This window comes from Camelus bactrianus, chromosome 21 (assembly GCF_048773025.1).
Source record: "Camelus bactrianus isolate YW-2024 breed Bactrian camel chromosome 21, ASM4877302v1, whole genome shotgun sequence".
Classification (NCBI taxonomy): Eukaryota; Metazoa; Chordata; class Mammalia; order Artiodactyla; family Camelidae; genus Camelus; species Camelus bactrianus.
Window position 1 is genome coordinate 19383811 of NC_133559.1, and position 133678 is coordinate 19517488.

A 133678-nucleotide genomic window follows, 5' to 3' on the forward strand; every position below is an offset into this window, starting at 1 on the left:
ACTTGTTAACATGTTTATCATTATTAACACTTTGAAGTACATTTTTTGAGTCTTTTGTTCTATGAATATACATATGTGTGTGTTTTCATAGTGTAATGATGGCTTAAACATTTCCCTGGTTATTAAATATTATTGTGACTTTAATGGCTTCAAAATAGTCCATAATATGAATGGATCATAGTGTATTTATCTGTATCTTTATCAACGGACAGGTTTGGGTATGAATATTGTGTAGGTGCATTTCTGGAAAATATCAGGATATTGTCAAATACCAAGGTTAAAGATTAGGTACGGCTTACTTTTGATACACACTGCCAAACCGCGGGTTAAACCAATTCACACACCTATCCAGCACATCCAAGAGTGCTCACTTCCCTGAGGCTTATCAACCTGTAATCGAGGTCTCTTTAAGAGCTCCTGGACAGGTCTCAGGAGAACTCTACCCTGCAGCGGGAGCTCTGATTGCAGGGACTCCCTCCGTCCAGCAGAAGGCGCCGTCGCCTTCCTCCCTGGTTGGGCCGCCACGGAGACCTCACGTGATCCGGCCGTCTCTGCGCCGGGGGGCGGTCTTGCGGGGATTTGCCTGACGTACGCCGCCGCATGACGTCGTACGTAGGGGCTGGCTAGCCGCCATCTTGCTTCTTTTTCTCGCTCGCTATCTCCCTCTCGGGAAGCAGCGAAAGTGCTTTGGCGGTTTGTCCATCCGCAGCTTCGGCTTTCCGGGTTCGGTGGTCCTTCCAGCCGCCCCCTACCCTTCGCCTCCCCTCCCCCTTCCCCCGATCAGAGCTCGGCGGGGCCCCTCGAAGTGCGCCAGCACACTCAGCTTGACACTCACCCTGGCCGGTAAGGAAAGCTCGGGCGTAGGAGCTGCGACCAAAGCGGGCCCCATCCGGAGGGCTGGCGCGGGGCGGCCCGGGGCGTGGGAGCGCACCCCGGTCCTGGCCCCCGGACACGGGGAGCCGCGTGGACAGGGCCCTGGGTGGGTCCGGGCATCCCCGTTTCCCCTTTGGCTGCCATCATCTCTGTCCGGGGGAGCCTCGGCCTCCTGCTCGGGGAGCGGGAAACCGGAGTCACACCCGCCCCATGTGGTCTGCAGCGGGAGTTCCGGACCCGTCGGTCTCCTCCTACCCAGGCCCTGCTTGGGCCCTGCGGGGGATTACTCGCGTTGCCGGGTAAGGGAAGGGAGTTTCCTTCCCGTAGGACAGGCGGGTGCGCGGTCTCTTTTCTAGTGTGGGGATGCGTCCCCTAAACAAGTCAAGGGCTCTCCTAGGGCCTTCAGTGCTCACCTCTTCTCCGTGGGTGGTGACGGTGAAATTTGCAGTGAGCAGTGTGCGGGAGAGACCCGGTTAAAGACCGGGCTCGGTGAGAGGCTCTTCGGGGAATCAGGACCAACCCTACTTCCGCTAGGGCTGTGCTGCCCCAACTCCAGGGGCGGGTTCGGAGAGTCTGTTCGCACCCTGGGCCTCTGCATCCCCGAACCTGCATGCTGAACCCCACTCTGCAGCTTATTCTCTGAGATGGCATTAGTATTGATGTTACGGCAAAGCCCCCGCTTTAGGACTTGAAGAAAAGGGCACGGAGGCCAGTAAGAACGCTGATAGATTCTTCCTTTGCTTGAGAAGAATGCGTCTAATTCCTTTAAAGGGTTGCATATTTGTTTTAACTTGATCTGAGATTTTTTTTGAGCTTTCTGACATGCCTGATGTTTGCTGTCTTCTAAAGCTACCCGGATTTCCGCATTGGCCGATCTTCAGCCTAGGTCTGTAGATTCATACCTCACCAGGGTGCTTGGAATTGTACAGTAGGCGGCTGTGCTGTAAGATTTTCATTTGGAATGCACCAGAAGAATCCGGGATCCTTGATTAGGTGCTTGATAGCTTACTCCTGCAGATTAAAATGATAGGATGATGCTTAAGGGTCCACCAAGCTTAACTCTAGCATTTGTTAAAAGTAGATTTAACCTCCTTTGTTGGTAATTAAGATGCTGCTCTGACTGGAGCCATTTTTAGGTGTGTGTCACAGATGCACTGCAGCATCTTTTCTGGCCCACCTCAGATGCATTGTTCCCCTAAAAAAAAAAAAAAGAGGAATAGATTAAATTTGAGTTCTATCTCTAGCGTATATTCAAATAGTTATTTTCTCCTTGCCTATAATGGAATTTTCAAAATACAGACTTTTTACTTTTATTTTTGGTCTAGTGGGCTTATATATGTGGCTGTTCTCCCTCCTCCATAGTTGACCGTTTACTATGTACTGAGCACAGAAATAAGACCTTTACACACATCCTCTTTGTTAAAACTACAGCAAGCCTTTGAGGGATGTGCTGTTGTCATCCCCATTTCACAGATGAGTAAATGAAATCTGAGAAATTAGTTGGACCATGGTCACACAGCAGTTATTGATGGTGCTGTATAGACTCAAACCCAGATGTCTAAACCCAAAAGGGTTGCTCTAAGCCGTCAGACTGCCTCTCTGTTCCTCGTAGTTTTATGAGTTCTAGTAACTAAGATGCAGCATTATTAACCTAGTTTTTGTTTTGCTTTATCCGGTATAGAAACATTGTTGCATGTGAAGGTTAAAGTGTTGCGATATGTAAAAAAATTGTTTATAGCTGCTTTGGGGATGGGTTAGAAGCTGATTATTGTGCCCTTTTCCTATATAAAGGTCAGTTGAGCAAGACCCTAACTCTGTAGTAAGACACAATTTTTAAATTTTGATTTCTGCGCTGTCTTTCCTCATCTGTAAAATGGAGATAACAGTACCAGCAATCCAACAGGCTTGCTGTAGGATTACAAAGACAGCGTATGTAAAAGGCTTATTACTGTGCTCAGTACATGGTAAAAGGTCAGCTAGTCGTGCAAGGAGAATGACAACACTGCTAGAAGAAAATACTCTCCTCCAAGCAGAAGGTAATCTGAATATTTTTAGAATGGAGTATACATTCTTTGGGAACTTAAGAAGTGGTTCTTCTTTTCTTTTCTTTTTTTAGGATTTTTAGACCTAAATATCTTTTAAAAAAGGAAAAAAAGTATATACTTGATTTTGTTTCTTAAAGAGTTCGTTATGCTCTAGTCAGTACCCCTGGGATCAGTGTATTATGCATAGTGAAAATACAGAAGTTACGGCTCATTCCAACCTCGTGTCCCCTCAGTCTACTCCATCCCACAGTACTTACTGGTAAAATGTCTTTGAGGATTATATTATGTCCCCCTTTCCCTCCTAGTGATTGCCTCCCGTCCCCAACCCCCCACTCCCAAACATCACTTTAGTTTTGTAAGTCAGTTGAGTAATTTGTGTTTCAGAGGCTATTTATGCCATATTTGTGTAAGTCAAGGATGGATCATTGATAAAATGTTGACACAGATTGGTTCAGAACCCTATTCTTAATGAGAAGGAGATGTAAAAGTTATGTCTGGTTGAGTTATGACTAATACTTTAAGTAAAGTGAGACTTGTCACCTTTGAATAGGGTAACACAGTGAAAGCTTATCTCAGTCTGTGTTAACTGTTGCTTAGAAGTCTTGAGAATTAGTAAGTTTGTTTTGAGTCATACATTTAAACATTCTCCATAATGTCATTGATGAATCAGTCAGGATATCTTTTTGGGTAAAGTGTTCTCCAGAGGGCTAAATAAAAACAGACCTTTTGGGCAGTTATATTTCTAGTCATTATCTTGCTCTAGGTTGACAGAATGCATGTCAAGTTTTGGGGGGCCTGTGTGTGTACATATTTGCTGGAAAATCAGATCAAACAAGGGCTGTTACTGAGTTTCAGCATTTGTCTAGTTAGCAAACAAAAACTTTTATGTGGTTAGCATATACCTAGAGTTGAACACAGGCTAGCAGTGGAGTTACTATGTCGGTGTACTGTAATGTACTCACCCTCGTGTGGTGCTAGTAGGTGCTCTACGTTTAAGAGGGATAGGCCATAATCAGCATTTGTGGGCACATCTAGTATTAAAAAAACACTGTTGTGTATCATTTACACAATGTACTATCCAGTAGTTTTCTATTTTCTTATCTGTGTTCTAATATTAGTCTGTTTGCTTTTACTAGACTGTTTCCATGTCCTTATCACTTCGTACAGTGGTTAGCTATACCTCGAGTTTATTATATATGTATGAATGAAATTAGGAACCACAAAGAATACACCCACAATTAAGAGTCAACTGACAAATATCTTAGTGGAGCAAAAGAATAGGTATCATTTTTCCTCTTTCTTTATCTAATAAAATAGTATCAGATGCTTTCAAATAGTTTGTGTAGCATGCATTGTGAGATTCATTTGCATCAGATTATGCTTCTTAATTTTTAGGTTTATTCAACAAACATTAAAGATTCTTTTAATTTTGTAAGGCCTAGTGCATCAGGAAAGTGGCTTTTGGTTCCTACTGCCAAGATGTTCGCAGTCTTAAGGATTAATATTAAAAGTCATAGTGTAATCTTTAGATTCATACCAAAAGTTAAAGGTAGCAAGCAGGTAATGTAAGTTTGCAGCAGAAAATCCAAATATGGAAAATTGTTTATAGTATAGATCAGGAGCCCAGTTGATTACAAATAAAGGCATGTGGCCAGAAGAGACTAAGAGTAATTTTTCCCCCATTTGTGTGTGTGTGTGTGTGTGTGTGTGTGTGTCTTTTATTGAAGTATAGTTAGTTTACATGTTGTGTCAATTTCTGGTGTACAGCACAATGCTTCAGTCATACATGAACATACATATATTCGTTTTCATATTCTTTTTCACCGTAAGTTACTACAAGATTATCGAATATAGTTTCCTGCACTATATATAGCATGAACTTGTTGTTTACGAGTAATTGTAATTATTAGTATTTTGTAAGCACTTACCATGCCAGGCACTGAGCTGATAACATTTTGTGGATTATCTCTCGTTCCATATAGTAAGCCTAGGATATGGATTATTTTATTCCCATTATACAACTAGAAAATTGGAATGTAAAGAGATTTAGTAATTTGTTCCAAGTTACTAGCTAGGGAGATTTGAATCATTGACCCAGAGCTTGAGTGTTTGACTCCTATATAATACATGGATTACCCAGTGGCCAGTGTTTCCCAGGCTTAAGTCAGTCGCAATTTTTGCTTTATTTTCAAACCGTCTATCAATTTTTTTTAATTCAGTGTATTGTCTTTTATTTAATTAAGTTAATTTAAAAGGAAAATTTACATGATTACTGGTATTACAGTCCCCCCCTTCCATATGTCTCAAAATAAACATGTAATTTTCAATATTCCTCCATGGGCCACTTAAAATCATTTAATATACCATCAGTAGTCATTTTTATCCCTTTTGGGACATAACTGCTGTGAGAAATGAATACTGGTTTGGATCAGGCAACAGTTGGAATTAATGAAGACCAGAAGTGTTGAAAGCCTAGAAATGGGATAAATTCATCAAACAGGAAATAGCAGCATTACAGGAGTAGAGATATAAATTAGAACCTTAACTGCATATTAGGGACAACCGTTTCCATGATGAACTGCAACATGGAGTGGGTTTATTTGGACAGAAATGTAACAGGATGTCTGAGACACTGTATGACAGGAGAAGGAGAACAAGAATGAATAACTGAAGAAAAGTCATTACAGAAATAAGGGTGGAAGAGAATAATAAAAAAATAGGATTATTAGAGCCAAAAGTAGCAGAGTTCAGAAAAATATGTGCGAAATGGCTCTGTGGATTTGGCTTGAGCAAACCTTGGTGACCCTAAGAAACTTTAGGTCAAGTAATGAGGGTGAAAGTTTCATTCAGCAGGGAGGAATAAGTAGTGAGACCTCTTGATTTTTTAGGTGTGTTGAGTACTCAAAATTAGCTATGGACTAGGAGTTTAAAAACTTAGGTTTAGTCCCTTTGTCATTTTGTGCCTGCTGTTAAACTTTGGGAGTAAGTGACTTTTCTTCACATTTTGGGTACACTGCATTCATCTGTGCAGTAAGGGTAATACCCGTTTTCCCTATCTTAGAGGAGTGTTATGATGATCACATTGTGTTTCCTGTTTCTCTAATTTAATATTTGATGTCACATGGGTCTTAACCACATTTAAAACAGAAAAGAGAACAATGAGAAGTAGAAAGTTAAAGGTAAAGGGAGGACAAGTTCCTGATGAGATTGTAAGATCCCCTCATGGATGCACTTGTAGTTTAGAGAATGGGTGCCTAGGGAAGCTAATAACTGATCTTCCTCCTTCCTCCTTTCCTAATGAATAATCTGAAAGTGCAGGGCTGCTGTATATGGTTGTACCATCTGTGTGCTGCACAAAGATGCCAGGCTGAAGGAGGCAACAAGGACTGAAATCCAGCCCATGTTCTGCTTGCGGAGTCCTGTGCCCTGCCTGGTTAAGGCTTCCTGGGGGAGGTTGCACCTGCACATCCCCTCTCCCTCCCAAGGCATCAGCCCTCTCCCCAAGGAGTACCTGTGTCTTCCCAGAGGGTATGTTTTTCTATTTGCGTAAAGACCCTGTGGAGGCCTGTGGATGCTCCAGAAGGCTCCTTGAGGAGACATATTAAGGACACATGTAGAACAACATCAAAAACAATTGGGAGGCTGGAGAAATGGTCACTAGGAACAAAAAACTTAGAACTTATTGGCAAATGGGTTAAGTTTTAAGTTTGGGCAAGTAGAAAATTCCAGTTTGCCCATTGCGTTTTAAAGATGTGCATTGTAGCTTATTAAATATTTCCAATAATTGGGAAACAGTATGAATATAGCATATGGATTGTCAACTTTCAAAGAGGAAAGAATATACCAATAAAACTATCCTTAACACAATTTAATCTTCAAAAAACCACTTTGTAATTTTTCAGTTCCAATTACAATTTGTGTTTTTTTGCAATGACTATTGTCTCTTGATCTGTATTTTTAAATAACTAATGTTAGGTTTAAGTTTTGCAGATCTTAACTGAAGAACACAATATGAAGAATTACTTCTGAAGGAACAGATAAAGGAATTTTATTTTAAAAACAGGGAAAAGATGCTATTGAAATGAGGCTTTTGACAGAGGTGGAAGGTTGATTATATTGCTGTATGAGTGTTAAAATTTAAATGATGAAAAGTTGTATTTTTTTGGTGTACAGTTCTATAAGTTTTAATATGTGTGGTTTCGTGTAGCCCACACCACAATTAAGATACAGAAAGTGGAAAGATGAAATATCTCCAACTGTAGAGTCAGAGTCCTCTGATATTTTGGAGACAAAGAAACTCCTGCTGAAGAAAGAACTATTTAGTAAGGATTAAAAAGTCAAGAATAGCCTTTATGTGCTGATTGCTTGATTTCCTGGCCAGAAAATAAAATATTTTGATTGTATACTTATATTTATGATAAATTTGAAGACATGGAAAAAATGAAAGTAGGGGAAAGAGATGAGTAGGTTTACATGTCTCAAGACAGGACATTTTAATGATAGAGGAATAGAGCCAGTGCTTGGTAGGGAGGCATGCTAACCAATTCTCAACACTGAAGAATTTTAAACTTAAAATTCCAACCCTTAAAGGCAGCCTTTTAGTTATATGAAAGGTTTAGAATAATTCATGATATTGGATGAGCATCTTAAAGAGAATGCTTCTCTTTTTTCTCCCATAGTATCCAACATACTTTCCTTGCAGAAAAGAAAGTTGACTGAGAAATGTGTGTATGCTTTATTTTTTATTTGCAGTATATAAGTTTTGAAAATATTATTGCCATTTATTAAGCTCATTATTAAGCATCAGACACCATCTATGAGCTTTATGCACACTTAAATCTCACAACAGACTGGGAAGATACTTTAGCCCACAGATGAGGAAATAAAAATTCAGAATTAATTTAATGACTGTGGGAATACTTGTGCCATAATATACATAGACAATTACTCTATAAAAACATCTAGCTACTAAATGTTAGAGCTGGAATTTAAACTGATCCACTTTAAGAGAAGTAATTGTGTAATATGAACAGTTTTTATATATTACATGTTGTCAAAAAGAGTACTCTGGCAGTCACCTCATCAAGTAAATGATAGATACACAGCTTTGCTTTGCTAGAACAGTAATTTATAGTACAGATTTGATAGCTACCTTTCTTTTCTGGTGGTTAAGGCTTTCTTGGCCCCAGAAACTTAATTCGCATGGTTTGATCTAAGAACAGCCTAAGCCCTTCTACCATTTTTATTAAAACTCCAACAGATGTATTTATATCACACTTTGTTTTTTAAAGTGATGATTTTTAATGCTTTTGCTGTAGTGCTATTTGTAGTAGAGGTATTCAACATATGGTGGTATTCTTAGCTTAATATAGTGGCAAATGTGATCTTAAAAATATTGGATGTCACTCTTGACTTCAGAATTACTAAGTGATTATAACTATTGGAGATGAAAGTGACCTTAGAAGTTTGACCAGTTCAACCTCTCACTCAAAGCAAAAATTACCTTTTAAGATACTTCTGATAAAGGCTTATCTTGCTTTTGCTTGTATGTACCTGGTGCCCAGGAGGACACAGTAGTCAACCTTTAACAATCATATTTTAAGATCTTCTAAATTTCCAAATATTTGAATACCACAATAGCATTCAAACTTCACTTTCTCTTGGATTCCATCATTTGCACTAGCTAGGTTTTGGCTTTCTTTGCAGAAGTCTGCGCCCCCTGACGCCCCCCCCCCCCAGGAGACAGTTAATATATCTTCACAAGAGTTATTGTATCTAAGAAACAAAACAAACTCTGGGGATGGAACAGTAGGAGATGTAGGAAGCACCCTTCTATCACATACCACATGGCATTGCATGCAAATTTTTTTGCCTCAGTAAAATTACAAATCATTTCACAGCATTTTGCATTGCTTGGCAAAGGGTGAAAAGTAGAGAATACTATGAGTCTAAGATAACTTGTTTCCACCTATCATAAACTGAACAGTTAGAAAATTTTTCCTTTGTATCCAGTTTAGTTTGTTTTTTAAAAGCCCAGAATTGAGCATAATACTCTGAAGAATGTGATAAACACAAAATTCAGTAGAACTGTTAATAATTCCAGATTTGTGCATTAGATTTCTATTAAAGTAGCGATTTTATAAAGCTGTATTGTCACAGTAGCTGTCCCCTGACAGACTATTTGATATTAACAGGCTGGGTCTGTATTATGTATTTATGAAATTCAGTTCTTTAACTATGACTATTTAACTATTATTAAATCCAGTTTAATTCTGCCCAGCATTCTGAGACCTTTTCAAATCCTAAGAAAGTCATAGAATGCATTGTTACTCCTTCGGATGTATGTATCATATGTGGTGTCTTTCCAGAGAGAGAGAGAGAGAGAGATACAAGTCAACTTATTTACAAACCAGAAATAGACTCACAGACATAGAAAACAAAGTATGGTTACCAAAGCGGGGTGGTGGGCAGGGGCAGGTAATTAGGAGTTTGGGATTAACATATACACACTAGATAAACAACAAGGTCCTACTGGATAGCACAGGGAACTGTATTCAATATCTTGTAATAACCTATTAATGGTAAAGAATATTTGGAAGTATATATGTATAAATCACTTTGCTGTACACCTGAAACTAACACAACATTGTAAATAAACTATACTTCAATTAAAAAAGAAAAAGGGAGGGTCTAATGTATTCATTTTACAGGTCACATTACTTCATATTGACCACATTCTTTGAATATAAAATAATTTTCAACCTCAGATATTCTATGATTGTCGTTTGTCTTGTATTTATTTAAGGAGGAGTGTGTAAAGGCTAGTACTTTAATAAATGTGTTTAAAAAGTAACACTTTTTAGAAAGGTTATATTTTGAATGCTGATTGACCTGAAACTCAGGATTGTGCTGAATGTCTTGACTTTCTAATTTTAAATGGAAAATTTAGTTAAAATTTGAGTGATACAAAGGAAATTTATTTATCACCGTTCTGGAGGCTCGGAAGCCCAAGAACAGGGTGCCAGGGTAGTCGGGGTCTGGTGAGGTCTCCCTTCCTGGCTTGCACATGACTGGCTGCCTTTTAGCTGAGTCCTCACTTGTCAGAGAGAGAGCTCTGGTGTCTCTTCCTCTTACAAGAGTAGTAATCCCATTATGCGGCCACACCCTCATCACCTCGCCTAAACCTGATTATCCCCCCAAAGCCCTCTCTCCAAGTATCTATCACATTGGTAGTTCGGGCTTTAACATGTGAATGGCGGGGAGGGGACACACACAATTCAGTTCGTCACCCCACCCCTGCCTTTGCAGTCTATAGTGCATTGATTCTGATGCTTTTTATATTATTATACTTCAAAATGATGTTTTTACAACAGATGGAATACATTTGTTAATTGAGATATTACTGTTTTGTTGCTTTAATTTTTTATCCTTGATATTTTACTCCATATTGTAACAGTAAGTTTTGATAAAGAAACTTGGAATCTTTTTAAAGTCTCTTGGCCTCAAGTGACATGTTACTATATTTTTTTAAGGTTTGATGCTTATCTGACCTGTAAAGAGCATTTAATTCTGGTTTTCTTATGGTGCGGTTACCTTGGGTACAGGCTTTGGCATCAAGCCTGAGTTTAATCGTGGCCCCATCACTTCCTAGCCTTATCAGTTTCACTCCTCTAAAGCTGTTTCTTCATTAGTAAGTTTTAGTGACTTGGGCTTTGAGATCTTATTCCACAACCTGATATTTTTACACTATACTACATGTTTAGAGCTCAGATTTAAAATAAAAATTTGGCTTCAAGAGACCTTGCTAAATTAGAATGTGTAGAACTTGGATCCCTCTTTATGTTAGAAGTGGGAAAAATGAGTATCAAAGATTACTCAAGGTTTTAAACCAGAGTTTGGGGGAAATGATTATGGTGAGGTTGAGCAGAACATGTTTGGGGAAACAAGCTTTTTTCTTTTTTTAATTTTCTTTTGAGGTGGGTGAGGAAGAACAATCTTAATCTCACAGAAACATTGTAAAACTGGCACAAAGAATTTCCATCTTCATCCATATTCCCTGATTGTTAATAGCTTGCTGTATTTGCTTTACCATTCTCTGTGTGTACATGTACCCGTGCACAGTCACACATACGATGTGTGCCTGATGTTTAATGTCTGCTGTCTAAACCCTGTCATCACCTGTAATCTTAAATTCAAATCACAAGCTCCTATGCCTCCACTTTTCTCACTCAGTACATTTTCTCCCGTTGTTTTTATTAAATGAACAAAACAATCCATAGTAAGCTTGACTCAGCGAACATTCAGTAATCACTATTGTTAGAGCCTTTGTTCAACCGTATTGAAATTTCCAGTTCCTTCCCCTCTCCTCCTATTCACTTCCAACTTCTCTTACTTCATTCCCAGGCTTAGACTTCATGAAGTGTTAACTCTAAGCATTTTCCTGGCAATATTCTCGTCTCCCTTGCTTTTCTTTACGCCGATCTGGACCAACTTTAATTCCTTACTCAATTCAGCTGCTGTGTGCCTGCCACTACTCCCCTCTCCTAGGGGAGGGCATTGTTGGGAGTCTTCAAACTGCACAGACTTGGGAATACTGTGTATTCCTGGGCTACAGCTTCTACTGAGGTGTCAGTGCCTTATTTTCCTGGTTGACTGTCTTTCCCCCCAGTTCTTTGCGTATCTTTTCCAGCCATCTCAAATTTCCAAACAGAGATCTGCACTTGGTTGATGAGGACAGCATGTCTCTCACTTGTTCCTTGTAGTGCCTGACAATATAGGAGGCACTGGAAAAGTATTTGTATGAGTGAATGGGGGAATTAAACATTTCAAGTTTGTAGTTCTGTCAAGAAATTTAAGTGAAGAATTTTTGTTCTATGGGCAGTTGAAAATGTATGTCTGAAGATTGTAGCTTGAAGGAAAGTTTGGGAATTACCCTTACTGAAGCAGCAGAGGATGAGATGGCCAAAGAGGAAAAAGCACGTAGAGGAGAGACTGCAGAAGGAGTTAACATTTGTGTAGAGGGACAGAAAAAAATGAGACGTGTCAGAGTCACAGAAACCAAAGAAAATGGCTTACACATTAACTTTTTGTGTTTGCGTGTCATACTCAACTATTATTAATTAATAGTAGATATTCTTCCTTTATTTGTTATGTAGAACATTTGTTGAATGTGTCCAGCATCCTCCTCAGGAAATAGTTTCAGTTTCTTTTTAATGTTAACTATTTAAATGAGTGGGGCCTTGTGCTGTATTTCCCTGAGGAACTAAGTGATCACCATAAGAATAATGAGAAAGAGGCAAAGAGAGCTTGGCTGCTTAGAAGCACATTGAGGCCAGAAAGATTATGATTCTGTCATTTAACTGAATTTAGCAAATTGGTGATTTGCAAAAGTATAAGTTTTTTTTTCAAATAAACTAGATTTTAAATATCACTTAAATTGTTTTCAGTATCAAATACTTTTGAGTCCTTTTTTAGTGGTTTTTAGTGGTAAATGAGTGACCTTAGAATCTTACAATTTTCCACTGAAGGAATTCCACTGAAGGAATTTTAGAGGTGGTGGCTGATCTCTTGATGTGGAAACCCTTTACAGTTCCCCGCCACACACACACACAAATTTTCAGTCTACAATACCTATCCTTTCATGAAATCCATTTTTTTGTTACCACTGTTCAGTCATTCTTTCATTTCAAAAAGTTGATGTTTATATTACGATAAACCATTGCCTTCCAAATTTCCCTTAGACCTTTTGGAAACAATCTGTTTGCTTTAAAAATACTGACTTTTTTTCTCCATTTCTTCCTTTCTTTCATCTTAACCTTTTTTCTTCCCCAAAGAAGTAATATATATTCATTATTCAAAATCTGGGGAGTACAGGTGCACGTGTTTTGCTACATCCAATTTCAATGGAAAAAAAAATGCTAGTTTCTTACCAGCATTGCAGTCATAGAACCTTGCATTTAGAAATATGGTTACTTTCTCTTACCTTAAACAGAGAAAGGAGGTGTGTTATTCAAAAGGCTTTTGCTTTTGCAGACTGACCCTCAGCCCTTAATGATATAAATGTTTAGGTACATAGTAGGCAGGGCAGTAATATAAAAAATACTCTTATTAATATACAAATAACAAAAAGCTTTTCAAAATTAAAAGTGAGCCAAGTAGAAGATACAGTTCCTTTGGTCTCCTATATCTGTACCATATGTTTTTTTTGAAATCAGAAGCTCGCAGGTTTGAAGGGAAATGCTCCTATTGAGTTTACTATTTCAGGGGTTTTTTGAATTACTAATTTATGTAAATTGTTCCATTTTGTTTCTTAAGATAATGGGTCTGCTGAACGCAGCCATGCATTTACTCAGCAGTTGAGATATTTTTGGATTATTCCCTCCGTTGACTCTTCATGGCATTTAGAATAAACTCAAGGGCAATACTCCTTATCCTAGCCCATGAGGTTCTGCAAAACGAGACTTCCGTGTACTCTTTCTCTCTTGCCTTGTCTCCCTCAGGCATGACCTTTACACTTGAACATTCTTTTCCCAGATCAAAGTTCTTTTGTTTTCTCCATGGTTCCCAATTGTGGCTATATTTCAGAAACACTTGGGGATATTTTCAAAGAATACTATCGCCTGACCCAGCCACAGAAATTATGATTTAACTGGTCTGGCATGGGCCCTGTACATATAGTATCATTTAAACCCCTCCTGGATAAATCTGAGCAGCCTGGGTTGAGAACCACTGATTGATTTCCTTAACTCATGTCCCCTTTTCAGAAAAGAGACCTTCACTGTCGTGTCTGAAGTCTCTTTCCTTTCTTTGCTGTCCTTTTACCCAGTTAAGTTTTGTTCATTTCCATATTTTTATTTATTTGTTTATTGTTTGTTAGAAGTTCCATGAAGGCAGAGGGCATCATCTATCTTATCATGATATATCCTGACATCTAAAACAACATCTGGCAGGTTTTTTTTTTCCAAGTTAAGCATTTATTTTTGAACGACCTGTGGGGAAACATTGAACAAGATGTCACATTTTCAGAGTAAAATTTAAAGTAAAAGAAACAAGCCAACAACAAAATATTTTTTAAGACTGAGATACAATTCCAAACTATTTCCTTATTTAAGAATAATTATTTCTGCAGAGCTGCACATTTTAAATACTATCAGTTTCTTTACCAAAAGTATCACTAGTATCACTTGAATATTTTACTTCTGTACAAAGATAGAGGCTAAAGAATGAACAGTAGTAGTTTAATAGTCTTTCTAAATCCCTGTGATTTAGATTTTCTCTGTGAGAGAAAATCTTTCATAAATTAATCTAATAATTAAAATTTATTAATAATTGTATGTTTTCTTTGTTATCCAGAAATGTTTAGCCTAATAGATGTCAGTTCGTGACTTATACATTATAATCTAGGGTTCAGTATAAAATTATAATAATGAAGAACCTGAATATTATAAAGATATTTAAGATTTAGACAATGGAATAAAAAATTATTCTTACAATTTCAAAAATATTGCTGAGTGCTTGTCATTATTTCAGGAAATAAAGATAATATATCCATATTTTAAGTGGAGTTAGAAGACAATGAGAACAGAACAACTGAGGAATTTAAATTTATTTTCTGTCCTCAGAAGCATTATAGGGAGTGAATATTTTTGGCTTAGAGAAAAAGATACAACCTCCTGGGACCACAAGTTTTCCTTCAAAGAACTGCCTTAAAATCATTTCAGAAAAAAGTTGTTATTCATGGATTAACCCAAAGTCTTTCTTCCTTATTTTGCAAAGTGCCTTTCAAAGATAATAGGGTGAAATAAGGATCATAATATTGAAATATAAAAAGCAAGTGCATACATGCTGGTAAATTTACCTCTTGGAGATGTAATCACCTTCTTATAACCAATGGCAGTTTATTTGTTCTCAACACATTTGTTCCATAAATGTCGAATGAATGTTGTCACTGCAGTAATAAGGGATGTTCTCTCAGAAAGCTTGTTGTTTCAGCGTAACCTATAGAGGATTGCTTTGCTAAATTGTGTTTCAGACAATATGCTAATTGCTCCAGCAAGCTTTAAGAGTTTTCATTAATTGAAGTTTTAGTATCCAAGGGCAAGCACACACACGAGAGAAGATATGTTGTCCCTTGGAAATAGAGTTATAGACTGTGGGTTAGGTTCCCCATTGCCAGTGCTCGTAAGGAAGAGGCATTTTTCATTACCTTGCTTGCGAGCACCTTTGACGTTGTAAGGAGGAATAATGACAATGGTGTTATGCTCAGTGAATGTTCACTTCAAGTAGTTTTGTGTTTGTATTTATAGATTACTTTTCTTATTTTCATTTGTTGCATAAACTACAGGGCAGGTAAGCCAAATGAAACCTCATTCCCCAACTACTTTTTGTTTACCTGTAGTCTTTGATAATATTCTTGCATATTTTAGACATTTGTAATGCCAGTGAGGATAGATTTTTAAATTCTTTTCTTTTTACTTAACCATAAATCATACATTTTTGTATTTTTCTGGTCTTGAAACTTTTTTCATTTCAAGTCATTGCTCCTTAAAACATTATATATTATTTTCTATTACTAAATTGAAGAGCACTTATTATTTAGATTAAGATATTCTAGCATGTATAACAGAGTCCTTTATGATCAGCAGTGTCTACTGCTGATAATTTGTGGTACAATTTTGTAGACTTTTTCATACTTGACATGTGTATTGTATTTTTCTTAGTATATATTGTTTTTAAAAATCATGTACTGTACTTTTTTGGGGGGGAAGGTAATGAGGTTTTTATTTATGTATTTATTTTTTTAATGGAGGTACTGGAGTATTGAACCCAGGACCTTGTACATGCTAAGTACACACTCTGCCACTGAGCTGTATCTCCCCCCTGTGCTGTACTTTTTTACTTTTATCTTGAATATCTTTCTGTACAAATCTCTGTTGTGTCTTTATAAGTATCTCATACTACACCTGGCTAAAACAGAACTCTTGATTTCCCCTCTTTCCCCATCTTCCCTAAATCTGGGCCTCCCTACCTCACTTAATGTCCAGGTTTTCAAGCTCGGGACCCAGAGTGTCCTCGATTCCTCTTTCCTAGCCTCCTATATCTAGCTGAGTCTCGGCCGCATCATCTTGTGCCTAGGGTGTGGCAATCTATGATACCTCCACATTCCACCATTGGCCCCTACAATCCATTCTCCACATTGTAGCCAGAATGATATTTTTAAAACAAAAGACATGCCTCTGATTAGAATTCAGTGGTTTCCCATTGCTTTGAAGATAAAATTTTAAATCCTAATAGGCCCACCTCATCCTCTTTGTCTTTCAGTTCTCCCTTACCAGCTTCTGCCTCTCCAGCTTTTGTATTTTTGAACATGACTAGCGTATTACGCAGGAGGGCCTTTGCATTTGCTTTTCTTCAGGCTTGAAGCTGGCTTCTTCACCTTTGGATCCAAGTTAGAAGCTTTCTCCTCAGAGAGACCTTTAGAGATCAACTAATCTAAGGTAGTTCTACTCTTTCTTACTTTCTCATGTTATTCTGTTTGGTTTTATTTATAGCATCTGTCACCATCTGAAATTATCTTATTTACCTATTATTTGAATAACCAAACTAGAAAGTAAGACCTGTGTATTTATAGGCCACAGAATAGAATGCACAGTAGGTGTTCAACAAATGTTTCAAAATACGGATCACTTAATGACTGACATAAATAAATTTTATCACGTACTATGTTGCAGTGAATATCTTTTTACATGCATGTGTATTTTGCACATATATGTTAGTATTTCTTTAGGATAGATTCTTAATGCTGCTGGATTCTAAACCATTCTTAGCTCACAGGACTTACAAAACACACCACAGGAGTCAGTTTGCCAAGCCCTGCCTGAATTGTCTCTGTTATATGACACCAGAATTCCTCTGTGAAATTACCTGGACCAGATACTTTTTGGGGTTGGGGACTTTTGAACAACTCTTACTTTTTACCTGTTTATTTTGAACCAAATTTGGTAATTTCTGTTTTCCTAGAAAACCCTTGTTTCAAGTCCTCTCTTCATGTCCTGTGTGTATTTTATATCATCTTTCCCATTCTAAAGTTAACTTAAAATTAGAGTGATTCAGCTTATATATATTATTTTTTCCAGAAGAACTAACTTTTGAATTTATCAATTCTGTTTTTTTTTTTTAATTTGATCTTTTTTGCTTTTTTGGGTAACTTTTTAAACTTAATTGTTGTATCTGATAATGAAAATACTTAAGAACTGAATTATATGATTATATATACAAATTTTAATGAGAGGTCTGTTGTTCATTTCCAGTTGATTTTCTTCTACAGTTCTAGTTTTGTCTGTTGGTTAACTTTGTAACCACAAGAATCTTAAACTGTGTTCTTATCAAACCCAGGAAGAAAAACAGTTCATTGTTTCTTGGCTTATTATGACATGTTTTTCTGCTCCTGTTTTGGCTCTATTATTACATTGTTGTTCATTATTCCTTTTCAGGGATACTGATTTGTCCAATTTCATATCTTGCCAGCTTGTTTCTCTCCCTGCCATCTCCCCCTTCCTTTATACAAAAACAAAAACACTCCTATGTCTCCCATACTCTTAATATGCTACCTTACTTCTGGCATTTCTGGTCTCCACGTGTGAAGGGGGGTGCTCCGCACCACCAAGCAATTAGATTCTCCAGCCACTGTCTGAGTGTCCTAAAATTTAACTCAGTTCTGATACTATTTGCTTGGAGATAGTATCACATCCCACAGATCAGTAAGGGCCGAGTCCCACGAGACTGCCCTCCCCAGCACTTCAGATGCCAGTCAGAAGTCCAGATTGTTACCTGTGCTGCTGGCTGACTGGCTGGCTAGCTAGAAACCAGAGGTCTGGTTAATTTGCTAAAACAGTTCACAGAACTCTGGAAAACAGTTTACTTAGTACTAGATCACCAGTTTACTACAAAGATACTAAAGAATACAAATGAACAACCAGATGGAGAGATGCACAGGCAAGGTCCAGAAGAGCCCCAAGCACATGAGCCTCTGTTCCTGTGTAGTTTGTGGGGCTCCGTACTCCAGGAAGTGTCTCTGACCTTAATGGAGGCGTGGGTGATTAAATCATTGGCAATTGATGATGGATTCAAACACTGGCTTCCCTCCCCTCGCTGGAATCACTGCATTAACATACACTCAGGTGTGGTGGAAAGGAACTTGTTATGAATAATAAAAGACACCTTTATCTCATTATCTAGGCAATCCCAAGGGTTTTAGTCCAGTGCTGGGGTTGGGGGGTGAAGACCAAATATAATTTTCTTATAAATCACAATATCATATCTTGCAAACAACACTCCACTTACACTAAATTTGTTTAACTAGCTCTAATAACTTCTGTCTAATCCTTTGATCATCATGTTGTTCTTTTCCTTAATTTGCCCTAATAGATTTGCATGGTAATACTCTTATTTGCTTAGAATCTAAAGATCCTCGTCTTTCTAAAAATACATGTTTTTATTGACATGATAAAGTGCACATACTTAAAAGCATCCTGTTTGATGGTTCGCATCCTGAGATGCTTAACCATAATCAAGATGAGCATATCAACAAAAATTTCCTTCTGTTCCTCCTCATTCCCATCTCTAGGAAATCACTGATCTGTTTCCTGTACAATAGATATATATGCGTTTTGTAGAATTTCATATAAAGTATAGCACATACGTGGGGAGTTCAGCTTCTTTCATTCATGTTGTTACATGTATTAGTAGCTCATTCTTTATTGCTTGGGTAGTCCATTTATATGCATACTGCAATATGGTTTTCCAGTTTTTGCCTACTACAAATAAAACAAACTATGAGCCATAGTAAAAGTCTTCGTGGGGATACATGTTTTCATTTCTCTTGTGTAAATACGAGGAGGGGAATTGGGGGGTTGTATGGTTGGTGGATGTTTTCCTTTTTAAGAAACTGCAAAAGTTTTCCAAAGTGGTTATAACATTTTACATTCTTATGAGCAGGGTATGAGAGTTCTAGTTCTTCCACATCGTTATCTACACTTGGTATAATTACTCTGTTATTTTAGCCAATACAGTAAAAGTATGGAGGTAACTTACTGTGGTTTAAGTTTGCTTTTCCCAGATACTAATGATGCAGAAATGCTGAACATCTTTCATGAATTTATTTGCCATTTGTATGTCTCTGGTGAAGTGTCAATCCTGTGCCTTTTTTAAAAAATTGGGTTGTGTGTTTTATTATTATTGAGTTCTGAGACTTTTGTACATATTCTGGGTAGATGCCCTTTGTTAGATATATAATTTGCAGATTTTTCCCCCAGATAGTAGCTTGTCTTCTCATTCTCAACAGTGTCTTTCAAAAAGCAGAAGTCCAGTTTATCAATTTATCATCAGTTTATCATCTTTTATCGATTTTGCTTTTAATGTTTTATCTAAGAAATCTTTATATTACCCAAGGTCACAAAGATTTTCCCTGTGTTTTCTCTAGAAGTCTTAAAGTTTTAGGTTTTGCATTTTATCAATGGTCCTTTTTAAAAAATTTGAGATACAATTGACATATGACGTTGTGTAAGTTTGAAGTATACAACATGCGATTTGATGCACTTAGACATTGCAGTGTGATTATCACTGTAGCATTAGCTAGTATCTCCACACGTCACACACCTACTTATCTTTGTGTGTGTGTGTGGTGGCAACATTTAAGATTAGCGACTTTGAAGCACATATGCAGTATTGCTGACCATAATCATAATGTTGTGCATTAGACCTCCACAGCTTACCCATCTTCTAACTGCAAATTTGTACCCTTTGTTATGGTCCATTTGGAGTTGAGTTTTGTATATGTTAGGTGTGGATCAGAGTTCATTTGTTTGTAATTTGTATACCTCATTGCTCCAGCACCATTTGTTGAGAAACAATTCTTTATTCACTGTACCATTTTTGCATTTGTCAAAAATCAGATGCGGTATATCTTTCTAAGACTTTTCTATTCCATTGCTCTGTTTTTACAATGTTGTGCTGCTTTATAAGTCTTGAAATCAGGTGACATTGGCCTGCCAACATAATTTTTTATTTTTGAAGTTCTTTTGGTTATTCTAGAGAACTTCCTTCTGAGATTTTGTTTGGGATTGCTTTGAATCTGTAGATCAATTTGGCAAGAATTTACATGTAATATTGGGTCTTTTGACCCACAGACATGGCCTATCTCCATTTATCTAGATCTTTAATGTTTTGTAGTTTTCGGTATACAAATATTGCATAGTTTTTGTCAGATATATCTCTAAGTATTTCCTATTTCTAATTGCTGTTTTAAGTTGTACTTTAATTGCTCTTTGTTCATTGCTACTATGAATTGATGTAATTGATTTATCTATATTGATCTTGTATACAACCTTGCTAAATTCTTAGTTCTAGTAGCTTTTTCCAGACTCTTTCAAATTTTCTATGTATACAGTCGTGTCAACAAATTAACAGTTTTATTTAATCCTTTTCAATCAGATTTCCCCTCTCCCTTTTTTCCCTTATTGCCTTAGCTAGAACTTCTAGACCGTCTGGTGCAGTGTTGAACAAAAGCGGTATGAGTTAATATCCTTTTCTTGTTCTCCTTGTAGGAGTACAGGAGGCAAGCATTCAGTCTTCTTTTACCAGTAAGTATAATGTTGCTATAGGTTTATTTGTTTTAATAGGGGTACTGAGGATTGAACCCAGGACCTTGTGCATGCTAAGCATGCACTCTCCAACTGAGCTATACTCTTCCTTGGCTCCCCTCCCTTTTTTTTTTTTTTTTTTTTTAATGGTGGTACTGGGGATTGCTATAGGATTTTTTAAATTGTTATTAGACTATTTTTTTAAAATAGGTTTTCATAGATGCCCTTTATCAGGCTGAGCCCTAGTTTACTGAGAGTTTATCAGGAATGGATATTTTTTGTCAGACGCTTTTTCTGCATCTACTGAGATAATCATGTGTTTCTTTAGTTTAATATGTGGTGAAATGCACTGATTGATTTTTGAATGTTAAATCACCTTGCATTCCTGGGATTAAGATATTTAAATAATTTTTTTTCACACATTATTCACTTAGTTCCATTTCTGGTGCTGTTCATTTTTTTCCTGTAGATCCAGACTTCAGTCTGATGTCTTCTTTATTTTTTTTTCCTATTTGAAGGACTTTTAACATTTCTTTTAGTGTAACTCTGCTCATGATGAATTATTTCACCTTATGTCTGAGAAACCTTTTTTTGTTGGTCATTTTTGAAAGATACTCTTTATGGCTATAGAATTCTAGGGTTATCAGTTATTTCAATACTTTAAGCGTGTGGCTGCAGCATTTTTTCACTTGCTTGGTTTCCAATGAGAATTCTGCTGTCTTTTTTATGCTAATTCTAGTATCTGAGTCAGCTGAGTTGGGTTCAGTTGATTCTTCTCTTTTATATGGTTCATAATTTCCTGCCTCTTTGCCTGCGTGATAGTTTTTAAATGAATGCTTCAGTATAGATTTTGCCTTCTTTGGGTGCTGGATATTTTTTCATTTTTTAAAATAAATATTCTTTAAATTTATTTGGGACTTAACAGAAACAGTGTGATTTAAAGTCTAGCTGACGATACTAGGCACTATTCCCAGTCCTTCCTGAGCAACAGGCACTGTTGCCTTCTGATTATTTCAGATGGTTCTTTCCTGGCTTTGGGTCTTTTCCTCACACACATGTACATATTTATACTCTGCTGAATACTCAAGGGGGATCAGATCCTTTGCAGATCTGTAGCATTCTCTTTGTATACATCTCTTCTTTCCAGTATTGTATCTTAGCTACCTTGATCACACTGAGTGCTCAGTTTCATTTTTTTCAACTTTAGGGAGTCTCCCAGGAGTTCTCTTCTGAGTTCCCTTCTCAGTGCCATGATCTGGGAGCTCTCCAAGCAGTAAGCCAGGAAACCATAGGGCTCACTTCTTTTGTTTCCTGTAAGAATCATTGTTCTTCCTTACTTGATATTCAGTGCCTTAGCTCTTGCTTTATGTATATATGTAAGATTATACAGACACACACACCGTTACATGCACTGGACAATATGTATTACAAATGTGTATGTAAATACATAATATATATATATATATATATATTATATATACACATGTAATAACACATTACATAGACACACACACATATAAGTCCAGTTTTTGAGTTGAGTTGTTTTAGTAGGGAAGGTAGATCTCATCTCTGTTACTTCATGTTGGCTGAAAGTGTAAACCTGTTGTGCTTGATCATTACTTTCTTAGAAAATTCTTAGCTATGATTCTTTAATTCATTTTAGGCATCCAAACAGGAATTAAGTTTTAAAATATATTTTTAAATAAAGTATACTAAGTGAAGCTAAATTGTCTTGATGGTGCTTATTCTGGATTGACTGGATTCTTTTGATACTTTGTCCTAAAAGTGATCTTAATTTTTAAACAAGTCACTGATTTTTCTCTCAACTATATGTTGAATGAAGTTTTAACTTAATTGAGAGTTTCAGGGGATCTCCCAAGCCTTTTGGAAGCAACGCACAGAAAAGCAAGTAGGCTAAATTAAACTATGACTTTAAACTGAAAGTGCCCACACTTAACTGGCAAACCATTATGGTGCAATTGGCCTTTCTCATTTATCCAGTCTTATTATGGCTGTATATTCTTTGCCTTTAGAAATGCATATTCTTTTATAGAAATAGGTACATTATGATAGTTTGTTCTTATCTTTTGATTGAATTATCTTTGAGGTCATTTAACACTAGCTTCAATCATGTGCATTTATGATTTACTTTTTTTGTTTGTTTTGTTTTGTAGGTACTATGATACCTTAGGTTTTATACATGGAGAGGCTCATAAGCATATGAAAGCCTCGACTTACTCTCTTCGAGTGACCAAGAAGCTGATTCTTTGTGCATCTTTCTCACTTTAGAGTATACTCAGTATGTATTTTGTTTACCTGTTGTTTGGTGAAAGAGCATGTGTTGAAGGGCATACAGTGGTTTACTAATAATAGTGGCAGGAGAAACTTTCTACAGAATTTTGAACCTTACTACTCCGGGAAGGCATAGCCCTAGTGGTAGAGTGTGTGCTTAGCGTGCATGAGGTCCTCGTTTCAATCCCCAGTACCTACACTTACAAATAAATAAATAATTAAACCTAATTACCTTCCCCGTCCAAAAAAAAAAAAAAAAACAAACATGAATTTTACTATATATTTTCAGGAACTTTTCTTGTTCTTTTTTTGCATTTGGGAATTCCCTATAGTTTATAGGAAACTTCTTGGTTTTATTTTACTTTTAAGTAGGAAAATTCAGGTTCATTTTCTTATTTTTTCCAGGCTCTAAGGATTTGTGATGGCTAGAATTGAATTAGATATTCTATCACCCTGTGGTTAAATTGTGTTATGTTGCTTTGTTTTCCTTGCGTAAACGTATGAACAAGTTGAACCGCCCTATCTTGTTATTTTAATTTTTGTTTACTTATAAAATTGAACATTTTAATACATTTGCTTAGTGGTATTTTATCTCTAGTGGATTGTCTGTTCATAGCATCAGTTTGAGTTTCAAGTTTTTTCCTTCGGTTTGTTGAGTTCTTATATAACATTTTGTCAAATGTTGAGATATTTTCCCTGTTGACTCTAAACTTAATATTTCTAACTGTCCTTTTTCTCTCATGCTATATGAATATTTTGTAGGTTTGCTTCTAAAACCCTTAATGGGAGATAAATGCCTGTGTTCTCAGTAAAGTTGAAACCTTCCTCAAAACAAAGAATAAGTGTAAATAGGCAACAGGATATATTCTTCAGGAACACAGAGTTCCGGGCTGGAGTTAAAAATTTGGCGTGATCAGTTGGTAGTTGAATCCATAGAAGTGGATGAGATTCCCTACAGAGAAGAATTTAGAATGAGAAAGAAAGGGAGGACGGGATGGGTAGCACAGAAGGAAGGACTGGCCTTAATGGAATGGGAGAAAAGATACACTTCCTTTATTGCAGTGACTCTAAAGACTACTTGCTTATTAGGATTGCCTGAGGAGCATTTTCAAAATAAAGATTGATGATCAGACCCCCAAAACTGGTGTATTTTAAACTCTCAGGTGATTCTAATGTGCAGCAAGGGTTAAGGATCACTGCTTCGCATATGTCTGCCTTTAGTAAGTCAGTGGGTCTTAAACTTTTGTATGTCTTAGAATGACCTGGAGGACTTGCTAAAGCACAGTGCTGGGCCATATCCTCAAGAGTTTGATTCATTAGGTCTGGGTTGGAGCCTGAGAATTTGCATTTCTAACAAGTTTCTAGATGATGCATACATCAGTTACTTTTCACCTGAAGAAAGAACCCCTTGAATCTTAGTTTTGTCATCTAGTGACTATTCACTGTCTTCTTTTACCAGTTGATGAATATTCTTCCTGTGTGTCTTTGTCCACATTATTGGTGAAAATAAATTAACAGGATAGATTCTCAAAGTATAGCTCTCTTCACACCATCATCATTATTAGCACCCTTGGGAGATAATTAATTATATGCATTCTTCCACATACGATTGTCTAGTTATTAGTTTCGTTCTTTTGGTTGCAAGTCAGTCTTTTCAGTTTATTTTGAGGAAAGATAGCTTCTCCAAGTAGACACTTATAAGAAACTAAGTGGTTACAGTTATATGGGGGAGGTGGCTGCATGGTTTGAATGGACTGACCCAGAGCCTTGGTTTCAAATCCAATCTCACTTAACTTCTGAACATCAGTTTCTTCATCTGTAAAATCAGGATACTAACTAGATCATAAGATTGTTAGACCAAACTGAGATAATAGATGTGGAAATTACTGGTAAATTTTATGAAACTACATAAATACTATGTAACAGTTGGTATGAATATAAAATTACATCTCTGTGTATGATGCTGATTCTGCAGTTCCTTGACTTTGAATGTTTTTTGCATCATATACTGTTGTGTACTGTCTTCAGCTCCCATGCATCAGTTCTCAGTGCTTTTAGCTATGTTTCCTTGATAGAATTCGACACCTCTTGCCCTACTTACACCCTCAACCCCCAACCCAAAAAAAACCTCCTATGGTTGATAATATGTATAAACCTCATTAAATTAAAGGGAAGTAGAATGAGAATTTGTTTTTTCCCTGTTTATTAATAGAGTAATTTTTAATTAGGATACATTAGTTCAGAAGATGAAAATTCTGTGTATGAATATTCATTAAAATACTATTTACTTCTAATAACTTCTCATAGACACAGAAACTTGTTTTGACAAGTGTACATCATTTCTCGAACACTTACTCCATAGCCATGAAATAGAATAGTTTTCCTATACCTGGGTTTGTGAGGAAATGTTCTATCCTTTGTAGAATGAAGAGAAAATAGAATGTTCTTTCTATTCTAAACTGTTAAATTAATAGAACTTTGTTAGACATGTACTGCCCGAAAACACGGTCATGTAATTCATAGGGAAATGGTGTTATCCTCCTGTCATGTTTGGATTCCATGTGTGTAAGTGACAATGCCAGTCATCTCGAGCCTATTAAATTGAATAATATTTGTTTATTAAATAGACAATCTCCATAAATTCTCTATATTTGAACTGTTCATCTCAGTATGGAATAAAACCCCTATTCTCTATAGTATAGTTAAGTGGTTACAAGCCATAATTAATATACTCACCAAGTACATGGCAGTTTGTTTTCACTAATTTTGTCACATGTTGGCTGTTGGAATTTTACAGTATTAAACGGGTCAATGAAATTATTGATATGAGTTATTGAAGATTGATTTCGTTTCTCAAGTGTTCTTATTTTTCAGAATTTCTATGAACATTTGAATTATTAAGAGCTTTTGTAAGCTAATTCTAAAATTTTCCTCATTTTTCTTTCTTATGTGCATCTGAAAGACCGCTTTTAAGGAGTGTGGCAGGAGGTTCTGGACTCGATGAGTTTCCACCGAAATGTCGGAGAAGTCAGGCCAGAGCACAAAAGCAAAGGATGGGAAAAAGTATGCGACACTCAGTTTATTTAATACTTACAAGGGTAAATCATTAGAAACTCAGAAAACCACAGGTGAGTAAAATCAAGTGGCATTTATGTTTTTGATAGTTGTCATGGTTTTGTTTTATTACTGTAAATGGCACACTAGAGCTATTGCTGTCACGAGTTCAGGCAAACGTATGTTAACGCTGCCCTACTTACATTGTTCTTTTTGTGTACATGCATATCTTTTCAGTGGATATGAATTAGTATTTTTAAACTGAAGATCTATAATTATTTTTTAAATGTGTTTATTTTTCCCTGTTTGTCAGCAGAAAATAAGTAGAATTATGTGGTTCCAAAGGGAAGCTTGTTCAATGAGATTAATAGGCATAAAGCTTTACATTAGTGGGTTTATTCTACCACCTTTAGTTGTGGAATAGAGTCCTGTGGTGTGGTGTTTTATTGTGTTTTTTATTCCTTGAGCCCAGTGTTTACAGTGAAGGGTAAAAACTGAACCATGTATGTATGCTAATGTGTGGTGCATTAGCAGTGTTCATTACATATATAAAGGCAGCATTTTCTCTAATATACGAAGTGTTGAGTTTAAAATTGATTCCTTGAAAAAATTACAAAACCAGCATTGTCATGTTTTCCTTTTTGTAGTGTATAGTTTTCTAGTGTTTCATTGGTTGAATTGTTATTTTTAAACACCTGTTCAGTGGCTTGATGGTTAATTTTAATATATTATATTTAATATAATTTCTGCATTGGTATTTTTTAATATATATACATATGTGTGTGTATGTATATATATATATACACACATACTTTTCCCCCTTTTTTAAACTATTGTGTTTTATTTTTAGGGGTTAATTAGGTTTACTTAATTTATTTTTTAGAGGAGGTACTGGGGATTGAACTTAGGACTTTGTGCATGCTAAGCATGCACTCTACCACTTGAGCTATACCCTCCCCCTCTGCATTGGGTTATGTTACAATTATGCAGCTTAGTTTTAAATTTTTTTACCTTAAAATATAAGGAAATAATAATTCAAGATCCTATTAATTCCTGTTGTTTCTCTATTTTGTTTTAAGAAAAAGATAGATAATAAAAATAGATGTTTGAAGAAAGTTGATGTTATTGATCTTTAGTTGCAGCTCGGCATGGGTTACAGAGTCTTGGAAAAGTCGGTATTTCACGGCGTATGCCTCCACCTGCTAATCTCCCAAGTCTCAAAGCAGAAAACAAAGGCAATGATCCTAATGTGAACATTGTACCTAAGGATGGCACAGGATGGGCATCAAAACAAGAGCAGCATGAAGAAGAAAAGTAAGTCAAAATCTACTAAAGAATGGAACCATTCCCCTTTCTTTGTAGGAACTTAAGGCTGAATTCCTTCCATGTGCTAGGTGTTGTGCTATGTGTATTATATATTTCATGCCCTTCAAGGGGTTTTATGTAGTCAGTGTTTGTGTAATTTCTCCTGTGAGTGGGCTTAGTGGCATTATTTCCATGTGTCAAGGTAGAGCAGATGACAAAATTGCTAATCACTGCTTTTCCTGTGTCATACTCTGTCAGGCTCCCTCCTCTCTCATCTTCACCACATCAGACATTCTCTTTCTAAAATGATTAAGTGTTGATTCTGTTAAACAGTTTTCATGAAACTAAATTTCTGTCTGCCTGATTCATCAGAACTATGCCCAATGCACATCATAGGTACTCAAGTATATTATTTGAATGAATAAAGAATTAGCAAGAAAGTGAGCGTGGAATTAGTAATGTGTCTCTTAATCATCATGTGTAAAATAAATATTTAGCATTCTTTGTGGCAGGGATTATTCAGGGCTCCTGGCTTATGGAATGACCAAGCTAAGTACTGGTAATTTTTAAAAATAAGACAAGCACGTGGGTACTTGATGCGTTTTGCCCATGTCTTTTACTAAACTTCTGTATTCTGGTTTGGGGAGGTTTAGACAATAAATTTGACTACTTGGATAAAAACTTACTGTTCTCTACTTCTTAGTTGTCAAGTAATTATTTTGTAGTAGCAAGTCAGTTTCAGGCCTGAGTATACCAGAAATATATTACATTTCTTAAGTCTCTTAACTTTCTTTTTCATTTTTAAGCCTTAACTCATTACAAGGCCTGAATAAAATTGTAGACCCTTTAAAAATACGTTTTACTCATAGGGATGCATCAGGCAGGTTACTTTTCCTCTTGATTAACAGTAATAATAAGTACAGTGGTGACCTGTTGACTGCCAAGTGGAGAACTTTCTTAGCCCCCAGCTAATTCCACCAGTCCAGACTGTATGTATGCCTATAGTATTATTTCTAATTTTAAATATTCACTTCTTCAGAAACATTTTTTGGTAGCTATGTGCAATAATGAGTCTCTCCTTCCTTCCTTTCTCTCTTTTTCTCTCTCCCTTCCTTCCTTCCTCTATCCTTCCTTCCTCCCTTCGTTCCTCCCTTCCTCCTTCCTTTTTCTTTCTTTCTTTCTTTTTATTTCTTTCTTTCTTTCTTTCTTTCTTTTTCTTTCTTTCTTTCTTTCTTTCTTTCTTTCTTTCTTTCTTTCTTTCTTTCTTTCTTTCTTTCTTCCTTCCTTCCTTCCTTCCTTCCTTCCTTCCTTCCTTTCTTTTTTTCTTTTCCTTCTTTTCTTTTTTTTCTTCCTTCCTTCCTTCTTTCTTTCTTTCTCTTTCTTTTTCTCCTTAGGTTATTCAAGTATAGAAATGAAAGGGGACAAAAATAGCTGTATTTTATTTAAAGGAATGCTGCATAGGGAAAACTTGGGGAGAGGCATCTATAAGTAAATATATAACCAAGGCAGTTTGTATGCAAATTCCGCTTAAATGTAATATTTATTTTATTCAAATATACAATATCTGAAATAATGGATTCATATTTTTTTAAGAACACCAGAAGTTCCACCAGCACAACCAAAACCTGGGGTTGCAGCTCCCCCAGAAGTAGCACCTGCTCCCAAATCATGGGCCAGTAACAAGCAAGGTGGGCAAGGAGATGGTAAGTGGACATTAGCTGGGAAAAGTGGTTAGGCTTGATAGTTACTGAACAGCCATGCAGGAGATAAAGGATGGATTATAGTGTTTTGGCAGGGGCAGAGAAAAATGTCAAAAGATGTACTCAGGCCCTGTAAGAGGATCTTTAAAAAAAAACAAAACTCTTGTGGTAGTTAAGTTTGAGGGTCAAGAGTCATGTATGAGCCAATAATAGGGATTAAAGGAGTCTTTAAGATACCTTCTGCCCAACATTATTTTATCTTTACCCTACATGACCAGACAAAACCTTATATTTAAGCTCTGAGATCTAAAACTACCCAGACTTTATGTGGTTTGCTAGCAACCATACTTATCTCCATCTGTGCCCCCAAACCTCTTCTCTTTCAAGCATGCTGCTCATGATTTCCATGGTAGGGAAGAGCTAGAGTGGCCACAAAGCACAGTAGCTGTAACACTTCCCTCCCCACAAGGAAGGTTGGACTCAACAGAATTTAATTCTTCCACTTGCAAAACACGTCTATAGAATGTTGTATGGAGAAACTTGTCTAGGCCCTCAAGCGAATAAAGTCAGCTCTTTTAATTCATGGAAATACAAAAATAAATAGGCAGGCAGGAAGGTAGATAGGTGAATGAGTGAATAGTGAGGTGCAGTGAGCATCTCAGCAGTGAGTTGAATGAAAGCATTTTAGCCTCACCATGATGTGTTGACTCATACACTATTCTAGTCATACCGTTTGGACTGATTCTTAGAGTTATTTATTAGCACAAGAATTTAACTTGTATTGAAAATGAAAGAAGTCATAATAAAAGAGAAACAGAAGTGAAATTTCCTCATTTGCCTCATCTTTAGTAAGTCCTCTGGAACAATGTCTGGCAGATTACTTTCTTAGATTTTTATCTCCTCATGGCTATTCATTAACTTTCTAGGGGATTCTAATGCTAGATAAATCTAAAAGCTTTATGGATATGAACAGTCACCGTTGAAATGTGGAATAAATTATGAAAAAAAGGGCAGAGAACTCTATCCTGGGAGGGTTTTTGCATTATCTTCAGGATAAAAGTTACATGTAATGTTTTTCTAAAAAAAAAAAAATCTATAGGAATCCAGGTGAATAGTCATTTTCAGCAAGAATTTCCCAGCCTGCAGGCAGCTGGGGATCAGGAAAAAAAAGAAAAAGAAGCAAATGATGACAACTATGGACCTGGACCCAGTTTACGCCCACCAAGTAAGAGTACTTTCCATTTAATAAAAATACAGAATGAGATTATATTTGTGTTTTATCTTGTGATGTAACCTCCTGCCTGTTACTGTTGTGTGTATGATGACTTGCCCAGTTTGAGAAGGCAGACAGTAGCTGTAGTTGCTTGCCACCTAAGTTTGGTTTTTACATGAACAGCATCAGTTTGAGATCAAACTAATCATCAACTTAGAACTTGTTGGAAGTGTGTCTTGGGCTTCACACCCAACCTACTAAATCAAAAGTCTGCACTTTAACAAGATGCCTAGGTGACATTTGCACATCAGTATTTGATCATTTTTACAGTAGTAAAATTTTTTGAGCAAACCTCCCCAATATACAAGTAAATTTATTTACAAATTATGTCCATTCATTTGCTCTTCTATTAATATTCGGGAAGCCCTTGCTTTCTGAGGAACCAAATCAATTTTAATAGTAAGAGATACTTGTATTTTACATTATGAAGCAAAGACTAAAAATAGAAATAAAATCTTTGAGAGATTTTTAAATGTCTTACTACTTATATTAGCTTCATAGTGTTGTTACCAAATACCTCCAAGAACCCTGTGTAAATGGGGAGGTTCCTCTTTATAGTAATGGTTACAAATCTCTGTTTCTGATAAACTGATACAGTTTGTATTTCTTTAGTTCATTTCTTACCAAGTCTGGGTAAATTATCTTTTTTGATTTTTATTTTTATTTGCCGTATGTGATTGATGAGTTTGTATTAGGAATAGATGAGTCAGCTCTACTATTTTCGTGTTCATTTGTTTTCACCAGTTATCTGTTGCTGCATAACACATTTGGTCACTTAAAACAACAAACTGAACTGGACTTACCATTTCACGTGATATCTTAGGGTCAGGAATCTGGCAGCCCCTTAGATGGGGGTTCTGGCTCAGGAACTCTTAACAAAATTGCTGTGAAACGGTCATTTGATGTTGACTTCACTGGGGCTGCTGTTTCAAGCCCACTCATGGTGTCTCATTTATGTGTGAGCTGCTTACAACATGGCTTCCTCAGAAAAAATAAGGAAAGACAGACAATTTCCCACCAAGATGGAAACCCCTAGGCTTTCATAGTATATTCTTAGAGGAGATACACCAACACTTCTTCCTTATTCTACAGGTTACACAGACCATCCCTGGTACACTGCTGAGAGGGGACTACACAGAGTGTGAATACCAGGAGATAGAGACCATTTGGACCAAACAGGGTTTCCTTGTAAAATCATTAATCTATTTTATTTGGTTAGATAGTTCAATCAGATAATACAGTTACAAAATCTGCTCCCTTGGGCACTTGAACTAGCAATAGTAGACTGAAAATGAATGAGAACATTACTGTCAGCCCTTCTGGGTTATAGAACTCCTCTCCCCTCCCCTCAGGGCACCTCAGGTATCACAGTGATTTTAATCTCTATACCAAAAATTGGTCAAGCTTATTAGGGAAGTTCTAGTATTTTCTTCCCCAACCCCAGTATTTGTTTTTGGTGGTACCCCTTCTGAGGTACATCCTCTCTGCTTTGGAAGCCACTACTCTTGACTACCTAAACACCTTCAAAGCCTAGATTTCTAGTACAGCCTAGATTAGACTTTCGCTGTTCCTTCACTATGCTTTCTTGCTTAAATATACTTGAAATATGCCAAGTTAGGTTTCACTCTGTTCCATTTTCAGATTTTTTTCTTATTCCTTCTCTCTCTTCATACCAGATGTTGCTTGTTGGAGAGATGGTGGTAAGTCTGCTGGTACACCTGTAACATCTGACCAAGATGAAAAGCCTGGCCAGGATGAAAGCACAGCTGGAACATCAGAGCAAAATGATATCCTCAAGGTGGTGGAAAAGAGGATAGCTTGTGGTCCTCCACAGGCTAAACTGAATGGACAGCAGCCTGCCCTAGCTTCCCAGTACAGAGCTGTGATGCCTCCTTATGTGAGTATTGTTACATCAGCAAGTGGTTAAATAAGAGGTTTTTGATCTGGGTCAAAGGAAAGAATTGGAATGGACAAAGGTTTAGGTCCTCATTTTCATTAACATCTAACTAAAAATTGGCATTTTCTTTGATTTTGAATTTAGGAATCATAAAGTATCACCAGTACTTTTGTTTTTATTCTTAATAAGGAATCATAGGTATTTTCATACCATGCTACATTGTTTTTAGGTATTGCAGATGTTGTTTATGTTCAGTGTTGCTTCAGAATAGTTATTAGTGTTATTTCATGACCTGTCAGCTAATGAGGCACATACATTATTGCTGTATCACAAGTTTGTTTTTTAAGTATTGTGGTAACAGAATTTTAGTATAATTGTTTTCCTTTGTAATGCTGTGTTTTTGATTATTCATTTTAAAGCATTTTTCTATGAGAAGAGTCCGTAGGATTTACCAGACTACCTAAGGGGGTTGTTCATAGCACAAAAAAGGTTAATACCTGCTTTAGTTCTGAAGATTTTATTAATATACTTTTAATTTTTTTAAACTTTACATTATGGAATATTTTTAATATATGCAACAATAGAAATAAAACAATGAACCTCCCATATCTACTGTACATCTTCGAAAGTTATCAATTTGTGATCAGTCTTGTTTCACCTCTTTCCTACCACCTGGGGTTACTAAACAAATCCTAGGTATATCATTTATATGCATCATATATATTTTAGTTTTCACTTTAAAAAATGAAGATTAGGGGGGAAATCGACAGTACCATTATCACCTAAAAAGAAATTCTTTTTAAAATACCAAGTTATTCCAGTTTCCCTGATTATCTCACATTTAGGATCCTGATACATCTATTCCTTGAGATCAGTTGATATTTTTCTTAGGAATCTTGTTGTTTATGGATACCTCTTTCCCTCCATCTCTTATTCTTCAGTGCTTGCCTGTTATAATTCATTTGCTATCCTGTGGAATTTCACATAGTCTGGATTTTGCTGATTCCATCTTTGTAGTTTCATCTAATACATACTTCTGACTCCTATGTCTCCTATAAAATAGTAGTTAGATTTGGTTCCCTCATTCAGTTGTTTGCTCTACTCTGAAATTACATGGCAAGTTACATGTGCTCAAGTAAATTTACATCTTTCAGAAGACCTTTACTTTCAAAGGGAAGAACAATCTAATTCTTGCATTTATTTTTCTTATGACTTAACTTCTAAGTATTCAAGTTCTAACAATCCATATTTTCTATTTTTTCTTTGTATTATTATTAACCATTCTAAGGTAGAGGAGGGAAATGAATGATTAAATACAATTGTTAAATATATTCTTTTAAAAATTGGGGTATATGATAAAAATCAATCTTATATACTAACCTGACCTTGAAAAATAGTTTATACCCAACTACTTATCTCCTAATAATTTTCAAATTGTACTTCCAAAGGTCACTGAATTTCCAGGTGTAGGGGTGGGATAGGCTAAGGGAAAGTAAGTTGGGAGATCAAGTGTGCTTTGTTCCCAGCTTCATCAATAAATCTATTTGAATAGTTTTGCACTAGTTAAAAACAAAAACGTTTCAAAAACCACTATTATATATTGAGGACTTAGATTATTTTTGCAGTTAATTCTGTAGCAGATTTCTAAATTTTAAACATGTAATACCACATGAAATTAATCTCTGCATGAATAATCAGAAGGATCTAATGCAATTTAACCCATGAACAGTTGCCTCCAGTAGTATATATGCTGATTTCAGTGTAGAAGTGTGATGCAACCAGAAATTCTCCGGAGTATCCCCAAACAAAAAGCTTCCCCAGTTGAATTTCAGCTGCTGCTTAATTTTGCTCCAGCCCTACTTAGAAATTTCTTCTTTACATTGCACAATCGTATAAACAACCTTCCTGCAAATATAATTTCCTCATTTAAAAGTTTTTTTTAAAGAAAAATTAATCTATTTCAGGATATAAATTATATATTTAAGATAATACAATTTCTTCTTCCCCTCCCTTCCCTTATTTGACCTGGATATGAGCAGATGGTAACTAACCAAGTGCTCCTTGACATTTCTTCCCTTCCAAATCATAGGATGAATCCCTTAGAATTAGTATTTATCTTAATAATCTATCTTATCGATTGTCCTAAACTCAGCTTCTCAAAGCTAAGTTCCCACGGAGAGCATCATCTTTGGACCACAGTATATTACTGTCTGTGTACTAACTTGACTCAGAATCCACCTATGCTCCATAGAAAATCCCACAGAAAATCTCCCAGATAACTCCCTACCCACCTCCTTCAACTTCCTTGGTTTATGGACTATCCTTTCATCTGACCTGAGTTCCTCTTTACCAACAAATGTACTTTCAGTTAGTTAGTCTACTCTTACATTAGGATGAGGTCTCAAATTATTTCAAGTATTTGAACTTGGTTAAGAAAACTTTGCAGTTTTCTGGAGTGCATGCTTGTAGTCATTTTTTAGTTTTTCTTTTCAGTACACAGTCATTTTTATGTAACTTTGTTGATAGGATAACAGAAGTTCTTCATATGTATGTTCTAGTTATTATCTCATTTGTAATGACTCGGTGGAGGTGGCAGAACTACTTGTTACTTACTTGTTAGCTTGTTATTGAGGGTGAATGATGATCTATACCAGTAGAAGAAATTAGTCACTCACAGTACTGTTTATTTTAATTATTTCTGTAAATTGTAATTTCGGGCTTAGTCAAGGTGATGCATTTTTTAAATAACTGGGTAGCTAAGTTTATTAACTTTGTTTCCTTTCTCTAGATGTTTCAGCAGTATCCAAGGATGGCCTATCCTCCTCTGCATGGTCCCATGAGGTTTCCACCTTCTTTATCTGAAACAAACAAGTAAGACTATTAACTGATTGAAGTCTGCAAGGTATATATGTATGCTAGTTAAGATTTTCTGGAGGTTGAGGAGATTATGGTGATTTATTACTCTGTCCTCAAGATACAGCTGCTGTGAACAACTAATTGGCTAACTTTTGGAAGAAAGAACAGAAATACTTTATTCTTCCAAAACTTTAAATCAATTACATAAAATTTTGAAAAATGAAAGTTGTGGCCCTAAAATTGATGACATTTATCACTTCTTCCTTCCACGATGTTGATAACCCACCATTCTCTTTTTTTTTTTTTTTTTTTTTTTGCTTAATGTAAGACTTGAGCATCCTCCTGAATGATGGTTCTTCAAGTTCTTTATTTTGAGATTAGTATTAGTCTTAGCCATATTATTTAACATATATTTGTTTTATTTGAAATGTTTGAAAACTTTGTCTATTAAATATTTGCATAAGAAATACATTATGTGTTGTAAATTTATGTATTTTATAATCGTTTCATACACGTCAGGTGTCACGTATTTTTAAATCACAGTGTAGAAAGCACTAATATTGAAATGAACTAAATTCAGATCTTTTAATATTTTCCTAATTTAGTATCATTAAAACTTTGTATCCTTTTCCCTCATAACCTGTCATTGGTTAGAGGCCTTCGAGGAAGAGGCCCACCTCCTTCATGGGCCTCTGAGCCTGAACGCCCCTCCATCCTTAGTGCATCAGAGCTTAAGGAGCTCGATAAATTTGATAACCTAGATGCTGAAGCTGATGAAGGTTGGGCAGGTAAGAGGCAAACTTAATTAAGCACTTTTTTTTTTAGATGCTTTGAAACAGTCAATCTGAGTTCTCCTTAATTTAATAGGTGCTCAGATGGAGGTAGATTATACGGAACAGCTGAATTTCAGTGATGACGATGAGCAGGGAAGTAGTAGTCCTAAAGAAAACAGCAGGTAAGTTGTTATGGTGTCTTTCACTAATAATAGGGTGAATTTGTTGATGTAACATGAGCCATGTATGCAGAGAGGCTTCATTAATAGGTATTTGTTCCCCTTTGATAGAATTTCCACGTTCTACTCCGAAGACTTTCATTGAGTGAAAAGGTGATAAATGAGCCAAATTTTTAAAGTACAGATAATCAAAGAATTATGAGTTTGATGTTTCTAAAGAAAATACTTTTTTTTACAAAAGAAGATATTTCGATGCTTGTCATCTAATTGGAGATATTTTGAGAGACAGTATCAGGGACTAGTTAAAACTTGTTACTTGCTAGACATGATCAGTTGGAGAAAAATTACTTGGGTTCCAAGCTGCTTCAAGTCTTTGATTTTCTAAGCTTAAAAAGGAGCATTAAAGTCTTGGAAAATGGTAGCTTTTCCTCTTTCTTTTCTGGAATACAGGGGCATCAGAGTAAGGAATATGTGGGTTATGTAGCATAAAAGTTGGGCACTTAAAGTACACAAGAGCTTGCATGCTTATGTTGGTATAGTTTTTCGGCCACGGTGTTGTAATGTGTTGCTGTTTCATGATCAGTTGTGAGATGCCTGTGATTTGTTGTGACTTAAAAATACTGTAGTATGATTTCTCTTTTTCATTAAATCAGAACAGAGTAGAGTAAATTAGAATACATTTATTAATTAATTTCCTGGAATGTTACTCAGTTTCTTTCAGATGAGAGTTTTGGGTGGGGGTAATAGAAAATGGTGGGATCATATTGTGTGTCAAGTATGAGTATCCATATTTGACAAGTACCATATTGCATCTTCTATCTTGTGGCCAAGCCCGATCCCCATCACATCATTGGCATTTAGCATGTATTTCTTGAATGAGTGAATTAGCATCACTAGGGTACAAAACCATCTCATTCCGTGATACATTTTCCTCCTGAAACCATATGGAAATAATGTCTTTTTTACAACTGAGAAAATGCATTTACTTACGTATGACTGTCCATCCACTGTACTTTTTATTTCACCTGGATTTTGATTCTTCAGTGAGGATCAAGGTTCAAAAGCCTCTGAAAACACTGAAAACCGAAAAGAAGCAGATGAAGTTTGCAACACTAAGTCATCTTCTCAGATACCTGCCCAGCCATCAGTAGCAAAAGGTCCCTATGGGAAAGGACCTCCATTTAATCAGGTTTGTTGGACTCATGGAGATCCTTGTCACTGCAGACAAGTGACAAGGGTGAATTACTCTGATAAAGTTGGAAAAAAAGTTAGGAAAAGGGAACTACATATTTTTTCTTAAAACAGCTCTAGACCTAAGCCACATTTTTATAGCATACTAACAGGAATTATCAATGCAGTAGCTACAATTGTCAAGTAGAAACTGAAGTTACATTCCCCCCCACCCCCCCGTAACAACTTGGTTATGTCAGAGTGGAGAGAGAAATTGTTTTTCCAAACTAACATAGCTGAAGTGCTTTGTGGCTTTACTGAGTGCTTTGTAAATCCTAATATTCATGTGTGAAACTGTGCTGTCTGAGCAGGGAAATCATACTAGAAAGTAGAGAAATCTATGAAGTCTGAGCCATTTTGAAGAGTGTTGTTAAAGAAGGGAGGTTATGTGGGCAACAGATAACACTTGATCCTTACTTCTAAGATGTAGCAAGAACTGCATTGCAGAGTGAGAATTACAAAGGGCTACCTTCCAGAGAGCCTCCTCATGGTATACTGAGCGTACTTGTTGAATTCATACAGAACAGATGGAGGAGTCAGTGCCTGCAGGGAGGTAAAAGTTAAGTAGGTAACAGTCTCAGTGAAAAAAAAAGAGGAAAAAAAGACAGCAAGCATCTTTTACGTTACAGTGTTGTAAGTGCTGTGATAGCATGTGCAAAGAAAATTTCTGTGTCAAAAATTTCACAGAAGACTTCATACTTGAAGCAGGAATTAACCAGTAAACAAAGGAAAGAGATTCCAAGCAGTGGGAACATGTTTAGAGTAGAGAAGTGGAAAAGCACGGCCCATTCAAGCCCCCAGTAATTTGATATGGGAAAGGAATCAGATTGCTATGTGAGAACTAGTACTTCTTAAGTCTTGTATGCTGTACAAGGTATTGGTTAGCCGTTGGAAAATGAATTTGAATTCTGAAGAAGGATATAAACAGTAACTTCTTAAGAAAAATGTGTTTTGTGCGACTTTTAACTTAGCATTATGGGGAATGATAAAAGGAAACAGAAACATCATAGACCATGTCTTGATGTTTTGATTCATGTGTATGTTACTGATACATACATTAGTGAGTGAATATTTCATATATCTGGTTCCAACGTTTTAGCTGTTTCTTTTCTTTATATAGACCTCACAGTTCTAGTTTGCCATTTTAAAAAAATCCATAAAAATAATAAGGCTTACATAAATAAAAATTTGAAATTAGAGGCATACTTCTTCACAGCCAAATTACTTGGGCTAGAGTTAGAATTTGTATGCTAAGATTCTACTCTTAACAAAGATAATTTGAGGTTGTGACTTTATTGAAATGGCTGAGGGATTCTATGGAATGTAAGGTTATCTTGCACTGAGTGATACACTTTTATTAAAAGGGGGATAAGAATAAAGATGGTTTACTTTTTATGATCTTGTGTTCTCACTGAATAATAGTACATTCAGAAATTTTTCAAGTAGATGCCTGTTGTCTTACTTTGTAAAAAATCCTTCTTTATGATAGGATCGTGGGCCGTCCTCACACTTGCCACCACCTCCAAAGTTGCTTGCGCAGCAGGTAAATCTTAACTAAATGCTTGTTCATGGTCTATATGTATTATTTGCTTATTTGTTTTAATGGATAGATTCTATATGTGTTTCTTATTTATAATTTTCATGAAACACTTACTGACTTTACCATGTAGCTCCTGCGTTTCTTCCTCTTTAACGAGTCCCTCTTGATTCTCAGCTGATGAGCATGCTCCTGATTGTTCTAAGGAAATAAGAAGCATTTGTTCTTCCATTTAAATGCCCTTCCTGTTCCGACTTTCTTCCTGTTGTCCTTGCTGCTGAGGACAACCCTTGTTTGTTCCCTGGATCCCATCTTCTGTTGACTTTCTGGTAATATCTCTCATCTTAAAAAAAAAAAAGTTTAAGAAAAACCAACCCTTCTTTAATTCCCACTACCCTCCTCCCTCTGCAGTTTCCTCCCTATATCTCTGTGACCCTTCATGGCAAAATGTTTAGTGAACTATCCACACTTACTCCCTTCACCTTCTCTCTCATTAACCCTCTCCTGTTATGCTTTCATCTTCCACTGTACCTTTGAAACTGTTATTATCAAGGTCAGTTACTATTATCAAGAATAATAACTGTTCTGTCTCGCCAAATACAGTTCTCTTGTCTTCATTTACTTAATCTCAGCAGTAGTTCACATAATCTCTTCATCCTTCCATCCTCCTTAAAACACTTTTTTAAAACCTGCTTTTGAGACATCACACTATTTTGTTCTCTTTCGTCAATTTATATTCCTTCTGGACCTCCTACTGGCCCTTGGGTGTTGGAGGGCACAGGACTGTGTTCTCATTCCTTTTTCTAACTATATCCTTTCCCTAGGGGATCTCATTTGGTGGTACTCAATGTGTATCTCGAGCCCTTAAAACTCTACCCTGAAAAAAGTCATGTATTCAGCAATCAGCTCAACATTTCCACTTGGATCTCTGAAAAATAATCTGTTGTGGTTAGTATGCTTAAACCATAACAAACCCCCCACTCCCACACCTCTTCCACACTTCCTCAGTTCTGCCACTTTTTTCCCCGTCTTCCCTATCTCAGGTAATAACATTGCTCAGATTAAAACCTGAAAGTCACTCTTGTATCTTCCTTCTTTTTTACTTTATGTATCTAGCCTAATCTATCAACAAATTATGTCACCTCTACCTTTAAAATACATTCTTACACTGAGCACTTGCTACCATATGATATATTTCATTTGAACTGTTGCTATAGATTCCTAATAGGTCTTCTGGTTTTCCCCTCTTTGCTGCCTGCCCACTCACCACCTCTATCCCCAATTCTCCTATAGTAGATATAACTTTTTAAATTTATGTATTTATTAGGTCAGTCATTCCTTGCTCAGGCTCTTTTCATGATCTTTAAGGTCCCTGTCTACTTTTCTGATTTCATCTGCTTTTCTTCCTCTTTGTTCTTGCCACACAAGCTTTATTGCTACTGTTTTTATTTTTACCTTCAAGACATTTTGTTTGCTGTTTCCTGTAACTTAGAAGACGCTCCCTGAGATTCTTCCCGTGGCCAAGTTCCTTGCTCAGATATCACCACTTTACAAGCTTCCCTGATCACTCTACTGTGAGAGGTGCACATACCACATCACTGTCATGGAATGCATTTCTATACACATAGAAGCTAAAACTAAAACATTTCGCAGAAAACGTCTTTTTTAATGAAGATCTTTATGAACTTGGGCTGAGAGAAATATCTTGAATAAGACACAAAAGCCATGAATTAGAAATAAAGAAATTGATCGGTTGGACTTTGAAAAACATCTCTAAGGGAAAGATATGTTACAGAAATATATTATTCATATGCCTGACAAAGAACTTATGTTGGGAGATATAATTACAACTCAGTAATAAGACAAATAGCCCTGCAAAATGATTTGAACATTCACTTCACAAAATAAGACATACAAATGGCCAGTAAGCACATGAAAAGATATTCAGTATCTTTAGTCACCAGGAAAATGCAAATTAAAACAACAATGAAATTTTTGTTACACATCCAAACTTTGACAGGCTGATGACACCAAATGTTGGCAAGGGTGTAGAGCAGCTAACATCCTCACACATTGCTGGTGGGGCTGTAAAACCTTGTAATCACTTTGAAACATAGTTTGACATTTTCTCATATAGTAAAACATACGCTTGCTATAGGTATTTATCCGAGAGAAATGAAAATGCACATTTACACAGAGACTTAAGTATAAATGCCCATAGCTGTTTTACTCCTAGTTAAAAAATTAGAGTGGGGGAGGGTATAGCTCAGTGGTAGAGTGCATGCTTAGCATGCCCAAGGTCCTGGGTTCAAGCCCTACCAACTCCTCCAAATATAAATAAATAAACCCAATTACGCGCCCCCCCCCCGTAAAGAAAAAAGATCATTAAAAATACTTATTAAAAAAATAAATAAAAATAAAAAACTAGAAGCAGTCCCCATGCCCATCCACATATGAAATGATATATGCCTATGATAGAATACCATCCAGCAGTAGAATGGAGCAAGCCACTGATAAATGCAGTGACCTCAGAACCATTACCCTGAGCACAAAAAGCCAGATGCAGAAGGGAATGTAATTTGATGTATGCATTTATATGAAATTCTGGGAAAGGCTGGTTGCCTGGGACCAGGGGTTCAGGCACAGGACTGATGAAAATGCTCTATACTGATTGGAGCAGTAGTTTCATAAATGTATCGTTTGTACAAACTCATCAAACTATACAGTTAAAATACATACATCACATTTTATGTAAACTATACTTCAATGAAGTTGCTTTTAAAAAATGCTTATACTATGAGTTTACGGTGTAAATTAGGTACTTTGATTTTGTTGTTTTTGCAGCTTGTCTTCGAGCTGTTGGTGATGTAGCAGAACACCAGAGAGATTAAGCAGTTTGCCTAAAGACAGCACTGTTAGTAAATGGTAGAATCTGGATCCATGGGGGTTTTTTGTTTTGTTTTGTTTTGTTAAGTATTCAGTCCAGTGTTTTCATCATAACATTATTTTCTTTTTACAAGGATTCCGACTGGTTATAGGGCTTTCAAAGTTTCTTCACCCTAGTAGCTGTTAAAACCAATGTCTTCTAAACAGATTTTTTAGTTACTTGATGTTTGAGCCCTTCATGTGCTTTTTTCATTCTGCATGTCTTTGCATAGTTGCTGGCAGTGATTTTAGAATTGTTTTAGAACACATTAATTGAAAATTGAATCATTAAAACCCAGTCTCTCAGGTGATCTTGCCCTAGTCCACTATGGGATCTAGATAGCCCTTTCCAGATACGTTGGAATTGTTAGCTGTCTTGATTGTGGTGGTGGTTTTGTAGGTGTATACATCTATCAAAATATATCAGATTGTATATCTGAAATATGTGTAGTTTAACTGTACAGAAATTACACCACAATAAAGTTGTTTAAAAACAATAAAGTAAAAATAAAGACACCCCTCTCTTTACCTAGGCTGATCTGTAGGAATTTCCTCTTGGGCGTGGCAGCAGCCACAGCGTCTCCACTTCTTCACTTAGCTTTGGCCTTCTGGTCTTTCCTTGTAACTGTACCTCAGTCTTCTCAGGGCTCATGTGGTGCCATGTTACATCTTTTTTTTTTTTCTTCTTTATTTTAGTTTAGGTTTTTGTTTGTTTGTTTTTGAGGAGGGGAAGGAGGCAATTAGGTTTATTTATTTTTAGAGGAGGTACTGGGGACTGAACCTAGGACCTCATGCATGCAAAGCACACACTCTACACTTGAGCTATACCCTCCCCATCATTTTGCATCTTTATGGACTTCTTTTCTCCCTCTCTAGGCATTCCATCTCTGGCAGTTGCTGCTAAAGCACTCATATTCTAAATTTCTTTTGTCTCTAAATTTAGGTTATGAAATTCATGTTCTGACAACTTCTAATTTTATTCAACAAATGCTGAGTGAGCAGTAATGTCTGGCACAGTAAATAGGTACACACTCAGTAAATATTAGATGGCTGGATTAATTATTCTAGAGACTTATGTAGATTTACTGTTTTCTCCACATTGTTACCTGTTTGCATTTTAATCTGTATTTTTCTGACATTTTGTGGAGAGTTTTCCTCCTCCACGTCTGTGATACCCAGTGTTGTCATACTCATCTGATGATTTCACTTAATGTTTCAGCATCCTCCCCCAGACCGACAGGCAGTACCTGGAAGACCAGGCCCTTTCCCCCCCAAGCAGCAAGTCCCAGATGAAGATGAAATATGGAAGCAAAGAAGAAGACAACAGTCAGAACTCTCCGCAGCAGTGGAACGTGCTCGTAAGCGACGTGAAGAGGAGGAGCGAAGGATGGAAGAGCAGAGGAAAGCAGCTTGTGCGGAGAAACTGAAGCGACTGGATGAAAAGCTGGGCATAGTGGACAAACAGCCAACTCCAGAGGAAATTAGAGAAAGAGAGCGAGAGAAAGAGCGGGAGCGGGAGAAAGAACTCGAAAAAGAACAAGAACGGGAGCGAGAGAAGGAGAGGGAAAAAGAAAGGGAAAGACAGCGGGAGAAGGAAAAAGAACTGGAACAAGAGCAGGAAAAACAAAGAGAAATGGAGAAGGAAAGAAAGCAAGAAAAAGAGAAAGAACTAGAACGGCAGCAGGAAAAGGAAAAAGACCTGCAGAAGATGCAGGAACAGGAAAAGGAGTGTGAGCTGGAGAAGAAAGAAAGGGAGACAGTGGAGGAAAAAATTGAACACAAGGAACCTACTTTAGAGCCTGTGGCGGAAAAATCAGATGGTGACAACAGCTGTAGTAAAGGTATGAGTTTTGTTCGTTCTTATGTAAGCTTTACAAAAGGCTTCATATTTAGTGTGGATTTTGGATATTTTTGTGTATTTTTAATATACAGAATCCAAATAAAAGTGTTTGTTGTTTTTTGGATAGAAGTTGAATTTCATTGGATACTTTAATATGCCTTTTTCTGTAATTTTTTATTACGATAAAATATACATAAAATTTAGCATCTTAACCATTTTTAAGTGTACAATTCAGTGGTATTTAAAACATTCACAATGAACCTTTACTCCATCCATTTCCGTCTTCTAAAATTGAAATTCTATACCTGTTAAACAGTAACTCTCCCCAGCCCTTGGCTGGTGATTCTACTTTCTTTCTGCATGATTTTGACCATTCTCAGTACCTCTTGTAAGTAGAATCATAATATTTGTCTTTTTGTGACTGGTTTATTTCTGTTAGCATAGTACCTTCAAGTTTCATCCATATTGTAGCACATTACAGAATTTCCTTCCTTTTTAAGGCTAGTGATCCTTCATATATATGTTTTGCCAGTCTGTTGGTGGACACTTGGGTTGATTCCATGTTTTACCTGTTTGAATAATACTGATGTGACTATGTGGAGGGGAGGGTCTTGCCTCACTGTTCATGGCTGTTGATTGATCAGGGTGGTAGTTGCTGAGGGTTGGAGTGGCTGTGGCAGTATTTTAAAATACGACGACAATGAAGTTTGCTGCATCGATTGACTCTTCCTTTCATGAATGATTGCTCTGTAGCATCAATGCTATTTGATGGCATTTACCCATAGTAGATCTTCTTTCACTGTTGGAGTCAATGCTCTCAAACCCCGCAATGCTTTACCAACTAAGTTTATGTAATGTTCTAAATCCTTGGCTGTCATTTCAACAGTTTTCACAGCATCTTCACGAGGAGTGGATTCCCTCTCAAGGAACCACTTTCTTTGTTCATCCATTGTAAGCAGCTCCTTGTCCATTCAATTTTATCATGAGATTGCAGCAATTCAGACACATCTTCAGGTTTCACTCCTAATTCTGTTTCTCTTGCTGTTTCCACCACGTCTGTAGTTACTTCCTCCACAGCAGTCTTGAACCTCCCAAAGTTATCCAGTGTGAAATTGAATAAAAGTGGCTAAGTCGGGTACCCTTGTCTTACTCCTGATCTTAGAGAAGAGGGTTTCAGTCTGTCAGCATTGAGTGTGGTGTTATCTATGGGTTTCTCATAAGTGGCTATTACTATGTTGAGGTAGTTTCCTTCTATTCCTAATTTGTTGAGTACTTTTATCATAAAAGTTTGTTGAATTTTGCAAGATGCCTTTTCTACAGTAATTGTGATGATTATGTGTTATTTTCCCTTCATTCTGTCAGTGTATGATACATTGATTGATTTTTGTATATTGAACCGTTCTTACATCCCAGGAAATGTGTCCCATTGGTAATGGTATAATATAATCCTTCCAGTATACTGCTCAATTTGTTTTCTAGTATTTTGTTAAGAATTTTTGCATCAGTGTTCATAACAGATATTTGTCTCCAGTTTTCTTGTAGTGTCCTTTTTTGGCATTGGTATCGGGGACGGTGGTATCAGCAGGACATTGGCCTTATTAAATGAGTTAGGAAGGAAGTGTTCCCTCTTTGATGAATTGATGTTATTTCTTTACATGTTTGGTGGAATGCACTGGTGAAGCCATCAGGTCCAGGACTTTTCTTTGTTAGATTTTTTTATTACAAAGTCAGTCTCCTGCTAGTTAAAGTCTATTCACACTTTCTTTTTCTTTGTGATTTAGTCTTGGTAGGTTTTTTGTTTTTAGGAATTTGTCCATTTTGTCTAGGTTATTATTCAATTTGTGCCGTTGTCCGTAATACTCAATCCTTTTTATTTCTGTAGAATTGGTAATGTTCCAATTTTAACTTCAAATTTTAGTCATTTGAGTCTTACTTAGTTTACCTTCCTAGCTAAAGATTTATCAATTTTGTTGATTTTGTCAAAGAACCAACTTTTTTTTCACTGAATTTCTCTATTTTTCTGTTTTCTATTTTATTGATCTCTGCTGTGATTTTTATTTCCTTCTGGTTACCTTGGGTTTAGTTTATTCTTATTCTCATTTAAGAATAAGGTTACTCTAGGTTATTGATTTGAGATCTATCTTATTTTTTAATGTAAGCATCTACAGCTGTACATTTCCTCCCTTACTTTGCTTTTGCTGCATCCCATAAGTTTTGATGTGTTGTATTTTTATTTTTATTCATCTCTTAAGTATTTTCCAATTTCCCTTGCAACTTCTTTTTTGATCTTTTGGTTGCTTAAGAGAGAGTTGTTTAATTTTTGCAGGTTTGTGAATTTTCCAGGTTTACTTCTGGTGATTTTAACTTCATTCCATTGTGGTCAGAAAATAACTTAAATAATATCTATCTTTTTAAATCTTTCAGGAGTTATTTGGCCTAACATATGGTCTGTCATGGAAAATGTCTCATGTGGGTTAAGAAGAATGTATTTGCTATTATTTTTGGGTAGAGTATTCTGTATATATCTGTTGGATCCAGTTGGTTTATTAAGTCCTCTTTTTACTTATCTTCTGTATGGCTATTCTATTCATTATTGAGATTGGGATATTAAAGTCTTAACTATTAATGTAGAACTATTTATCCTTTTAATTCTGTCAGTATTTTGCTTCATTTGTTTTGATGGTCTTTTATTAGCTGTGTAAATATTTATAATTGTTGTATCTTAGCTGTATTGAACCTTTTATTAGTATTTAATGTCCTTCACCTCTTGTAAAACTTTTTGATTTAAAGTCAGTTTCATCTGATATTAGTATAGCCACCCTGCTCTCTTTTGGTTACTAGTTCCATAGAATAGCTTTGTATGTCTTTTCACTTTCAATCTATTTGTATCTTTGGATCTAAAGTGAGTTTCTTATATGTATCATGTAGTTAGATGACTTTCAATCAACTCTTTCGTCTGCAGAATTATATTAGCTTCATAGTCACAGATACTGATTCTTTCTCCTTCCTGATTCCACAACATTTAAATAAAATCTCATTTGTTCATATGTGTTAATACCTCTAAAACCTCTAAAAATTTGAATAGAGCTTAATGGGAACTTTGGATTGTCGTAATTAAATGACTACACTCAGTTCATAATTTCATATTTGTTTTCTTGCCAGTTTCAATATAAAAACTTACATAGTATTGTTGATATGCTTACCAGACTATAATTATGCTTTTAAAAAAGAGAAGAAAAGCCTTTTCTAGCTTTAATCAACTTTTTTTGTTCTTCCCCAATTTGACTTATAAATTCTAGTTAATAAAACTTCGCTCCTGACTTGTTGTAAAGTTCAGTCTTAATGAATAGTTTGAATTAACAGTGATTTAAAATAGAAATGGTTTTATTTCAGTATATTTTCTGTTACGGAAATACTGAAACTTTTGACCTCAAAACCCACGTTATTTCTATAAGACCCTGCTGCTTGAGATTATATTACAAAGCGATTTTAAAGTTTGCTTTAAGTTTTATTTATATTCTGAGTTACCTCAAACTGGGCCTTTAATATAACTATAAAAGAGTAAGAGTGTTTTATTTCAACTTTTTAATAAGACTCGTGGATTATTATTTGTTTAGTTATCAGAGTTCACAAATTTTTATGTTAATCAGTCTAGAGATAATTTGATATTGATAATGGGCTTTTATTATATATCATAAACACATTGCTTAAAACGGAAAAAGTAAAGTAAAATTTCTCACCACAGAAGTGAAAAACATTGGTATACTTTAAAATTGATGAATTCTAAAAGAGCATAACTGTAGGGAATCTCATTCACAGTCAATAAGAAAGGACTATGGATTAGAAATAAGGAAATTCATTTTAGTCTTTTCTTCCAGTGAATACATGTATTAACCCCAATTAATTAATTTAACATTAGTGGTGACTTTATCTATGTAAATTATGGTTTTGTTTTTAATAATCATTTAGTGGCACTTTTTAATGCACCTTTTTTACGTTCTGATGGCAGTTTAACTTTAGCTAGGTTTATCAGTGTGAGTACTCATTTGAATTTTAAACGTTGTACCTACTTGGCTCTTTTCCCTCCAGTATTTTATTACTTACAAAAAAATTCTTAATATTGAGTGTAATACAGACAAAATGTGATTTGTGATTCTTTACAGCATGGTTTTACATTGGCATTGCATTACATTTTCCTTTAAAACTCATTCCTAATTCTCTGAGAAGAGAATTTGTAACATGCATGGCTTTGTAGCTGTGACAGATGACTTCTATAGAATAAATACAGCTCTCGTTTTCTTTGGGATGAGAACTTGGTGGGAGGTATGTGTGTGGCTCTCCTTCCTGTGTATCACATTTGACACCCTTTATGTAGAATGATGATTTCTATTTGAAGATAGCTGGTGATCTCTCTGTTGTCATCAGACTTTGATTCATTAGTTTTCTTTATAGATAATAGTTCCTTTACTAAAAATAATTTAAATAAACCAATGTGTTCTGTTTTAAGTATTTATAAGCCATTTGTGTTTTCACATAAGTCATAGCGAATCATAAGTAAACACTGACAGTAGTGTTAATAATTATTGAATCAGTGAAAAAGAGGTAGTATTTGAAATGATTTATTATCATAAAATTACAAATACAGACTTTGGGTATTTGGGCATGTGCTCTGTCTTAAGAATCCAGCTTTGAGGAAATTAATTAATCTAATGTTACCTTGCTGATGGTTGTTAAAATACAAAACAGTGTTTTAGGATGCTTTATTCCTCTTAATTTTTAAGTATATCAATCTAATAATTCGCTCCAGTATGTACATCATGTATTTGGTAAGTGTCATAGACAAGTATCATTATCTTTCACTTTTTCTTTGGGCAGAGGATGACCCAGTTTTCACTAGACAAGACAGCAATCGCAGTGAAAAAGAGACCACACAAGCAGCACATGAAACAGAACCAGAGTCAGGGTCTCAGCCTCGGCCTGCTGTATTATCTGGCTATTTTAAACAGTTTCAGAAGTCTTTACCACCAAGATTCCAGCGGCAGCAGGTAACAATAGAAACATTTTATCTTGTACATGTGATTGAAAAGATTTATTGTTTAATAGCCTGAGAAATAATTTGACATAAAACCCAAAATACACAAAGCACACAAATTTTCGCTGAAAGATTTCCCCTTTTAATGAAAGTTTGTTGACACAGGCTTTATTGTGAACTGTGTCATTCCTTTTTTACCCCCCTCTGCCTCATTTATGGAGACCATCTTCCTTTCTAGGAAATGGTTTTTGCAGTATAATTAATGAGTAGTTGTGTAAGTCAAGTATAAGGCCAAGTGTCATAACTTACCCTTTGTTCTTTTGTCTTGCTACGTCTCACTGTTAAATGACTTCTGAATTCTTTTCCTTCAGGGATTCAGAAAAGCCTGTTTTCTGATTTGATCGAACATATTAATTTATCAGATGGAACTAAACATGTCAGTGTGTGGGATTCTGCTTTCTTTAGGAACAGATGAAGCAGCAGCAGTGGCAGCAGCAGCAGCAGCAGCAAGGTGTGCTTCCCCAGACAGTTCCTTCCCAACCATCCAGTGGCGCTGTCCCCCCGCCACCGCACAGACCTCTTTACCAGCCCATGCAGCCCCACCCTCAGCATCTGGCGTCCATGGGTTTTGATCCACGGTGGCTCATGATGCAGTCCTACATGGATCCTCGAATGATATCAGGCAGACCTGCAATGGATATCCCACCCATTCATCCTGGTAAGTTGAAATTGTCCTTGTCTCTGGGCTCGCTTGTAGTTGTGCAAGTTCAAAGTTTTTCATTTCCTCACATTTTTAGTCTTAATTCCTTTGAGAGTTATAATCTAGTAAGAACTTAAAATAGGATTTATAATTAGATTTTTAGTCATAAAATTATGTATCTTCTTTCAGCACAGAATAGTTAAATGCCAGATACTATGCCAATAGTGTGGTAAGACCAAAGTACTGTATTTCCTGTTTTGCAAATATTATTTTAAAATTTTGAGGTGGAATTTCATCTGCTGTCTTAGTTACAGTTTCTATTATCCACTACATTCTTTTCAGTTTTTCAAGTGTTTCAGCATTTGAAGTTTGTCCTAATGTTATATATTCTAGCTTTTCAATTTTCTCTATCATTTATCAACCTTAGTTTTCTTATAGGTTCGCTAAAGACAAATGAATTGGGAGTCTTTATCAGAATAAATTGAGCTAATTGATTACTAAATGGTATAAAGGAAGATTTGAAGGTGATAAAATGTGATCAAGAATCATATCTTTGGGGGGAGGGTATAGCTCAATGGTAGAGCACTGTGTTTAACATGGACGAGGTCCTGGGCTCAATTCCCAGTACTTCCATTAAGAAATAAATAAAGAACCTAATTACCTACCCCCCCCCCCAAAATTCTTTTTTAAAAGAGAGAATCGCATCTTGATTTTAAAATATACACTGAAGTTTTAAAATTTAAGAGGCATAATTTATAGCATATTGATCAACTAATTAAACTAGATTAATGTTAAATATGCATAGAGACAGTTCTGATTATCTGATTTTTAAAGGCATTGTATTTTCTCTCCTTTGAAGTTAAATAGGCTGTCCTTATGGTTTTACTTACTTTGCTTCCTCAATTTTTAAATCTGTTGGACTACAACAATAAAAATTTCATTCATAGAAAAACACATTTTCACGGGTCATTTTTGAGTTAATCAATTCCACTTGGCAAACCGTGTTTCTTTAGTCCAAATATGGAGAATTCCAAATAGTAATTAATAGCGTAAATTCTATGCCTATAATGACTTTGTTTCCTTCATTTCTTCCCTCCACTTTTTTTTCTGACCATTTGTATAGGAATGATTCCTCCTAAGCCGTTAATGAGAAGAGACCAGATAGAAGGGTCACCAAACAATTCTGAGTCATTTGAGCATATAGCTCGATCCGCAAGAGATCATGCAATTTCCCTTTCTGAGCCTCGTATGATGTGGGGGTCAGATCCCTACCCTCACACTGAGCCTCAGCAGGCCACCACTCCCAAGGCAACGGAAGAACCTGAGGATGGAAGGTAATTATTAAAATTATTAATAGATCAATAGACTGTTGTGGTGAAATGAAAACTGTAGTCTCCCTGAAGATCACTCTGAGTTTCTCCCATTCAGTATGCCTTATTTCATTTTAGGACATACTTTCTCTTTTCTGGTATTTCTGTATTGATTAGGGCATTTTGTATTATAGTTCTGTAAACTCAACTAAATGCTGAAGTTTAGTGGTAGATGTTAAAATTGGCAAGACTCTGCTGTCGATTAGGTACTTTATATGTAGTCTGGCTAAAGCATTGATGTAGTTCTTCCACTAATGAGAAATGGTAGGCATTCAGTTATCTTATGGAAGTTTTCTAAGGCCAAGTTAAGGACAAATACTAGTTTATAGGATTACTTTGAAGTAGCAAATAATTGATCTGTAATAATTCATATCATGAAGTTAGAACTTCTGCCCTTTTAAGGAGTATATTTTATGATGTTTTAAAAGTCTGATTCCTTGGGAAACATAGACCTACTCTAGTGTACTCTGATTGTTAAGTGGAAATCACTGGTTTTGGTGGATTAAAAATTCACACCAGCATGGTCTGAACTTCTTTTTCTTAAGGAGTGCACTTCATTGGTTTTTGATTATGGGGAAAGAAACACATAACATGGTATCTACCCTTTTATCCAAATTTCAAGTGTGTAGTACAATACTGTTAACTATAAGCATGTCATACAGGAGATCTCTAGAACTTTTTCATCTTGCACAGCCAAAACTTTATACCCATGTAGTCAAAACTTACTTCCCCCTTCCTCCTGGTCCCTGGCAGTCACCGTTCTACCTTCTGTGAGGATGAGTTTGATTTTATAGCGTGTATAAGTGGGATCATGCAGTATTTGTCCTTCTGTGACTGGTGTATCTCACTTACTGTAATATCCTTATCCATGTTGTAGCATATAGCAGGATTCTTTCTTTAATGCTAAACAACATTCCATTGTATGCATATACCACATTTTCTTAGCCTGTTCATCTGTCAGTGGACATTTAGATTGTTTCCATCTCTTGGCTATTACGAAAAATGCTGCACTAGTTTTTTTACGGAGCCATAAAGATGCCCTTTATGATTAGAATCTGTTGTTTTGTTTTTAAATTAAAGGGATTATTTTGCTTTACACATACATGTGAAAAAGATTTTGTGTTGATGGTTGTCTTTGAATTCTCCTTATCATAGGCCTGAAGCCCCATTGGATCAGGAACAGATTACTGCTGCTTATCCTGTAGAACATAGTCAGTTAGAGGCTCACCCAAAAGCAGACTTTGTCAGAGAGTCAAGTGAGACAGAAGTACATAAGTTTTTAAGCAGATCGGTAGAGGACATTAGACCTCACCATACTGACACACATAATCAGCCTGCTTGTTTTGATGTACCTGATCAAAAGTCTGTATCCACTCCTCAAGAAGAGCGAAGTTTAGCTGGAGAGAGTCAGCCTGCCCGGAAAAGAAGTGTTTCCCATGGATCTAACCATACTCAGAAACCAGAGGAGCAGAGAAATGAGCCATCTGCAAGCATCCCTAAAGGAGCCAGCAGATCCATTGATTCAAGAGAACCAGCAGAAAGGCCAGAGGAAAAACCAAAAAAAGAGGGCTTTCTGCGTTCTTCTGAAGGACCAAAACCTGAAAAAGTGTATAAATCAAAATCAGAAACTCGTTGGGGCCCGAGGCCGAGCTCCAACAGAAGAGAAGATGGTAATGATAGGCCTGTGAGGAGGTCAGGTCCTATTAAGAAACCTATACTTAGAGATATGAAAGAAGAACGAGAGCAAAGGAAGGAGAAAGAAGGAGAAAAGGGAGAAAAGATCACTGAAAAAATTGTAAAACCTGAAAAGACAGAAAAGAAAGATCCTCTTCCTCCACCCCCGCCACCTGCAGCACCAGTTCAGCCACAGTTGGTTCCGCCACCACCTCCACCTCCACCAGAGCCAGAGAAACTTCCTTCAGTAGAAACTTCAACTTCAGCTTTGGCGCAAAAGCCACCTCAAGATACCGAGAAGCCTTTGGAACCTACAAGCAGTGTTGAGGTAGAGCCTGCAGCCAAAACTGTAAACCAGCAAACCGTCATGACGCCAGCAGTTAAAGAAGAAAAACAACCTGAGAAAGTCATCAGCAAAGATCTTGTTACAGAGAGGCCTCGACCAGATTCAAGACCAGCAGTTAAAAAAGAATCAACTTTACCCCCTAGGACCTATTGGAAAGATCCCAGAGATAGAGATTGGTTTCCAGATCAAGGATACAGAGGTCGAGGCCGAGGTGAATATTACTCTAGAGGGCGAAGCTATAGAGGCTCTTACGGAGGGCGTGGCCGAGGAGGCAGAGGACACACTCGAGATTATCCTCCTTACAGAGACAATAAGCCACGAACAGAGCACTTGCCCTCAGGACCTCTCAGACAGCGAGAAGAAAGTGAGACACGAAGCGAGAGCTCCGATTTTGAAGTCGTTCCCAAGAGGAGAAGACAGCGAGGTTCAGAGACTGACACAGACAGTGAAATTCATGAAAGTGCAAGTGACAAGGATAGTTTAAGCAAAGGGAAACTTCCCAAAAAAGAGGAGCGGTCTGAAAACAAAAAACCTATAAAGCCTCAATCTTCTTTCAAGCCTGAAAATCATGTCCGAATAGATAATAGACCTCTGGAAAAACCTTACGTAAGGGATGATGATAAGTCTAAACCAGGTTTCCTTCCTAAAGGAGAGCCTACAAGGCGAGGCAGAGGGGGCACCTTCAGACGTGGTGGAAGGGACCCTGGAGGTCGCCCATCCCGCCCTTCCACCTTACGGAGACCTGCTTATCGGGACAATCAGTGGAACCCAAGGCAGGCAGAGGCTCCTAAGCCAGATGATGGAGAGCCACCAAGAAGACATGAGCAGTTTATTCCTTTACCAGCGGATAAACGGCCTCCAAAATTTGAGCGAAAATTTGACCCAGCTAGAGAGAGGCCCCGAAGGCAGCGTCCTACCCGACCACCGAGACAGGATAAGCCTCCTAGATTTAGACGGCTAAGAGAGAGGGAAGCCGCTTCAAAAACCAATGAGGTGGCAGTGCCCACAAATGGCACAGTTAATAATGTCGTTCAAGAACCAGTTAATACTGCTGGGGATGTTTCTGGGAATAAGACACCAGACTTGTCTAATCAGAACTCTTCAGATCAGGCAAATGAAGAATGGGAAACGGCTTCTGAAAGCAGTGATTTCAACGAGAGGCGTGAAAGGGATGAAAAAAAAAATGCTGATTTGAATGCACAAGCAGTTGTAAAGACCGGAGAGAATGTTTTACCTCCAAAAAGGGAGATTGCAAAGAGAAGTTTTTCTAGTCAAAGACCTGGTGTTGATCGCCAGAATCGGCGTGGCAACAGTGGCCCACCCAAATCTGGAAGGAATTTTTCAGGTCCTAGGAATGAAAGGAGAAGTGGCCCACCATCAAAAAGTGGCAAGCGAGGGTGAGTACTTTTAGATGTAAATACTTTTGCACCTTTGAGAAGCTGAAAGTAGACTTACTGGTTGACGTGTGCAAAGGAGCCAGTCTATAGAGGACCAAGACATTGTTCTCCCATAATTTTTTTTCTCTATTCTCAAAGTAAGGGTGTTTGAGAAAGAGGTTAGTGTGTCCTAGAAGTCTTTGCCTGCTACATTACATTTCCCAGAAGAGTCCTCTTAGGAATTTGTAGCTTTGGGAAAATCTACACACCGAGGCTGGGACCTATAAGATGTCTTCCATTTGGTAAATCATCTTGCTGATGATGGGTAGCCTGCCTTTCTTTCTTGGATTCTCTTTGGGAAACTCATGCTCACAGGTGTCCCCTGGGACTTCAATTAATATGTTGTAGCCATACACTTTGTCATTCTGTGCTGGTTTCAAGAGAGCAAATGTTGAAACTTTAGGATAAATTGTATTCCACTCTTGAATTGCAGACCTATAATAAATGATCCAGGTTAGGGAGAGACCTAGAAAGCAAAGTCCTGCCCAACCACTAGGGCACCAGTAACATAAATATCATGTCATTGGTGGGTTTTTTTGTTTTTTTTTTTAAGGAATTTTTACAAACTGTGCTAACTTGGTCTTTTTTTAAATATTAAAATGTCGGTTATAGTAAGTTTGTTTGTTTGTTTTTAGTATTAGGAAACATTATAAAGTAGCATTATTCCTAGTTTTAAATTTAGGCTGTGGTACTTGCTTGTTGTATAAAGTCTTTGCTTCCTCATCAGTAAAACGGGGAGAAAGTAACAGTCCTTACAAAAATATGTGACATTTTAGTGGCATGACATTTTAAATTGAAGCACTTAACATCTGGTATGTAGTATACAACTGTTATTATGGTATGCCCTGTTTTTTGACCAAATTCCCAGATTTGCAGCCTGAGCTGATAAGAAATTTATTCAGACAAAATAATATTTTAATCTGCATTGGTTACTTACTTACTCTTAGCATTTCAGGTTACTATACGTGTAAACAGAAATATATTTTTGCTTTCTGATAGTTCCAGGGAAATAATGCTACCAGTTGTGTTCCTTAAGTACCTGCTTAACACAGAATTTAAACCTCACTTTAAAAGTCCAGAAGAACAGGATAACATATATAGTTGCGGTAATGATGTAATTGTTGACCATAAGTGAACTATTTGAATTTCGAGTGATAATGCTCAGGGAGGAAATTGATCTGATATTTGTGCAGTGTAGATGGTAACAACTTTGAACCTGCAGAAACAGCAGTTACTGGCTGTAGTTAAAATGAATATTTTGGAAGAGTCCTATTTGGAAGAAGTGAATGCATTCTTCAAATATTTGAAGTCAAGCTTTTTATCAGGCTCTCAGTGAGCTTTTATCTTGAGTAATACTATAGGCTGAGCTGAAAATGAATCGGTGAGCTGTTTTTTCATGGTGTATTTTCATAAAATGAACCCGAGAGAATTTGTTAGGGGAAAAAAAATCTATAGAAATACCTTTGGTTTGTGAAGTGAATGGTTTCCATATGAAGAGTGGTTTTAAAAGATATGTTTGCATTTATGTATAAATCTGATTGAACTTTTTTCAAAAAGTATGTATGTAGAGTAGGCACAGAATGCTTTTAAATTTTTTTTTTCATGTGCTGCCCTCTTGTGGAGAAGATCCACTAGTGAATACTTTGGTCTAGCTTGGATCACAGGAAATTTCTGCTGTGAACAGTGTTGATTATTAGCTCATTTATAATGTGATAGATACAGTAAGAACTTCTGGGAGATAATTCTAGGATTAATTGCTGGAAAGAACTGTAAGGAGCTAGTCTCTCTCCTTTATTGGGAAGCTCAGTCGGTTGTACTCAACAAAAGTCACTAAGGCTTGTTGGTTTTAGAGTTAGGGGCTTCTGTCTCACTGCTATTTTTTCTTAGATTGACCTTTAGAAACTGCCACTAAGACCTTTTTTTTATTGTTATTCAGTTATGTGGAGGTAGTGATACCTTAAATTATTACTTTGTAGACCATTTGATGACCAGTCGGCAGGCACAACTGGTGCTGATCCTGTCAATGGCACCTCTGCACACCACCAGGAAGGAGCACCTAATGGTACAGGACAAAAGAACTCCAAAGATTCTACGGGGAAAAAAAGAGAAGACCCCAAACCAGGCCCTAAAAAACCCAAAGAGAAAGTGGATGCACTATCACAGTTTGATCTCAACAATTATGCAAGTGCGTTTTCAGGTCTCTTTTGTCTGTCTGTCTGTCTGTCTGTTACATTTAAGTAGATGCTGTAAATAAGTCATCAATAAAAGATTTAGACTTCAAGGTAGAGTTAGAGGCTCGTTATGAATCATTAACTGATGCAGCTTGAACTAAAATAACACCAGCTTTTAGCATAGCCTTGCATGCTTGATAAAATTCTTGTAAAGATAATCCACAGGGCTTCACTGTTCTTCATGGAAAAGGGACGAAATTAACTACTCTACCTTGCTAAACAGGTATGGGAAAGCTCAAAGTCAAATGAACATGCTTAATTATATCTGTACATATGCTGTGTCTGAAAAGAAAGCCTCAGTGTTAGCCTCAGTGAATTATGACCTTGATAAAATTGGTATCTAAGATATGGTAAATAGAGAATAAATAATAGGATAGGCGGTAGTGTTGCTAGGAGTAAATATTTTCAGAAAAGCATGCGGTGATAGGATATCACATGCAAAGGATAACAGCAATAAGGAAATATTTGATGAGGAAATTGGCAATTATCTGTGAGTAGACACTTAATGCATGTAAAAATGTGCTATTTACTATTCATTCAGATGAGACTTAAGCTGGAAATATTGAATAATTTCAAGAGATTCACTAAGAGCAGATAGTAGTATCGGGAACCTTTGGGCTATGTGTTGTTATTCCAGTATTAGAGATATAGACGAGAGTTTCCTTTCATCTGGTTGATGATTGTTTATACATATTAAACCTGATTCAGGCCCAGGACCTTGGCTTTGTATTTCTAGACTAGCAGTTCTCAAAGTGTGGTCCTCAGACCATCTACGTTACCTGGAAATTTCTGAGAAATACAAAATCTTAGGTCCTACCCCCGACCTACTGAATCAAAAACTTGGAGTGTGACGCAGTCTGTGTTTAACAAGTTCTTGAGGTGATTACCATGCACACAGACTTTTGAGAACTAATTCTAGACTTCATAAGACCAGCTTAGCTTGTGAGCACCTCCTCTGACAAACTTAGTACATTCTTTGAAAAGGGGAAACAAAAGTAATACCCACCTCTTAGAATGGATGATTAGATGCAAATTAGACGAAGTAGTATTTGGTCTTTACAACACAATACACATCTTGAGGTTGGGAGGGATAGAGATAGGTGATTTGACTAAGATAAGATAATTCTGATTTTTTAAGTAAAGGCATTACCACTGTATTGCTTAAGAAAAAAAAGGAGTATCCCTCTCAAAGTAGATAGTTTAAGGACTTTTGTTTTTAACCTTGTTTATGAAGCTTTCAAATTTTACTAATAAATGGCCATTTTAAGGTGTGGAAAATGGGTTCTACTATGAATTATAAGCACTAGATCTTTGTGTTTTTTAATTAATACTGGACCAAAAATTTTTTTTATCTTTTCATTTTAAAAAAGAAAATATCATTTAAAATCTTTTTCTATACCCATAGGTGTTGTTATAATTGATGACCACCCTGAAGTAACGGTAGTTGAAGACCCCCAGTCGAATTTGAATGATGATGGTTTTACTGAAGTGGTATCCAAAAAACAACAGAAACGTTTACAGGATGAGGAACGCCGAAAGAAGGAAGAACAAATCATACAGGTTTAGTGTTTCAATTTGTTGCTAGTTATTTAGATTGTTTTAAAATAGAATATAATCACTATAACTCACTGTTTGCCTTGGAGAAGATCATCTTTGCTTTATTTCAACAACATATTTTATGTTTTTGTATTGGTCATCTTATTTGGCCTGTCTTATTTCATGGAAGATTTGGAGTAAATTTTAAATTATCTTAGAAGTCTAATGAACACAGCTGCCTTGATCTCTAATAAATTGCAGGTTCTTAACCTAAGTTTTTTGTTGTAATCTAAATTAGTTCAGTTCAATACACAGTATGCATCACAATAAGTTAGTTCATTTGAATCAACCCAAACACCCATTTTGCTAAATGCTGACACAAGATAAAAATAAATAGAGCACATAGGTCACAGTGATAAAGATGAGAAGTCTTCAAAACAGGAAACACTGTAAAAAGTCCTATAAGGATGGTAATACTGAGTTTAACTGAATATGACCCTTGGGGCCAGATATTCCAGAAGTCATCTATCTTTTTTTAAGAAGTTACAGTAGTGAATATGTCCTGTATAGCAGAACACCCAGCAACAATCACAGAATGAATGTTTCTGTGGCAAACACAAGTTGAGTGAAGTTGATAGTTTCTTGTCAGATGGGGTCAGATTTTGCTGCCAAATGAATTCACTACGAATTTCCTTAGTTTTTTTAATTTCAGAATTGTCGGAGAGGGATGGTGCACCTGTGTGTCAAGAATGTATAATGAATACTTGTCTTTTTTTCACCGATAATATCTTTAAATTTAAATAATTTAAAATCTCATTAGCAACCTTGACATTTTTTTTTATCAAGTACCTATTTTGAAAAGTAAAGGAGCTAAATTAGCAGTAGGTTGCTTTGTCAGAAATTCCATTCATGAAGTGTTTGAACTTTGAGCTGTGTTACTGACAAAAGTGATTGCTGCCAATTTTTTAAGGTCTGGAATAAAAAGAATGCAAACGAAAAAGGAAGAAGTCAGACTTCTAAGCTTCCGCCAAGATTTGCCAAAAAGCAGGCGACAGGAACCCAGCAAACACAGTCTCCAGCCTCATCTCTGGCCCCAGCTCCCTGCCCGGGTGTGGCGTTGGCCTCAGCTCCAGCCACGACCTCGGCCCCGCTGGCCGGCTCAGCCCCAGCTCCCGTTCTGGCATCGCCATCAGCTCCGCTCCCAGCCCCAGCCGCAGTTCCAGTCCTGACCTCCTCCTCAGCTTCACTCCCAGCCTTAGCCTCAGCCTCAGTGCCAGTCCCGGCCTCCACCTCAGCCACGGCCACAGCCTCTTCTTCGTCAGCTCCACCTCCAACCCCGGTCCTTGCCTCAGCTTCATCTGCAGCTTCTGTCCCCATCCTTGCCTCAGCTTCACTTCCCATCCTTGCCTCAGCCCTAGCACCAGTTTCCGCCCCAACTGCCCCCGCCTCAGCCCCGACTGCCCCTGCCCCAGCCCCGACTGCCCCTGCCTCACTCCCAGCCCCAACCCCAGCTCCAGCCTCAGCCCCAGCCCCAGCCCCAACCTCTGCTCTAGTCCAAGTCCCAGTCCCAGTCCCAGCCCCCACAACCCCAGCCCAGAGTCAGGGACAGACTCACAAACCAGTCCAGAGTCCACTGCAGGCTACAACACCATCTTCAAAACAGCCGCCACCTTCAATTAGACTACCTTCAGCCCAGACACCCAATGGCACAGATTATGTAGCCCCAGGAAAACCCCTCCAGGCCTCCCAGTCACATGGCCCGCTTACGAATGAATTATGGGACAATAAAGTGGCCGCACCAGCTGTGCTGAATGACATCTCTAAGAAATGTAAGTGTGCAACAAGGAAGTAACCGCTGGGGAGTGGCATGGGAGTGTTGCAGTTTGTTTTTAATTTTATGTATGTATTCAGTATGTTTTTTCCTAGCCATCTCCTTTTTTCTTAGTAGGAAGCAGTAACAGTAGTCTTTTCTTAGCTTCTTTTCCTCAACCTTTTGTTTCTAAGACAAGTATGTTATACTTTTAACAGCCATATTTTATGGACACAATTTTGTGTTGGTAAAAAAGACAATACATTGTTTAGGCAGATGTATTTATTTTGGTATGCAAGAGTCTTAAGTATGATGTGGAGTCATTGTTTTATCGTTTAGCTGCCATTAAAAGAAAGGATTAAGTGGATTAAGGATTATTGTCCTGTAAACTTTAATGGTCACGTTCCCTGTGACTTTCCCTTTTCAGTAGGTCCTATTAGTCCACCACAGCCACCTTCAGTCAGCGCCTGGAATAAGCCCCTAACATCGTTTGGATCAGCTACTTCATCAGAGGTAAGAATAGACTTAATAGTGCCCTTGGTGGGGTTAGTGTGACAGATCCTTGAAACAGTTTCTCAAACTTTGGCATACATCCAGATCACCTGGAGAGCTTATTAAAGTCGATTGCTGGGACCCACGCCCAGGGTATCTGATTCTTTAGGAAGGGTTGAGGCCTAAGTACTCTTCTGAGTTCTCAAGTGATGCTAATGCTGCTGGATCTCAACAGTTACAAGTTGCTTCAGACATATTAAGGCTAATTTAAAAAATGCTAGTCTTAAGAAAAAGTCCTTGTGATACAGAGAGTGCTATTTACTGTTTTCTGAACTTTTCTACTATGTTTTTAATGCAGTATGCATGTTTACAGGAGTTTTTTCTAATTTCTCAAATGTGCAGTAGTGGTAAATGTTTATTTAGGTCAGCAGTTCTTCATTTGTTGAACATTTATTGAGCACTTGTTATGTATTAGGCACTGCTGTAACTTGTGGCCTCACAAAAGAGTGGAGAGGTGGTGTAAAAACAGAATACAAGCTCGGCGATCAGGGAGAGTCAATGGTAATTAACGTACAGTACGTTAAATGGTGGTCTGTGCTGCGGAGAAAAGCAAAGCCAGAAAGGTATAGAAGGAATTTGCCAAGGGGTGTGAAACCAATTTAAAATAGGGTGGCCAAGAAAGGCTACTTGGGTGACGTTTGAATTAAAGACTTAAAGGAGGTAAAAGTGTGTGCTGTTAGTTGTCCTGAGGGAAAGTGAATTCCTTGTTCAGAGAATAGCAAATACAAAAGCCTTCAGACAGGAGCAAGCCTGGTATGTTTGAAGGACACCAGGGAGTTCCATGTGGCTGAATTGAAGGAAGGGATGAAGAGAGGATAGATGAAGTTGGAAAGAGAACAGGTTGGGGATCTGGTAGGGCCTTTGGGCGAGGTAGGAAGACAACAGATAGTTTTGAGCAAAATAATGACAGGATCTGACTTTTAAGACCATTCTAAGTAGTCTGCTAAGAACAGTCTGTGGGCAAAGAGTAGATGTTAGAAAGCTATTGCAATAATCAAATGATAAATTAAACCAGGAAAGTGACATTAAAAGCGATGAGAAATGGTTGGTTACTGGCTATTTGAAGACAGGGCTGACTGATGGATTAAATGTGGTATGTGAGAAAAAGGGGTCAGTTATCTCCAAAGCTTTTACAGCTTAAGCAACAAGAGGGATAGAATTCCCATCAGTTGAGATTGGGAAGCTGTAAAATGGATCATCACTGGGGAAGAATATAAGGGAATTCAGTTTTGGACATGTTAGATTTAAGAAGTTTATTGTACATCTAGGTGGAAATGTCGAGTAGATAGCTGAATATAAGAATTTGTAGTTCAGAGTGGATTCCTAAGGTGTAGGCACTCCATTACCAATCAAAAAGTATGCTATTTCACTTTATTTTCAGTGCAAAAGTAGGTGATAGTGGAATTCCTATCTTTTCTTCTCTCCTATTAATTCTTTTATCTGTTTGTTGCTGGTGGTATCTCTGTGTATTTGTTGCTTTACATTTGTTTAAAATAATGAAATAACTTGAGGCTGTGATTTTCCCTTAAATCCAGGGCACTTAAACCCAGGACTTTAAAACTTTAAGCCTTGTCCTCATTTTCATTGTATCAGTTGTGTTTTGATAGAGATCTATAGTGATTAGAGGAATGTTCTCTTAAAACGTAATCAGTGACAGTTAACCTCAGATGTAGATAGCATCACACCCTCTATTGTGCTTGTAAACTGTGTGCTACTACATAGATTGTTTAGTCACTTCTGAACTCTGTTAGCTTTGATAACAAGTTTCTAAATATTTTCTCACTAGGGAGCAAAGAATAGTCAAGAAAGTGGAGTTGACATTGGAATTGACACAATTCAGTTTGGTGCTCCAGCTTCAAACGGGAACGGAAATGAAATTGTTCCCGTGCTTTCGGAAAAACCTACTGACAAAATGTCTGAACCCAAAGAACAACGGCAGAAGCAGCCACGGGCAGGCCCCATCAAAGCCCAGAAGGTAAATACGGCTTGTGTTCCAGGCATGATTGTGTGAGAGCCACTAACACTCATGGGGAACAAATAACACTTTTAAAATTGGATTTAGTTTTCAGTGAATGTCTTTGATCATGATGTGTTTTTGTCATAAACATTGAATTTAGCTTCCAGATTTGAGTCCAGTAGAAAACAAAGAACATAAACCTGGTCCTATTGGAAAGGAACGTTCATTAAAAAATAGAAAAGTAAAAGATGCCCAACAGGTAGAGCCGGAAGGACAAGAAAAACCAAGCCCTGCTACAGCCAGAAGTGCAGATCCTGTGACAACAAAGGAAACCAAAGCAGTTTCAGAAATGTCTACCGAAATAGGAACAATGATCTCAGTGTCATCCACGGAATATGGCACTAACGTGAAGGTAAGCAGCGTACAATGATTACCAGTTTAGTTGATGCAAAATGGACTAAAATGAGTGGGGAAAACAGCAACAATTTATTTTGCTTCCTCCCTCCCTCCCTCTCCCTCCCTTCATGCTTGAGGCATGTAATTCTAGTTTAAAGTGAAAAAAAAATCTATAGAAGTATAGAATGGTTTTCACTGGGTTTGTAGACTTGAAAGAATTGCTGTATATTACTTTTTATTTTGTAAGTGGAATTACAATGGAGCCTTCCTTATCTTGCCCACTAGTGAGATTCTTAAGTCAGGAAATAAAACAAACTTTTAGTAACTCCAGTACAGCCAGTTTTCTTCCAGGGGTGGAGCAGATATGTTTCACTGGTTGAGCACCAGAGGAAGTGGTTGACTAGCATTTACGGACCACATTGAATGAAAGATGCATATCTTTAAAAATACCCATTAAGGCAAAATATGCTGAGTGACTAACTTGCAAGGCCTAACTCTTGTGGGAGTATCAAACTTATATCTGGTATTTGGTGTTCACTCTGGGACATTTACTCATTGAGGAGGTAGATGGAATCTTTCATATACTTTGAATACTTTCCTCTTTTTAATTGCCATTCAACTCAAAGCATGGAAGTAAAAAGGCTTATGTGATCCATCTCTATCTTGTTTAAAGAAGAGAGTCATAATGATAAACAAGGAATGTATCCTACAACCTAATTAATTGTGACAACTACAATCTTGACATTCATTTATCCATTCTTATTTTGAAGAAAATAAGAAACCAGTAGTTGAAAGTAAGCTATAGATTAAGTGTAAGAACCACACAGAGTTCTTTTAGTAATCCACAGAAGCACATATTTGGTACTGTTGACAGCTTCCTAGTACTACGCAGAATATTTTTTTTAAATGTATGGGACCTCAGCAATAGTTGAAATGTGTTGGGTCCGTGCTTGTTTTACCCCACTGTTGATCTTTAAGATTTGAGTAAGCTGAGTCTTAAGGCCTGCTCTCTTCTCCTGCTTTCTTCCAAAACAACTTTACAGCTATTAGACCCTCATTAGAAAGTGGCTCTTTAATTCAGTGTTAAATGTATTTTTTTCTATTACTACTCCACAGGAGTCTGTAACAGACTATACTACACCTTCTTCTTCTCTGCCTAACTCTGTGGCTACTAATAACGCAAAGATGGAGGATACTTTGGTTAATAATGTAAGTAATCACTTGAGATGTGGCGAGCTGGATAGAAACCTGGCTATTGTTATCTAATACATACTTTACAACCGATGTTTTAACTCCTCTCGGGAGAAGAGTGATAGTAAATGTGTGTTTAGGAACTCTGTAATACAGTTAAGGAAGATAGTCAAAGCTGAGTTGTTGTTTTTCCGAAAGTCATCAGCTTTACGTTTAATATCCAGGCTTCTGGGGCTTAGGCTTGATTTCATAAGTACTAATCCTGTTAATTTGGTTTTGTAAAAATTTTTGTTCTTAGCTTTCACATTCTACAGATTCAGCATTTTATTCAGTTGATAATTTTGTTCTTTTTTTTAAAGTTTATTTATTATTTTCAATTATTTTTGTTTGTTTGTTTTATTTGCTTGGAGGGGGCAGTAATTTGGTTTATTTATTTTTAATGGAGGTACTGAGGACTGAACCCAGGACCTTGTGCATGCCAGGCATGTACTCTTCCACTGAGCTATACCCTCCCCTGGTAATTTTGTTCTTAAAGGAAATCTTTTTATAATGCGGTGAAAACTCACTCACTTAAAAGGAAGATTATTACCAAAGATTTAGGTGTTTCTTTTTGAATTTACAAAATTATACTGAAACTTAACAACAAAATTCCTGTTGTGAAGATTGAGCTATAATGTATATATAAGTACTTCAAAAACCCTTAGATGCACTGTTAAAAGGTGATAGTAAGTCATGTAAATTTGGCTCTAGTTTCCCAAAGCAATCATGTTATAATACGAGACTTTATTAAAAGAAATCATCACAGTCCCAATATTTTGCCTAGTTCACTGATTGACGGGTGAAAAGGTGTAAACCGGAAAAAGTTAGATAGCCTCCCATGGTAGAAGAGCATTTTAGAAGTTACACATACGGCTCTTGTTTTGGAGAGCAGGTATGGTAGAAATTTGGTCAGCTGCTTTCTTTTTTAAAATATAGTCTTCTGTAATAAGCAAAGGCTTCTTTTCAAAAGTATCCTTTAGAGGTATATTTAAAGGTCTCTTACAAAGGGCTTTAACTATCATTTTGAAAATAAAAAATCTCGATTATATCTTATTACAATGTCTGTCCTGTGTTTTCTGTTCTTACCTCTTGCATAGGTATTTAGGCTTGTAGGTGAGATGCGTTCGGGATCATTTAATCCAACTTTTGTAGTCCAGCTGAGGGACTCTAAATTATGTAGGTGAGGAAAAGGGAGAGACAGGAGTAAGTTACATTTTCTCTTTGTGATAGGAGAGCACTTTAGGGGCTGATTAATGTAATTTGTCCTGCTTTCAGATGTTAGAAAACTTCACTATGTGCCAAATTCTCTTCCCCTGACCTTTTGGAGAAAAGATTAAATTTAACTTTTATAAGAAGTAATAGAAAACTTGGGAAGGGCAGAAAAACTTTCTGTCAGTTTAATTCCTGATGTCACTATGCAGATACTCCAATATTGAATCACTAACATCTCAATATAGTTAATTATACTTTAATTATGGTATCTTTTCTAACTTTAGAAAGATAGTGTTTTTTAGATGTTACTTTTCAAGAAAGTATGCTTTTTACCAAACTACTGTTTTCTAAAAATATAATTTATGAAATATGAATAAAGAAGGAAAGATAATTATTCTCAGAACCCTTAAAAGTCATTGAAAATAGCCATATGAGCATTTTAATGGTTTCTGTGTTATCTGCAAGGCTAGTCACTAGTAATGTAGTGACTTTTACAAGGAGAGCTACTCTGTATAAGTGAATAGTCTGTATTTGATTTTTAGCAGTGTGTTCAGAATGTGTTTGAAAACGAGAAGATCAGTTTGGGTCAGGGAGCAGTATAAAAGGTCATCAGCTTGGAGTGATTTCAGTGTTGCTTATTTGTGCCAAGTGTGGTGTTAATTCTGAACTTAATGTAGTGTTAAAAATAAATGTCCCACATGGGAAGATTTTTAGGATCTTTTGTAACGTCCCTTTTTCATTCATTAGTCTATTTGGGGATTCCATTTTATGCATAGAATTTTGTCTTTTATAAAAATTAAACAGAAAAAAGACTCATATTCCTTATTGAGATAACACACTTTAGGATCTTAGCTGATAATATTATAGTCATTTTCAATCTTGAATATCTTAAATTTAAATACAGGGTCTTTATTATTATAGCACAGTTATTTTAAAGATTTATCAAATAATCTCCATTAAGTAGTTCATGGTATTATAAATCTCAATTAGATTGTGATTTCACAGAGTGATTATCTTAAAACCCCCAAGCATCTCAGTCTTTTTTTTTGAACAACTTGAGTGAACCATCAAAATCAATCATACAGTAAAAGTACATAATAAATCTCAAGCTCAAGAAACTTAGAGGGAAAAAAGAGATATGGGTAGTGAGGTTTTGGTGGGGGATTTGTAATTAGGTTTGTTTGTTTCTTTCTTTCTTTTAGTGGAGGTACTGGGGATTGAACCCAGGACCTCATGCTTGCTTAGCACTCACTCTACCACTGAGCTCCTCCCTGGTAGTGAGTTTCTAATATCCTCAAGTTTCTAATACTTGCCACAATCATGTATTACTATAGCAAAACAGTTGTTTAGTATAATGAGGTGGGGGGGATACTACATAACTTTCCTCCCAGTGTTACTTTTGTTCTTGAATCTAAGTATAACAAAGTTGACAATCTAGTCAGGAAAGAGATTCATTTCTTATATTTACCCTATCGTGTTAAATGCTTCTGACAGAACCTGTGGATCCTGTAAATGGTGGAAATATTCCTTAGAGCTTTGCTACACAGTGTATGGTTCAGGGACCATCAGCATCTGCATCACCTGAGAACTTGTTTGAAATGCAGAATTTCAGGCCTTATCCTAGGCCAACTAAATCAGAATATGCATTTTAACAACATCCCCAGGTGATTGGTATATATATTAAAATACAAGAAGCACTGCCTTTGAGTCTATACCTTATATTTGGGACAGATTCTTTTTCTGTCAATTTATGCATAAATAATCAGATAGTATTTCTCTTCAGAAGTTTTATCTAAAATGTCCAAAATTATCAGTTACTTACTATAAATACAATGCAACTCTAAGTCAGATATTCCTTTTGGCTCTGGTGAAAAATAAACCACCTTAGAATACATTAGCATTATCTGTAATGGGGCTTTTGTAGGAGACTTAGTTAGATTGTGATATGTGTTGCCTGCCTTTTCAGGTGCCCCTGCCCAACACCCTCCCCCTCCCTAAGAGGGAGACTATACAACAGAGCTCCAGCCTAACTTCAGTTCCTCCCACTACTTTCAGCCTCACCTTTAAGGTATGTACGACATCCGTATCTAAAGGTCCTTGGTTATTGCATGCATGGGGACATAAGTTAACAATACTCTCTTGATATTTTTACTAGTTTTGTGTAATAAGCCACAACAGTAAGCTGAGGAAGTGGAATGATGTCAAATTATACCTTAAAATTTTATTAGCTGCTAATACCAATTAGAAGTGGCTTGATATCCTCATATTTAAAGTGAGGCCTATTATGCTTGCGAATTTTGTCTTAAGAATACAGGAGAGCATTTTATAAAGTTTGTACTGAGTCCCTCTTAGAGATCTTAATAATTATTGGATGTATTAGTTGTGTACAAAACAGCTAACTTGGTGTTGCATGTGTTTTCTCCTAAGTACTGGTAACAGTAAGAATGCTAATTTTCTGTCTTGTAAGTCATGTGTGAATTAAATGAATGCAATGTAGTAACTAATATTTTATGAAGAGGTAATTGATTAATACAAGTGATTTTGATTTGATTTTTGTTTGATAATTTTTGAATAAGGGCAAAGGAGATTTTAGACAATACATGATTTTTAATGTCAGGGAGTTTAGGCTTGTTTGGTTTGTTTTTTTTAATTTCCTATTATGTTTATAATTTTGAGCTATGTTACTAATAACTTTTTTTACAGTTGAGTTATTTGGGAATATTTTAAATCAGTTGTTCACCTCAAGATTTAAAAGGTTAAAAAGTACAGACGTGGAATTAAAAGGATTTTTTTTAAGTGCATTTATTTATCTCTTTGATACTGTTTGTTAAGTTTCATAACCTGGGCAGATATTTAACATCTACTTTTGCAGGGCTTTCTAATGGTAAAGTAAATCTTTTTGATTGTCTTTGGGAGAGGAAGAAGCTAAGTTGCTTTATAATGTGGCCAATGTTTATTTCTAGACTCTCTGTTTGAGTCTCCAGCCTCCTGACTGGGTGTCCCCTTGCCCCTCAGCTTCTTTTTAAGAGGCTTAATAAGTACAAGTTTGAGAGGATAACATTTTATAAGACACCTTCTGCTTTGTGTCATCTCCACCTTTACCCAGTCCTTACTGTTTGCTGCCAGTTCCTACTCACCCTTTGTTGTTGTTTTCCCATTTGAATGACTGTCTCAACCTGTGTTTCGTACCGTATGTATGAACATTTTTACCTTGTTCTGTTCAAGGCAGTAGTCTCATTTCACATAAGCAAATAGAGTATCATCATTAATTAATCTTCAGGCCAGTTGTTAATTCTTCAGAAAACACTTCCACATGGGCTCCAAAAGGAAATAATATACATTTGAATTAAAGTAAATTTAAATTGCATTTGCTTACAACTTTCTCTAGTTTAATTTTTTTAACCTCTTTTTAATTGGGTAATTAATAAAGTATGAAAGTTCAACTATATGGATATTATTGACAATATATTTGCCAAGGGGAAAAATGAATACAGTTAAGTAGTTGTACTTTTTGGTTTCCTTGAATTTCAAAAAAATAGAATCTAAATTTTATTGCTGCTTAAGAAATGAAATAAAGCCAACTGTGTGTGGCCTATATATTATGTAAGTTTGATGAGCTATAATTTTATGTGTTCGCAATACAGTAAAACTGGTATGAAAGGCATTGTAGTCTATAAAATTGCTCTAAAGCATAAAATCTCAGATAGTGAAAGTGAATTGCATTTTGTCTAACTTACTAAGTGGTACTGGCTTGGGGGTTGTTTGTTTTACCCTCCAAGACTTTCGTTTTAAAGTAAAACACATTTGAACCCAGCAAGGTGATTGTGAGGAAAAGGAAAGACTTAAACATAAAAATATCCTTTATTTTGTATTTATAGTAATAATATTAGGTTAAATTATATACAGTATTTTAACAGGGAAGTAGAAAGATAAGTAATGTTTCTCAAATTCTTAAAGTCCGGTTGAAATTTTAAAAGTTGGTACTTCAAGGACCTACAGGCTTCTTAACAATGTTTTTAAAAATCTTATTTGCGAAAAGTACCCTCATGTAAGTTATTGCCCCTGTGATTTTATAGATTATCTTGGATTTTCTTCTCGGCCCAATATTTTGTCTAGTGGAACTAAAAACTTCAAACTCTCTGTACTTGGTCTTTTCCTGTTCAAGGAGCCTCAGGATAGTTGAGGATCCACATCTGTGCTCTCCAGTTCAGTACCCACTAGTCGCATGTAGTTATTGAGCACTTGAGTGTGGCCAATCCAAGTTGAAGTGTGTGTGCTTTAAGTGTAAAGTAAAATAGATTCTGGATCTGAAATGTTAATTTTTTTTAATTAAAATGTCTCAATTTTTATATTGGTTATAGGTTTTAATTGTAGACATATCGGGTTGAATAAAATGTTACTGAAATTAGTTTTACCTCTTTATTTTTTTAAAGTGTGGCTACTAAAAATTTTTAAATTATATGTGGCTTGCATTTATATGTCTGTTGAACAGCACTGCTCTAGATTGAAATAAGACCCATTTCTACCTTTTACCAGACTTAGACTACAGCCAAAACCAGCAGCCACAAATGCAAATGGTGGCAGTCAGTGCCTCAAATGCTTGATGGGGTCTGGATGTGAAACAAGAAGTTTCTGCTGTACCCGAGGCTAAACCTAACTGATTACATTGCCTTTTAAAACAATGTGAGCATAAACAGCCAGCAAAAGTTGCCTGTCACCTGCCATTTGAGAACTGTTGGCTTAAAAAGAAAGAAGAAAATGGATATTAATGGAGGACCTTTAGTGTCTTTCCTCCTGGAATCAGAGCCCTAAGTTAGTCCTAAAGGGGCGTTGAATTTCCGTCTCTTGGTAGGAATAGGGACTCGTGTTTAGATAATACAGGAGCTGTGACCGTATATTTCATTCAACTGTTTGCCAAAGCCTTCAACAAGCTCTCTGTTGAGGCATAATTAAAGACCACTGCCTCCCAGTTTGAGTAAAGGAGCAGAGATAAAGGGGAAAGTGAAAGGTTTGAAAGCCTTAGGGTCTTAATCTTCTATTTTTGTGGTTTTTGAAATACTATATTTGGAATATATGTTTTTATATATGTGTATTAGCTCTATGTTAGCATGGGTTGTGGTTTTTTGTTTGTTTTTGATGTTTTTTGTTTGGTTTTTTTGTTTGTTGTTTTGCTCTAAAAGAAAATATTCATTTTGTTGCAGATGGAGTCTGCGCGTAAGGCATGGGAGAATTCTCCAAATGTAAGGGAAAAGGGATCTCCAGTAACTTCCACAGCACCTCCAATTGCAAGTGGAGTCAGCAGTAGTGCCAGTGGACCAAGCACTGCTAATTACAATTCGTTCTCAAGTGCATCGATGCCTCAGATTCCTGTTGCTTCAGTCACTCCCACAACATCACTATCAGGTAGAAGTCTTTTTGTACTTTTTCTTTAACTGTCTTAAAATATTTAAAATTTCTTAGGATCTTTTCCTATTTACTATTCCCCAAAATATTATGTATAAAAGATGTAAGATTGTCCATGAGATAATTAGCCGCTGTTTTATAAGCTTGCCATTCTTACTTCCTTCCCTCTCAGTCCTCTCCCAATTTTTGTTTGGCAAATATTTATTGAGGCTTACTAAAATACTTTGTTTGATCTTCTCTTCTTCCCACCCCACCCCCATTACAGATACTAGTAAGTAAGTAGTGGGAAAAGTTTTGTCGTATTCTTCTAAATTTTTCTATTTTTCTACCTTTTTTAAATTATTTAACTCATATACAGCTAACTAGACCATCTCAGAAATAAAACAGAATCACAAAGCTTTTAAATTTTTTGCAATCTCTACCTAATTTAAAGGAGCAATTGGCCTAAATCTATTGAGTTGACATCTTTTCTATTAGAATTAGGCAGGGTGGAGAATTGCCAGTCTCTGTTATTGGAGTAGATGAAATCCATTAGTTTTGAGATTTTGTTTTTAAGGAAATTCCATCAGCACCTCAAGTTAGAAAGTGTTTTTCTTAAATTTTTCACTTGTGTGTAATCTTTGAACTATATCTCATGGGGCTTTATCATTCTTAAAGAATCAGAGAAGATGTTTCTGAAATATTTGACTCTAGGAAAGTACACCCTTTTACCATGTTTATAACTATGTTTCTTTTGTTGAAAACATACTTCATTTTAAGCTTTTCTAATATTCTCTAATGTTTCTACAACAGTAGGAAGCTCCTTTCCCAATACATGTGAAAAATATCCAGCAGAGAATTTAATTTACTTTCCTTGACTGGTTTTCATTTAATGATTGCAGTAATGATTTTCAATATTCTAGTTTTCTGTGCTAGTTTTAAGTACCAGATACTCCAACTATACTTCTTCCCTCTTTAATCCCTTTCAGGTACTCTCTACCACCCATTTGCAAGGCATCTTCATTATGCTTACTTACCAGCTTGGGCACCAGTCTGCTTGGGTGGCTAGAGGGTGGGGATCCAGGAGGAGAGTATGGTAGGAAGATTGGGAAATAAAGGGACTGGGAAAGTTCTTACTTCTTTGGAACCCAGCTACTTCTTTCCTCAGGGTCTGGTTTCCCCCAACTCTCCTCAACTAGGATAAATGTTTAACAAAGACCTTCTTGCCTCGTCATCCTACTGGTGGAGACTCAGGTAGAACAACAGAGGGACCTCAATCTTGGACCTCCCTTAGATGGAACATTGTTTGAGGTCTGAAAATAATAACTGCTGCCTCTCACTTTTGAGCCAATTACCAGTGTTGTCATTTGTCCTGTTACTGCAGTCATTACAGCTCACTGATCAGCAGAACGAATTGACCCTTCAAGAGCTAAAGTTTTATAATTCCACTTATTTATTAATAGTTTGTTTTGTTTTCAAGGTATTATTATATCCCAGTTTTTGCTGGTGTGTATACAAGAAGAGAGAGCTATAACCTTAAGTTTATACGACTGTTTAGGAGTGATTTACGTTGTATTTTTTACATTGGATTAATAATTATTCTTATGGTGCAGCACTTTGTCCTGTGTTCTTATGTCTGTGCCTGGCCTTTAATAGATGTTCAAATATTTGTTTCTAAATGAATGAAGCTCTGAAGATTATCCTTGAGATATTTGACCAGAAAGATGGGGGGAAAGTTTAACCTTAAATTAAATGACTTTAGGAGCAATTGTGATCTCTCAAGGCCCATTTATATTCACAATTATTCCTAAGGTGCAGCAGTTTGTTCTTCTGTATTCTTATATTTATGCCTGGCCGTAAATGAATAAAGCTCTTGATTATAAATTTTCTCATTTTAATTTTCTGTTGTTTATATTTCTCCAGATTTTATAGTCTTGTTTGCATTTGGTGTAAGTGTTTCTTTCATAAGCCACCTCATCTACTTTTGGCATGAGGTGTGGTGTATAAGTACATAATAAGTACATGGTAGACATAAATACTAAATTTTCCTGTTTCTGATTGGTGCTTGAGTTGACTGTTAACAAACAACAATGGTACTGTAAAATATGTTATATTTTCCCCTTTTTTTATCCCTCTCCCAAATGTAGGAGCTGGTACATATACTACCTCTTCTTTGAGTACAAAATCTACAACCACATCAGACCCTCCTAATATTTGTAAAGTGAAACCCCAGCAATTACAGACGAGCAGCCTGCCTTCTGCAAGTCATTTTTCACAGTTAAGCTGTATGCCTTCTCTTATTGCACAGCAGCAACAGAGTCCACAAGTCTACGTGTCTCAGTCTGCAGCAGGTAAGATTTTTAGGATTGAATATAAGGAATTTAGAAAATGAAGGACATCTTGTTTTGTTTTTGGAATGAAGGACATCTTAAATGCTTATTTTTTTCTTCTTCCTCTTACCCGTTCAAGATTATTTTTTGATCTACTTTGTAAATTTGTTTCTTCTTTGAGTTAAATGCTGCCTCTCTTTCATAAGCACTCTGGGGCTCTTGGGAATTGTTTCTTACACATGTTACATATACAGTAGACAGATTGCTGTCATACAGTCACCCCTTTGTTTCTGTGGGCTTCACATCTACAGATTTAACCAACCATGGGTCAAAAATACACAAAAAAAATTCCATACAAGTTCCAAGAATATGAGTTTTCTGTGTGCTGGCAACTATCTGCATTGCATTATATTAGGTATTATAAGTAATCTAGAGATGATTCAAAGTATAGTGGAGGATGTACTTGGGTTGTATGCAAATACTGTACCCTAATTTACATGAGACTTCAGTATCTGCAGATTGTATGGGGTCCTGGAACCAATCCCCTGCAGAAGTTTGTCATCTGAAACTTAACAATTGATGATAAAGTTCATGAGAAGAATAAATCTAAGAATAGCAAAGAAGAAAAAATTACATATGCAGGGGGTAACTTGTTATTCTAAATATCACAATGCTAATCTGAGTTAAATAGTAAATATCTGAAAAATATTCAAGCTCACTAATGATGTAAATTCAAAATAAAAGAACAGTGAGGCTATTTCTTGTCTTTCCATGTGGGAAATATTAGAAAGATTGATAATATCCAGCATATTTAATACCCCCTATCTATAAAGATTGCAGGTATTATTAATACTCTTAAAGTACATTGCTAGTAAGCATGTAAACTGGCATAATTCCTTTAGAAAAGTACCTCAGTATTTTATGTATGCATACCATAGTAACAGTTTCATACTTAGGAATCTTACACAGATAAACCTACTTGTTAATCAGAGATAATATGTTTGAAGGTGTTCATTTGTTGCAGTATTGTTTATCATGGTAACAGATTTAAAACAACATGAAAAAAAAAAAAACATGAGAAGTTCTCCAAAGCATATTATTATATAAGAACAGCATGTCACAAAATAGTGTGGATACAGAAATCTGTTAATCTATACCAAATTCTTTCAATTATTAAATGTCAGTTCTTTTGAAATACTTTGCTTAGTTTTAGTAGGTAGATTTAAAATTGGAGTGGGTTTGCTGGTAAATGGGTAGATTTGTTTTCAGTTTTAGTGGATTATGTAAAATACTTTAAAATACTAGTTTTGCCCCTTTGGCAGTGTATGAGAGTGTCTGCTTTCCCATACCTTCACAAGTGCTAGTTTCATTGTTTTAATTTGCATATACCTCACTGATAGAAGTTACGCATCTTTTTGCATTTGTATCTTGTCACATTTCTAGTTTTTCCTTGGTTGTATTTTCAGAGGGCCCACTTAATTTGAAATCTGCTACAAAGCTTAGTTTTTAGTTACCGTGTGGAAAGTTTTGAAGTTTAGGTACTTAATTACTGCTTATTTTTCCTGATGATCTGTAGCTCAAATCCCAGCTTTCTACATGGACACGAGTCATTTATTCAATACGCAACATGCGCGATTGGCCCCACCATCCCTGGCTCAGCAACAAGGCTTCCAGCCAGGTCTCTCCCAGGTAAATGTCATGGGCTTCTTCCACCTTGTATTCATTTCTTGGCATTTTTATAGTGTGATAGGTATTTTGGGCTCAGTGTAGAACTAGTAATGGGTTGAAAGTCAATTTTAGATGTTTATATTTGGTTTTGTTTCAATGGGGAACTGATATCTTCTTTGTTTCATATCTCAAATTTTAATTTTTCCAAAGTAATCGTGTGTATATGGTTTTCATGTATTGTTTTCTCATTGCACTGCAGCCAACTTCAGTTCAGCAGATTCCAATCCCTATTTATGCGCCACTGCAAGGACAGCATCAAGCCCAGCTGAGTTTGGGTGCTGGACCTGCTGTATCCCAGGCTCAGGAACTATTCAGTTCTTCACTTCAGCCATATAGGTAAATGCTTTAAGGTTAAGTTTGTGATGTTGCAAACGATGTAATTGCTAAGCCTTTTTTTTCATATCCCTACTGCTCCCTCCTTCCCCCCAAAAGCTAGAATGACCCTGTTATAAACTGCATTAAATAGTTACGTGTGTTGATTATATGTCATGAACTTCAGCCTCTGGTCATTTCACTCAGACTTTGTTGAACGAAGTCAAGCTTCAAAGCTTCTTGAAGAAGAGGCTAACAGCAATCCCGTAACAATTAGAAATCACAGAAAATAGCTGTGAAAGGACCCAAAAGTTGGTGTCATCTCACTGCTGACATTCATAAATCCAGGCCCGCTCTGTGTGAGCTGAGACGTGACAGATAACAACAGTGCCTAAGGAGGCGGAGGCAAGGGTGGAGCATAATGAAAGAGACAGAAGTAGAGTGTCAGACAGAGAACAGGACTAGTGGTAGTAATAATGGTGATGAGTATGCTGTGTGGTGCAGAAGAAACCGTTATACTGAAAGATTAACTGTAAATTTTCTTTGCAATTAAGCAAGTAATGAAAACTGATCTTTACTGAACTTTCTTTGTATATGATAGCTATTCAGCCCTTTACATGCACGAACTTATTTTAATTTAGTCCTGACAAAATCATGTACGTTAGATTGAGTCATCCCTACTTGACATTTGAAGGGGTTGGGTTCTTTTTTACCTCATGTTACACTACGTATAAGTGGCAGAGTCTGGATTTAACCCCATGTGTCTCTTATCTCCGGCTTAATGAGAGTGGGAGGGTAGAGTAAGAGTCAAAAGATAACCCTGATCCAGGCACAGCTCGGTCATCATCATGGTATACCTGTCATCAATACCCAGGATAATGGCCCTAAACCATCAAAAAGAAAAACTCCTCTCAGGACATTTATGTAAAGGATGTTGCAAAATTATGCACTTGCTTTTAGAAACTTGTTTTTGAAGTCAGGTAGAATTTCCGTACTTTATAGATTAAACTTGGCATCAATTGATACAGCTCATTTCTTTCAGATTACCTGTTATACTCCTAACAGAAGCTAGGTTCAGCTAATCAAACTTTCTCAAAAGATGAGAATTATTATTAATAAACTTAATAAATGTGGCTCTCACTTTTTTTTTATTAAAGATTCTTCAGTAGAATTTAGTACATCTGTATAATTATTTGTATAGTATGTTTCATTTTCTGGTATCAGTCTGTGATTTAGCTTGGTTATTCCAAGAAATTCTCTGAACAAGTAAAGCTGTTTAGTCCAACTAGAATTAGAAGCAGTCTCCCATGTTGTTAAATTTGGGAATCTCTTGAAATTTGTAGTAAAATTAAGCTTTAAAATTGCACTAGATTTAGAAACAGTAGAATAGATTGTCTCACAAACCAATCTCCTTTTGATTGGTACTGGCGGTTTGAAACGTTGAAAAGTTCGCAGCTGATTTTCAGCTCTGTTAAAAAGAATTCAGTGATTAGTCTTCCATAACCATGGGAGATGGATAGTAGTACGCTGACATTCTGTATTTGTAATCCTCATTTTAACAGTTGCCTTGGAAGATGTACTTTTAAAGATCAAATTTGTTCAGTAAAAATATAATGTAAGTTGTGTATGTAGTTGTGGCAAATGGCTACTTGGAAGGCACCAGTTTAGACTTTGAAAGTAATTGTATTCCTACCACATGCTGTTTCTTGTTCTGAATGTAATTGGCATGGTATTTGTTAACAGGGAGTCCCTGAATTCATTTCTGCCAGGACAGGGTACTTAATAACAGTATACTTACGTATTCTTCCCATTTTATATTTGAAGCAAATTATAAGTAGACATTGTAAAGGTAAACTTGTGGCCCTAGACTAGCAAGCACTCCTGCTTAATGGGTTTTGTTTCTGCTGCATGTGTCAGTTTTAACAAAACATTAGTGTTACTTGAGTATATTATCTTTAATCCACTACTTTGATTTAGTTTGTATCTTAGCATTTTTTAAAGTAAAAATTGGAGGCCTCCACCCAGAAATAATAGGACAGTCCAAGGTTAGATTCCAGTATTTATTTTAAAAAGAGAGAATACTTTTAAAATATGCAATACAGTGTTACTAACTATAGTCACTAAGCTGTACATTCTGTGGCTTATTTATTTTATAACTGGAGGTTTAAACTCTGACCATAATGCTGTGTTGCATATTTGAACATTGCTAAGGGAGTAGATCTTGAAGTTCTTATCAGAAGAAAAATTTCATAAGTATGTGTGGTAACAGGTGTTAACTAGTCATTGTTGTGATCATTTTGCATACATATGAATTCCAAATCATTATGTTGTACACCTGAAACTAATGTAATAAGTCCAGTATACCTCAGTTAACAAAACAACAGCAAAAAAATTGTGGGTAATCCTGTTGTGTACTGTTACTCTGCTTCATTCCATAGAGGTCTTGAAGACCTCTTATAGGAGGGAGATAGATAGATATATAAAGGGAAGTAATGAGATACAGATAATAAAAGTCAGAGCTATTGGTGCTATAAATTTGAATAGAATGTCAGTACCAAAGACAAAAACAGCATATTTGGTTCTGAGTTTGCTAGTGGACACATGGAAAGAGAATTTTTCTCATTGTTAAAGAGAAGGAAATCTCACCATTTTCTCAGGAAGAGCAAGCGTTTTCCCAAACTTTTTAAAAGATTTTTGAGGGGAGATTGGGTTGGTTTGTTTGTTTTTAGTGGAGGTACTGGGCATTGAACCGAGGACCTCGTGCATGCTAGGCATGCACTCTGCTGCTGAGCTATGCCCTCCCATTTCCCAGAACTTTTACATGTGGAGCTTCGTTGTATACAGGGCTCTAAATCTTGAAACTAGTGCCTTAGACACAGTCTGTATTCCCTACCTCTTTAATTATGCCAATTAGAGTACACACTCATTCTTAAGATTCCAGATAGAATTCCAGATAGAATTAACTTCTAACACAAGCCTTTTCTCTTTAACACTTATATAGATCTCAGCCAGCTTTTATGCAAAGCAGTCTATCCCAGCCATCTGTGGTCCTTTCTGGTACTGCCATCCATAACTTTCCAGCTGTCCAACACCAGGAACTTGCCAAGGCACAGTCGGGTCTTGCCTTTCAACAAACTTCAAATACTCAGCCTATTCCTATATTGTATGAACATCAGCTGGGCCAGGCGTCAGGACTCGGAGGTTCCCAGCTCATCGATACACATCTTCTCCAGGTACAGCAGGGACCAGAGTCATGCATTGTCACTGTACTCCTATGCAACAGATTATTTAAGGAAAGGAATTTTTAAAGAAAAATTGTTAAAAGACAGATTGAAAAAAACAAATCTTCATTTCTATCTAATAATAAAATTCTTAGAGATTGCTTTGAAGCCATAACCTTGATATCTGAATTGGAAATTTTTTTCAATCTCATTGCTGTTTTCTTGTAAATTTTTTTCTAGGCTAGAGCAAATCTTACCCAGGCTTCAAATCTTTATTCTGGACAAGTTCAACAGCCTGGTCAGACAAATTTTTATAACACTGCCCAGTCACCGAGTGCTCTCCAGCAGGTAAACTATGGCATGGTAAATTTCCTCAGTTTTCTTTACTATTATTGTCGTTGTCACTGTTGCTGCTGCTTTTGTTGTTTGAGAGTTTAAGTAGAACCAGGATGGGGAGGTGGTGCAGTGGTTTCAGACTTTTCTCTGAGGTGTCCTTAGGAATTCCACGGGCCCACTGGCAGTGGGATGTGCTTCATTCCTCCAGCACCCCTCTCCTTACCCGCACTTCAATCAATTATGCTTTTTACCTCTTTTTAAAATGGGTTTCCATGTAATCACTTATTTTTACAAAGATTCCACAAATGTAAAAGTTTGAAAACCATTGTCCAGGATATACAGTTACACGTAAGTGTGGTGAATGCTTTACCCATTTGTGCTAGAAGTGAAGGAAGACTAAAGACCACCATACTGGTTAATATAACATGTAGGACTTTGTGGCAGAATCTGACAGAGTATAAATGACAAACACGTTTCTTCAGCATATCAGTGTAATTATGTTCAGTGAAAAAAATGTGTTTTTATAAAACTGTCCCCTCCAGCAATGTCATTAGCTTCCTCTTTGAAAGGTGGTGAAGGGCTAGAGGAGAGACACGCCATTAGTCATTTCCTCACAACTGTTTTTGGGGGCTGTTTTAGGCGGGGACAGTTCAAAATATATCACCTTATTGACATTCAGATTAACTACTGTTTGTATGAAAACTGAAAAGAAAGTTCATTTTTCTTGTCAAAGCTCATTTTGACCAGACCTGAAATGGCATAAAAATGTCTATTTGGGAAGTTGTAACTACTTCTACTTGTATCCTCGTGATTTGACTGTATTTTGTGGTTGTTTGACATGAACTGTGGGTTAGTTCAAAGATAGTCATAATTATTTCACTTATATAGTTTCTTCACAGCTACTCTGTTTTATTATTGCAGCTTTAATAAAAGAATGGAGATAGTCACTAAGCAAAAAAGTATATATATGAAATAGTTTAATAGATTGAAGTATTCTTTTTAAAACCTTACTCAACAGTATTGGAAGAGTCATGTCTATAGTTATAGGGACATAAATGCAACAGGTCTAAGCAAACTGCTGCAGCTTCTGTTTGCTTCTTTGCTAGGTTACAGTACCTTTACCAGCATCCCAGCTGTCCCTGCCTAATTTTGGATCTACGGGGCAGCCTTTAATTGCTCTGCCTCAGACTCTTCAGCCCCCGTTACAGCATACGACCCCTCAAGCACCGGCCCAGAGCCTGAGTCGTCCTGCGCAAGTAAGCCAGCCTTTCAGAGGGCTGATCCCTGCTGGAGCGCAGCACAGCATGATCGCGACCACAGGGAAAGTAAGCACGGAGAAATTCATGGAGTTTCTTTGAGAATTTAAGGTCATGGTTTAAATATATGCATAAAATAAAATGCATGTTTTTACCACCCTGTAGGAAATGTCAAAGCTCAGTGTACTTATGTTTTATCTGCTCACTTTTAATGTGGGTTTTACCTAATAACCTATATACCTAATAAAGAATTCATATATTTTTAGGAAGTAGATTTACACAGTCTCTTAGACTTTTCAGCCACAAATTTGGCTCTGATAATTCCATATTTGAAACCTAATAATACAATTTTTGTACTTAAGGTTCTTTTCCCTTTGCCAGATAAAGGTACCATGTATAGACTACTAAACACAGCACTTTAGTTTATGGAATTACAGAAATGTTAAGTTTATTTTATGCTTTTTCTCAGATGTCTGAAATGGAACTAAAAGCGTTTGGAAGTGGCATTGACATAAAACCAGGCACACCTCCAATCAGCGGTAGAAGCACCACACCAACATCTAGTCCCTTCCGGTAAAATGGGCATTTAAAGTTGCTTGTAGAATTTCCAAATAGTTGAGCACCATTTGTTTATTAGATACTTAATATGTCTCCTGTCTTGTAGTAAGCACAAGACATTCTGACAGTTTTATCCAAGATTTTAAACTATTCGGTTACTAAGAATGTATTTGTTATACTCTATCTTAAGAAAATTTTAACCTAGGGCAAAACTAGCTGGTATGCTTTCTCACGTCTGCACCTCCCGTGTCTCTCCACTACCATGTTTGGTAACTCACCTTGGTAAACTTTCATCAACCAAGTATGATGGGTCTACCAAAAGCAGTGTCTCTAAAAATCTAACAGCATCATTTATGTGGCATTACTGTACTGACCAGTGATGGCTTCTTTCCAAGGGCTACTTCCACAAGTCCGAACAGCCAGTCCAGCAAAATGAACAGCATTGTCTATCAGAAGCAGTTCCAGTCAGCCCCTGCCACTGTGAGAATGACACAACCATTTCCTACACAGTTTGCACCCCAGGTGGGCAGATATAAGTGAGAAATGAGTATTATTTACTTGCAAGTGATTGCTAATCTGGCTAATTCTCTGACTTTATAATATTGCCATATTATAACCAGTTTAGAAGCACAGTTTTTAATGAGAAGAAATTTCTTATTTAACAGTATATGTATGACATTCAAATATATTCTCTACAGTTTTTAGCTAGGCACAAGTAGTAATCATATAGTTCTAAAGCAGACAATAGAAATATAGTCAAAAGATTCCCCACACAGCTCTGATAATTTATTTCAGTCCTGATCCTTTTATCTTTTTGAAGAAGTTGACTTTTCAGAGAAGGGTCCCAGTGCTTAATGTTTTCTAGGTTTAAAGTTGTTTTTTGTTTTTCTTTTTAAAAGATAACTGTGTGGTTGAGGTGGGAATTCAAAAAGATGTTCTAATATATGTGTAAAAATGTTGGCGTCTCTTCCATTTGCTGATCACATGGAAGGACTAACTAAAGCTGATGAGCTCTCACAGACTTGTTGAATTAGTATTATTTTCATTTATCTTCAGATTGTGTTTGGTATAGGTATGTGCCTTTTCTGCAATTACATCTTTTTAAAAAGAGACCCTAATTAATAGTCTTTCTGTCCCCCCTTCAGAATTTGTGGCTGGAGTACTAGAACCAGCTGAAGTGCCATAGCATGCTTTGTCTCATTTTTCTGTTAGATTCTCCAAGCATGGCCAGTTTGTTCTTGGTCCTTGTAGTAGAATGGCACAGACCCCTACATGTCCCTTCACTGGCAGGATGGGCACAGATTTACTCTGGGATAAGCCAACCCAGTCTAGTTGGCAGATTTTTTTTTCTTTAACAGTTCAATGTTGTATGTCTTGTTTTTTTCACTCAGATTCTCTCTCAGCCTAACCTGGTCCCTCCATTGGTAAGAGCCCCACATACTAACACCTTCCCAGCGCCTGTTCAGAGGCCACCAATGGCACTGGCCAGTCAGATGCCTCCTCCGCTGACCACAGGCCTCATGAGCCATGCTCGTTTGCCACATGTAGCCAGGGGTCCTTGTGGATCACTATCTGGAGTCAGAGGTAATCAGGCCCAGGCTGCGTTGAAGGCTGAACAAGACATGAAGGTTAGTACAGTGTTAACAGCCAACAGAGCAAGAATCTGTCTCTGAACCATGTCTTAAGATGCCTCTGGACCCATAACTGCATATCCAGGCATTCATTGTCTTAGCCGACTTAACCAAACTAACTACTTTTATTCATTCCTCCCCCCACACACCTTTTTTAGTTTTTGTTCCTCCCTATTCCCTCCACTTGTTTTTGTTTTTGTTTTGGTTTTTTTGCAACTATAGTCAGTAAACAAGTTAAAATTTTTAATTCTGTGGCCAAGTGAATTGCTCATGAAATAAATATTTGAGGGAGATTTGAGCTTAGATGCTACATTTTTTTGTTTTCGGAAGAACAAATAAGTAACAGGTTATTATAGGCTTCCCCATTTTCTTCCCTTTTTTTTTTGTTTTGTTTTGTTTGTTTTTCTCCCTCCCTCACCCCACCCCCATCCTCCCATCCCAAAATATCAATCATGGTTATGTGAAAACTCTGGACTGGGTAAGACATGTTACCCTTCTTGATTTTTCTCCCCTCATGAGTCATCCAAGTATATTTTTCTTCTCAGACTGTTTTCATGCCATCACCACCACCACTGCCACCACCCCCCCCCCTTTTTTTTTTTGCCTGTCACCTGAGGTGGCCGTATTCCACAGCAGAGTGTGCAGTTATAGATGAAGAACTCAAAAAAGCACTTTGGGATCCTTCGTGATAAAAGGCACTGATAAACATGAGGTTTGCTAATGCAGATGGGTGCCTTTAGGAGTCTGTGTGGGGACAGTTTTTAGAGCACGAATCTTACCTGTCTGCCTGTACAGCTAGCTGAATCAGTTTATTTCTGTTTCTGTATTTACTTAGACTTGACTTTAGAGATCTTGGTGATTTTGCCAGTTTTGTCACTATGTATATCAGATCAGACTAGAAGAAGGAAAAGCTTGCTGCTTCCAAGTGGGAAATGTCCATAGTAATGCTTTCCTCTGAATTAGAAACCTGTTTATGATAGTCCTGTTAGAGAGTTCGCCTGACTGACCAAAGTTGCCTTCTGGGTTGATAGCCCTTGTTTCTGATCCTGAGTAATCAAATTTATAGACTACCCTGCAGTGAATCTCTTGTTAAATGTTACCCACTTTGATTAAGGCTCTGTGCCTAGAATTTCCATCCATTCATAACTATTAAAAATACTAGCATGTGTAGAAATCTTTGGAAACCATTTGGCTGTGGTTTCCAACTCTCCTGCCTTCTTGGCACTTGATTTTCATACATCCCCATGTTGGAAATAACATTAGAGCTTAATAATAGGATGGGGAAGGGTACAGATTTCTTAAAAATTGCTTCAGATCTTTGATTAGCACAGGTTACCTGTAGAACATGAAGAGCTTTGTTATGTACTAGGGGCGTAGACACTGCAGTGTTAATTGTGTATGTAACAGTGGTATAATTTACAGATTAACGTAAGTATGTTCTTTGGGGGCAGAGTCAATAAAACTAGGGAATTATTTTACCAGCTCAGAATGTGGTAGGAGCTATCAGAACTTAGTGATCAAGTGAAGTTGTAGTTACTAATTTCTGATGCTCTTCCCCTGCAGAAGAGAGCTGTGGGAAGAGGACTCAGCCACAAGACATTTGGTCCTAGGTGTTGGTAATGCCACAATATAAGTGCTTCCTTTTCATTTTATTGTAGACCACATATTGATAACTAGAAGTTCTTAAAGTATTACATATATGTTTTCAGATTTGCAAGTAGGCTCCCTAAATGAAATTCGATGTCAATAAGCTTTGTTCCAGAAAAGATACAGACCAACAACAATTTCTGTTTTATTATTTTATAAAAGGGCAAACTCTGACAAGGTGGTGGGAGGTGGTCCTATTCTTTTCAATTAAAAAAAAATCACATGGAATGTTTTCAAAGATAGGAAGAAATCTATCCATTAAAAGCCGAAAGGTCAGTAAGGTACTTTGGGGCCAAACCAACATGGGGAAAGCTGATTTGTGATTGGTAAGAGAATTTGAATGAGCTTGATTAACAGGATTTGGTGATGCTGCAGCATTTTCAGTTGTTGTTTTCTCATTTTTTTAAGGCAAAGCAGAGAGCAGAGGTTCTTCAGTCCACGCAACGGTTCTTCTCTGAACAGCAACAGAGCAAACAGATAGGAGGCAAAGCCCAGAAAGCGGACAGTGATTCAAGTAAACCTCCTGAAACACTGACTGACCCTCCTGGTGTCTGTCAAGAAAAAGTGGAAGAAAAGCCACCCCCCGCACCCACCATGGCCACCAAACCTGTTAGAACTGGACCAATCAAACCTCAGGCGATCAAAACCGAAGAAACAAAATCTTAAAGGCTGTGGTTCATTGCAGGGGGCTGGGGGAGGGGAGGGGGAAAGAGGGAGAATGAAGTCAGATGTCGGCAGCCAAAGGGGTAAATTGGTCTCTGGCGTTACCCTGTCCAGAGCTCGGAGGTGCACGAGGGACACAGGAGCAATTTACACTGACACACAGCTGCTGCACCGGGAAAACGAGGCTTTGCCAGCTTGCACCTACTGTGTAACACGCACTCTGCTGACGGCCATACACCTTCAGTCAGAATTTATATACAGATATGTGCACATATTTCTTGAGCGCATATAATTTAGAACTAAAATTCTTACGTTAGATAAAACACAAGAAATACGAGGGAAGTAACACTGCAGAAGAATATCTCAGCCTGAACAATGTGATGGTCCTAGCTAAGACATCAGATGCGGTGTCTTTGCTCCCTTATGTTCTTTGGATGTGGTTATAGCATTTATAGGCTTGGTGGTGAAGAACAGAAGATATTTGGTGCTGGATAGAGGAGCCTTATTTTTTATTATGGCAGCTTGCTATTTTTGTAACATGATGATTGAGTTGAACACAATCAAAGTACAGTAACTGATCTTCCCTTCTTCCTGGACGAGTGAGCAGATGATGAAATACTGATGTCGGCATCCTTGAACATATCCAAGTGGGCAGTGTTTGGCTACGGCTTCTATTTGAAATGATGCTGTGTTTGGATTGTGGCCTGAAGCTTTGAAGTGATGCTCGGCATCTCCTTTCTTCCATGGAGCTCTTACCATTCAGACATGACGGAGCTGGTAAAATACTAGTTAGGTTGAGTCTTGCTTGCCTCTACTCAGTCATCTTTGTATGAATCCAGTGGGGTTTTTTTTGTTGTTGTTGTTGTTTTTCAAACGGTTTTTAGCTGATGTTCATGAAGAGCAGTGAGTACCTAGAACTGTGCCACTAAAGGAAATCCTGTCTAAGAAGGTGCATCTCTGTGCCAGAGCTGTGTCGTAACCATCCTTTGGGCCCTCTGCTGGAACAGTAGAATCAAGTCTCGAATAATGCCTTTTTAATTATATCCTCTAGTATTATAGATGTAGGACAGTCCTGTATCATACCTCTGTGAATGTAAGATACCTTGTACCTGCTTTATGATACGTAGTAGTGACCGTGCTTTATCAGAGCTGTTTTTAATGACGTTATTCTAGAATGTTTTCTTTCCAGATGATGATTGAGAAGCTAATTAAAAAAAAAAATGGTGCCAGGTACCACGACAGTAACAGAACTTAGCTGTTTTCTGGGGTTTTGTTTTTTTACTTTTTTTTGATGGCGTGTGCTGGATGTCTCTGTAATTTTGTTCAGATGACTGCAGAACCTGGAAAGGCTGTGCTGCTATTGACGCATAACATACTGCTATTGGTCTTTTTATATAAATAAAATAAATAAATCTATATATATATATATACATATATATATATATAATTTGAATTTTTGGAAACTTTAGCTGTGCTGTCAACTTTGGAAAAAGTATCCCAGTTGTACTGTGTTGGGTTGGCATTGTACAGAAATTAACAGCCATATTGGTCTAGAAACGTTCAACATACTTTTTTCCATTTGTACAGGGGTAACGCACTGTATTAAATATATGTAAGGTCTTATCTACACGGGTTTGATTACAGAAACTAATAAAGTATTCTCTAAATAATGAATCTTGGAACTTCTTATCCATTCCTAAAATTTGAAGCAAGAAGGTTTGTCACATACCAAAAATGTGATCAAGACTACATCATGCAAGGGCTGTAAAGCTTGTTCCATCAAGGTAAAGGTCGTCGTAGAGGGTAACAGTCACGGCCCCTGTTCTCGGGGTGGCTGTGATCACATGGAAAACAGTCTGTCGAGGAGAGGAGGAGACAAGCCTCTCTTGACGATGCAGAGTGCTGAATGTAGAAAGCAGTCTCACCATTCCTCTGGCCAGAAATTGGAGGACCCAAAATAGATCTCAGTACTTAGGTTTGTATTTTTCATGCTTTTGCTAGCACGTTCATTGCTATTATCACCCATACAAGCCGCCTGTAGGAGAATTTGTTTTATCATTTATTCAGTTGGTGAAGTACTGAGGAATTTCAGTTGGCTAAAATCCTGCATCCAGAATCCAGACACAGCTTTAGGAAAACTAGTAATTCGGTCACTAACAACCCGTGTGCCCTCTTTACTCATAGAAACTGTGTTTGATACTTAAACACATTTAAAATATTCAAGTACTAATAAACCCTTGCCGTCGAAGCTTTTCAGTCTCAGGTTTTCCTCAAAATGTACTCTTAAGTTGTGATGGAGAAAGGTTGGGGACACAAAGGTGTACCAAAGAGCCATAGTCACTGCTTCACACGTTGCCTTCTTTCTAACTCACTTCCATCACCACTGTCTTTCACACTCTAGTCTTTAAGTTCAATCCTCCTGAATTCTGGGGCTGACACAGGCTGACCGCCTGTATGGCCTGGCACTGTCCTCATCTACAAGCTGCGGGGTGTGTGCTGCTGGGTTGTGTTGTGTTGAGACCACCAGTCCCTTAGGCCCTTTGCTAGTGAGGATCTACAGGGGGAAAGATGGCAGCAAAGGCAGAGCAGAGTAAGATGAAGATGCGTATACAAGTGCTTCTCCACAGGGTGGGTCGTATACGTTGTGTCTCGCTTCTCCGGCTTCTGGCACAACCCAGCAGATGCTGCAGTTAGTGGTTGGCAATAGGTTTGGTCACATAACGTGAACATTCTCTGCCCCTTAAACGCTTCCAGCAGCGGGGAAGAAGGTGTGTTTTTGTTCTTTCTAAATTGTTTTATGATGGAAGAGTGATTAGGGCTGTACAGTTGGGGAATGAGAGGTGGGTATAATTTGAAAAGACATTTAATTTACTTGTTTTCACAGTACATGTTACAGACAGTTAAGCTCCAACATACTATTGGGTAGAGGTAAGATGTGGAAAGTAGGTTTGGAATATATCAGGCTTTAAAGCTGAAAGTAGACTCTCAGAACCTAGCTGTATGAGGCCTGTCTCATGTGACACATCCTCAGTGATTCTTCACGCTGCCATCGCAGCGTATTTCATAGCTTAGCGTATGTACTGTTTCCACATTCCCTTTCCAGTCTCTTTCCTAGCCATAATCTGCACTTAACCACAGTGGGCCTATTTTTGAAAAGCATCTTAATCTGATCCTATTTTAGATGCTTGTAAGAAATTTCAGCTATAAAATTTCTTCTTGGGAAATGAAACAAAAGAATTAGGCAATGATGTCTTAAAGTTACACTGATCATCCTAGCGTTTGCACATTGTTTCTCCTACGTCGTCAAAAGAAAACATTTCCTTGCGCTTTTCCTTCCTCTGTGCTTCACACCCTGAGGCGTAAAGCCGAGTCTGCTGCTGTCTTGTCTCAGCTGTGCGGACGTGCCTGTAAAAGTTACACCCGGCTTGCCCATCTTGCAGAGATTGAGGACATTTGAATAACATTCAATGTAGAGTGCGAGAGCCGTGAACCCTTTGTTGTTGTAGGAATGGCAAGATAACAGTCCCTAGAGGAGCCTCCTCTTTGGCTGTCAGTTCAGGGCTTCCGGTGAGGCCCAGTGCGGCGCCCATCCTGTTCTCCCAAGAGCACCCCTGCATATCCTCACAACGCTCCCCCGTCACCTGAGATGTCCTTGGTCTCCGTTCCATGCAACTAAGCCCAACAGAGGAGGTTCTGTGCCCCTATTGCAAAATTAGTAATAGTATCGGTGGTATGTTTTCCTACTGTTTCTCATTTTACTTCTTTATTTTTTTTTTAACTTTTTTTTTAATGGAGGTACTAGGCGTTGAACCCAGGACCTTGTGCAGCCTAAGCATGCGCTCTACCACTGAGCTATATCTTCCCCCCGTTCTCGTTTTATTTTGTTTTGTGAGTGGAAAATTGTAGCTGTTAAATTTGTGAACTTTGGTGCCAGGTAGACCACGTTTTGAACCCCAGCTTTTTCACGTGTTATCTCACAAGCAGCGGCTAACTCCCTCTGTGGTTTCATTATTGTTCACGTAAAGAGACACAGACTCTCTTACTGCCGAGCTGCTGGTTTACCTGGGTCTCTTCTTACCGCTCTGAAGTGTAAACTTCATGTCTGGATGTCAGGATTCAGACACACGTTTGAGATAATCACATCGTAAAGGATGACCAGTGTAGGAGGCAGTGATTTTTTCCTGGATTGTATTGCTGTTAATCAGTTCAGATGTATCTGATGACTACAAACTACCCAGGGGTTCTTAGGTAAAAGCTCAGACTGTTCTCCATCCAAAGTCATTGGGCCCAAACAGCAACAAACACAAAACAGACCATCTTAAGACATCAGTAGTCACTGCATACCCAGGGGTTCTTAGGTAAAAGCTCAGACTGTTCTCCATCCAAAGTCATTGGGCCCAAACAGCAACAAACACAAAACAGACCATCAAGACGTCAGTAGTCACTGCATCCCTTCTGAATTTACATTCAGTAATTGACCTGTATTCAAACTCAAGACAGAAAATTTGTTTATATTAGACTTTAGTAACCATAATAAGGCTGAAGGAAACAGATGGGAACACAATGCTATTGCAGATTCTGATTTGATTTAAGTAATTATTGGGCTCCTACTAGGAACTCACTCTGCCAAGCCCTGGGAGAGGAGAAAGGGGAAAAATAAGGCCCCCACTTTCAAAAAATATATAATTGGGTTCATAAGGAAAAGGCTTACATTCATTGTATTATATGAGGGGCAGGATACACATGTTCATATTCATTTCTGGGCTAAATGCATATATTTAAACATTTAAAAATGCTAAGAAGGGGAGGAGGGGTAAAATTAGGGACTTTTGCAAATAGTTTCTCAATCCTCACTGCTGCCCTACGAGAATGAGAGTACTACTCCTCTCTAACAGGTAGGAAAACCGAGGCTCCTAGAAGCTAAATTACTTGCCCAAGGTCACCCAGCTCAAAAGGGAGAATCATGAAATCAATCAACACCTTTCATTTCAAAGCCAAAGCACCTGCCACCTCAGCAGAAGTGAGCGATCGGGAAGGAGTGGGATCGGTGATTATGATGGTGCTGGGAGGAAGGATGGAACATGAAAGAGTTTTTATTTTTATTTGGTTTTTTTGGTGGGGGGAGGAAATGAGGTTTATTTGCTTATTTTTAACAGAGGGTACTGGGGATTGAACCCAGGACCTCGTGCATGCTAAGCACGCCCTCTACCACTGAGATACGCCCTCCCCTCTTGAATGAGCTTTTAAGATGTGGTCAGTAGATAACAGGTCAAGATGCCATGCTTTCCAGCCTCTGCGTTGGTGCTTCCTCATTGCCCCTGGGGCCGAGGTCCCTTCCGCTGCTCTGCATTCAAGACCCATCTCCTCCCTGCAACGTCTTTGGGGATTTCTCATCCAGCTCACTTCTGCAGGGAAAATCTGTGGCAGCTGCTACCTTCACAGGGCTCAAATCAATCCATTAACTCGAGCTCCTGAGAGAGACTGAGTGCAGGAGGATAAAAAGGGGGCGGCAGGTGGTGTCAGTGGTGGTGATGGTGGTTTTGGCCTTTTCCTGCTCGGAGCAGGAGTTGTAACTGATGTGTGGGTATAGAGTCATCATAAGGGCATTTCTTTGGAGGCCATGAGCTGAGGTGTGGAAAGGGTCACCACCTGAGCTGATCTGGGATCAAAAGGTGAGTTGGGCTTCTTCCTAAGAACAAACCTTTCCAGCCAGAAGATCAGCCGGGTGAGCTCAGGCCATTGTAGTTCACGTACTGAGAACGGCCGTGTCACTTCTCGAGTGTGGTCAAGTGTCCAGGGACAGAGATGCATCTCTTACTCCTTTGCCAAAGGCTCAGCACCGAGGCAGCCCTGGAGGGTGACCGGGCTCTGTGGTGGCACCTTTGAAGCCGGACAGACCTAGGTTCAGTTGCTAGCTCTGTGCCCGCTGGGGAAGCTGCCTAATTGCTGTTCAGTTTCCCTGTTGGTTCCGTGGGGATCATGATAACTTCCCCTGCAGTGTCACTGGGCTTATCAGATACAGGGAAAGGACCTCCCACGGTGTCTGCTCCCACTGCTGCTGTTTCTCTCATCAGCATCAAGCCTGCAGTGTCTCTGCCAGGTGCCTATCCGAGCAAGGACCTCGTCAACCCCAGCTTTGCCCCTGTCCCTTTCCTGTTCTTTAAAAGGCAAGAGCCCAGGAAGAGAGCTCTGCGTGTGTCGGTGACAGCAAACAGCCCCGTGCTGGAAGGGCTCCGAAGGGGCGGCACTCCTTAGCAGCACGGGACACGGCCCAGCTGTGCACCGTGGGGAGAGACAGCTCACCTCTCTGGACCTCTGTTTCCTCAGCTGTTCCTGGGGGGAACCGTAGCTGCCCTTGGTTTCTGTATCACAAGCCTAGGGTAACACTACCTGTTCTATCTAACGGGCGGGGAGGACCTTGCTCCTCCCCCACAGCAGGGATTTGAATGAGAAAATACCTGCCTCATGACGACGGGGTGGGGCTGGGGGAGCTTGGGGATGGTGTGGGGGGGCCGTAGGGAGGACGCACTGAGAACACGGCGGTGAAAGTCCTCTGCAAACCGTACCACGCTGGACCCGAGCTGAGCAGTTCCGAGCCCTGAAGCCTGTTTGCTGGTGCATGTGTTTAGATTCACAGGTGCAGTGACTTTAAATCTTGAGTGCAAGGCCATGGCTGAGAAAGGCCCCATAAGCTCCAGCATGAACTTCCGCTATGGAGACCTGGCCTCCGAGGTGACCAGGCGCAGAATCACCATGACCACCAGGTACTCCCGCGCTCTCTGGAGGGGTGGGAATGGTGCATAAATGCTGATCCTCACCAAGAACCTGAAACTGCCTCAGACACGGGTTTATGTCAATGTTTTTGTCTGTTTCTGTGAGGCAGATCTGTGGATAAGAAAACACTTCATCACTTACTGTGGGAAACAGACCTTTGTCACATGGTCCTTCAGTAGGTAATGATCAGGATGCTGGGATGAACTTCAGATCCGTGGCTCTTAATTGGGGTGTGGGGATCACTTTGATAATCAGGTGGAAGTTACGGTGTGACCCCACCCAGGATATAAAATGCATGACTTTGCAAAGTCTGAGGACAGCATGGACTCCCTGAAGCTTGTCCTGGTTCCCAGTGAGGCTGTAGGCTCCCTGATGGCAAGGCCTGTTTCTCTCCTTCACCACCACATGCCTGGTGCCCAGGACTGTGCTAGTGCGCCCTTAGAAGGAGGAGGCCTTAACAGATCGTCCAGCCCCGAGGGGAGGGTTTGCCTGCCTGGGAGTGGCTAGCTGCCTGTGCTGAACATAGGCGTTCTCAAACGGATCCACTGCCTGACACCTTCCCCTGATGGTAGGGTCAGTGGATAAAACACAGGATGTCTAGTTAAACTTGACTATTAGATGTGTTCTGGGCTTTAGTACGTCTGTGCAATACTTATGATATAGTAAAAAAAAAATTAGTCGTTTATCTGAAGTTTAAATTTAACTGAGCACCCTGTATTTTCATTTTCTAAATTTGGGAAGCCGGCAATGGCCACTGTGGGCTGTCCGATCCTCTCCCTGGTCTGAGGTCCCCAGATCCAGCCGGGTGCCCAAGGCGTCCCATATATAAAGGCGTGAAAAACATCAGGACTCCAATTCATATTAAAACTGAGCTTTATTGAAATTGATGTCTGCTCCTTCCCTGTGTGTCAGGAGGCTGCATGTAGATTCTGAGGCTTTCCTGGTGGAAGGACAGGAGCTACAAAGCTGGGGGAAGTCAGCGGGGGCTGCTTCACTCACTCGCAGCAAACTCCAGCACACTGCAGCTTGTCGGTGTGGTTAAGTGGACTTCATAAGTTATTGTCTAGTCTTAGGAAACGAAGCTGACCCTCAGTAGAGACCGGTGACCTGACGGATTTCTGCCAAGAAACCTGGGTTGAAATAATTCTAACAGTGAAAATATTCGTAAAGAACAACAGTGGGCAAAGCTGATGCTTTTGGTTTGAGTTCTGTGGGTATAAAATGAGTTTAAAAATAATGATTTTATTAAACCTGATAAGGTGGCCAAAAAATAAAAATTGATTTGAAAGAGGGACCTCCATCCAGTATTGCTCACAATGATTCTTGAGACCTTAGAGTTTATTGGGATGTAAGATACTAGTGAACTGATTTAAAAAAAAAATGATGTACAATTTCCTAGTCAACATAGGTGTGGAGGGGTTAAACCTTTACTGAGGGCTACATGGCAAATTGATACCACCGGTTACACTGTGAAAATGGTCCCTGTATGCTCTAACATCCACTCAAGAAGGAAGAGATCCCACAATTTGGGGGCCTCTCCTAGCCTCCCTCTCTGTTACCCCATCCTCATTACCCTCCCACCACCCCCTTAGCAAAATTAGGGATCTGCTCTGACTGGGAGATGTGGCAGTGAACTTGTGATCAGGAGATCTGAGTTTTGATTTCAGTTCTGTACTTTACTGGCCACAAGTCCTGGGTAAATCACCTTCTTTCTCCATTTCCTCAGCTGCAAAGCTGACTGTGACCTGTGGTTGAGAATCTGAATGTAATTAGTTTCTAGTTAATTCTGAGTCCCTGAAACACAGCAGGTGTTCAGGGAACAGTTAAATCTGAATCTGTAATCACTTGACAGGCTAGTCCTGTCCGTTGAAGGCAGGGCTTGCCCAGTGCTGAATAGGATGGAGATGCCTAATGCGTTCCAGCAGGAGGGGAGGAGATTAGGCTGGGCGGGGTGGGGACTAGGCAGAAGGGAGAGGTGAAGTGAGCCTAGGCTGAACCGGCCAGAGAAGAGCTGGGCTGCAAATAGAACTTTGAGAGAGAGCCTGCCCTGGGCTGAAAGCACAGAGAGCTGGCTGGCAGGGGTGGACCCCAGCCCCATCGGGACCAGTGGGGACAGTTAAGTTCTCTCTGAGAAGAGCTGACACACAATTAAAGTGTAAATAGAATGTACCTAAACATTTTTGCCAGCTGAGAGCTCTGTAAACGTGCGTAGATGAATCAGGATGTCCTCCAATGTGTTCTCTGTACGTGCTGGGATCTGAGGGTTCTTTTTTCTTCTTCTTTTAAAAAAAAGTCCCATCTTTATTTAAATGATGTCCATGTGCCTTTCCTCCCAGAGAAGAGATATTAACCCCAACAAGTGATGAGGCCAGGGAGATACTCTCAGATGTGGACCCGGAACCCGTCCCCCCTCCTCCTAGTGCAGCCAGCCCCGAAGTACCCCCAGCCCCTCCTCCCTCTCCGGCTGAGGACCCCAGCGTCTCCTAAGCACTGGAAACATCTGTCATCTTGAAGTGGACTTTGACAGAAAACTCCAGAAAACAGTTTCCATCAAGTCCTCGGATTGTCTTTGAAGACTGTCTTGGAAAAATCTGTTTTTCCTTTCCTATTTTTCGCCTCCTACTATCACTGTGGAGCCTGGTTAATCCTTACTAATGCACTTAGAAGAATCTTTGGTTTCTCAAGCCAAGTCTCTGATCAATGTCTGTATTTTGGTCTGTAATTTATGCCACGCTGTGGAACACTTAATGGTAGTCAGACGTATTTGAATTAAAAAAAAAAAAATTATCAGGCCTCAATGCTTGTTACGAAATCCAGAAGAGTGGAAAATCCAGGCCTCTGTGACTTTAAGAGATCTGAGCTCCAGAGAACCCTGCGGTGTTGGGGTTTTCAAAACTCCGCCTGCAACACGACAGTTTATGGCCTTTTGGAGTGGGGTGACTGGGCTGTCTCCCACCTCTTGTCCTGGTGACCGGCTGCATCTACATTTATGAACTACATTTTCAAAGTTTGCTTCTTGGAGATTTAAGTGAATTTCAAACTCTGTAACAGAAGAAACAACCTGAAAAGCAGCCAAGAGCAGAGTGACCTAGTTAGGGAGGAGAAGTATGCAGCTCCCATCCTCAGGTCAGGATTCCCCAAAGCACCTTCAAGGACTGCCCCCGCCCCCCGCCCGGGGCTCTTCCAAAGAGTTTGAAAGCATCAAAAATGTGATCATTCAAATCCACATCTGGGAAATGTCCTTAGGTGCTGTCAGGGAGGGGTAAATTTCCCCCTCTACCCCTCTTGAATTCTCGTGGCTTGGACTAACAATAAAACTGACACAAGACAGATTAACAGGAGAAAAAGAAACAGCTTTTAATTCATGCACACAGAGGTCTCATGGAAATAGGACCTAAGAAGTGGCCAAAGCAGGCAACTTTTCTGCTTTTTAGACAAACAATACATTTGTGAGGAATTGACAGGACAAAGAAACTTAGGTTTTGGGTGCTCAGTTAATAAACAATCTAAACAGAGTTTGGGCTTAGGGTAGTAAAAGAAAAAAGTAACAAGGTTTGTTTATACAGGCTTCTCGGCCTGGATGCCTTGTCTCCGGCCATGAAGGGAGTCCTTCTGCCTCCAGGTGGAGGGAGGTCGTCTTTCACATGAGAGATTGACTTCCTGCTCTCAGAGAGACAGAAAGGAGGGTCAGAGTGTGCCTCTTGCATGGGCTGTTTTTTAAGTAACTTTAATTCAAGATAATCCATTTGCCATTCAGGCACATTTCGGGGTGGCCTGCCTTGCAACAGAGCCATCTTTTACTGCATTCACTTCTTCATAGAGTCCTCATGGTGTGGTCGTTCTCTCTCCAAGCCTGCCTTTCTAAGAGCGCTCAGGTCCGCCTGCCCGCAGAGTCAGCGGGCTGTGCTGTGGATGCGGAAGTCAGGGTCCTTACTTGTCGGTGACAGCAGCGGGGGGCAGGGGGAGCATGCCTGGAGCGCCTGTCACTGCCAGCGGGGGGCTCAACCCACACACAATCTCATCCTCAGACAGATAAGGAAAAAACCTGCACTGTCCAATAGGGTAGCCACTAGCCACCTGTGGCTACTTAAACTTAAATTCATCAAACTTAAACGAAATATAAAATTCTGTTCCTCGCACTAGCCACGTTTGCAGTGCTCAGTAGCTACCTGAGACTGGTGGCTCCCATGTTGGATGTTGTAGATACAGAACACGACTGTCAGAAGGTTCTATTAGTGCCGGAACGGAGGGTGAGTGACTTGTCTAAGGTCACACAGCCAGTTAAGAATAGAATCAAGGATGGGAAAGGGCAGGAAGGACGATGCCTTGTGGTCGTTTTATTTCCAGATGTTTCTTAGCAAGTTCCAGGGTGTTTTTTTCTGTGCATTCATTTGTTCAAAACAAATGTTCAGTTCCAACTGTGCGAGGTGGGCATTGTTCTAGGGACATGTTACTGAGCAAAGTAATCAACCCCTTCCCCGCATGGAGTTTGCAGTCTAGTTTGGGGAAGACTGACAAAAAGTACATACAATTTGAAAACAATGAATTCCAGCATGGATCAGGAGATGATAAATGTAAGGGAAAAGAAGTGTTACAGGGTAAGGAAGATTACAGGAGGCGGAGGAAGCAGCAGGTCAGCTGCAACTGTAAATAGGGTGGTCTGGGTAGGCGACATTAGAAAGGTGGTGATGTTTGAGTAGACTTTGAAGACAGCAAAGGAGTTGGGTGTGGGGGGCATCAGGGGCAGAGGGAAGAGTGAGTGCAAAGGCCTTAAGAAAACAGTGTGATTGGTATATCCAAAGGAGGGTAAGGAGGCCAGTGGGGCATGGCTGGGGTAGAGTGAGTCAGGGGCCATTAGAAGAAGGTGAAGTCCCAGCAGGTAGGGGAAGGCGGGAGGTCATGTGGGGCTTTGTAAGGAAGGCGAATGAGCTAGGAAGGCGTGGAAGGTTTTCAGAAAAGGAGAAGTGCGCTCTGGCTGCTGGGTGAGAAGAGGCTGTGTGAGGGGAGGGAACCGCATCACTTCAGAGGCCACTGCAGTCATCTAGGAAAAAGACAATGATCATTTGGGCAGGTAGCAGCTGGGATGGTGAGAAATGTGGTCGGATTCTGAATATAGGTATTTGAAGGTGGAACCAACAAAAGTTTCTGGTGGATTGGATGAGGAGTTATGAAAGAAAGGAGTAAAGGGTGACCCCAAGATTTTTGGCCTGAGCAGCGGGAGGGCTGGACTTCCCATCAGCCTCAAGATGAGTTGATTTGGTGTGTCCAGTGAGGGAGGGATAGGGAAATTCAGAAATTCCACTTCTGTTGGCTTATATGCCCTCATAGACATTTACATTAAGATGTCAAGTGGTCAAAGGAATATACGAGTCGGGAGTCCGGGGGTAGTCTGGGCTGGAGATGTAAATTTGGGGAGGTCATCAGCTTGGAGATGAGGTTTAAAGCCATGAGGCTAGATGAGATCACCAGAAGAATGAGTGGAGAAACCCTAAAGGGAGCCGTGGGCTGTAGCCCCCGATTGTGCGAACAAAGGAATGAGCCTTGGGCTGGAATGGGAAACAAGTTATAAAAGGCTGCAGACTCAGAGGTGAGAAGGCTGGTTAGCCAAGGACGGGTAAGATCCCCAGAGGGGGGCAACCTAAGACAGGCACAGCCGCCTGAGTCAGAAAGAATGTTGTCAAGCAGCTATTTTCCATCATGTTCCGCCCTGATAAGATGGAAGGCTCACTGGCTCCACGACGAGCGTAATCTATCAAAAATATCAAAGGATCTTAAGATCCTGACCTTAAAACAATCTGTGCGTCTAGGGAGTCATAAAATGTCATACCATAGTTAAACATTTTCCATATTGTTCTCCTTTGCTTTATAAGCCTGTGTAGTTTAATAAACGTTTAGAGTAGCCGTCAGCTCTCTCCGCACACGGTGTGTGTGTGTACCTGATATTGTGATGCCAACACTGGGGTGCTTCAATCTTAAGAGATTGAGGCTCCGAGATGGTTAATTTGATGTGTCAACTTGACTGGACCAAGGGGTGTGCAGATTAAACATTATTTCTGGGTGTGTCTGTGAAGGTGTTTCTGGATGAGATAAGCTTTTGAACTGGTGGACCTGGTAAAGTAGACCACCCTCCCCAGGGTGGGCAGGCATCACACCTTCCAGGTAGGGCCTGGAAAGAACAAAGAGGTGGAGGAGGAGGAATTCATCTCTTCTGCTCCCTGCTGGCCCGTCTGAGCTGGGACATAGCTCTTCTGGCCTGACTGGGATTTACATCATTGGTTCCCCTAGTTCTCAGGCCTTTGAACTCAGACTGAATTGCCCCACCAGCTTTCCTGGGTCTCTGGCTTGCAGGTGGTAGATCCTGGGACTTTTCCACAATAGCATGAGCCACAATAACCTTTTTATAGCTGTATCTGTGTGTCTGTCTATATACCTCCTGTTGGTCCAATTTCACTGGAAAACTCTGACTGACACATGCTAAAAGGACGAACCAGCAAGCAAACCAGGAGGGAGCCCTCTGTGGTGCAGGAGGAGTCGAATGTCCTGGCCGCTGAATGAAGTCTCCTTCTTCCTTTACCTGCTCCTTCCAGCCCAAAGCCGGAAGCTGTGGCTGATGGAGGGAAAGGAAACACGGGCAGGGCTGTGCAAGCAGGGTTTGTGTCACCTGTGTGTGTGTGCTGTGACCGCTCAAAGGTGTCACCTTACCTTCCACGTTACACTCAACACCTGGCAGCTAAAGGTGTTTAAAGGGTGAATGAATTCATGCCCTCTGAATTCTGGGGTTCCCAGTCTTCAGGAGTTTGCTACCAGTGGAATAGAGTGTTAATTCCCAGTTGCTATGGGCTGAGTTGTTCCCCCCCACCCAATTTCCATGTTGAAGTCCTAACCCCTGGTACCTCAGAATGTGACTGTCTTTGGAGATAGACCTTTAAAGAGGTAATTAAATTTAGTAAAGAGGTAATTAAATACCTTAGGTTTGCTCACCTGGGGTTGTGGCTTATGAAATGCACACCCATGACAGCAAGAACCAAAATGGAACTAGGGTGAAAGAGGGTAAGCTGGAGAAAGACGAAAAGATTGTCTGAGAAGGACCAGAAGCATAAGAGATGGGGGTGGGAAGGTGGGAATCCACTGCTTGCCTGCTGTCATGGTGAGCGACACCTCAAGACCAGGTGTGAGCCTCTCAGTTACACACGCACAACACACATACACACACACAACCCAACACAACTTTAGCATACTGCAGTCACAGCTCCCAACCCAAAGGAATTATCTGGTGGTTGAAATCTGCACTCTTCTCTTCAGCAAAGCTTCCCACAAAGTTCAAGGAGACTGTTATGTAAGACTATTTTATTTTGCGGGGCAGAGGTCCTATACCACACAACAGGATGACACTTGAAGCATTAGAAGCCAACTATAGTAAACACATCTTATGTGTGTTCAGCGCTGGCGCAAAAGCTGCTCTTCTTCCTTTAGGCTCACTGTTTGTTATTGTAGCTCATGGTAACCAGGCAGTGTGCAAGAGCGGGGGATGGCCCTGGGGTCCACGTGGGGCAATCTGTTTTTCCCAAACTCTTCTCCACACATACTCTCTTCAGCCAGTAAGGGCCATTTATTATTTTTTGTTTGTTTTGTTGTTTTGGGGGGGGTATTTTTTTGGGGGGGGAGAGGAGATAATTAGGTTATTTGTTTTTTTTAATGGAGGTACTGGGGACTGAATCCAGGACCTCATGCATGCTAAGCATGCACTCTACCACTGAACTATACCGTCCCCCCTCCTGGTGAGGGCCATTTATAAAAAGCCTTGTGGTTTTTGTGAAGAAACTACTACGCAATACAGCTTTTGCCTTAAGTCACCAGAAAAGTTAAACTATTTTGATTAAGTATCCCTTTAAGAGCTGACAGAAGTAAAGACTATTATAGTGTGAGATTGTCTAAATCCCCAGATGGCTGTTCCTGCCCAGTCAGCCATGGTGACAGCGCACATTCTTTTCTTTCGGATTAATCCAGGCTTGGAAAGCGGAGCGAAGCTGCGTAGGCACTGGCTGGCTGGCTCTCCCCCAGGCGCCCTGAACACTGTCCCCTTCTGCCTTTTCTGGCAGCACTTGGCAGCTCTTCAAACCTTGGAAAGCCTGATGTCGTAGGAGACCATGTTGAAGTTGTCCCAGGCAAAGAGCTTCTTCTCCAGGGGGTTGTAGTCAATCATGCTGTTGTACTTGTAGCGGTTCTTGAAGGGGACAGTCAGGGCCTTGCTGCTCCCCGTGTGGGTGTCGTAGGCGAAGTTGACGGCAGCATCGGGCGACGAATAGCTGCTGACGGTGTACAAGGTGCCACAGATGATGAAGGCGTTGGCGACTGACTGCTTCCGGATGTTAGTCTCCCAGGTTTGTTCAAGTTCCAGGTTCTCTGGGTTCAGTTTGGAGAGGACAATGGCGCCTTTGGCCGCCTCGGTGCTGTAGATGACCCAGAGACCTGTCTCGTCCACGGCCAGGTCGATGTCTGTGTAGCCACCCCAGGAATAGGGGAACTGTCCGTGGTAGCCAGCTCCAGGGATTTCCCTCTCAGCCTTCAGCGTCTCGGTGCCCAGCTCATACCTGATAAGCGTCCTGGACTTGGCTTCCTGGAAATAGAGGCTCCCCTGGTACACCACTGCGCCCGTGCTTTCCAGTGGCCTGGGCAGCACATGCACCTTGGAAGGGTAGCCCTGCGTGAACTGGCTGACGAAGTCGTACTCAAACACCTGGCGGATGTCCGTGCCCACCGTGTCGATTCTCCACGTGGTCTCCCGAGTATAGGGTTGGGCAGCCTCGGGGTCTCTCATCCACACGCCATACTTGCCTGTGATTGTTTCAGCTCTTCTCAGCGTGACAGGCTCTCCTACCCACACGAGTTCTCCACATCCTGGTGAATTAAGACAAAACCCGCTTATCCACCATCTTTCCACGATGTCGAAGCAGGGCAGAGCTGGCAGAAGTGAAAACCCCAGGGACAGACCATCTGGGTTTAAGCCCAGGCCTTGCCACCGCTGGCTGTGTGGCTTCCAATAAGTTACTTTGCTCGCTCAGATTCACTTTTCTCATTCGCAAAGGGGGACAACAGTAGTGTCTTGGGTAGTGGGCTGTTGTCAGTTTTAAATGTAATTGTACATGTTAAGTGCTTGGTATGGACCAAATGCTCAGTAAATATTATAAGATTAATACACGATCTGAATTGAACCACAGTTGGCCCTTCAACGACACAGGTTTGCACAGCACGGGGTGTAATTACATGGATTCTTTTCAATAAATACTGCTTCTGCTTGGTATCAGTTATAAAGATGCAGGAGGGCTTCACACTATATTTGAAATAATCGACTTAAGCTGGACGGGGTCTCATGGTGTTTGTTATATTACTTTTTATGACTTTCAGGTCTGATTTATTTCATTATTTTTAAAAAAATGAGACAAAAAATCAAGTCCTTGTAATTTCTATAAAACAAAGATTTTTAAAGCCCTTCCCCCGATGGACTACATATTTCAGGCATCCATTTGATACAATAAAACAAGAATATAATTTTAAAGATGGGGAGATGATTGAAAACTTATACTTAGCCAAATCAAAACAAGTCTCTGTACTTTAATGGGCACCTCAATTACCTTATAGAAGGGGAAGCTTCGGGGGAGATATAGCTCAGTGGCAGAGCATGTGCTTAGCATGCAGGAGGCCCTGGGTTCAATCCCTGGTACCTCTCAACATAAATAAAAAATAAGCCTAATTACCTCTCCCCCCACCCCCAAAAGAAGGTAGAAACTCTTTGCTGCCCATATCTCAGGGAATCATATTTTGAATATTTCAAAAACTCCCCACCCCACACATGCCCTTCAGTGCTAGCCGTAATTGTCAGTAATGTGGGTAGTCACTGTTTGTGAAAATCAGTCTTTGTCTTAAAAATCAGGCTTTCAGGGAACATCGTGGAGAGGGGCAATCATACTTTTCCTAAGTACCCAACATTCAGAAGAGATACCTTTAGTAACAGATAGTGTGCTGGGGTGGTACAAGATGTCCACTTGGCCTCAAGATAACAATATGAAGGGTCTACTGAAAAATGTCATTTTTCATGTGAGATCAATTCTATGTGACAACCAAGTGGGTGAAACAGACACATCCCTGATCTTCCCCCAGGGCAGCCCACTCCCCATCCCAAGGGTAAGGCGATAAGATACAGAACTTGGCTAGGAAATGTTGACTTCCTGCCAGCTGCCCTGGAAAGAGCTGAAAGGGGGTTCTGTTCTTTTTTCCCCTTCCCTGCCTATGCTCTCAGGGAGGTGCCTTGTCCAACCCTCCCTCCTCGTAGTGGGCTGACCAACTCTGAACACAGAGCCAGACACAGATAAGGACCACCTGGGTACAGAAGAGAAGAAATTTAACTCCATACCATGGCCTTCCTCTTCACTCCTGGGACGACCAGACGGACTCTCCTTCAAGATTCGTGAAGCAGGAACCTCAGTTAACTCTGACTTCAGTTCCTGGAAGTCCAAGTTCTCCAAATTCCATTTAGAAACTATATTAAAAGAAAGAGCAAAATCATACTGTGAGGGAAAAGGTCTAAGGATGGACTATATTGAGGATGGGATTTAAATAGGCTTCCAAAGATATGCCAATATTTGAGATTTGTTTTAAGATAATAGTTGGGGTGGGGGAAGGGGAGGAGGAACAGGGACAATGAAACAAGACTGGGCTATGCTGACAACTGTCAGAGCTGGGTGAGAGGTACATTGGGGTTTGTATTATTCTGTCTACTTTGGTGAATTTTTGAAAAATTCCATAGTAAAAAGCTCACAAATAATATATTGCATAGCAATGTGCTAGCACAGGGTAGCATATTCAAAATAAGCTTGTACACAGTGAAAATAATTCCCACTAGGAGCTCTGATTTATGAGTCAGTGAGGTGTGATGCAGGGACATTGGGAAGATCCTCAGCATCTTCTGGGATGCCTGAAATTCAACAATTGACAATTTCCTGCATGACTTAATTTTTTTCATTGTCATGAGGCAAATGTTCCTGTAAGAAGTAACATATTAAGCTTTACATGCTCAACTGAAATATTGTGTCAGATATCTTTCCAGGACGAGTTTTGAACAAGGAAGAAAATGTGCGTCTGATACAAGTTATTTCACTCTGTGAACATAGCTACGATGGTCATACCATTTAGTGATCTACTGAGAAAAAGATGTATATTGAGAAAAGTAGATACATACGCTTGCAAGTCAGTAAGAAGAAAATTAAGAAAAATGCCCTCTTTAACCGCAGCGAATTAAAAAAAAGTGAGAAAAAGAAACCCAGATAGGCATTTCCCCAGGTGACTTCCTTGAAGATAGTTACAATACTGACACTGAAATATTGAAAAACAGCTTCTTTGTGAAAAGAGATGATTAAGTATTTACACTCTTTCCACATTTCAAAGCAGTTTTATAGAAATCATTTATGTGATCTGGTGCCTTCATATGTTTTAGAGAAATAGAAATAGGCTTTAGCACTGCAGTCTGCACCTAGTTTAATTACTGCCACCATGTATTAAGTGCCTCCTATAAGCCAGGTACTATGCTAGGCTCTTGCTATCATTACCTCTATTCCACATAGCAGTCCTGAGGGGGAATGTTATGCTCATTTTGCAGAAGAGGCAACTGAGGCTCAGAGGGGTTAAGTAACTTGCCCAAGGCCACACAGCTGTTAAGTGGTAGGACTAGGACTTGAACCCAGGTCTGCCAAGATCATGGCAGTTGTGAACCTTTCCACCCTGTGGTGGAGACGTGTATCAGTTATAAACGTATTGCTTTTCTGTGCCGAACTGAACCCTTCCATAGACGCTCTCTGGAAAGGCATTTCTCCTTTAGAGTGAGCACAATGTTAAGCTCTCTCAGTAGAGGGCGCTGGAGGGACACTGTGGGGTGGTGGTGGGAAGGAGGCGGTCTCCTGCAATTTCCCTGCAGGGGCTGGGCTGGCAGCCCGCAGGTGAGGACATCTGGTGGAGTCTGGCCCCCATGCACAAGCCCAGGATGTGGTTCCTCTTTGACCTCGCAGCCTGGGCTCAGCCACAACCTTTCCACAGTCTTCTCGACATGGTACCCAGAGTCCCTCCACAGGGACCCTGGGCAATGCAGGCTCCTGCAGCCTGTCCCAGGCTCCACTCACTCCCTGCCTGCACTTGGAGGTGGTCATTCCGGCTGCAGCCTGGGTTAATCAGCCAGCATCTCTGTTATCTGATGGGCTGAACCCCACCCTCCTCAAGGAGGCCTGAACCCCTCCCAAGTCTGTCCTTCCTTGGTACCCTCCCTCAGCCCCCCCGTGCCATGTGGAGTTTACTGTATCCCATAGTTGCTCTGTCGTCAGCGAATTCTTTATATTATACATCCCTGACTTAGCTTGCTTTCTGTTTCCTGGTTGAACCCAGACTGCTACCGCAGGCTGTAAAACAGCCTCGGAGATGTGCTCAGCCCTTTGTTGGGGGGCCCACTCCTGGAGCTGACTCAGTTGCCTTTGAGTGGCTCACACACACACACAGCTCCTACATGGAATCCCCATCAGGGGGGACACCCCCTCCCGTCAGAGCCATCCTCCCATCAGCTCTTCCTCCCTGACTGCGAAGAAGAGGAGGCACAGGTGCCTGGATGGTGCCGAGTTCCTTTCCCGGTCCCACCAAGGCCCTCTGACCAAGGGGTCCTTCTCTCTCCCCCACCCTAAACCCCTTTAATCCCTCTTTGCAGAAGCCACACCTCATGTGCTTTCTTTGGAGTAAACAAGAGCCACAATAAAACATAATGTCGGGGAATGGCTTCCAGAATGACTGCAAGGCCAGTGCTCAGTTGGCAGGTGGGATGGTTGGATTACAAGCCTGCTGGCTGCTTCTTGGCTGTGTCAGCCAGGAATACCTGCCAAGGGTCAGACTCCCAGAGTAGAGCCGTCTGTCACGAGAACCGAAGCCTGTGGGAGAGGATGCAAGAACCAAAGGCAGGGAGGTCTTTGCAGGAAGGGGCCTGGACTGGGCCAGAAATAGTAGCTTCCTAGTTCAGTCCTGTCATGTACCAGCTGTGTGACTTTGGGCAAGTTACTCAACCTCTCTGAGCCTCAGAATTCTTGGCTCAAACTATAAAGAAAACATCAGTAAAAATGTATTAAAACTAAAATTTCTCTGGAATGTTTCAAAATCACTCAAATTTCACTCTGACTGTGGGAGGAAAACTAAGATTATAAAAAGATTAAGGCCCATATTGTATCAGACAGCTAAAAAATTTTAGGACTTTTATTTGTTTCTATTAAAATTCTGTCCTGCTGTGGCTAAAAAGTTCATGCCTATCACAAATTTCTGGAAGTATTTTCTGCAGGCTCTGTCCTATCTCCCTTACCTTTGCTTTATAGACACCTAGTGAGCTTAACCTAGGAACTGAATTTATTAACTCGCTTGCGTATCATATACATATATGTCTATATGTATATACAAATACGCAATATATGTATAATGTATATAGGCCTGCATGACATATATATGCAAATGACATTGTAATGATTTTTGTAGTTATTTTCTATCACTGCCCGAAAAGCTAGGTCAGTATTATGTAAATGAACCGGATGAAGGAAAAGAAGGGTGCCAACATAATCACCGGTTGTCATGAACACTAGGAAAGTGAAGATTCGCAGACAACTGTCCTGGGTGCTGCCTGCCCCAACACGGGCCATCTCTAGAATCAGTGCCTGTTACAGAAACGTGTGTACATGTTGATGTTTTGATCATTTTTAAACAATAGTGGAACTCGAGCAAAAGAAGCCCTTTGTAGCTCTAATCCATCCACTGGGGGTGCTCACGCTGAGCCAGGCGCCTGCCGTGCTGGGCGCTTCGCCATGTTACCTCCTGTTGGGGCCATGATTCCCCCCATCCTGTAGGTGAGGAAGTGAAATCTGCGGTGTTGTGCTGAGCAATCTGGCACCCCTGCTGAGTATCCTGCCTGCCTTTTTCCAGCCATTGTTGTGGTAATCTGCCTTGCACAGGTGTTACCTGCTGGGACCTCACCTCAACTGCCCTGCCCCAGCTTCTCTGCAAGAACCAGCCTGGTGCCTAGATCTGTGCATCACGGAGGTGCGTTACACCCCATGGGTGACCCTTGGCCAGTGGAGCATGGGATGCAGGGATAAATGCTCCCCTCCTCTGCTGCATTCTGCACAGCTCCTCCTTTGCCAACCACCGTGGGGACCAACTGGTGAAGGCCCCTCACCCCACTACTTGTTGGTTCTTCCTTCCTTCCCTGCCCCACCCCGTTCTCTTCCCTGGGCTGGTGGCCCATATAAACACTGCGCACAAGCCCTCAGCTCAGGCTCTGTTCTCTGGAAGGACCAGTTCAAAGTAGAGAAGAAATAAAGGGGAAAGTGGGGCTTCTCTTGTGACATTATCACCAACTCTAATTTAGCTTTGGGTAATCTACATTTTCTACTTTGGGCTGATTTAAAAGATTTCCAGACATTTCACTTCAAAACTATTACTACAAAATTTTATTTGGGTGTATTATCTCAACTCTCTCTCTCTCACACACACACACACACACACACACCTATAGACAAGTGATTTCCATGAGTCTTAAGGAGAATTTTTTTCTATATAACAATTACACTATAAAGAAAGTGGTGATGACACTTTGAGTTATAGGTGGAGTAAGGAAAAGGCCACCTTCTCAAGCCTTTCCCCTGCTCACTCAGCCTCACTAAGCCCTCACGCCCCCTACCCCACCCCTCAGTTATTGCCTCCCCTACATAAAGCACAGCCACACCTAATCCCAGCCGCCCCCAACACCCCTTTACCCCTCAAATCTAGAATCTCAAAGCTCACCTTTTGTCCCAAGCACTTCTTTTATTTGACGTTTAAATGTAGCTTTTCAGTCTTTCATCTTTAGTTTCTCTAAACTAAAGGTCACTTCAGGGTCCTGAAGAGCCACTGAACCTCAAGGAAAGGGGCCTGAATTCTAGTCTCAGCTGGGCCGCCAGTGGGCTGGGTGACCACAGACCACTGAGTGACCTCTCTGGGCTCCAGTTCCCACATCTGCACAAATGAGCTGCAGGTGTCAGATGCTCCCTAGGCCCCCTTCCCAGCTCTACATTCTTGTACTAATATAATTTCCTGCTGACCAAAAAACCCACTGCTAGGAAAGAGCTTCCAAGTCTGGAGTTCACTATAATGGGTTGTTGTCTTTATTTCGAAAGTAGAGCGGCTGAAACGGACAAAAAGAAATGTAAAATCGGAGAAGACATCGAATGAATTTCCAAAGACTTGTTAAATGACCACAGACAATAACTCCCCTCCACACGTGCGTGCGCACACACACGCACACAGATAGGTTTTGTTCATCCAGTCAACAGTCTGAAACATGTAACACCTCACAGCACTTCTGCTAATAATGATTCTTTCATTTGTGTTCAAAGCCTTACGTTCAACAAGTCTCAGCTCCACCTCGGATCAGCTGTTCGACCTGGGGCTCCTCCGTTGGCATCCTGGGCCCTTACTTTCCTTTGTTGTAAAATTTAGAATTGGATCTCTTCCAACTCTAGCAACATAGGATTTTTCAAAAATCCTTTATACCTTCGAGTGATTTCATTGGAACCCCGTGGAAACCATTATTCAAAAGGAGGAGTGTTCACGGCCGTGTTATGAATGAGAGAGGAAGGCGCAGAGGCTGAGTGACTTGCCCGAGGTCACAGCAGGCACCAACTCCTGGGTTTTCTGACCTCACACCTGCGCAGGTCGTGCCTTTCACATAGAAAACGTTTTTAGAAAATAGTTTCCCATCGTTTTATTTTGAAGATTTTCAAAGCTTTAGAAAAGTGGAAGAAATAGTACAGCCAACGCCCCATGGGCTGTGCACTTAGATTCACCAACTATTAATATTTGGTCACACGTATTATTTTTCTTTCTCATTCTTTATATTATTGTCTCTGTCGAACCATCTGAAAGTAAACTATAGATATTCTGCTGCCTCACCCTTAAGTACCTGAGTCTGGAACTCCTTAGAACACAGATATGCTTCCGAACCACGATACCAGATCTCACCCAAGATGCCAAACATTAACTCAGTAACACAATCGGATAAATTATATCCAAATTTCTTCAAGGATCCTGAAACTGTCTCTTGTAGCTTTGTCTCCCTGGATGCAGGAATCACTCCAAGGTCATGCACTGCATTTGGTCACCACTTTGGTTCACTCCCCTTTAATCTAAAGCTCCCCAACCCTAGCCTCTCCTTTTTTTCTTTCTTGATGTCCAAATCTTTGAAGACTCCAGACTAATTGTCCCGCAACTGGATTTGCTGCTAGTTCCTCCATTGTTGGAAAACTTATTAAACAGAGAATGCTGGGGAGCACAATTTCACAAAAAGTGACACAAAAAACAACTATTAGGAAGACTGTGCCCCCCCCCCCAGTGCACAGGCAGGGACTCACCTTCTGGCAGGGGCCAGGATAAACGGAGCAGCATCTGAGGCGGCAAAAGTCACCTCAAAGAGTGGTCCAGTGACTTAAAAGCAGAGACTCTCAGATGGGACCAAAATCAGGAAAATTTCCCAAACAGCATATTTAGGGAACCCACAAAGGCTTGCTGCCTCTTTATTTTGCCAAGAAAGGACATTAAAAAAAACCCAAAAACCCTACCACCTATCACTATTCCATAAATCTGTTGTCAGTTCATAAATAGAAGTCATTTTAACCACGAAAGGGAAGAATCCATGATCTCCAAACGATTCCCAAAAGGATAGCTTTCTGAAGGGGAGAGTTGGCCACTTCGTACTGATCATATATACATGCACCTCGCCTGGGCCTTGCGTTTCTCATTGTACCATGGACCGTGCTGACTGTCACCGGTAGGCTCGAGAACCTGGAACCACTCACCTCAGGAGAACTACCAGGAGCTACGTTACTAGCAACATGTGAAAGTGATTGCTTTGTCCTCCTTAATTTGTCTGCCTCGTGCTAGATGTGTGGTCCCTGGGAGAAAGGAGGGGACAAGAGGGACAGGCCTGGGCCACGTGTAACAGGTCACCATGAGCCATATCGCTGTCACCCCACATCCTTACCTTCCTTGGATCCTGGAGGCACATCCTGAGAAATGCTGCGGGCCTTGGGGCACTGGTCCCTTCTCAGTCTTGTGACCTCCTGGTTGCTGCTTTCCAACCTCCTGGCCAGATCCTCATTCTCCGCCTCCAGTCGCCTCTTCTCCGCCTCCAGAGCTGACTTGTCACGGACGAGGTTGCTGTAGGCTGTCTCCAGCTCCCTGGTTTGGGTCTCCAGCTGTTCTCGCTCCGTCCTCAGGGTGGCCAGCTCCCTCTGAAGCCCCTCCTGGGTCTCCACGGGCCTGGCAGCCTGACCTGAGGTCAGCCGGTGCAGGAGGGCCTCCAGGGAGCTGAGCCGGGCTTTGGTGGACTCCAGGTCTGCACGCTGTTTGCTGCTGTCTCTCTGCAGGTCCTGGATGGCTGACATGGCCTGGCCCTGCTCGGGGCAGCTGGACTCACTAGGGCTGGCCACACTGAAGGTATACTGGCAGCTGCCACTCTGGTCGTTGGCCTTCCAGAACTGGGCTGTCCTGGCCCCCACGCCCCACGCCAGACAGGCCAGCAGCAGCAGCTGGACAGCTGGCATCTTGGGCCTGCGGCGGCCGCAGTGGGCACAGGAGCCCTCAGTGCAGAGGCTGGGCGAGGCTTTCTCTGGAACTCTCCCTACGCTGCGAGGTGTCTGGATGGGTGGCCCTGCTGGTTCCTGCCCCAGCTCCACAGAGGTTTATATATACTGGGAGCCAGCCCTTCATGGGGGGGGGGGAGAACGAGGGGGCCACGTGAGGCCGGGTGGGGCCATGCATGGTGGGTGGGTGGGGTTCACACTGCCAGCAAGATCCTCAGAAAATGACCTTCCAGAAGTCTGTTTTGAATTTCTTTGGAAAACGAATGTCCCACTTTACCCACCCCGCAGCCCCGTAACAGTCCCTAAATATCCCCACCCTGTTTTCACACATACACTCATACCCACCTCATCCAGTATGACTCCCTTGGTGCTGAAATCATAAGGATTTATTTCTAGTTTGTATATCCGTGTACTCTGCAAACTTTATTGAGACCTTGCCCTGTATCAGACACTGTGCTAGGAAACGGGAATATGGACGTGCCTAAGACACGGTCCCTTGTCCCTGCAGCAGTGACAGAGATGAGTAACATCCAGCCAGAAAACAAGGGCAGCACGCCACCAGCTTCGGGGAGTAGCTGTCCGATGGGAGCAGCTGGGAGAATTCTTGCCCTGCCCCTTGCTTTAAAACAAGTGTGGGTGTATGCCTCGGAGAACTTTCTTCTTCTCCTTCTTTTTAAAAATTTTTTTCCTTGAGGGAGGTAATTAGGTTTGTTTATTTATTTACTTGATGGAGGTACTGGGGATTGAACCCAGGACCTCGTGCATGCTAAGCATGCGCTCTACCATTTGAATTATACCCTCCCCCAGTTCTTCTTCTTTGTTTTTTTTTAATTTTGGGGAGAACTTTCCAATTCCAGTCTTGCACCCCAAGCACCAGCATGAAGGCTAGCCCCCAGACTAGTTCTTACCATGTGTGTGCGTGCGTGTGTGCAAGCAAATGCCTTAAAACTCACTGATGAAATCCGTGGAACCCTTCACAGGAAGATGTTTTTAAATGTATAAATTATATAGGATTGCAAAAGAAGCACATGATATTGAAATACTACAAAAAATTCTTGAATTTGAAATATAGATGTCCTTTTTGAACACATTAAAAACAAGTTCTTGTGAGGGAAGGGTCTAATTTCAAAGCAATTTTGAGTGCAAATACTATTGCTTGGTATTTGCAACAATTGCGCTTAAATGTCAAATGTCTGTGATCTCTAATGGTGGTGACAAAGTCACAGGTACTAACACAGCTTTGGATTTATCACTAGATCCATAATGGAATGAAATGTTAAACTGAAATTTCAGTTAGAAGGTGGTGAAAATAAAAACCTGATTTTTTTTTCCCCATCCCAAATCATGGGCTTTCTGGACCCTAGGTCAATAATCCCTGCTTTTTATTGATAAACCTAAAAAGAAAACAGGAAAAAAAAAATGGAAAAACCACCAAATATGCCAAGAAGAGGTTCACGCAAATCAGAACACGTGCAGGAGCTTCCTCAGTAACTTTCAAAATAGTATCTGCATTTGAGCAACTAATATTGCCTGATACCAATAACATCTTTAATATTTGTGAAATAAATATTTCAAATGTGGCCTGGCAGACTCTACTCAAGATTGGGAAAATACATGTTGCTCTAAAGATTCTATTCTCATTTGATTGGTTCTAAAGTTAGGCTTGAACTTGAGACACACTTATCAGTGAGTGTCTGTTTACTGCTGACTAAGGGGTACTATTCTCAGTTCCTGAATCAGATAATAAACATTACTGAAATGATTTTTTTTTTTAATATCTTATAGTCCGGAAGAACTGATTCAAATCTGTTCAGCTTTACTCTTAGGAATGTTTTCTTTCTGTTAAAAGGACTAAGATAATTCCTGGGCTGCCAACTCCATGGAGGAAAAGAATTCTGGATAAAGAGAAACGTAAATAATTTTACTGCCTTCAATTTGCTGAGGATTACTCTGCTCTTAAAGGAAGAACCTAGGACTGAAAGTCAGGTCTTCTGCCTTCCCTGGAACTGACTTACTTTCTGAGATCCAGCACTGCCTCGGCTAGTCCAGGAGCATGCGATCTGTATTCCTGGGGCTGTTCCAGTCAGTCCTCACTGCCCTTTCATAAATCTTTGTATTTTTCACCCACGCTTTATCCCTCTCTTTAGCTTTATCTGCGCTAAGCTGCAGGCCAGTCACTGTTGAGCTGTGTGGGTGCCAGTCAGGGGTGAAGAGTTTAACAATCCCTGGCATTTTCACTTGGTCCAACCCAGTTTTTGAATGCCAGTCAAAGGCAATCATTCTCAGTGTTCTTTATGGTGCCTAGCAAATGCCATTGTACGTGCTTAGGGAAAGAAATGTGGTTGTTGGGTTCACTGAACTTTTCTCAATCACTGTGGTTCCCCATCGTGTCTTCCCCCTGGAGCCTGATGTGTTAAGGACTGATTAAACCCACATATTCTGCCTTCCTCTAGCGACCAGCCATCACCACCCCCACCACACCTCAGTGCTTGAGCTCTGCCTGCTGCCTGCTCTCAGCAGCTCCCTCTCAAAGCCTTCATGGAACTCTCGAGCCACATGGGCACTTACAGATGAGAGGGACTCGCCCAGGGTCACACAGCTAATGAGTGGCAGAACCAGAAAGGAAACTGAGATCTCCTGATTCCAAGGTTTTCCGCCTTCTTGCATAAGCCAAGTTCACCCAAGTGCCCACTAATTGCCCAGAAGACATGAAAAGACTCTAGTCACCTCTTCCAGGAATCAACGCTCTGTGAAATGAGCTAGCTTCCTTCACTCCCATTAATTAAGAAAAGTCTTCAGTGAAGGAAACCGATGCATACCCTTGAGTTTTCACAGCTGATTTTTACAAAACTTCATCCTCTCATGACATAGAATTATTTTCCTAAAAGCAGAGAAAAGGGCTCACTGGAAATCACAGGACACTCCCTGCCCAGTGAAGAGCAATAAACATCTGGTCAGCTTCCTCCCACCCTTTTCACCCTTCTGCCTTTCACTCTCCGCGCCAGATACCGCACTCCCTGCAGTCCCCACCGCCTGGAATTCTGGACGTGGAAACCCCTTTTCCTCTGAGGAAACTCTGTCCACTCCAGATTCGCTGTTTGTGTATTCCAGCTCCATTTCCTTTCTGGAGCCTGGAGCCGGGGAGTCTCCAGCTCAGATTCTCCCCACAGCCAGTAAGACCCTCCAGGCGTGAGTCCCTGCCAACCACAGAGCTAGGCTTGTGGAGGGAGCAGGCAGGAAGGTGCTGGCTTGGGGCCCGCCGTGCAAGATGGCAGCAGCAGGGGGCGCTAGAGAGCGGCATTCTTAAGGCGTATCCGTTACTCAGTTCGATTCAAGGTTGAGTTTATCTCCATCCTTTGAGCCTGGGGGTTTGTTTGTTTGTTTGTTTGTTTGTTTGTTTCTTTGTTTTTGAGCCTGGGGATTAAGCTGGTTGGCTACTGATTTTCTTCTACAGTCTTTCCAGGAGAAACTGGAACCTTCATGAGGGTAGGGGTGGGACTGCTTTGCTCACCATTTTGTCCCCAGTGTCTGGCAGATACAAGTGCTCAATAAATTTTCAGTAGACACATGGATGAGTACACAATTCAAGCAGAAATAGGAAACGAAAGCAACCCCAGGAAAGAGAAGCTTCTAGGCTAGCTGCTTCTAGGCTGCTCGGGACACTGGGCGCCACCCTGGTGTCAGCCAGCAGGGCTCTCCCAGTTGGAGAGGAAGCCTTTGCGGGGGGGCACAGCCCCCCCACCCCAAACACCCACAAGTAGCCTCGAATGGGACTGTTTTATGTATACCCATGAGGGGTAAGGAGGCTTACTGCAAAGCACGGTGAGTTAAAATGGTAACTTGCTGACATGAAAGTGAGGAGCAGGGGAGGCGCTGGTGAGAAGAAGCAGGCTTAGCTGGGGAGCCCAAGGCACCAGTCTTCTACCCCGCAGCCTTCATCTGCTTCCCTGATGTTTCCTCGTTGAAACTGTTACCCCGAAAGGGGGAAGGGGAAAGACCCCGGTTCTTGTCATACCCAAAAGACAAGATTTCAGACGGGAGATGGCGCACTGTGTAGAGAAAGACTTTAAAGGATTTCCTTAGGAAGGACGGGAGGCGGGCTGATCCAAGGAAGGAACAGCAGCGGTCTTTGTCCCTCCTCTTATACCCTCGCTTAGAGGTGGTCTCTTGACTGATTGATGGTTCTTGCTCCTGGAATCTTAGTCATGTTTGTCCCCTTTGCGCATGTCCTTACTCATGGCGTATACAGAAAAACCCATGGGGGGCCTAAACCGCAATGCTAATTATATTACGATGAGCATTGGGTCATCTCAGGTTAGGTCCTTCTCAGTACCGCGCAATTGTGGCTGTTGGGTTCTAACCCGTTTCTTGCTGGCGCTCATTTAGGAGAAGTAAAGCCCCTTTATGCTGCAGGCAGGCACCATGCCATCTTCTGGGCCATCCTCCCTCTCCTCCACCTACCTGCCTGACGCTCCCACTTACCTAACTACCTAACGAAATAGTTCATTATTAAGCACCTATTATGCGCTCAAGGCTGTGAGCAAACAGGTATGTGTAAGAAATCGACCTCACCCTCAAGGATCTCTCAAGCTGTAACTCTGGGTAAGATTAGTCGAGTAATCTGCATCCTGGAGAAGCCTGGTGAGGGAGAGGTCCCTTGTGAACGGAAAAGGCTTCACCGGGAGCTGTGTTCGTAATGGGACCTAATGAGGTGACATGTTAACAATAGCTCAGGCGGTCGAGTTGGAACATAGTTACAGGTCTGCACTGGGTTCTTTACGAGTAGGTTGTGTTTAACAACAAGGCATGAGGAATCACTATCTGACCCCTGATTGTTTCTCAGGAAACGTGTGTTTTCTTTGTTGGTGCCTCACAACACCCTTTGACCCAGAGCAAATAGGAAGGGGAAATCTTAAGTCAGAGAGCACCATATGTCCAGCACTTGTCCAGGTGTTCAGGGCCGTCCAGGTGGAAGCTGGTCCTGGGCACTGGGGCATCCTCTTCTCTCAATAGTGAGAGTCTTCCAAGGGCAGGACCCAGCAGCTGCAGCCACAAAGTATAGCCCAGGAACTTGACCCTGCCTGGAGAGGAAGGATTTTACCGGGTCTGAATGGTATGGGGACAGACCTCGTAGAGGTCCTGAGAGCTCCAAATGTCGTGCTAGCATCTGGATAGTGCCAAACCACACTTAAATCATCACAATAAGACTGCTGGCAATTTTCAGCCTGCAGGTTCCACCACGAGTCCTATGAACATCCCAGGAAGCCTTATTATATGGCATGTTCAGCTGATTTTCTTCCAGCTGTTGATAGGTAGAATTTCTACAGGGTATTGGTGGGAGGGTGAAGGAAATAAGGAGATATAAAAGGAAGCCCAGAAAGAAAAGGTGAGACCCCCTCAAAAGACCAAACAGTTTGAAAAAGAGCATCAGGCCTATGTTACAAGGGCCATGATAGGTTAGGTGGAAGAACGAGGCTTGGGAGGACAGTGATTTCTAATGACTTCTAACCAATCAGGGGCTGGGATACAGTACTCGTGTATGCAGTACTTTACAAAATTGTTATTCTTGTCTAACATGATGCTGTACACCAGAAATTGATGCAACATTGTAACTGATTACACTTTAAGAATGTGTCACATATTTATATTTATATTATATTCAAAATAATTAAAATTAGTTCTCTTTTGATATTTTCTTGGAATTCCTTAAGAAAACTGGACTTATTAAAGGATGTAGGGTCCCTGCCAGCAGACCCAGCTGATCTGAATATATTCAGTGTCCTTTGTGCCTTTTAATGATCTCTTGTTTCACTCTTTGTTCCTTCGTCTTTCCCTTAAAAGTCAGACTTAATCCAGTCAATTTTGTCTCCTGACACAGGGACATGTCATGAACATGTTCAGCCACCTCATCACCCTCTGTTATTAAAACCTACCCCACACCCATTTGCTTCCTTCATTTGGAGAATTTTGATTTTGCTGTTACGTTTATGTCCTTCACCTGCCTTACTTAGTCCTGACTCACCTCCACACAGTGATGCTGTCTGTTTTTTGTTTTCTTTTTTTTTAAAATACTGATCCACTTTAGGATCTACTCAGATCATGCTTTTTATGTTTTTCTTATTTTTCTTTCAAGTTCACGTGAAAGTTCCTTCCTAAGGAACAGGTACCTAATTGTCAATTTGGAAATGTCCTTTTTCTGAGTTGTTTTCCTTATTCATTGACCTCTGGTTCTCATCATTTTTTTTCCTTAAAAGTAAAAAGAAAGGAAAAGTTTGTTTTCCATCATTATCTGCTCTCCTGGAATTTTCCCATGGACAAGCGTCGTAAGTCAGTCATGTTTCCCTCTCTTAGGTCCCTGATGGACTTACCTTATGGGAGCTCATGTTTCCTGAAGTACAGCTTCTGTCCAGAGGGACCATCAGACACAGTGTCCTGGAGCTGACACTCTTGTCCCCATTCTTCCTTACTCTGCTATAGACATACATCTGACTAAGGGTCGAAGAGTTTACAGGACACATTCACACAACACATCTTATTTAACTTCTCACGATGACCCTGAGGCTAGCTGCGCAAAGTTCATAGTTTCCTCTTTTATGAGTGAAGAAACTTTAGATCAGGGTGATTAACTGATTCCTTCAAGAACACATAGCTGGGAAATGGGACTAACCTGAATGCTAGCCTTCAATTCCACTCCTTCTGATGCCAGTAGATGTAGCCAGTGTCCAGGTTCTTGTCCCAGAAAGAATTCAGAGACAAGACGCAGAGTTTAAGGAAGTAAAGTGGGGATGTATTAAGGGATGGACAGTACACTCTCAAGGGGAGAGCCTGCAGGCAGGCTCAGGTGAGCAGCTGCCCTGAGTTTAAGTTGGTTACATAGGGTGTAACAATAAATGGGTGGAATATTCATTGGGGAGGGAAGGGTTTGGGGTAATATTCCCTGATTTACATCCCAACTCCACCTTCCTGAAGGAAGGAGGGACTTTTGTCCTTATTTAGTCTGGATCGGAAGTGTCATGGCATCAGTGCATGATGGGTACCTCTAATCTGCAAGGCTAATTTTATTGTAATGAGGGCATAATAAGCAAAAGGTTACATTCGGACACTGGAGATTCCTGCTTTTTCCCACCTTTCTTTGTCAGCCTCCAGGCCTCTTGTCACCCCAAAAGTTGGGATCACTTATCAGCCCAGAGGTTCGAGCTTTTCTTTCTCTGCCTAGGGACCCCTGGTGCTTATATGATGTGTGGTTTCCTGCATTTGGCTTGTGCCCCTCCTTTCTGCCCAATTCCTGCCATTTGGCTGGCGTCCCCCTTTCTCTGCTCCTATCTAGCCCTCTGCCTGCTCTAACACTCCCAAATTTAACAGTTTCTCAGGGAAGGCCTCAAGAATGAACTCCACAAAGGCTCTTCAGAGCTTTCCCCTCCACCCAGCCTATCGACTGGCAACTTGAAGACTAGATTTGCCCGAACCTCTATGGGGATGTCTGCTTTGGGTTTGCCCGGGGAGGGGGATTCTGTGTCCCCCACTGCATGGGACCAGATCAGAGTGGTGAGCCTGTGCACCCTGTGACGTTACCGGGGAGTCCCGGGCTGACCCCGAGGGCCGTCTGAGCCCCCGCTGAGGCTGCGTGGGGGCTGCTGGTGTGGCTCTTCCTTGGGCTGAGCACAGACATTCTCCTGCTTTTGATTCGAGGTACCGATTCTCCTTTAAGTTTCCTCAAAGAGAAAAGATAAAGGAAACAGTGTTTGTGTGTGTTGGGGTGGGGTGGGGGGGAGTCAGGAAGGAGACTAGGATATGTCTTCTCCTCAACTGAAACATACCTTTTGAAAAATGTCCGCGCGCACTGTCCTCGCTGCTTCTCAGGAGCTGTGAAACCCCACCCACGGCGGCTCTGCGCTGTTCTCTGCCCGAATCCTCCTGCTGACGTCAGCTTTCATCCGGCCCCTCAGGCCAGCCCAGGCCTGAGCCTGCCTGCCAGCATGTGGCCTTTCAGCTCTGCGCACCGACTAGTCTCTGTTTCCCAAACCACATTCCATTCTTTTTAAGGTTTTTTTTTTTTTTTTTTGGGGGGGGGAGGGAAAATTAGATTTTTAATTTATTCCTAATGGAGGCACTGGGGCTTGAACCCTGGACCTCGAACCCTGGACCTCGTGCATGCTAAGCACACGCTCTACCTCTGAGCTATACCCTTCCCGCCAAACCACATTCTTGAGAGAGATTTGATTGGCTGAGCTCCTTCTTTCAAGCGGACCACACCAGTCAGAGGTTGTCCGGTAGCCCATTGAAGTTCTGCCCTTGGGACAGAAACTGAACCTTAATCCACTCAGTTATGTTTTGTGGAAGGGGAGGAGGGGGCTATTTCGATTAGAAAAGCCTACTGGCAAAAAAGATTCCCTTAGAAGGAGGTGGGGGTTGAGAGGAGATCATGAGCAACTCTATGCAGAGCCACAAAGTAACGTCTTCCTCACCGTGTTTAAGCAAGGTTTCTTACCATGGAAGGAAAAATGGTGGGACAGTCATTCAATAACCATCCTAGGGCCTTTTCTGTGCCCTGTGCCGTGCTCGGCATGGGGAAGATTTTTCAGAGTTAGGGATTACGAGGAAGATGAGACAACTTCCTGATGACTCACGCTTCCCTTCTCACCCACCCAGAGGAAAAAAAGAAAAATCGTGTACACAGCGGCCACATAGCAACGGCATAGTTACAAGAGACTTTCATGGGTTTTTCTGAGACCCTACTTATTATTTACATTTTTCTATGGGAAAATGCTGAGTTCTCATGACTTGCGTCAAAGAAGGAGAAACATCTTTTTAAAATGCACTCAAAGACTATATTGGGGGACGATGGAGAGCGAGAGATGAGTAGTCATTCTAGTTGGGTGGGAGTTAGATCCTGCGACCTTTATGGCTCAGGAGTCCATGTGTCAATGTGCATTTTCTCAATCAATAATATTACAAGTCCAGTCATTATTCATGAATTGTTTTGACGTTTGCCATAGCTTCTCAGGTGCTAAAAGTTTATCAGTTACTGGTGGAGCATGATCCACTTATGATCTTTGGGCTGGAGTCAAGGCAGTTCTTGGTCTATTGTTAATTAAATAAATGGTCAGCCCTCAGTGGCGGGAGTCTCAGATGTCACAGCCACACTGTGGGACTGAGCTGGGTGTGTAAACACACACGAGCAAAAGCTGTGGGCTATTGAAAGTTTGCAAATAGACACAATGTTGCGTTACCTCTTTGACTACTACCTCGTACCTAAACATTTTTTTTAAATTTACTAACTCATTTTCCTTTTGAACCTTACGACCATCCTGAGAGATAAGTACGGTTAGCCTCATCTTGCAAAGGAGGAAACTGGAAATGAAGTGACTTGTCAATCCATGGATGGATTAAAACAGTCTAGCTCACACAAACCCCCATAGCATCTCCCACACCCTCCCATGCTGCCACTCACCCCCCACACCCCGTTCCTTCTCATCAAAATGATATAAAAATGAAACAATTTAGTGCTGATCTGTATTAAGTTTATACTTATTTTTCCTGACAGATCATTAGTGTACATTTTACTTTCACAGCAAAGCAGAATGTTTTCGATAGAAAACGATACAATGTTATGCAAGTATTCCTATCGTATTGCTTTTAGTCCATGAGTGGCAGATTAATAATCAACCTGAACTTGTTCTAAGTGATTATTAAATAACTCATCTTAAAATTTTATTCAGCTTCTTCTAATCATTTTATTTATTCCTTATATTTCTGCTCTTTAAAAGTCAAGAAAGAGGATGAGACCTAGAAATCCCCACCTGGTCTGTTCACTCCTGTGTCAACGGGGGACACTGGTCAGCTGGCCATGCCTCAGTTTCTCTGGATTTAAAATGCCTTGGAAAGTTCTTGTGAGGATCAGATGACAGATTAGCAAAAGAGCCTTGAGAGCGTGACATCAGGATTTTTAGTGCTCGTTACTACTCATCTTCACCCCTAGTGGAGCAAAGGGACCCCCTAAGGATGAAAGCTTCTCCTGAATTTATTTTATAAGACATTGTTGGATGACACAGGGATTAAGGATCATGTCCTGATAAAACGGCCCTGATTACAGCCTAGGTAATTTACATATCGAGCCTTATCAGCACTTCAACTACCTCACTAGATACTTAGTCATTTCCCCACAGGATTTCCGATGCATTCAGTGTCTGAGTCTCTAAGAAAGACCCATTGGTAAATAAGGAAGCTGGGATGTGAACCCAGCTCTTCCCCAGGACCTGGGCTCCCTGAGTGACGGGTTAGTTCTTCTTTATTTGAGTGAAGTTAAGTACACTTTCCAGTCGATAATTCCTCAGTGTGACAAGTATCATTAAAGAGAGGGATTTCATTACTGGAATATTTTCATCCATTTATTTCCTTTCTGAATTCTTTTATTTCCCAGGGAACAGAAAATCTCTTCCCTGCCAATCAGTTAAATCCATTTAACAGATTTCAGTAAGCATGATTCAAAGGGTTTTTAATGAAGAAACCCATTATATTTTATTTTATTTTTAAAGGTGGAATTGTGATCTCCCACCAGGAAAACCGAGTGAACGAGAACGCCAAGGAGGCAGACACACACATTCCCTTAATGTCGGCAACCTGGCTTTAAGTGAGAACAGTCTGTCCTTTAAAAACCCAATGCTGGTAGGTTATGTCCAAAACTCAGGGGGGAAAATTGTCTCAAAAGAAAGAACTATCTTCTTTGTGGCTTTTGCCCTATGGAAAAGTGGAAGAACATCAAATGTGGACAATTAGGAAATGACTTTCTATCGATGACCCCTGAGCATCCAGCTGGGAATTCTGTGCCTTGCAGATTATCTCTGGATATATTTCGGGTCCAGCGAGCTTCCTAAGCCAGCTCCAGACCTTCAGGCAACTTTCCCACAAAATCTAGCTAGCCTATGGTCAGGGAAGTCAAAGTCATTTTACTGTTAGCAGCAGCACGACTGGATAAAAAGGTGAATCTGCTAAAAAAAAGAACAAACAAAACCCAAAACCCAGAATATAATGCAGCCCACGTTAAATATAACTTTCAATTCTGTGTCAGCCCCTGCTGTTTTCTTCAAGACCATTCGGGCTGCTGTTTTCTTTGTTTCTGCGTGGCCTCACTTCCCTAGTCAGTAAGTGCTTGAATCTGCTCTTTGGAACTCAGGGAAAGTCTAGGAGACTAAAGCTTTTTTCTACAAGCAAGAAACAGGGAACACTGAACACTGAAAGGGTTTTGTTGTTGTTGTTGTTGTTTTTTTTAACCCAGGAGGACCCCACAGGGTCCTGCTTGGTTTCAATACCTCCCCCATTTTTTTTTTGCATTTTCCTTTTTTTTTTTTTTTAATTGAAGTAGAGTTGATTCACAATGTTGTGTTAGTTTCTGGTGTACCGCATAGTGATTCAGTTATACACATATTTATCTTTGTCATGTTCTTTTATAGGTCGTTACAAGCTATTGAATGCAGTTCCCTATGCTACATAGTAGGACCTTGCTGTTTATCTGTTCTGTAAACAGTAGTTTGTATCTGCTAATCCCAAACTCACACACACACCCCCTATTTTTTAATACTCCTCAATCTTAAAGGGAACAGGTGCAAGACAGGAAAGGGAATAAAGCTTTGGATAGAAGGTTAATCATAAACTGATCAGGGAGAGGGTATAGCTCAAGTGGCTGAGCACACGCCTAGCATGAAGGAGGTCCTGGGTTCAATCCCCAGTACTTCCTCTAAAAGATAAATAAGTAAACCTAATTACCCCCCCAAATAAATAAATTTAAAAAATAAATTAAAAAAAATAAATAAACTGATCAGACAAACTCCGTTATAGAGGGGACTCGGTTTCACAATCCGAGTCACAACAGCCCGGGTGTCCTGCCAAAGCAAAGCCATTGTCTTCTTCTCAGACCCACTCCCATCCCCACAGCTCTCCTGCAGTCCTTTCAGAACTTGTTCCCCCTGGCACGGAGCCTACAGCCATTAAAGGCACTACCTTCCTCCTAGTCGTGGAGCCAACACCTGCTCTCTTTGACTTTTCTCTCCTTTGCCCTCCGTAGAATCAGTTGCCAAGTTCTGATGTTCCTGCCTTCAGAATGACTCCTGGAGTTCTCCACCTCAAGTGCATTTATTTCTCTATGGGCTTCTCAGGGTCTCTCCTCAGCCTAGTCTCCCTCCCTTTCCTCTCATCCTATCTCCTACCATCAGGCTGATATCCCTACTCCCTACCTTCCTGCCATCAGCTTCCTGCTGAAAAAAACACAGTGGATCCCTACTGCTTAGAGAATGAGACTCTCACCCTGGTTCCTTAAAGGGGCACCTGGACTTGAAGTCAGAAGACTTAGTGCAAGTAACAGCTCTGTTCCTTGGTAAGTTGGGGCGCCTTAGGTAATTTGCTTAACCTCTGTGAATTTTAATTTTCCTCTCTGTGAAAGGGGTCATAATTACCTCACTGTCTACAGCATAGGTTTGTTACCAGGTCCAAATGAAAGATGAATGTAGTAATCACTCTTTGAGGTACTCACCGCCTTCACCCTGGCCACTGCCACCAAGTAATCGGAGGCTTGGAAAGGAAATAAGATGCTCTGCCCTCATCCTTGACCCCAGACAAACACATCTTCCTTCTGCTGCTCTCCAGCTTCTTGCTTGGCTGTGCAGACCCTACCCACTCTGCAGAGTCCAGCTCAGTCTTCTTTCACTGAACCCCTGTTCAAAGGATGGAACACACACATCCCTTCTCTGTGCTTAAAGATGATGGCAAACAGATCCCAAATTGTTCTTGAATCTTTCTCTGTACATTAGTGTTATCACATCAACTCGACGGCAAGTTACAATTCACTTTATATGTTAGGGAGTAATTATATCTTGCCATGCACTGAGTGTCTACTATGTGCCAGTCATTGTGCTGTGTACTTGACATGCATTGTTTTAACCTCACTCCGTCCTGCAAGGCAGATGTTCCCAGTCCCCAATTTATTGGTGAGGAATCCGAGGTTCAGAAATGACAAGAAATCTGCCCAAGGTCATGTACCTAGAAAATTGTGGAGCCAGGATTCGGACAGATGGCCCTCTGGCTCTTAACCTCATGCTCAACCTCTACACCACGTGGTTGCTTTGCCCTGCCCTCCCCCTCCCCCACGACTGTGGTCAGGTGAACGAGTGTTGACCTAGGCTGTGTATGCAGCTAGGTCAAGGATGAACAGAGAAAAGTTAACTGAACTGGCCAAAAAAATAAACGTTAATATCTAAAGTCTATTACTGTTTTAAGATGGAAAAAACTTGATGTGTTTATATGCTAAAGGGAAAGCGCCAACAGAGCAAAAGTGTAAGTACTGATGGAATAACAGTTGACAGTTGTTAAGCATAGCCCGGTGCCAGGGGCCATGCTAAGCACTTTAGCAGAATTACATCACTAATCTTTCATAACACACTTATGAAGTAGGGACTGTTATGATCGTGATATTTTACAGATGAGAAAAGTGAGGTTTTGTCCAAGATCACCCAACGAGGGTGATTTAAATAGAGGGGATTTGAACTGCGGTGCTCGGGAATGCAGAGGTGGATGCCTTTCCTGGTATGGAAGCCAAGCTTCTGTTCCTGGTATGGAAGCCAAGTCTTTATTTACATGAGCTCCGACACCTTCGGCATCCCTCAGGGTAGGTAGGTAAGTAACTCAGTCCCAACTTCAAAAGTGAGAAAACAGCCTCTGTGGCTAGTGCTTTGCTCAAGGTCTTTATCTTTCCTCTTTAAAAGGCATGAATGATGCTAAATGTGGGGCTCTACATCCTCAAATCATTATCAGCATTTGTTTCCAACACCTCTCTTTTTTAAATTAAAAAAAATTTTCTTTTTTTTTAAACAGAGGTCCTGAGGATCGAACCCAGGACCTCACACATGCTAAGCACATACTCTACCACTGAGCTGTATCCTTCTCATCCAGGGAAGTGGAATGAGAATTCCTAGCTCAGGAAATGATGTTCTTGGAGCAATAGTTGAGGATTGATTGGCTGCACCACCTTCCTAAAGAGGTTTGATTCAACTGTTGTGACTGACACTGGCAATCATACCTTTGCTTTTGACAGTGGAACTCTTAATTCAGCTTTTAATGATACAAGTATGGTACGGTTTGTAACACCCATTTCACTGAATAAAGCAACTAATTTTTTTTTTTGTATTTCTCTTTTAAAAATTTCAATGCACATTATATTGTGGTTTAATCATCAAGAGTTTCTGAAAATAATCAGTAGCAAATAATTGAAAAAAAATGTTGAAAAAGCATAGAAAATGTAATATAAAACTTTGATGAATGAGATGCTCGGAGAGAAAAGAAAAGGATCCTATGTAGAGAAGGACACTCCGCACGCTATTAATTTTATATTTAATTGACTAGCAACTAGTATCTGAAATGTTTGTGTTGGTTCCCAGTTTCCAAAGCACAGTCCCATGTACACCTCATTTGCCCTTCACAACAACTGGAATATCAGTTAGGAGTGCCTTCATCTACAAGTAACAGGAAACTTGGCTTAAATAGATGGAAATTGTTTTTCTCATTTAACAAGAGGCTGGGAAGTGGCATTCTGGAACTGGGGTGGGGGTGCATCACTGTCATCAAGGATCCATGTTCCTCTTCCACTGCACCATTCTAAGAATGCTGGCCTCCTCGCCCTCACTGTGTGTCGGCTGCTCCAGGCATCACATATACTTTCAAGGCTGGGAGATGGAGGAAGGGAAGGAGCAGGCACCAGGGACATCTTTGCTTTTATTAGAAAAGCAAAAACTTTCCCAACAGACCTTTCATTGGCCAGAACTGTGTCACTCAGCATCCTAGCTACAAAGCAAAGTGGGAGAGCAATGATTTAGCTCTTCCAGGCTCACTATCGTGGAGGTGAGCAAAAAGGAAGCATTTTAACTTGGCAGTCTGCTTAGCCACCCAACAGTGTGGGTCACATAGTGCTATTTTCATCTCCGTTTACAGATGGGAAAGCTCTTGTGCATACTAATCACTCAGTCACAAAGGCACAGAGCTGGGGCACAGACTTAGGTCCCTTGATTCCAGCACCCGTGTAATTTCCACTGTACCACTCAGTCTCTCTAAATTCCTCTGTAGGAAAATATGGCAGGACGAGGACAACTCTCAAAAGTGTAGAGCAATATTCTAAACAGATCAATTTTAAACCAGTAGCTTTACATCAATATATATGAAACCTCTATCATTGCTGTTTAGTAAACATCATTATTATTTCATTTTACTTTCTTTTCTTCTTTTAATGGAGGTCCTGGGGATTGAACCCAGGACCTCATACATGTTAAGCATGCTCTCTACACTGAGCTAGCTATACCCTCCCCTCTTGATTATTCCACTTTATAAATGTGGGTAACAACTAAGCTTTAAAGATACCGACTGAAGCATTGTTTATAATGGCAAAACACTGCGGGAAACCCTTAATTTTCAACGAGGGGGGTTGGTTGAAAAAAGCATACACCATAAAATAGAACAGTCAGAAATAAAGTTTCAGAAGAATATTGATATTTATAATATTTTATTAAATGAAATAAGTAAATTTTAAAGCTATTTGTACAATGCGATCCTAAGTTTATAAATCTATATTTTATATGTAAAAGCTAGACATAAATATAGCAAAATATTCATAGCAATTATATTTAGGTGATGAGATTACGTGATATTTCAGTTTTTGTCTTTGTATTTTTTGCAGTATAATTTAATTTTTAAAAGTCAGGCTATTGAAGTATAGTTCTCATATTTAAAATTCACCCATTTTATGTGTGAGTTTTGACAAATACACACAATTATGTATATCCAACACTGTAATTAAAATGCAGAATATTTCTTTTGTCCTCCAAAAATTCCCCTTGCACCCTTCTTTGGTTAAGCCGTTTCTCCTTTTCATTGACGTTGGCAATGCTGACCTGACTGATGTCCCTAGAGTTTTGCCTTTTCAAGAATGTCAAAAAAGTGAAAATATGTGATATGCAGCCTTTTGTTTTTGGCTTCTATCAATTGGCAGGAATGCCTTTGAGATCATCCATGCTGTTGCATGTATCAGAAGTTCATTTCTTTTTATTACTGAGTAATATATCATAGTACAGAGGTACCAAGATATGTTTATGCTTTTACCTACCACTTGGTAGACACTTGGGTTGTTTTCTGTTTGGACTAATAACAACGTATTAATTTACTAGGACGACCATAACGAAAGAACCACAAACTGGGTGGCTTAAACAACAGAAATGTGTTGTCTAACAGTGAAAAAAGTGACAGGAGAAAAAAACAATTCACCAACACAAGGAAATGAAAGGAAGCTTGAGTTTGTTTTCTGAGAAGCCTCCTGAGAAATTGAAATTATCTTTCACCTTGCACAGATTTAAGGGTTGAATTGACACTCCCTGAGTGGTCCAGAAGCCCCCGCCAAGGTGAATCCCTGATAATACTCTTGGAGTATTTCTCTTTGGCATTCAGCTTTGCAGAAATGCTGTGAAATTGGAAAGCAACTTTTATGGGGTTCCTACAGGAAAAAAAAAATCCCTACTAAAAACAATTTACCGGTAAAAATGTATAAGACAAGGCAGAACCCATTAGGCCAACCACGGATGTCTGCCTAGGTCGTGTGTTGCACATGGCAGCGGCACGTGGACGAAGATGAGAACGGAGCCCCTGGAGCTGTGTGTTGTGGTGGCCCCGGAAACCATCTGCCATCAGCAAGAACCAGCAGGCACTGCAACCGGGGGAGGAGAGCTCAAGATCTTCGTATGATTGTATTAACAAGATACCTCTTAACTAAAAATGTCTTAACTAAAAGCAGGCATTGTAAAAATAATCAAAGACTTGAAAGAAAGACTTGAAACCCTAAGAAAATAACGAGATATTATTTTTTTTAAAAAGAACAAGCAGATATGAAAAATAAATATAATATAACTTCAAAAAATGACAAATATGGTCAAATATATGGGTTAAACAGCAAACAGACATAGATGAAGAGAGAGCTAAGGAGCTGGAAAGTAAATTGGAAAATATTCCAAGATGGCACCACAGGGGAGTAAAGAAATGGAAACTAGTATAGAAATTCAGGGGTTTGGGAAAAGCTGACATGTTCTTTCAAGATGCAGCTTCTTAGCAAATTTTTCTTGATGGAAAAGAGACTATTATAAGGCAATAATTTCTTCAGTCTTCTTCATTGGGGGAACTAAAAAAAAAAATTACATAGAGAAAGTCTTAAGAAGAGATCTGGACTCTAGGACTGTCAGGAGGCAACCCCAGGAAAGGGGATTTTACTGGAGAATTAGAATTCATAGGTGATTGAATGAAGACTATAGTTGCTGTGAAGGCAGATGTAATTAGGACAGACAGAAGCTATGTTTAGGCATTTGATATCCAAAATCTAAATGGAAGAAATTAAAAAAATAAATCTTCGTGGGAGGACAGAAGAAATAAGAGTTAAATGGTGATATTTAATGCTTGAGTTCAATGCGAGAAGCCAGCCGAACTTGCACCCTGGTGAATATATTTCCTTAAGTCTTACTCCAAATATTTATTTATATTAAGCAAAATAGTTACAGGAGACATAGGAAAGTTATGCTCATATTTGTACTTTTTGTTGTTAAATCACCCTGAGTATTTCAGCCACATCTGGAGCAAGTTTACAGCTGGGGACCACCGCCAAATACAAGGGTCCAATATTTACTTGGAAATAGCAACTACAATCGCAAGCAGAATGCCAAGAAGGAAGTCATCAATCTCTTTAGAGCTGACTTGTATCTTCAATTATTACAGTACAATAAGTATCTGATCACAGTTCCCTTTCAGAAATAAGACAAACTACTGATGAATGGGCAAAGGCAGCAGGCCCTGTGGATTAGATGGAGGACGAAGGCCTTTGGTCAGAAATGACCTGTTTACAAACACAGGACTGGGATGCTTTTGGAGGTCGCCAAGCACCAATGGCCTTCAACCAGGCTTTCTTGTCATAAAATAAGGAAGGAGGAAATCATTCCAAATTTTAAAAGTAGATTTGGTAAAACTGTTAACAGCATGCTTCTGGGAAAGCTATTTTCTTCCCCCGCTAACTTCCCCCCTTAAGTAGGGCATACTGTTCAGAATTCAAAACTGGCTGGCCAAGTTTCTAGGATAAACAAGACTTTGTGGCTCTAGAATGAGCACTGTCTTGAAAGGTGATTTAGTTTGGAAACAGGGGTGAAGGGAGAGAAAGAGGAGTTCTTAAATGAAAGGAATATGGACTTCTAAAATAAATAATGAAGTTCGAAATGCCTGGAATATGTTCCGAGCACCAGTGTTTCTCCAGGCAATTTTGGCTACTTATTATAAAATCCAAGCCAGTTTGGCTAAGCCCAGAGCTGGCTGCAGACCTGAAGAAATCTCCAATGTGAAAGCCATCAAGAAGTGGGACTCGGGCTATGTGTATAGAGACAAGTTTTAGAAGACAGCATAAACTTTTGGGGAAAGCAGGATAATATAAACTTTGGGGAGAAACATAAGCTCTTTAGGAAAGACAGGGAAGAAACTGACACTACTTAAAAAACAGAATAAGAAAAATATTCCATTGAATAAGTTAGAAGAATATGAAATTAAGTACCAGAAAAAGAAAACAAAGAAAAATGATTGGCTTTTTGGGTAGTTTTTGTTGTCATTGTTGGCTGATATTTGCTTGACATGGAAGGTTTTAAAAACTTTTCTTTTAAATCTGCCTTTAAAAATGATGAAAAAGCCCCTTGATTCAAGAAAAGATGAGAAATAAGCATTCACTTTAAAGGATAGTAAACAGGTTCAGTTTAGTGCTTGTCAGCAAGACTGAAGGTTAAAAGGGAAAAGTTGCAAAACAATGATATTTTTCCAGTTTTTCTATAAACGTCGTCATTGTTCATTGAGCTAGTAACTTTTTTATTGACAAAATTATGTTTTTTTTATAATGCTAAAAGATCTATTCTTTTCCTCTTCCGTTTATGGAAATATAAAGAACTCTGACTCAGTTTGAATGCTTTGAAACCTAGTTCTGATGATTACAGCAAGATGTAAAAATTAATGATGTTTTTAAAAATTGAATAATTTGATATAAAAGAGGCAATGGTAACATGTTTTTCTTAATGGTGCATTGTTTCCAAACCCTATAAAAGATTAGTTTACCTTAGAGTTTATCGATCTCAGCATTCTTGGCATTTTGAGCCAGGTCATTCTTTGAAATGCGGGCAGCCGCATGTATTCTAGAACACTTAGCAGCATCTGTGACTAGATACCAATAGCGTCCCACACCCCAAGCTCTGACAACCAAATACGTCTCCAGATATTGACAAATGTCCGGGAGTTGCAGGGAGCGGGGATGTAAAATCACCCCCAGTTGTGAAGCGCTGGTTTATTTTAATAGTGTTAAAAGAAACCACTTAAGACTCACCTTCTAATTACGGTAGAAATAAAACTTATGTGTTTAATTGGTATCCTCAACACTAGAGTGTTTGTGACAAAGTCACGAGTGTTGAGATGACGCACGTAAAGCACCTAGACTGTGCCTGGCGTGGCTTGAATGTGTAAAAATATGAGTGATGATGATGATGGCCCTGAAGATGACAGAAAATGAGAAGGAGGGGAGGAGGTGGGAGGAGAAGGGGCCAGAAAAGGGAGAAAGAGGATGCTGAAGACAGAGCACATGCTCGGAAATGTGTGTCTCTCACGTGGCACTGGGTCAGAGCCTGCGCCCTGCAAGGAGGTGGTGGAGAATGGAGCAGTCAGGTGGGGATAAAAGGACTGGATGCATTTTCATCAAAATATTGGTGTTTCTTGTTACAATGATCTCTAAGGCTTAATTCCTTTACACACACGGCATTTTCTCATCCCGATTAATCCTGACTTGGCTTTCTGGGGGAAAAGCAAACAAATAGATAAATGCCTATCAGACAAGTTGGATTTATTTCCAGGACAGATTGAGAGAGAGTATAAGTTATCACTCACTGATTCAGTAAAGCTTTAAACTTCCTCATATTGTATTCAGATCTATTGACATCCACACCCATTTTGCATATAGATTTTAAAAAAACATCTATTGGCTGTAAGGCAGTCAATATATGCTAATTGCATGCAATTTGATTAACTTCACAGCAGTGAAGAATCTTCTGACGCAAACACTGTCCTGTGCATTTAAAGAGGGGATATGAGACTCAGAAAATGTAGGCAAGTTAAGTGAGTTAAGCTAATTAAGTGAGTAGGTGAGTCTGAGATGACTCAAGTTACCCTCACATGTGAGCACAGGTCTTTCTTGTCACCAGCCCGCAGAGCTTTCTGCCACCCACAGCTGCTTGTCATGAAAACTCAGCACAAACCAGACAGCAGGCAAACCACCCGACTCCTGAGAGATGGCGGAAGCCTCTCTCTGCTCTCTCCTCTTTCTTTTCCTCTCTCCCTCCCTGGCGGTCCTTTAGGCCCCTCAGTAACATCCTCCTGCTCCCTTTCCTGCTCAAGGAAGCCGGAGTTCATTCGAGAGTTGGCATGGAGTTCCCCTGGAGATCACCGCTGCACGGAGGTACGACCCATTCTGATAGATGGGACACCACCTTGATTTTGCATCGATCACAGGGAGCAAGAGGGACCTCAGGGTGGCAATAGGACCTTGCCCTCTGGCCAGGCTATCAGCCCGTCGGTAAATGTGAGTATAAAACTGAACTGATTTGAAATTGTTGACATATTTCCTTCTCTTTGGTAAATACCTGCTGCCCTGAGCCCTTCAGGGTCCTGACCTGGTCCTGGGCCTCCCAGATATTTGAAAATATTTTGAATATTGCCTTGCTCGGGCTAGTGCTTTTAATGCTTTTAGCTACTGACTGAATTCTATTAAAAAAAATTGTTTTCACTGCCCTTGTAGGTCACACCAGGGTGGGTGGGATAGTAAGAAAACAAATTTGCCAATCAGATGGGAGAGATGGCTAGTAACTAGTGGGAACTGATTTCAGAGGAGAGGGGTGGAATGTAAAAGTAAATTCCCTGCGCCTTGATACGGATGATGGTCATCACGGCTCCTCATCCTCGCTCCAGGAAAAGGTGAGAGGGGACGCGGGAAAGAGGAGAGTGCCCGGCAGAGTAGTGTTCCATCAATATTTGTAACTGAACAAAGAACAGAATACAGGACTGCCTGACAAGTACAAGGAACACCTCACGATACTTGTTTCTGATGGGGGTTAAACAAGGTAATTAACTAATGCAACAAATGTGAAGCACTCGTTCTATGCCAGGTTTGGGCTAAGATACAAAGTGGAATCCAACCAAAGATGATTAATCAACTTAGAAGGGAAACATCAGATTGAGAAATGAGAAGCTGCATGCAGCAAGAAACTGATGGGCCAGAGAAAGGTCTGATATTTTAAAAGTTATGAAAGATAATGAGCAGAGAATAAAAGCAGCAACAGGACTCAGACATTTAAAATAAAAATTCACATGATACTGGCATTAGACCAAGTAGAACAAACTGGCTGTATGAGACAATTTTCCCACCAAACTCGACCTTACTAAACTTACACTCCTGAGTGGAATATGGGCCCCATCTTTTAAGACAGGCGCTGAGAACATCTGACTGATCAGAGAGAGGGGCTGATGGGCAGGTCAGCGCGACAGGCATGTGACATTCACACCGCGCGCTCTCCGAAGGGCACTGCACTTGGTTCAAAGCTGTCACTGTCTTGAAATTCTTGGCAACTTTATCTTTTGAACTTGGGCTTTGTAAGTGAAGTCCAATGGGACAGTGGAGCGTGCGTGTGGACAGAGGAGATATGTGCGTGCTCACATCCCCATGCCTTGCCGACCCTCTGCATTCAGGGACGCCACCTGGCCCCCCCCAGGATCCTGTGCTCCTGTTCCATGTCAACACCTCTACAACAGCAGGGGTGCCGACAGCTACAAGGGGCCACAGTTTCCATTAGGACCAGAGCTTGCTTCCAACGCAGAAAGAAGCTCATGGCATTCAAAGAGACAAGAACGACCTAGGAACCCTAATGTATCTTTTCTTTCTTGGGTAACTGCCTGGTATGAGCCAAGCTCTTAGGCTGAAAATGATGATAACGAAGGGGAGAGAAAAATAGGGCAACTCAGAGTTCTTTTTCCTCTCAGTCTTTCCTTACTCATCATCAGAGAGTGTTGGTAGAATGTGCACATATCCAGAAGTGAAACAAAACCTTTTGTGCAAGCATTTTCATTGTTCTGATAAAAATGAAATATTTGCAATTATGAGATATAAAATACAATTTTGGTAATTCTACATACAAGCTAAAAGGTCTTATAATTTGCATTAAAACTGGCACTGCATAAATGGTAAGATTCTTTCCGGCAGTTAAAATTGAATTTTTTCTTTACCTAGAATGGTGATGAACCCTATCGTGCTTTTAAAAACTTAATTTTTTAATTGTGGTAAAATACACAACATAAAATTTACTGTCTTAACCTTTTTAAACTGTACAGTTCAGTGGTATTTACGTTCACATTGATGTGCAACTATCCCCACTGCCCATCTTCAGAACACTTTTTGTCTTGCAACACTGAAATTCTGTACCTATTAAATAACTCCACATTGTTCCCCTCCTTCTCGCACCTGGAACCACCATTCTTTTCGTCTGTATGAATTTTACTACTAGGTAATTCATATACCCAGAATCATATGGTATCTGGTCTCTTGTGAATGGCTTATTTCACTTAACATAATGTCCCCAAGGTTCAGCCACATTGTAGCATTTCCTTCCTTGTTAAGGCTGAATAATATACTGTTGTATACATACCATGTCTTCTTTATCCATTCATCTGTTGACCGACACTTGGGTTGCTTCCACCTCTTGGCTGTTGTGAATTATGTTGCTATGAACACGAGTGTACAAATACCAGTTCAAGTCCCTGCTTTCAATTCTGCTATAAACCCAGAAGTGGAATCACTTGATTATATGTTAACTCTGTTTGAGGACCTGCCGTAGTATTTTCCATAGCGACTGCACCAACTTATATTCCCACCAACAGTGCATGAGGTTTCCAATTTCTCCACATGGCCGCCTATATTTGTTGTTATCTCTTTTTTGATAGTAACCATCCTGATAGGTGTAGGCTGGTATCTCACTGGGGTTTTGATTTGTATTTCCCTAATGGTTGTTGATTTTGATTGTGTTAGGCTTTATAACTAATCAAGTATCTTTAAAGGAGGAAGATTTATTAATACTTTCAAGTCACTTTCTCCCTGCATTCTGAACACATCGCCCCACATTTTCATTTTGCTTTGGGTTCTAGAAATTACATAGCCAGCTTTGCTGATGGAAAAGAAGGAATAATTGAGAAAATGGCTGGGTAGTGACTTCACAATCTGAGCGTACAAAATCTCTTTGCAAGGAGATAGTGATCACCTGTTGCTCACCTCGCTTGGTGACTGAAATAGAGAAAATAGACTTGATGAACGTTCTAGAGATTTATGTGAAAGGAAAATCGCCTACCCCAAGGAGATGCAGCCTGATGCAAAGGGTCCAGTCACTGGTTTCACTATGGATTTCAGCTTCGGTATCACCTGTGCAAGTGCTGGGCTTATTGTTAAATGTCTCTCTGAGCCCTGAGTGGCCAGGCAGGGCGGTGGAGGCAGATCCTGAGATGGGTCAGTGTTGACTTGTGGGACACTTGCCCTGTTTGAGGCTCCTGCCTAGCTTCCAAGCAACCTGCACGTGTAAGAGAGAAGTGTCCACCTTTCCCTCTTTAAAGTAGACACCATTGAGGTAAAGCATGAGTGGCCCACCAACTGTTTTCTCTGTAAGAGAAACTGAGACTCAGTGATTTTACACCAAAATCCCTCGCAGAGTCTGTCAATAGGTTGGGCATTGGGTATGGCTTTTCGTGATAGAACACCTTTATTTCTCTTATTTTTCCTCACTGTACTTTATTGGAAAACTGAGATGGATTAAACCAAGGTGATTAGCCAGATGTTACTTCAAATAAGCTAAGTTTTAAAGTTAAGGCAACAGTTAACACATATTGACTAAGCCAAAGTGCTTAACTGTTTTCTATGAAATAGTTTATTTTAGTGTTGAGTATGGCGTGGCTACAGATACGTATCTGATGTGAACACCGAGTAAAAGTGGCAACACCAGTAAAAGTGGCTGTGAAGACCTGAGAAGCTAGAGGACAGGGCACGTGTCATTTACACTGCTCATCTCCCACCATACGTCTTAGGTCATCCAAGGCACTTATCGAGATGGTTAAATAAAGGAGTGTGGAATTTAAAACGAGACATACCCCAGGCATAAAATCAAGTCCTTGAGCTTTCTTATAGTTTGATTTCTGGCATTTTACTGACTAAAATCTCTCATTTATGCAATTTACTTTGTAGCCTTAAAATGTTTAATAGATGAACTGATTTCAAGAACCTCATGAAATACTGTAAAATCAGCATTTTTCTAGACCCAGTTATTATAAAAGAGCACTACTATCTCCTGGTAAAGGCAAAAAGACCCACTACCACGTCCATCACGTCATCTCCGCAGGACTGTGGACGCCAACGCGCACTTACGTATGAGCACGCTGGTGTCTGTGTGATTTCCTAGGCACGTTCGTCTACGCAACTGGCAGGTACACAGCATTGTGCTGGCTGCCGTGGGGACACAAATAACATGTGTTCTGTGCTGTCACATGCTTACATTCATCCGCCTTCATTGGGGCATCATGCTTTCCCTTCAATTCCTACTGACTTGTTCCAAGCAGCTTCTTAAATAAAACAGGAGCCAGAACAAAACAGTTGTGTCCCCCTCTCCCTTATTCTACTTGCTTTCCAGAAAGAGTCAGAGTAAGACCAACATCAAACTCGGACAGGAGGCCCGAGCCCTACGTCAGTCTAAGGAGCGGTTCCATTTGTCCACAGCACTGAAAAAAGCAGTGGGTGGACTGAGAAGTAGGGCGCCTCTCAGCTCCTTCTGACTCAGTGTCTGTCCACTGTTTCGTGGCCACTTCCTACGCGAACACAAGCCCTACACTGCAGTCTAACACAGATGTGGAAATGCTTCTGGATCGACTCGTGCTCTTACTCCCCACTCACAGAAAAATAAAATGGATTCCAATCACATTTCCACATGAAAACACAAAATTAGACTAAAAAAAACTGAAGTTACCCTTGACTTAGGAATATTGACTCAATATAGTTAAAGACATCTTCTAATGGCATTTTCAACATGAAAACACAAATTTGTGCATATTGTCTAATCACAGTACATACAGTTGGTGTG

At 39.8% G+C, this 133678-nt stretch overlaps 3 protein-coding genes across 16 annotated transcripts; 2 read left to right on the plus strand and 1 right to left on the minus strand.

The window, feature by feature from the left end:
• Window positions 1-624: 624 nt before the first annotated feature.
• Window positions 625-85638, plus strand: PRRC2C (proline rich coiled-coil 2C). 14 transcript variants are annotated; one of them, XM_045517941.2, is made up of 37 exons: window positions 625-843; window positions 20522-20557; window positions 22732-22856; window positions 25812-25977; window positions 27040-27217; window positions 28802-28911; window positions 30008-30133; window positions 31858-32078; window positions 34867-34949; window positions 35589-35722; window positions 35802-35889; window positions 36931-37075; window positions 38606-38659; window positions 42798-43419; window positions 48294-48463; window positions 48916-49168; window positions 50274-50484; window positions 51676-53937; window positions 55953-56161; window positions 57613-57767; window positions 58714-59572; window positions 59981-60066; window positions 61892-62080; window positions 62223-62474; window positions 63575-63667; window positions 66867-66968; window positions 70102-70303; window positions 72430-72633; window positions 74189-74301; window positions 74540-74676; window positions 77654-77885; window positions 78114-78236; window positions 79316-79534; window positions 79935-80038; window positions 80419-80545; window positions 81415-81651; window positions 83710-85638. In XM_045517941.2, exons 4-37 carry the CDS (start codon window positions 25866-25868, stop codon window positions 83965-83967), a joined length of 8670 nt encoding a protein of 2889 aa, XP_045373897.2. In that variant the 5' UTR covers window positions 625-843; window positions 20522-20557; window positions 22732-22856; window positions 25812-25865; the 3' UTR covers window positions 83968-85638. The 14 variants fall into 14 exon arrangements, with proteins under 14 accessions (XP_045373897.2, XP_045373905.2, XP_074205891.1 ...); XM_045517949.2 differs by lacking the exon at window positions 22732-22856; XM_074349790.1 differs by lacking the exon at window positions 20522-20557.
• Window positions 85639-90512: 4874 nt separating this feature from the next.
• On the plus strand, window positions 90513-93341 carry MYOCOS (myocilin opposite strand). Its single transcript, XM_045518034.2, has 2 exons — window positions 90513-90728; window positions 93075-93341. The coding sequence occupies exons 1-2, from the start codon at window positions 90634-90636 to the stop codon at window positions 93223-93225; spliced, it is 246 nt and encodes an 81-aa protein (XP_045373990.1). The 5' UTR covers window positions 90513-90633; the 3' UTR covers window positions 93226-93341.
• A 4727-nt stretch (window positions 93342-98068) lies between these two features.
• MYOC (myocilin) lies at window positions 98069-108517 on the minus strand. The gene is made up of 3 exons (XM_010956793.3): window positions 107825-108517; window positions 101150-101275; window positions 98069-99636 (listed from the first exon to the last, which is right to left on the minus strand). The coding sequence occupies exons 1-3, from the start codon at window positions 108384-108386 to the stop codon at window positions 98852-98854; spliced, it is 1473 nt and encodes a 490-aa protein (XP_010955095.2). The 5' UTR covers window positions 108387-108517; the 3' UTR covers window positions 98069-98851.
• Window positions 108518-133678: the final 25161 nt, after the last annotated feature.

Coding starts and splice junctions, on each gene's coding strand:
- PRRC2C (XM_045517941.2), top strand. CDS start 25,866: ATGTCGGAGAAGTCAGGCCAGAGCACAAAAGCAAAGGATGGGAAAAAG. Junction 43,420..48,293: donor TGACAACAGCTGTAGTAAAG/GTATGAGTTTTG, acceptor TTCTTTGGGCAG/AGGATGACCCAGTTTTCACT. Junction 74,302..74,539: donor TCCAGCCAGGTCTCTCCCAG/GTAAATGTCATG, acceptor ATTGCACTGCAG/CCAACTTCAGTTCAGCAGAT.
- MYOCOS (XM_045518034.2), top strand. CDS start 90,634: ATGGCTGAGAAAGGCCCCATAAGCTCCAGCATGAACTTCCGCTATGGA. Junction 90,729..93,074: donor AGAATCACCATGACCACCAG/GTACTCCCGCGC, acceptor CTTTCCTCCCAG/AGAAGAGATATTAACCCCAA.
- MYOC (XM_010956793.3), bottom strand. CDS start 108,386: ATGCCAGCTGTCCAGCTGCTGCTGCTGGCCTGTCTGGCGTGGGGCGTG. Junction 101,276..107,824: donor GCCTCCAGGATCCAAGGAAG/GTAAGGATGTGG, acceptor CTTTTAATATAG/TTTCTAAATGGAATTTGGAG. Junction 99,637..101,149: donor GAGTGAAGAGGAAGGCCATG/GTATGGAGTTAA, acceptor TTAATTCACCAG/GATGTGGAGAACTCGTGTGG.